The sequence below is a fragment of the Falco biarmicus genome, chromosome 5 (genome assembly GCF_023638135.1).
Source record: "Falco biarmicus isolate bFalBia1 chromosome 5, bFalBia1.pri, whole genome shotgun sequence".
In the NCBI taxonomy this organism is placed as follows: Eukaryota; Metazoa; Chordata; class Aves; order Falconiformes; family Falconidae; genus Falco; species Falco biarmicus.
Window position 1 is genome coordinate 1,764,455 of NC_079292.1, and position 144,179 is coordinate 1,908,633.

The 144,179-nt window shown below is 39.7% G+C and overlaps 1 protein-coding gene across 5 annotated transcripts; it reads left to right on the top strand.

The window, feature by feature from the left end:
• Positions 1–7,594: 7,594 nt before the first annotated feature.
• CPNE8 (copine 8) lies at positions 7,595–118,008 on the top strand. Of its 5 annotated transcripts, XM_056340089.1 has the most exons (20): positions 7,595–8,353; positions 20,964–21,004; positions 26,187–26,233; positions 35,890–35,993; positions 40,346–40,385; positions 43,488–43,564; positions 54,974–55,037; positions 59,612–59,715; positions 61,539–61,643; positions 68,365–68,406; positions 74,317–74,392; positions 81,045–81,098; positions 84,139–84,200; positions 93,836–93,882; positions 94,641–94,822; positions 96,763–96,890; positions 100,404–100,506; positions 103,906–103,963; positions 107,174–107,247; positions 113,020–118,008. In XM_056340089.1, the coding sequence occupies exons 1-20, from the start codon at positions 8,214–8,216 to the stop codon at positions 113,206–113,208; spliced, it is 1,737 nt and encodes a 578-aa protein (XP_056196064.1). In that variant the 5' UTR covers positions 7,595–8,213; the 3' UTR covers positions 113,209–118,008. The 5 variants fall into 5 exon arrangements, with proteins under 5 accessions (XP_056196064.1, XP_056196068.1, XP_056196066.1 ...); XM_056340090.1 differs by lacking the exons at positions 7,595–8,353; positions 20,964–21,004 and adding an exon at positions 34,273–34,345 and having other exon boundaries at positions 26,192–26,233; XM_056340091.1 differs by lacking the exons at positions 84,139–84,200; positions 93,836–93,882; positions 94,641–94,822; ... (3 more) ...; positions 107,174–107,247; positions 113,020–118,008 and adding an exon at positions 81,242–84,131 and having other exon boundaries at positions 8,059–8,353.
• The last annotated feature ends 26,171 nt before the right edge of the window (positions 118,009–144,179 follow it).

The following is a 144,179-nucleotide window of genomic DNA, read 5'->3' on the forward strand; positions in this document are numbered from 1 at the left end:
CTTTCATATTCTCTTAAGTAAGAGAATCTAATTTACCTCCCATTTGAGAAATACTGTGCAATTTTAAGTGGTGTTTTAAAACTGAAAAAAAGTAATGGATCAGGTCTCATTTGAATAATTTGTGGATGTGAATGAGTACATTGAGACAGCAGAATGTGACGTGAGAAGACGGAAATACCGTACTTGTACTTTTCACACAGGCAATGAAATAGTACAAGATATCCTCCAAACTCAGAAAATGTTAAATGTGGGCTACACCTTAGTTAAGTCAGGCAGACTGCTGCTACCCAAAAACACAGTTATGAATTCAAGCATATGGTTAAATGCGTTCCTGCATTAGTGCGACAGTTGCTCTGGAAGATAGTCAAACTCATTACATTACTTGGACTCCAAGTTTTCAGACTCATTAAAACCTTAATTGCTTGAATGTTGCCATGAAATGAGGAAAATCTGATGGACAGCATTCCCAAAAGATAATCCACATGCTAACAACTGTTTAAGGTATTTTAATGTCATGGAAAATAATATAAAATCAAAATTCATGAATGATGGAAGAAATGAGGATTGAAAAAGAAGACGTATTTCTTAAAATCCACTTTCCATCTGAGGTCCTTTTCTGTTCCCATGAAAGAAGGAGAAACAACACTCCAAAGTTTTAATTTCTTCTCTAGATATTTTAGTGAGTTGCTGAGTATCATTACTATGTCACACTGCCTTTTTGATTGTTCATTAGAAATGCAAAATCAACCTATAGCATAAATTCATGTTTGGTAACTAGGACTGTAAGTGTCATTATAAAATGTAATCAAAATAAATACTGTAAAGTTGGAAAATTTAGTTCATAGATATAAATGAGTCACAAGTGATTAAAATCAGCTTCTCAAGAGTTAGTGTATTCACTTTGGAGCTTGCTTCTGGTAAATGGGCAGGAAGAGAAGACTTTGCCCCACAGTAACTGTAATACTTCAAAACATCTTGTGTGCAAGGACCTCACTTTTGCTGCAGAGATCTCCCAGCTGTGTCTGCAATAGCCAGGCTTCCACCTCACACCGAGGAGCAGAGCAACCCAGACCACTGCACAGCTCCTTCCCTGCCCAGAAACCTGGTGTCTGCATGCTGGGCGAGAACTAAGGGCTCTGTAGAACCCAACCATACCAAATAGCTCAGAAAAATACATTTACTTTAAACTAATAAACTTCCTTTGAGCATCTGCACAAAAAGACCTTACTGCTGGAGGCCTTTCTTGGAGGTTAAAGCTGAGGTGATTTAACGGATTAAAGTTTACTTCGCCAAACTGAGCATCTGACCTTAAAGCTCCTGTGGAGGAATACTGATTGATAATTATGGGAGTGGAGGTTCTTAATAGTATTCCTAGTATTTCAGTTACTGTTTCTTGAGTCCTTGTAGACTGAGACATAAAATCAATTGCAGAAGCCAAATCGGCATCATAGATGGTACCGGTAGGGTCTGTTATCTACTCAGAAAGTCTTTCAGCTGGACAACAGAGAATCCTCTGTTTTAGATCCTCTCATGATTTCACAGATTGTTCCAGACACAATTCCTTCTCTTCCCAGAATCCAGACAATAGGACCCCATTGTGTGGGAGGGGCTTGCACTTTCTGGTTCCATGTCTAACAGTGGGTTATCAAATACAACAAAGTGTTAAGGCGCTGTGAAGTTTTTCCTCTATAGAAGAAGAGCCATGTTCTCTTTATACCCAAAGGGCATTTGCTGGTTTCTTCCACAAAACAAGTGTAATGTTGGGAGAAAAAAATGAATCAAGAAGTTAATAAAGTAATTAACATAAAAATCAAACACAGCTGTCAAAACAAATTTGGGCCAGAGTTTCACTGTAAGCCTGAATGAATGAAAAATACGGGGGGGGGGGGGGGGGGAGGGCACACAACACCTGGCAACATGCTGCGATTTCATTTATCTTTGAAGGAATACAAAACCACCCACCACTTTCTTTCAAAATGATGAAGAAATAGACATATTGTCTATTGTCAATGTGGTGACAGGTTTTTTAAAATTCCACTTTTGTGGCTTACACTGAGATATTCCTGAAAGAAACTGTTAAAAAACAATTGACAGAAAGGTTTGGGTTTGCTTCTTGCTGGCTATTTGGTACATATAGTGTTACACTGACTTCACTGCAATCTTTGTGGGGACCTGAAATGATATGTGAACCTGATGTATCATCCAGATTATATATTTGAGTTCAAGTGTGTGACTATTGACAGGCAGTGGGTCCAACACTAACCCAGACTAGTCCAGGTTATCAGCCTCACTGTATATACATTTGTCTAAGTATTTATGGGTAGGTAATAGATCAGCAGTTGGTGCTCCCTGATGAAATCTGTGGTGGAGTTTACTCTCAAAGATTAAATTTGTGCCTATTTTGGCAGAGATACTGATTTCCATGCCCAAAACAGTGTGAGATGATGTCTCTTCTATGTTATTAGGAAATAAATGAAGTCATGCACATGAGTAATGAAAGGCACAACCTGACTGATGGAGAAGGACCGCTGAAATGTAGCAGTCTGGGTATTCTTGGGTTCAGAATTGCTGTCATGACTTTTTTCCCGAAAGAACTGAGTTTGACTTCAGCTGCAATGAATAAAATAACTGGAGAACATACCTATTAGCTGTAGAGGCTGAGCGTGCTAGTTTCTTCTCCATTAGCCAATTCACAAAGCAAATTTTACATACGAAGACTTTGCATCCAAAGATGCATTGCTAACAGTGGCAGTGATTTTATGAACATTCTGGAAGCAGGCTAAGGGAAAAGATGTGGGTAAAGACCGGGCAGAGAAAGAAACTGTCAAGTATATTATTCCTAAAGATTTGTAACACTCACATATTTTCTGTAAATCAGCTGATTTTTCTTAGAAATATGAAATGCCTAGAGGTGAGTGGGCATGGCAGGGAAGGGCAGAAAAAATAATTCTAATCATCAAGAGTAGTCCAAGAACATGGGAAGTGACTGAAGAGGAAGAAGTATATATTTCATCTTCTGAAATGAAAATACTTTTCTTAATTGTTCAGCTGATCTTGTGATGTACACATGGAGGTTTCATTTTGGGCCTGTCTGATCTTATGTTCATTGACAAGAACGCCGTTATTTAGATTTTTTGGGATGCAGATGATCTTTTTGTCACCATCCTTGATGCCATACCAAACACTCTTACTTTAGCAGCACCTGAAATTATCTGCTGCCATGAACTAGTCATGAGTTGTCTTTCTAGAAAAATGGCTTTAAATGCATCCTTACATTTTTCTGGCAACCCGTCCAGAAATGAAATCAGTCTGGCCCATGGCTCAGTTGAAGGTGCAAGAATAATATTTCAAAGAGACCTAATCAGTTTATTCCTTGTCCTTTAAAAAAGAAATCTTAACTGTAATCTGACTTCATTAACTGCTAGAAACTAGTACAAAAAAATACTCCCAAGTCACATTTTTAGAACTTGAGATCCATGCTACATGCTTCATTCTGAAATGAGAGCCAGAAAAAGTGCTCAATAGATCTAAAATTCCTCTGTTCATAGATGTCAGGACCCTACTATGCAGTATTAAGTGTAAGACACGGATTCCATGACACCTCCTGCATGACTCTGAGAGTGCTTCAGGGGTCTTTGCCAGTTTGATGAGCTCTTGAACAAACTGCAAACTCAGGAACTGATGCTACTTAACCTGGAATGGCTGTGCTGATGCTACAGAAGAATGCTTTCCTTAGGATGTGGAAGGAAGGAGCCTTATGCTTGTTCTGCTGCTGATCTGTCTCTTCTGGACTGGATGAAACTGGAAGAAAGTTTGAACTAACCCAGGACACAATCTAGTGCTAAAGGTGCTTTGATAGATAACGTAGCCATTTCTGGTCTAGATAAGTATAATACAGTGAGATGATAGTATTTGTTGGATAGCTATCCTTTGTGTCTTTGGAGAGGGGAAGTGGTATTTATACTTTGTGATTTTGTTCTTCATGGAATCGGTAGAGAGGTATACAAACACATTACTAACTTTGTCGTGGTAGAGAAATGGTGAAATCATTGGCTGTCTCTGCACTGATGACTCACTAACTTCCTTATGCTTATATCATGGTGACAAGGTGCTCTTTTCTCCTAAAAGAAAAAGCTATCCTGAAAGGATAGCTTTCAAAGGCTTTGAAACATAGACCTAGATACTTTTTACCGAAGAATGTATTCTCATTGACACCTGTGACACTGCAGACATAAGCCCTTGAAAAACGAGTATCTAAAGTGAAAACATTGAAGGAGTGGCCATTTTTTCTTGGTGTCTAACCTCTGAGGCAGACACCTCCTTCAGACTTCACTACCACAGAAACAGAGCTTTATAAGTATTTTTGTGTTTTGAAAGTGGATTACAAAATCACAGAGTTGCAGGAGATAATTCATACTATAAGAACAAAGGCACTAAACATACGCATTAGTACGTTGTACCAGGGATGGTTTTTAAGCCTGTGGTCTGGATTAAGCCACAGTGCTTGCTGATGGTTCCACTTGCCCTAGCAATTGCTAAATGCATTGTCTTTGGTCAATGGATTAAAACAATCAGCAGTAGCAAAGAAAGTGGAAGCTTAGTAATCAAAGGCAGGGAAGAAAGATAAAATTCTCAAACTGCATTGTGTATTAGGATATTGGTATTGTTTCTGTGCTATGTTCAGCTATCGGAAATGACCAAGTTGTGGCCGAGTTCACTCCATTCTTTAGGCTCTTGAAAGAAATAGTTTGACAGCAGCCAGGATAAAAAGATGGTGTTTGTTGGACATTAATTAAGGGAATTACTGAACAAATAATTGAGGAAGAACCAGGGAATATCACCTGTTCATCACAACATCAGGCTTATTCAGCAGTATCTTGGTTGTCATGAAAATGGTATTGTGTTATATTCACAGTTGTTTTTTTCCAATAATGCTGAAGCTCACTTCTAAGCCTGCTCCTGTACTCATCCACATATTCTTTCACATCCACAGAAGAATAGGTGCCATTTCTATTTCCTTTACTTCCTACAAATTAGTTTGTGTTGGTTTTGTGGTCTTTTTTTTTTTTTTTTTTTTTTTTTTTAGGAGTACAAAGATTGAATCATAAGACTTCTTTTCTTGAGATATCTAATAATGATCTACAAGGCAGAAAGCTGAGGGGTGGAGGGGAGTAATCAATGTTTACAACCTGTGGCATTTGGGTTCAATTACACTGCTGAAACCTGGAAGCAGTGATGTTTTAAAGAAATCATTCAGTGTTAGATGTTATAGCTATTCTGGAATCTGTAGTTTGTTCATAGTTTATGCTGTAATTACTGCAAGCATATCCCTCATTCCTTAAATTAGGTTGCAAATAATGAAACAGGTTATGTAGGTACCTGATAATTAGCAATAGCTAACAATAATAAAGTAACAATCACAAAAGAAAGTGAGGAAAAAACGTCCTATTTTCCACTGCAAAATTTTCAAAGTCAATGATGTCATTCAAATGTCAGCATAGCATATACAACACACAGCCCTGATGTTTCTTTCACACTGTAATCTGATAGCTATTTTGTACACAAATTCCAGATACTGCCCTAATACTTAGGCATTGTTCCACTCCCCATGCCTCAGTGCCATTTAAGAATGAGCAAATACAGGTTGCCTCTCCGGAATTATAATAATGTATATTTACTCTCATTGCTGCATATCTTTCAACTATCCCTTGTTTTAATTTTTAGTTCCTCTTGCCCATAGAAGTCTCTTGGAGGACAAGGTAGCTGTGCCTTTGTAAACATGATGAGAGAAGATAGATTGTAGCAACACTGAAGACTTGAATTTCCTTAACTCCTCCATTATTTTCACAGGATGCTCTATTTGTGGAATCACCAACAACCAACTATTCCCATTTTGCCAAGCAGAATAAAACATTAAGATCAGATAACATAAAAATGATCAAACCAAACCCCCACCCAACCCAAAGCAGCGATCTAAAGTGGATTAACAGGGAAGAATATAAGATCATATCACACTGACATGATACACCTTTAAGTTACCCATGCCTATAGTTATTATAAGTTATATAATAGATAGCAATATACTTATCATATTAACTATTCATGCCTTTTACGTTATTCACGCCATGTCCTGTGAGATCCACTGATCATGTTTAGATTTTTAGATTATAAAAGAGGGAGGAACAGTATTATAATGGTGGAAAAGAGTTTTAATTTCTTCTTAAAAACTGTTCTTTAGTTTTTAGTCATCTAATACCCTATTTTTACTCAGCATTAGCCTCTCAAGATACCCATCCCTCCACAACTGCTGTATGGACAAAGGTAATTTTGAGCTAAATTCGCCTTTGTTTTCTTTTTTTAGTAATTTCAGCTGTAGGTTTACTGGTTTGGCTGCCTGCAGACACACCTAGAATACTTGTGAAGTTACATGGTTTCTTGGCTGTACTGAGAACTTCAAACAGGCTGGTTTAAGAGGAAATAATTTGGTGATACCTGACAGGAAATTGCTTTGTGTTCAACAACTGGACAAGAGAAGGAAGAGAAAGAAGAGACTTCAGGTAATAATTTCCTGAAAACAAAGAGGCAGAGGATTAGAAGTAGGGTGTGAAGTCAGAAGCTTCTGATAAAAATGTCAGTGTTATCTTCCTTGAGTTTCTGCCACTGAAGTGCTGTTTCAGACATGTGCTGCGCACAGGGAGTATAACACCTGCAAATAAGTCCCCATTACTGTCTTTGTGTTTCCTGCTCAACCTGTTGGCTAGGGGCTAACCAGGTATTCACATTCAAGTTCTCTGATCATTATTTTGATGTACTACCCAAGACGATGCATCAAATTTGAATTGCATCAACAAGATCTCAAAATGAAATTCAAAATGAATGTATTCCGTTAACATTTGTGGCTTTAGAGTTACATTTGTCTTTTAAAAATAAACACATTAAACTTATTTATTTTTGCAGGTAAGACCATTAACAGCCAGAGGAGTAGGGCACTTCTGTCCAGGGTTTGGGGTGATATCCTGTGATCTTTGGCCTGTCCTATGTATCGTGTGACTGCGCTCCTGCCATGTAGTTTGCTGCGCCTCACCTTCCGATGTGTGACCTGGGCATGGCAGCGCTCCCATCTGCGGTGGGAAAAGAATACTGGGGCTACCGAGATGCCATGACACAAATTAAATGCACGAGACGTACGATGATGGAACTGTTATGACTACTGTGAATTCTTATCAGCAGATTCAGGGCAGCCATGGTCTTCAAAAACAGGGCGATGGCCCGCACAAGCACGAGAGCGAAGCTCCCATTTGTCAACGCCTTACTTAATGCATGCAACGACCCAGGTAAGACACCGCATCTTTCCCCTCAAGTCTCTCTTAACAATAATTACTGTTCTCTTTACGAGGGTAATTAACGTTAACGTCTAATTTTCCGGGCCGGCTGTTGCCGCTGCCGGCCCCGCACGGGCGCTGGGGAGCTGCGAGCGCGCGCCCCCTGGCGGCACGGAGCCCGCCCGCCCCGCAGCGGAGCCGCCGCGCCGCGGCCCGTCCCTGCCCCGCCGCGCCCCGGACCGGCCCCGCCGCCCCGCGCTTCCCTCCGCGGGCCGGGAGAAGCAGCAGCCTGCCCCGCCGCGGGCCCGCGCGCAGGGCGCTGGAGTTCGGGACGTTGCCGGCCGGGGCGCGGCCCGCCCCCGCTGTACCCAGCCGCCGGCTCCCGTGGGGGCTGGGAGTTGCTGGGGGCCCGCTCCCTCAACCAGCGGCGCACGAGGGGCTTCCCCGGCCAGCCCGCGGGACGCGCGGGAGTTTCCCCGCAGAGGCCCGGGGGAAGAGACGGGGAAGGCGCGACAGTCGAAAACGCCCGGTGCCGCTCCCCCTGCCCGGCAGCGCCTGGGGCCCGTCCCCGCCCCGCGCCCTCCAGCGCCGCGCCGGCCCCGGCGCCGTTTCCCGCCCGGGGGGCTCCAGCTCCCTCACACCGGCCGCCCCGCGGGCTGGGGCAGTCACGCGCGGCTCCCGCGCGCGGTGACGTCACCGCCCCGCTCCCGCCTCGCCGCCTCAGCCGGCGGTGGCAGCCCGCGGGCGGCAGGGCGGGCCGGTGCTCCGCGCCTCGGGCGGCGGCCGGCGGCGTCGCGCTGTGGAGAGCCCGCCCGGCGCCGCCTCCTGCCTCCCCTCCCTCCCTTCCCTCCCTCCGCCGGCCGGCCCTCCCGCCCCGCGCTGAGCTGCCCCATGCTCGGGCTGGAGAAGCCGGCGGGGCAGCAGAAGCCGGGCGGGAGCGGTGGGTTTCCGAACATGGCGTCCGTGGGGGATTTTAACGTGCTCAGCTCCAGCATCCCGGCCACCAAGGTGGAGCTCTCCGTGTCCTGCAGGTACGGCGGCGGCTCGGGGCCGCCCTGCCCGCTCGCCCCGGCGCGTCCGAGGGGGCAGGCAGGCGAGCGGGCGGGTCCCGGCGGCGTGCCGGGGCAGGGGGCCCCTCGCCCCGGGCTTGCCGCGGGCGGGGGCGGAGAAGGGGCAGCGGCCGGGCGCGGGGTTGCCCTCCGCATGCCCGGCGCTGTGCGAGGCGCTGCCCCCCGCCCTCGGGCAGCGTGCCCGGCGCGGGGGAACTTGTAAAGCTTCAGCCTCGGGCCGAGCCTGGGGGCAGCCCGGGGCCGCAGCTCGCCCGCCGCGGAGTGCCGCCGCCGGACCCCGGGGCAGAGGCGCCGGCTCCCGCAGCGGCTGCGGGCAGCTGCCGGCTCTGCCGGAACGGGCAGCGGCCGCCGCCGCCGCCCCAGGCCCTTCCCCGGCCTCTCCTGGCAGCGGGGAGCGGCAGCCGCTCCGCCGTGGGCGCTGGGCGCGTTCTCCGGCAGCTGCTGAACTTCTGGAGCTGTCCCAAGTGCCGCGGTCGGGGCGGGGGGACTCCTGTCCGGAGGAAGCCTTTCGCAGGTTCTTTGACTCTCTCTTGCAACAACAGTGTTACGAAACCGGGCGTGTTACTTCGTCACGTTTCATCGTAACGCTGCTGCCGATAAATTAAAAAAAGCCAACCTGTAACACAAAACCTAGTGCGTGCAGTATTGTTCCTCGACGTTTGTTTGCCTGGGGTTTGTTTATCGTTGCTTCAAAAATCCTGCTTTCCCCCTTGCAGCACTGAGAATTTCCCATTAGTGGTGTAAAAGTGTTTTTATTTGTGGACTTTTGTATTCATATCCTCATTCACATTTTGCAGCTTCCTGAAGTATTCCCTAGTAGTTGCAGAGCAGGAGTTCCTTTCACCAGCAGAGTTGGCAGCTTCTGGTAGATAATTTGAACAGTTGGTGGTGTTCCCTGATGGGAAACGAGACAAAGTTTGTGCCACAGCCCCATTGCCTCACTTTCTCGTGTAGTTGCCCAGGAGTTGCTGCTGTTAAACACTACTATGAGGACAGAACAGCAGCACTTCAAAGTAAATTGTCAGAGTACTTTCTCTCTTTCCTTAGTAAATAACATAGGATTTGATTTTTTATCAAGGGTGCATTTCAAAAGAAGGCTGAAATTATGAGAAATAGAGTAAGATTGAATTTGGAGTACTGAAACAGTCACTAGGTTGACATATGAACATGCTGATGTACTTACTGCCTGTTACTGCCCATCTCTGCAAAGTTCACTGGTAACAACCATAGAAAACCCTGGTCCTGTGAAGGGTGTGCTGCTGTGTGTAAAAGAAATCCAGGACCTTTAGTGTGACTTCTAGGTTCTTCAAGTAACACATGTCAGAACATTTATGCTGGGTTTGACCCAGTTCACTTGTACTGGAACTTTCATTCTAGGTATTGTTTGTATATACCTGCAATATTTTCTTCAAACATTAGTTTTGTGGTGATATGAGGATCCATCAGATAGTTACGAAGAATCGTAGGTATATAAGATATTGGCATAGCAATCAATTCTGACCTTAGTTACCTTACTTGTAACTAATTTCTGTATGTAGTTCACAATGTTAATTGCTCTGTAAGTATCGTCAAAAGCCAGGTCTGTTTTGTTAAAACTGTTTTTTTCTTTTGTTTAAAAAAAAAGGCCTCCCATCCTGGTATGTCTCGATGTCAAGTGCAGAAGGATGGCATTTTCCATGCTGATTCCTTTCTTCTTTATGTGCCGGAATGACAGCTTTTGATTACAAAATCATGATTCAGAATTGAGTGTAAAATGAGTGGTTGGGGCAGAGGTTAATGATTAAAATGTTTGTGATTCATCTGTAAGCACATTCATTGGCTAAAGCTCTCAAAAAGTAGTGTTAAATGAAATTGTGAAATACAGCAAGTGAAAACTACAAAGTCCAGAGAATGCTGAAAAATTCTTTAATAATTAGCAGTTGTCTATTCCTTGACACTTGGAGAGAAATGCTTTTAAAATAGTTTGGGTCATGACGTGAGTTTTCCCTTGATACCTGAAGAAATGTAGAACCAATTTGGTCATTAGTTTACAACAACAATTATCGGCTAACAATTCTTTCTTCCTAGATTTTTACTTTTTACTTGTTTTTCATTGTAGGAAATATGGGAACTTCTTCCAGTTTGTACAGGTGGTGTAACTTGGTGGCCAGTGAAGCAGTGCAAGGTGTTTCTGCCACAAAATAGATTTGTGACTTGTAGACAACAGTCTTCACCTCGCTCTTCCTTTCCTGCTTTTATTTCCTCCTTCTCTCCCTCTCACACACTCTTTCTCTTGCTCCCTCTCTGGTGTCTTGTTCATTCTCTTTCTTGTGCTCTTGCGCTCTTTCCCTCTCTCACGTTTCTCTCCCACCTCCCCCTCTCCTGCTTTTGCTTCTCCCTCTCCTACTTTTGCCCCTCCCCCCCCTTCCCTTCCCCCCCCCTTCCCTTTCCCCCCCTCTCATTTTTGCTCTCTTGCTCTCCCTCTCTTGCTTTCTTCACACACAACCCCCCCCCAAAAAAAAAAAAAATCTTGTTCTCTCTTACTTTATCACTCATTCTTTCTCTTTTTTCAGGAAGGATACAGTTTCTGTTCACTTAGCTTTTAATTCTGCATGGTTTGTCAGCACTTCCAAAGTTAATTTGCCCTGCACACTCATACTGCTGATGTTACCAAATTAACCAGGTTCCAGTACTATGCAGATGGCATTAACTGCAGGGGCACATTAGGTAGCCTTTAGGAAATGTGCATCTCATAGGTTGAGGAATTGTCTATGAAAATTATAAAATCCAGAAATGTTTTGGATATCAGGTAATGCTCTTTCTGGGGTTTCTTTATGACTAAAAACTTTTCACGTGATTCCCATGGCTAATTGAATGCCAGCATTGGCTGTAGTTTTACAAATGCTGGAAAAGCAAGAAATGAATGTAGTTTTTTCTAGTTAATACTACTCAGTGCCTATCTAACAAAATGTTTACGATTCTTTTCTGACTCTAGTAAGATGTAGATTTCCAAATCTCTGAGTTTTTTTTATGAGGTATCTGTATTCTTTGGCTCAAGAGCCATATCTAATGTGGCAGAACAACTGAAATGTGTCATCCCAGAGTGTTTGTAATAGTCCACTATTGTCTGGATCAATTGTTCTAGTAGCCATCTCCTTCTGCACCCTGTAGCTCCCTTCATCACATGCCCTGAAGGGCATCCATGGTCTGATGAAAATTTTACTGTCACTTGCTATGTGATCCTTATTTGTTGTGGTGTGGCATAATTTTGCACAATTGTCATGTGGTGAAGGATCGGGACCTTGGCCCTGCAGGCAATATGGAAGAGGCAATATAGCCTGCTCTTTATATTTTGCTCCACCACTGTTTTCCAGCCCAAACTTTCCTCTTTCTCTCAAGGGGTATTTGCACTGCATACTGATTATAGACCTGTGCCTAGACTTGAATCTCCACTTACCAGCTGTGTGTAAACTTGTGGTCCCATGTGAGGGTGAGGTAAGCTTCAGGCCACGTGTCTGTCATCCTGTGTCTCCCTCTCTGGTGATGTTCTTCACTGATTCCAATCTAGTTAAATCTTGGAAAAACTTCATGTTCTGTTCTCATCTTCCCTATTATCAGTGCAGTTACTATGTGTTGATTGAACTAGGTATTTAATGCTGAGAACACAAGTAGATAATGGTTATCACATATCCTGCAGTTTGTGCTATGTGCGAACATAGGAAGTTCAATGTAGTTCAATGGGAGCTCAAGTTTTTCACTTTTTTTTCTCATCTGTATAATGGTGGTTTCTGTTCCTCATGGTTACTGTATGCACCGACCTAGTGTTTTTCCTGTAGGCTCCTGATTGAACCACAGCCTTTATGAAACCTTATCTTACAGGAAAGGCCAAGAGTTTCATTATGCCTCATGTTAATGTTTATTTACTTATTGAATGAGAAGTTATCAATCAGAATTGTCTTCTTGAGAGTAATTTTTTAATATCTGTGGGAAAGTGAAGCTGTAGTTTGATCACTTTATGACTTCTAGTAGTGTATCAAAGATGATGTGGTTATCTAAAAGATGGTAAAAGTGTTGTAAAATACTGACACAGTACAGAGTCACTTTGCTAATTCATGAAGTTTGTTATGATAGTATTGTTCTGCTAGGCTTTATGCTCAATAAGGCAGTCTGTCCTCATCGTTCTGGGTTTATGCTGGGTAGGGTCTACATTGGGTGTATCCCCACAGCCAGCATAATGTGTGTAAAGGCAACATAAACTTCTTATCATGGTTAATTCAATAGAAATACAATTGTTTGCCTATGCCTGGTTTGGATCAGTTCTATGTCACTTCACAATTTATACAGAAATCTAATACTAATGAATGGGCTGAATGGAATTAAGCAACTCCTATTCTCAGTAATGAAGATAATTTGATTTCAAGTTTCTTGCACAGAGGAGCAAACATACTACTTCAGAATTTTTGCCTTCCTTTTTGTTTGGCAGGCTGAAAGTCTTAACCAGCTACTTTCTAGTGGTTGCAGTACCCAAAAATATGTTTAATTATATCTTTGATTGTCCTAGGCATTGATTTCTGGCAAGATCACTTCTGTCCAGCCAGTGTACTTACTTCCTGGGTTTTTTTAACTATTAGTAATGTGTTAGAAATCCCTGTTGCAGAAGGACGCAATGATAAAAGAGATATCCATAACAAATTACTTGAGCTTATAACTCTGTATAGTACAAAATATAGAAGATAAAATTAGTTGTGATAAGTCTGTTTTTAATTTTCCTGCTTTCTTAGTGTATGTGTATCCAGGTTGGATTGAAAGTCTGTGGAGTGGTTATGTGTGACCGATAACAGAAAGTTGATCTTACATATTTTTTCTTTGAAATGAAACTGACTAGACAATCAGTTGGCTTCAGCTGAGAAAAATGAGTATATTGGGAGAAAAAATATGAGTGGGTGACAGCGTCCATCAAAATAGCCATGGAGAGGCATTGCTGATAGCCTACACAGTTTGGTTTTCCATGTATCTGTATTGTTTGAACTTTAATCATGCAGCCATGTGACTTCTACAATTTAAGGCAAATCTATTGCTCTGTAAATTCAGTGTTGTGAATGCTAGGAACAGGTCCCAGGTTTCATACTAACTGTGCAAGTCTCAGGACTTGGCAGGTTTTCTCTAAACTTATCTTTACCTACACGGAGCTTTGTTTGGGTGTGCTTAGCCGCAAACCCAGCATTTTTTCCTAATGACCAGGTGGCTACTGCTTAATTAGTTTCACTTTGTCTTGTCTTTGTGTAATTGTGTGGTATAATCATATTTCTTTCTACAGATCATTGTCGCAAGTAGTTACTCTGTGTATGATGATGTATTTGTGACCCTCAGAAAATGGTGCAGTGCAGAGGGGCATCAGCCTGGTGTGATAGCAGAGACCTTGCAAGTGGGGACACAGGATGCAGGGAGGAGGAGCAGGAGGGGAGGCTGAACAGAGGAGGCTCGGGATGCCACTGGGGACCCCAGTGCTGTAAAGAGTCACCAGTGGTCAGTAGAGAAGGGCAGGCTGGGAGCTGGGCAAAACTGTTTTTTTGAATAACAAAGAGCTGAAAGAGCAATTCTCAAGCAGATGTAAAACACGCCATATAGAGCAAATTTGGATGTAAAATGGAGCTGCAGACCAATGAAGCAAGTGCAAGGTGTAACAGCATGTTGGAGAAAGAGCCCAGGTGGGGGTCCTCAGAGTGGGGAGGAGGAAGCCATCAGTATCATACTCCTGCTGAGACGCCCTGCTCCACCTCTGCCACCACAGTAAACTTCATGCTTCTCCCCAGACAGGACGTGGGACACTAATGGACAGCTCCCTGTAACACCCCCCCACAGCTGAAGCCAACAATCTTGGGCCTCAGAAGGGTGGTATGAAGGAAAGCCTGACAGCAGGAGAAGGTCTAGGTACTAGGAAGTGTGTGACAACTTTAAATGTATTATTATGAAGGTTTTCTGTAATAGTGTTATTTTCCTAATTTTCTTGCTTTCTCTGCCCATCTAAGCAGTGCCTCACCCACTAACAGACCCCTGCGATGGCTGAGAAAGGTTGAGGTGTATTGCATCGATGGTATACGTTTGCTTTCTAAATGACTTCTTTAATGTGTACCTTTTAAAGAGTTGTTTCGGGAAAACTGTGCGAAACCAATCTGTATGTTTTGTATATTGTTATACATTAATGAAACACTGCATTAAATACACATTCCTAAAGAATTCAGATCTAAAATAGGATAGCATATCCATGGATTTGAATGGGCTGGGTGAAAGTAGCTGGAAGGGACTGGTGAGCTCACACTAGATTGAATAGGTCTTTTGACCACCAGCAATCCTTAGTGCCATCCCCCAGGATATATCACTAGTAGCTCAGAGCCAGAGGCTGTTTACTTGCCCAGCCGTGGAAACATAAATGTAGCTGGTTTGTTCTGTTGGTTTCAAATCATAATTCGGTTGGTACTGAAGCAGAGTTCAACCAGTCTGTGATATTCCTAAATGGACTTTTTTAATTTAAACTGGAACAGCCCAAGATCATGTTAAGGTCTGCTTCACCTTCATGAGTATCTTTTCATAATTCAGTACTTCCTGTCTGTTTCCACAGAATTCTTGCAAAACTATTGCTATGTTTAGGTAAATAAACTTGGCAATTTCTTTGGTTTTTTTTAACCCCCAGGCGTAGTGAGCAGTTTTAATAGAGGTTTCATCCTAAAACTCTTTGTGTACATCAGGGGTCCTCAAACTACGGCCCATGGGCCAGATACGGCCCCCCAGGGTCCTCAGTCCGGCCCTTTGTATTTACAGACCCCCCCCGCCGGGGGTTGGGGGGGGAAACCAAGCAGCCGCAGATGACTGCCTGCCACTTCATCCATGCGCCGGCCCCCTGGTTAAAAAGTTTGAGGACCCCTGGTGTACATCTAGCCAGAGAAGATTTTCTGTGGGTTGTCATAAAACTCATGGAAGCACTGCTGATCTAACTCTTCTCATTGCTTCTCCCTTTCTTTTTCCCTTAAGAGAACAGCTTCTGAGCTAATATATGTTTAAATTGACAATGAAAGTTACTAGGAGGCTGAAAATTCTTTCTTTGTCTTCTTGTGAACAAGAAGAGTCAATTACTTCTGCAAAGGTTATAAGGAGGTATTGTGGATGTTTTCTTAACCTTGTGTATCAGAGATATGTTTGCTTTCTTCCCAGCTCTTCCAGTGTCCCGAAGAGTGGAGACAACCTGAACAGAAAGGGAGAGGTCATCGTAATTGCCTCTTAGACAGGAGACCCACCGTTTCCTCGCCTGTGAGCCTTTCCAAGAGAACCAGTTATTTTGACAAGAAGATAAAATTCTGGGATATTGTCTAATCTGCTTTTAGGTCCAGGGCATTTCAAATCTAGAGATCTGGAGGCTAATAGCTTGCTTTTCATTGCATTCTAACAGAATACAAAGAGAGAGAGAGTAAACACCTATGGAAAGGTGACTACTTAAGCTAACACTACAAATGAAAAGTTGTTTGTGAAATTACTCTGCAGGAAGTGAAGTGGACTCTTCACTCAAGTAGGCTCTTTGGATCGTGCGTCATCTTACCTAGGACTGACCGTTGCAAGTCCAGTAATGTCAGTTAAGGCTGAGGGACAGTGACTGCTAGGATGTAATATAGTTATGTTACCATTAGTAGTAGAATGGATGCTATTCTGCACAGTAAAAAGTGAGGAGATGCTTTTTTTTTTTTTTTTTTTTAACCTTCCTTGAAAAAAGCATTAAGTGAGGGAGACAGAAATGCATTTGTTTAATCAACTGTTAAATGAACTCAGGACAATTCCTTTTCCCGTGGAGCGATACAAGTGTGCTGTAAGAAAAGTAGTGTATGCTTATATGAAAATGTAATCTATTGAAAATGTATACTTTCTAAAAATTAAAAATTATTTTGCATGGGTAGCAAAGTTTTGTGTTGAATGCTTAATTTCACAACCCAGGAATCTTTGCATGCATTTAAATGTAATCTAAAGATGAAGAAAAACATAAAACCTTAACAGCCAGAGAGATTCTGACAAATTAATCTGAAGTAAACCACATTTTTATCATTAAGGATTTCTGAGCTGTTGAAAGCAATGTATAAATAGATTTTTCCAGTCATAGGAACACAGTTGGTTTTGGTTCTGAAGGTGTTTTTGTTTGTTTTTTTGAAACTAGAGAAATAGATTTTAAACTATTCAGTTCTATAGTTACTGTAGTCTGTCCTTCAGTGCCAGAATTCTGTCATTTGCAAGGGGGAATTGAATTTACTTCTTAGCATTTGGGTTTAACAAAGGGTTAAATTTAAAACAAAAAAATTACAAAGCAGGAAGTTCAGATACTGATCGTTAAAGTAAAGCCAAATTTGAAGCAAAGTCTATGTGAACAAGGCAAGTAAATGTTAGTTTTTAACATAGGTCAGTCTTTGTCAACATACATATAATGCATAGAGTATATGAGATCATACAAAGCAACATAGACTGTAACAATTTCTGCTTAGCTACCACTGCTAACTAGGTCAGAGAAACCTGAAGTATCTGATTTGTACATACGAGATGTTTTTACATTAAATGAAGTACAAAAGACTTGACATTAGGAAACATTTCTTTACCAAGAGGGTGGTCAAACACTGGGACAGCCTTCCTAGAGAGGTAGTTGGTGCCCCAAGCCTGTCCCAGTGTTGAAGAGGCAATGCCCATGCTTTAACATTTTGTCAACCCTGTAATGGTCAGGCAGTTGGACTAGAAGTCCACTGTAGGTTCTGTCCAACTGAACTATTCTATTCTATTCTAAAACATTTTTTTCAAGCAAAGCACTGAGCAGAAACTGTTATTTTGACAGATCTTTATGAAGTTGATGAAACTGTGTGGACAAAATGATTCTGCAAGGCATAGCTAAATATCTTTTACCTTTTCTTGTTTACTGATTACTTTCTATCCCCTGGGGAATTTGCTCTCATTTTACAGAAAAATAAATCTTTATCCCAACATTTTTAATCTGTCTTGTGCTTTCCAGTTTAGACTAAGTAGGCGTTATTGTCATGGTTCCTATTTGTTTTTTTGTTTTTTTCCCTGAGTCATCTTATGCTATTGCAACCATTTTGGAAGGTCCACTCTGGAATGGGCAGGTGCAGAATGAATTCCTTCAGGATTTGTGCTGGTAGAATAATGCTTTCTGCACAGATGTTCCTAGACTTCTTTGCAGTAGGTATTTGATGTGTGTGTTTCTACTGGTAAAAGCATGTGTCTCCTTTTTTTTTTTTTTTCTTCTTCCTCATAATTGATATCAATTCCTTCTCTTTTTGCATTCTTTATCTGAAAGGCTTAATGAGCATAGAAAAAGTATAGTCACCATATTTAGTCAAAATTGATATTGATTAGGAGGAAGAAACAGAAGTTTCAGGTATTTCTGGTTTCTGAGTTTGTGAGCTTTCCTAGAACTGATTCCTGAGACAAAAATAGGGTACTACTGAAAAGAATGCTTTTCTCAGGAAAAAGGGAAAGAAGTACACCTGGTATCACTCAGCCTGTGCAGGAAGTGCCATTGGCTATTACAGGGATAAAGACTACATGAAGTTCCAGGAATGCATCCAGTTTCTCCTTTTGCTTTTAACATTTCTGTTGGTTGTAGACTGTCCTGTACTTATGTGCCATGCAGTCTGCATATATTTAAAGGACCAGTTTGTTTGTGTTCCTCCTGAAATGAAGATGCACATATGAAATTGGGCAGCCTTTTGAGCTGTTAGGTGATTTAGTGGACCGATCTAACTTTTTTTTTTTTTTTCCTGTTGGCACTAGTCTTTAAGTTCCTTCCAAAACTGGCTGCATTGGTTGAACAGCTTGTTAAGTTCTTATGTTACTATTTTGGTTGGTTATTAATGATTTGGAATATCAGGCATGTCTGCAAACTTTGCTGAAAACGTTGTTTATTTATGGTAAAATGCATGAAGAGTCAAACTGAGGATATTACAAGCTGTATTAGTTCAAAACTGTGAATGAATACTTACTGACCTGAATTACACTGTTAAACTTTGGTATCTCAATCCTTACAATCCTTTGGGGGATACTTTCTATGTAGAAATGTTCCCAAGCAGCTGATAGCTGGTGACCAGGAACATTTTCAGGAAGTATTACAGATTCTTACTTTGTTCTTACACTGTTCCCATGGTGGCTCCTTTGTGCCACTGCTGGAGTAAGAGTATCGGGACAGACTGAGCTTTATAATACCCAGTATAGCCAGTCTTTATGTTCTTATGTATATGGGAAAATAGAGGAAGAAAACTTAAAGGAACAAAATAAGAGTAGGAAATATTTAAAAAGCTCCAAGCACCTTAGCTTAGTATATGAGTCATTAAAATAGTTTAATCTTAATCTGCAGTCAAAAACATTAACATACCAATTATAAGGTCATTGTACAGTATTTATGCAGAGGAATTAAAATTGCTTGGGATTCTGATGGTGAGCATGGGAGGCCTATCCCAAAACTTAATGTACTATTTCTTTCCTATAACCCTAAATCTAGGGTTATATAGCAGTTCATTTTGGGATAACAAAACCAATTCTAGTTCCTGTGAATTAATGGCACATCTAGGTATGTATAATTAAAGAAGTATAGGAGGGAATTTTAATCTTGGATTGCAGATATTGCAGAATTTACAGTACTGTCTTTTAAAGCAGTTTGTAGTCATTGTCAAATACAGACTTGTAATCACTGATTTTCCTGGGTTTATTAATATTTCAATTTGTATTTCCATGTTTTTGGTTAAGATGGAATACAGTCTCTCTGAGTATAATTAAATGCATATATAAACATCCCACTTCTGAATGGATTAGAGAGGTTCTGAAGAAGTAGCATGTACAGACTTCAGTTCAGGTTCATTCACAAATACTAATTTTCATCCTACTGCCTACTTTGGCTAAAGTAAATAAAACATGCACCCCAAGTTCTTTTAAAACTATCTTTTGTTCATATTGATTGTTCTGAAACATGGAGTTGGCAGTACCTAAATTGGGAATGCAGTATCTTTTCCTTGTTGAAGTCTGAGTAGACCACTTAGAGCGCCTGTATTGAACTACATGTTAATGCACTTTTCAGCACTGTTCAGTAGCACAAAAATGTGATTTCGATCTGCGTGAGACTAAGGAGTTTGAATATACTGTACTAATTATTAAAAATAATAAGCTGTAAGGGATGTAAACTGATTATGTAATCCTTCCTCTTGCTTCAGGTAGCATCAAAGGACTTACTAGGAGTTGTAGCTACCTAACAAGTTCTTAAAGACCCTCAGTGGAGATTTTATATCATATCTGTCCACGTTTACAATGAAAGATAGTAAACCAAAATAATAAAGTTCAACTTCTGCACCTGCAGTGCAGAAGGTTCAATTTAGGGTTAAACCTGTTTCTACTTGCTGTCTACAGGAAGATCAGCTTCAGCTTGCAGCAGTGTTTGCCTCATAGATATATTCCATAGATTTCTGATTACTTCTGCTTCTGCTGCACTCTGGTGGCTACATGTCTGTCTTAGATTGCAAGAAATTGGAGTACCCAAAACATTATTGCTTGACTTGAGTGTTTACCAGTATTATGAAGACCAGAGAATTACTCTAAAGTATCATTTTTCTTTATGTATTCCAGTATGCCGTATTCCCAAAGGCTCAAGATTCCTGACTTCGGTTCAATTTGTGATCTACTGTGATGCCTAGAACCATTTTTGACATAACTGTTGTATATCCAGCTATGCTGCATTTTTGCTGTTGATTAAGTTTAATACCGAAGTTTAATACTTAAACTACCTGTCTAAGTTTAATAGCTTTTTCTTCTCCCTGTTCAATGGCATCCTGTTTTCAGACCATTTTTCTAGTTCGTCAAGATAATATAATTTCTTTTATTATTTTATTTTAAATTTTTATTATTAAATGATAAAATGTTGGTAACTATTCTGACAATGGTTTTCTGCTCAATCCTGGTTATCTAGGCTTATTGTTAATTTGAGTTTCCTTATCTGTGTATGATTCTCAGTTGGCTGAAGTGTGGCTACAATATTGCATAACGAGATTAATTCTTACTATTATTCCTAGGTGTTTTGTAGATATATAGAAAACTCATAATTTTGGTGTATATCCTGTGTATGCTCTAGTTCTCTTTACTCATCTGTGACAGATGCTTACAGATATGTCCTGATGGTTCTGAGATCTCATAGCTATTCCTTTAAGTAAAGTCTGAAAGTTTTGGGTTCAACTAGCAAGTTAATCTCTGGTAGACATTTGTGTTTTAAAGATATTTCTACTCCTGATTTCTATTATATATTTAATGTGCTTGTCCTGTGTTCCTTTTCACTTCATAGTATTGGTGTATATGAGCCACAGTTTGCTCAAATCCAGAATGTATAATAAAATTAAATGTAAGATGACTCAAGGGTTAGTGCTGACTGAATAAATCTTACATATTAGGAGGGCAGAAAACTAAGCTGACTGATCAAAATTGTTGAAAATATATATGCTTTGGTATCTGATTTGTATCTTTCACCATTTTTTTATAAATAAGATTATTTTTCTCTTTTTTTTTTTAACAGAAATCTTTTGGACAGAGATACATTTTCTAAATCTGATCCAAGTGAGTATATAGCACTTTATTGTTTTTCTCATCATATATTGTAAATATGTAAACACTGGATTAAAAATTAGGTGGGTGATTTTCTTCAGTGTGAGGTTTACATTGTTTTTGTGACAATTATTTAAAATAACTAAGTTACACTTAAGTTACTCTAATAGTTTTTGTTATATGGACTGGAATTTTAAAGACTGTATTCAATATTGCTTCTCTGAGCTACATAGACTCTTATTTAGCAATCAGCTTACATTTCCCTGAAAACTCATAAACGTGGAAATGTATTTCTTTTTTTTTTTTTTGTAGTATCTGTTGTTCTAGATCTCTTTCAAAGTTAGTAAGCAAACTTCTAAATAAACTAGAAACACTTGTAACTAGAAACACTTGTTGCTGCTAGTGTCTACTAATCTCAGAGTCAAATGCTGAAAAATTAAGTAAATTTGTCTCTGGGAAACATGATCTTTACTCATCAAAAATAGTATAACTGGATCCCCAAAACCTCTCATGCCTATGGATTTCTGTATGATGGGACTTCTGATTTAAAATTTATGACTATTTTCCTGTATCAGACACTTTATAAAACTTCTATCGAGGAACTGAGACCACGAAAATTTTCCTTTTTTTCTGATAGTGTTTAATCAAATTACTTCTGTAGTGTTAATTGACTAGTCCTTAGATTATGGTATCTTGGGTCATGTTGTCTCCTCTACAACTCTCCATATCTTTGTCTATGAATTCACTTTTTTTTTTTTTAGCCTGGGCTTTTCTTCCTTAGAATACCATGTATTGTGCTTACTGACACTGGAAAAAAACTGAGACACATATACTTCTACCAAGTGTCTGGACATGTAACCGTGCCCTGATGGGATATACTTGAATGCTGAGTCATGTGACAGTATGAAACATTTGAGTACTTTTGTGAGAGTATGTTTGTCTGTTCTTAACCAGAAGTTTCTTAAGAGAGATTCCACAATAGACTTTTGATGGGAAAAGCTTTTACTTCCTAGGGAAAAAAGTTTTGCCTGAAGTTAGAAGTACCTTTGATATTCTTAACCTAACCATTTTTTTTTAAGGAGACATAGGAAATACCATGCCTCTGGTGTAGGTAGATCATGCAGAAGCAAAATTCAGAATTTTGCATGTTACTAAGTTTATTAGCCATTTAAAAACCAAACTCACTCGTCTAGGTTACGCAATTTTGAAGGGTGGTTCTGATAGACTGAATTCAGGGATCTCTTTATTAAATCCAGGCACCTTTCGACAAAAGTGGTGAGGTGTCTAGTTTTTAAGCTCAGGTATTATTAGGGACAAGTGCTTCAAGTTTTTATCAGATAGGGAATTGTATTGGGCATAAATTGCAGGGTTTGGGTAGCTGGGGACTGCAGGGTGATCTTTGTGGGAGGAGGCCACGAACCACCCTGTGGCTGTCACAGCTGGTTCAAGTTAGCTCTGAAAGCCATGTGAGTAATGACTGCCTGCCAGAACTTCTGCCAGACAGGGGAGCACGCAGTGCCCCTGCCCAGACATGTTTTAGAAAAACGTGGCAGCAGCTAGGAGCTAGAGACACAGCTGCCAAAGATACTGCCAGAGCCACACGTTGGAAAAATATGCTGTTGGAGATGCATTCTTGGAAGGAGACACTCCATGCAAAAGGCAGTACCTCTGATGGGTCTGTGGCTTGTGGGCAGCCCAAGCCAGGGCAGCTGTGCAAACCCAAGTGATCACGGCTGGTGGTAACCCATGCTGGGGAAGGGACACAAGTAAACAGAGTGGCAGGAAAACCTAAAGAAATTTTAATAGCTATCTTTAAAATATTTCTGAGAAGTAAACTGGTGGTATTTTTTATGGATTCAAAGTATATGGATTTTTTTTTTCCCAAGTATCGTAATCTTGCCTATCAATTCAAAACAAACTGCTTTCTAGTCTCTGAGTGGTAAAAAAAACACACTCAAATTGGTAGTGTGCTTTAGAGAGCTGGTCTCAAGTTGGCAGTACCCAGTTATGCTGCCAATCAGGCCTGTCTGTCACAGGTTAGCAGTACAAAACCATGGAATGCAGTAATGCTGTCCTTGGTAAAAAAGAGAAGGGGGAAACTGTTGGCGCTGGAAGTGCTCATACTGTATTTGCACTCAAGAAATTACCTGGCAAAGTATGGGTATTTGATTATGGGTGCTCTCCAAACAGTGTACCTTCAGTATTCTGCAGGGGGGGTTTATTAGACAATTTAGTTTGTTTGCTCATAGTGTCCTTCAGCTGAGCACAGTTACAGGCCCTACTGTAAAAGTGAATGGGGTAAAGATGTAGTATAAAAAGTGCTGTTCTTTTCTGTAGTTGGAAGTACAGCAGGGTAACGTTCCTCAGTGGCTCTTTGCTTGGACAAAGGCCATTCTTAGGCTGGCCTGTACACAGTAACTATCCTGTTAGCTAAAATGGTGGTATCAAACCCAGCATCATACCACTTTCACGAGATCCACTTTGAGACCTACTGAATTTGCAGCCATTAGCTCTCATACAAGATAGAACCATGTAGGGTCACTCTGTATCTTGAGGTCTCATTGGATTTGACTAGTGCAGTTCTAATATACTTTTCAAACTAATGCAGTTATCTAGGGATCATACCGATAGTGAAAATCTGATTTTATCCTCTTTGTCTTTTTCTCAGAGGGACACGCATGAATATAGTTGACTCCCATGTCAACATAAACAGCCTTCTCCTGAAATTAAAAAGGAACTTGTGATTTCTCTGGTTCTCTGAGGAGGTTTACTTAGCCTTTGTTGATACTGTAATTGCTTCTCAGCATTTATCCAATTCTGACCACTTTTCTGCCATCTAGAATATTGATGCCAAGAGGAAGCTGGCACTTTGCCTCCCTAGAGGCAAGTTACAGAAATAATGTAGAGATATTAGATATAGATGGAACAGACTTGGATAGCCCTTGTTCATGAAGTATTTTAAACAATACTGAAGTCTCTTACTGACAGTGCTTTCTCCTCAGTGGAGTCAAAGCAATCATATATCTTGATTACTGTACCATTTGGACCATTCTGTTCTTCCAGTTTGGAGACTGTTTTTTCTAGGAATATTTTTGAGAAAACCTATTTTTATTTTTATTATCTTGGAGAAAATAAGCTAAAGCAATGCTTCCCTGATGAGACAGGGATAAGACCTGCAAAGGACATACAGGTTAATGAATTTGGCATGTTTTCTTCATGTAATCACAGCACAGGCAGAATCATTTTCTTCCCATGCATTGGCTTTTCCTCTAAATGAATTTCAGTTCTATTCTCAATTGGGGTAATAGGTATGAGAAATTGCTGATTGAAAATTTGGATGTAAACTCTTGGCAAAATGAATACAATCCACAATTATATCTGCTCTTTAAATTAGTGAGACATTTGCATTCTTGGAAACCACTACTGAAAATCGGAAAATATTCATTGTTGCAGAACTGGTAACATCAGTTTAAAAAAGTTTCCAATGGGTAAAGTGAAAGGAAAGTTTGCCTGATTATATATAAGCAATAGGGGTATTTCCAGAGAATTTTTTTTTCTTGTTTTTTATCTGTGAAAACTTCCTTTGACAACATTTCCTTCTCCCAGGGTTACCTTGGCACAGATCTTACTAGATGTAAAGGTTATTCAGAAGTTCAGTAACCTTCAACACTTTTGTAGGTGATTTCATGGCTTCCATTTCACTGTATTTTCTCATGTTTTCTGATTTAACTTCATTCTTTGTGTAATATAGTTCAGCAGTCTACTCCAGAACGAGTTGTGAAAATAGGCTTGTTGGTTTGGATTCATCCTACTCTAAGTAGGAACCAAAGCTAGGAGCATAATTGCTCAAGGATTCATTTAGATTAAATGGAGACAGGCAAACATCTCCAGAAAAAGATTTTTAGGGGTTTTTTTCTGTTTTTCTTCTACAAGACATCTTATTTGGAAAAAAAATGTGGAATTGTGTTAAATTTTAACTTCTATGTGAGCTAAAATATTGAACTTGCATTTTTCTGTTCTTCCTTATTTGCTACTGCCTAATGGGGTTTTTTTGGGTGGGGTTTTTTGTTGCTTTGTGGTCTGATATTTGTGTGTGTGTGTGTAGCAAATACCTTTTAAGTAACAAGAAAATGTAGTTTCAAGCTTGACTTCATTTCTACTTTGGTCTGATGATTCTGACTTCATTGAGAACAAAACCAGGCTTCTACCTTTATTGTTCAAGGCTGCAACCCAAAACAGTATTATTTTTAACCTTCTGCTGAAAAATAAGGACTGACACCGGAGAAGAATTTGTGAGAAAAAAGTGTTCAAATATCTTTATTTCCATTGTTCAGAAAAGGGTTGTAGTGGAGTTTCAGGTAAAAATTGCTTTATGGTCATTAGCTGCAACTAGTTCAAGACTGTAGAAAATAGTTTATAGTGCTCCTTCAGTGCAAGTGATTTGTACTTATACAAGTGTTTAAAAGACCTGACTATAGTCACTGGACCTTTGTCATCAGTCCTGTGATGGAGGCTACCAATTACTGCGTAGTGGGTTCTGTACTGGAAAAATGGATCTGTAAGGAGAGTGATGCCTGTGGGATTATGTTACTTGGTCTTTCAAAAACAGCTTAGGTCAACAAACTTCTTTGATTCAATTTTTTATTAGATTTTGTGTATTTTTTAAAAAAGGGATGCATATGTAAGATATTTATCTATAAATAATCTGAAACAGAATTAAAGAAGAAAACCTGAAAGTTTTTTTTTTTTTTCCTTTTTCCCCTTTTATTTCCCCTCTCTATTTTTCCAGTAGGGTCCTCCTTTGTTTTCACTTTAATTCTCTCATCTCTTGAAGGAAGCATAATTTAGGGTGATTACGCATTAGATTAACTAGGATAGCCAGACCATCCACGTTTAATGAAGACCTGCTTTTATCCAATTTTACTGCTAAGGATTGCCAAGTGATTTGCTGGAGGTCAAGTTGTTAAGTGTTGCCTTCCATTTTAGAACCACCTTATTTATTAGCTCATTGCTGTAACAACTAGACCATATTGTTGCCAGTCTGCTTAGGCATACCGAAAACTGAGGGAAAACATATTACTATTTGATTGTCCTCATTACTAATTTCAACAGCACAACAGACTACAAAATTGGTTCACTTAATTTAAGAATATGTTAAATTCTGAAAATGACCTAACTTTTTTTTTCCCTGCAGTCTGTGTTTTGTACACACAAGCCATTGGAAACAAGGAATGGAGAGAGGTAAGATACTTATTCATAGATGTATAAAGGTTTTGAGTATGCTTAAGGCTAGTCATTTTCTGTAGCGAAGAGGGTGTGTCATAGCCTTTTAAATGCCATCCTGAACAATGGGAACCCTATGTAGCAGTGAACACTTAAAACCTAGTCACATTAATTTCAATTTCCTTGTCTGTATTGCACATTTCCACCAAAAGTAAAAACAAAAGTAGAGAGAATACATGACTTTCCTGTTTTACAGTCTCCCTGAGATAAATGAAATCAAACTTAGCTATCAATCTGGAGAAGGTTTGTGGCTATAAAGAGAAGAAGACAAACAGCACAAGATCTATGGAAGGATTTGGCTATGGTGATGGTCAGTGTCATCAAAACTAGTCTGTAGTTGTGGTGGAGATCTACTTTTCCTATGTAGTTTGGGAGAAGTTAGGTGCTGCTGAGTAGAGTATACACCAGGCAAGAAGGAAGCGAGTGTATTATACATAGGTTGGATTATGTCTTCTTAACCCATCAGTGTGAACAGTAGAGTGGTATGTCTTAAGAAACTAAATCAAGTACCTCTACACTGAGTATCTACAACAGATCAACATTTGTAGCTGGGAACTCTCTCCCTGTACTTGGTTATCTAATTTTTCTCCTTTATTCTTTGAAAGAGTTGACAGTGTTGGGGGAAGGGTGGTCATCTTTCTACCGATAAATGCACTATTTAGCTGCCTTACAGAGAGGATTGATGGAACTGTTTTTCAGTGTAGGTGCTCTGCTCTGTGGCCATTCATTCTAAGAACAGAACCATTAGAGGAATGAACTATCTTATAATTTTTCCCTGTAAAAGAGAGGAGGTCTGATGTTCTTGTTTTCAGAATGGATATTTTATGTGACTACTACTGTGTAAAAATTTCAGTGGAGGGGCCAGGAGCACAGGAACCAGACCTCTTCCCTTATATTTGGTGTCCTTGCCAGCTGGCTGGAGAAATGTGTTTTCTGCTTTCCTGAAACATGGTGGATGTGGGTTTTATACTTGTCGAGATGAGAGAATTTGTCTCCTGCTTGGAGAAAAGCTCATATAACTGGATGATGCGTGAAACATTGTACCTATTTCATTTGTAGTTTTCAGTTAAATTGCTGTGCTCTGTTCTGAGCTTTGTACTAGATGTCCTCTCAGTATACCTAGTGGATCACATCCCTCTGATGATTTGTGTGAAGAAATGTCAGTTTGGGGACCCTACATGGGAGTTCACCGATCTTAAATTGGCAGAAGCAATATATACATATGCAGAGTTCTAAACATCTGGGTAGCTAACTGAAAGCAGAGGAGTCTTCAGGCATTCAGTTGACTTAGGTGGCTTGGTGTGGTTTGGTAGTCAGGCCTAGATCATCACTAAAGCATTTGGGTCCTTTTCTGATCTAAGGTTAAGAGGATTTTGTCAGAAATTCTGGCTTTTATTGTTGTTTAAGGTTCATAAGTAATTTTGTGGAATTTTCATACTTCTCTGGTCTAACTGTTGAAATAAATATTAGCCATTTTTAATATCATACTTGTCCTGATGGTAAAATTGTAATATCATCACCTTACTTAGAAAATGTTCTGTGTGCATGTTTTGAGGTGATTTAGGAGATTGTTGATGGAAAGATTGCATCTGCTCTCAATTTTAACAGAGCCAAGTTTGTAATGGTTGAAGTGCATCACCACCGTATAGCTTTGTATTGTCTTCTGCCATTTTATCTCCTTGACCAAAGCAAAACCACCTGAATAGGGCAGTGTGCAACATTATTTCTTGTATTGTATCTTTGTTTTGGTTAGAGTATCTTGGTTAGGTGATGCACTTTGGCATGTGCTTATAGGATCATATGCCAGTTTGGGAACTGCAGGGGTTAAAACAGACTTTTGACATAGCAGTTTCTAGAAAATCTTACAGCTTTTTTTCTTTTAAGACATAATTATCTTGACTGTCAGGATAAGGTCCAGGTATAGGTATTTACAACTCAGTTGACTCTTTAAACTATTTATAGTTAATGGAAAAATACAACTTCCTGAGGGCAGTTCATCAGACCTAATTTAGGTGTCTGCATTAGATCAGATGAATCATTCTTTAGAAATGCCTCCAAGTGATGATCAAAAGCCTACACTTGACTGTCAGACGTAAAGTTCAGTGAGTGGAATCCCATTCCTAGTAGCTGTTATGACAATCAAAATTCAGAGGCTGGCATGATAGAGGGGCTGAGTCAGGATTGCATTTTATGTGTTGTGGTGTGTTATATTTATACCAGTGGTAAACAATAAGGTGGTAGGTAGAAGGTTAGTTGATATATACATTAGATGGGTAATCTCATATCTTTATTTTTGTGCTTTTTCTGCCTGCAGTGGTGAATGCACTAATAGTGGGTTTTTCAATAAAATTCTGTGTCCATTTTGTTGCATTTCAACACTTACTTAATATTTTACTAGCTTGTAGAGATGGAATTCACCTGGAACTGTTTGGAGAAGACAAAAATGAGACAAATAATAAACCCCTGATGATATATGTAGACAGCAAAGAATGTTGTTCAGTCATGGCAATACTTTCTTTTTGTTCCATATCCTTATAAGCATAGTTCTCTTCCTTCATTTGCCTAATTACTTTCTTTTGAACACTGCAGAAAATGCTTGGGGATCGTAAACACAGTAAATAATTTCATAATCTCCGTAATTTCCCTAGAACTATTGTAGTAGTGTGCTTTCCCCCCCCCCCCCTAAATTAAGCTATTCAGATGTATTCAATACAATAGTTAACCATTCATTCGATGAAGGGTACATGTTTTCTGGGCATTGACTCCCGTTTGCCTGTGGTGCAGATTCCCATGTTTTTACTCAGTTATTCTTGTCCACCAAATCATCAGCAAAGAATTAAAATATTTTATTCTCAATTCAGAAGGGTGGGTTTTTTCAAAACATTTTCCCTGCTTTCATTTACAGTGTGATCATCAGGTATTTCAGTTAATATAATAGGCAACAAATGCATCATCAGAATCTGAACTTTGGTTTTAAAATATTTACTTCTCCTTACTTTGTGAGGACACATTTGAAATATGGGTAACTATAATTTGGTTTTATCTACAGAAACCTTAAATAATATGTTTTAAGAATCTTAATTTCTTCATCTCAAAGAGGGTGCTAATTCTGAAAACGAGAGGGAACACTTCAAAGGTGGATCTTAAATAAATAATAGACGTTATGAAATACTCAACCAACTGCAGTTTTACTGACATTAGTCACCATCAGTAAGTGTTGAGGAACTGCTTATGGAGTGAAGCTCTGAGCCACTGGTCTATCTACTGTAAGGATGCATTGGATGCAAATAAATTTGTGTACCCGCCTGGGAGTCTGTTCTCTTACTGGTCCTCATCATGCTGATTTCCAGTTTCAGGAGCTGCCAAATGTTATTTTATATCCTCAGTAATTCCATTGTGTCTAAAATTGTTCATGGCTTCCTGTTCTTCAGGCCTTCCTGTTCATGAATTCTGTTCACTCTTTTTATTGGTTTTTTTTGTAAATCTGGAGTAAATATGCTGGAGACAAGAAAAAGTATCTTTTTTGACTGAGTCATCAAACAGAGAGAAAACAGGCAAAGTTGCAGTGGAATTCCAAGACAGCAAAGGTGACCAGTTTGTAGGGAAATTAAAAAATGCTGTCATGATCTTTGCCTAGTCCCTATACTGTGGTTCATCCACAGTAAAACTTCTCCTTTTATGTGCTCTCATTGCTTATTCAGCCATCCTAACTCTGTGTTGTCGGCTGTTACTTTTTTTCCTCATGTAGATATAGTGTTTCAGTCATCCATATGGAACTTCATCTGCTGTATTATTGTCTGATCACTCAGTATGAATAATGTTCTGCCAAGTCCTCATAGTTGCCTTTTATATATTTATACTGTTTAATTCTGTAAAAATCTATTTGTTTTGTAACTTTTTTCAGTCCTTGCTTCCTATCATTTAGGTATGTATGGTACTGCATGGGGTGCATCCATGGATATCCAAGTCCATAGGAAATCTTTTAAAGGAAGTCACGTTTCCTTTCAAAGGAAACAGTTAATGGAGAAAAGCCAAAGCACAGAAAAATGAGGAAACCTTTCTGAGTTTTATATACTTATGATTGTATAACCATCAGTTTAAAAAGGGTTATATAGAAATCACCATTACGTGTACATTCGGTATATAGATTTCATCTGAGTGTTTGCGTGCACATTAGAGAAACGTTGTGTTTTTTTCTGATAATAGCATTATTCTTTCTTTGGGACAAGCACACTGCAGAACGTTTTATGACTATGCTTTTTCTAGAGTGGGGTTGGCAGCTGTGAATTTTTTGTTTGTTTCCTTGTAGTTTCTGTAATTCTGCTTATATAAGACTATTATTCATCATTGTAACAGGCTCATTCTATTCATACTGCATTTCTTTCTCCACAATTCAAGTTTCTTATTTGTTCTGTTCACAGGTAGTGAAGCTAGATTATAATCCTCTTCTCAGAGTTTGTCTTTTGTTGTGTTTATATACCATTTTGTACAGTGAGCTTCTAACGGAGAGTGTTACCTGGAGCTTCCTAAACAATTTTCCAAAGCCATTAAGATCAGAGCCAAGAACCTAGTAACAGTTTAAGCCATTTTTTAGTTCTTTAGTTTCCTAGAATTGTGACAGAATACTAGGTTCTTTTCAAGATGTTTAAATGACAAAAGACTAGAGATAAAAATACTGAATTATTAGAAGATTAAATTACATATGCTACACTGAAAAAATAAAGCTCAAATTATTTTCCTAATGAAAGACTGAATTAAGGATAATTGTAATCAGCTATAAATATCAGTGCTAAGAACATAAATTTCGTAATAGAAAACATGTCTGTCTCAACAGAGATATAGAAGAATCCAAAAGACAGAAAAGGAAGTGAAATAAAAATCAGGCAGAAAACAATAACTTATTTTTCAGAATGGGGGGAATTACTTTTTGGAACAACTTCATTGTAATTGTGATAAAACACTGCAAATTTAAAAAAGAAAAACACAAAAAGAGAGCTCACTAGATGTTATTCTCAAGTTCACTCGTGGCCATAAAGTTGAAGCAAGAATTAATTTAGAGAATTAATATAGAAAGTGTTTAGCAGAGGGTTGGGTTAGACCCTCATCGTTAAATAGTTGCTTTGTGTTGTTGATACTGGACTTACCGAACTTGCTAGTCTTTTATAACTCTGAATTTAAAATTCAGGTTACAATTTTCTGTTAACCTTATAGCCCCTTTTAGCTGGATCACTAGATTGCGATGCTATACAATTTCAAATAGCTAAATACATTTTTAAAATCCCCTTCTACCAGGAGAGCTTGCATTATGAGGCAACAAAGACTGTCCGTCTCAGGAAATCCAGAAACGGGATTCTGTTCTTTATTTTCTTTCTTGAACATTTATTTTCTTTTACAGGGTTAAATTGATTCTGTTACATGCTGAATGACATTTCTCAAGGTATTTGCTTGTTGGCCATGTTAAGATTTCAGCTTTACACAACTGTTAGTGGGGGAAACCAGGCCATGTGGAGAACTAATTAATTAGCAGTTATGTTATTAGCCATAAGTGACTGGATTATAGAAATAACCTGTTCTGCTTAAAAAAGGCAATAGGTAATTGGGAAAACAGATTTAAAGAGACGATGCTTTGTTCAGCTGAAAAGTGTAGACTGGTGATTTTTAGAGGCTAGCATTTTAATGTCATCTATAAGATAAATTTTAATAGTAATTTTTCAGTTAAGTAATTAGTTTTTAATTTAATGTGAAGGAATAATTTGTTTAGCCCTTGGGGGGAAAAAGTAAACAGACCATAAAACTGAAGCCTCAATTAAAAAAAAGTAATTTGAAATAATTTAAAGTTAGCAGTGCCACTGAATTCAGTCTCTTGAGTTTTGTAACAATTTCGGTATAACTGATAGGAGATTAAGGTAGCAGTGTAATTGCTGTTCTGTTGGACTTTCTCTGGTCTCAGTGTGATTTCATCATAATCATTTTGCGTATTTATTGCGTATCATAGGGAAACACTCTTCCAGAATGAGTGATTAAGGAATGGGTCGCCCAGAGAGCTGTGCGGTCTCTGTGCTTGGACGTACTCAAAACCTGAATGGACAAACCTTATCTAGCTGATACTGCTTTGAGCAGGAAGGTGGAACTGGACAAACTCATGAAGTCCCTTCCAACCTCAAGTATTCTATGATTCTTATCTGTTTTTCTTAGCCATTAATCTTCTTTTCCTCTGAGTGGCTTTTCCAAAGTCAAGTGTATCCTCCTGTTGTGCAAACTGCCTTTACTATTTCAAGAAGGATCATACTGTCAGAAAATGATCTGTTTATGAAGGTGTCAAGACAGAGGTATTAGTGCCCCTAAATGGACTCTTTTGACAAGCTGTCCTCTGAGCTCGCTTATTTTGGGTTTGTGCCTCTCAATTTAGATGATGACTTTAGCAGCAGGAAGTCAACTTTCTTAGGCTGCAGCTCCCTGTGTTCTTTGTTTCTCTGTGTCTTCTGTGTATATAGAGGTAGAAGTCATATATGACTGAAGATCCTTTTACTCTCCTTTAAGCTCATCCTAAACTGAGGATTTAAAGAACTTTGGTAACCTTTCTTTTCCTGCCTGGTGGTTAAGGAGTCTCCCAGGACAATATGCTGCTTGAATCTGCACAGGCTGGGAGATATCTTTGTGGATATCTTTGTATTCTGATTTTATTGGATGTAGCATGAGAGACTACCAGGACTTAATACATGTTCTTTGCTTACTTGCTGTGCCAGTTACAATGCAATCATCCTTAGATCTTCTTTTTGAAGGCACAGAGTTCTTTGCTTCTGGAGTTAGGCCAGTGCTCATCAGCTTTCAGCACTAAGGGTAAATCTGTTCTTTATGCAGCTGACTCCAGTCTTTGAGAGAATTCGGACAGTTTGCTGTAAGAGCGCAAATGGAAGAAATAGGACACTTGAGGGGGGAAGAATAAATACACAGATGAGAGACATATTCCTGTTCAGAACTGCAAAATGGATGGTCCTTATGACCCCTTTGTTTTCATTTCTCATCCCTGGTCTGATGAACTGCTTTTTACTGGCTTGTGTCGGAGAGTGGCTTCTCATTTTCAGGGCATAACTTCAAACAGTGTTAAATTCTTAGTTACTGCTGCATATTTCATTTTATCAGCCATTCCAGCTTTCATTTTTTCCTGGCTTCAATATTGTTGAATGTTGTAAAGCATGCAGCTGACAGGGGAAGGTTTTATTTATAAATGTTGAGATTTATTTGACCTGGAAACTGGTTGCAGACTTTGAATGTATGTAAAATTTGAATGCTACTATTTAGAGGGGAGGGAAAGGCCCTTTAGCCCAGGCTAGTATTGCGGTCATACATATTTCCATAGAAATGCCAACTTTCTACCGCTGCTGTCATTTTCCATTGTTTAATACTTGGCCATAGTAGTCACTGGTGTTTGTTGAAGAGGGTGTTTTTTACAACACTCTGCCTGTCAAATTTATCCCAACGTTTCAGAGAATGCCTTCAATAACTTCTGAAGGCGCTAACTTTTTTCATCCAAAACAAACAGTAAGCATCAAACTATTTGTTCATGTTCTGGTCTGTTTCCAGGATCATGTGCATCCTCTGCTAGTCCTATCTTAAGAGGCTCAGAGACTATTTCATTTTGAATATCCCGTATCTTCATCACTCTGGAGATTTCTCCGGCCCATGTCTGTATAATGCTTATTCTTTTCTTAGCTATTGCTTTGACTTAGGAAAGCTGAAAAAATACAGTGATTGCTAATGAGAAAACTTGCTTTCTGAACAGTTGGTGCCTTAGGACGTATTCAGAAGCCTTCTTGTAGGGGATATCAAGGTTCCAGTGAGACCAGGAGAATCATTCCACCTAGGTTTTAAGAAATGATGTAAAGTCTTGGCAAAGGAGTATGCTAATGACACTATATATTAAATATTCTTTGCCTTTTTATTTGGAGATGGCATTGTTCAATGGGAAGATAGTTTTGCTTCTCTGTCTTTTATAGGAAGTGCTGGAATATGGACATCTCTGAATAAGACTGTCCCAACTGAACATCTCACAGCATAGCGAAAGTGAAGGTACCTAACAGGATTCAAGCACACTCTGTAAAGATGCAAGTCACCACTGTGTCACTTCTGAGGATTGTTCCTTTTCCTGAGACTTTATAGAGCTGTGTCTTGAAGATGTGTTAACTTCCGTTGAACATTTTATTGTACCTGAGACCTTTGGGAGGGTAGGTGCGTTTGCCAAGCACTCATCCTCTTAGATACAGGCCCACTTCTCCAGATGACCTCTGTGAATGAATGGTGCTTAGAGTCAGTCCCCTGCAGTTTGAATGTATGTCTGCACAGTCATTCAAAGGAGAAAAAAAAAAAGTTACTGATGCTAATGGAGTTTCTTTGAAGCACACAAATAATGTGGCTGGAGTTCTTTACCATTTTACTTTAGAAAGAATCAAGCAATGAAAGGAAATTGCTTAGTTTTGAGAGGAAGAGACAGTGGAGTATGCTCTGTTCTTTCATACCACACGTTTGTTAGGTATGCAGGGGCTGGGATAGGGAGGTTCCTGTTGGAGGCTGAGGGGTTCTGTGCAGGTTGTAGTGGTTAGATTCACATCTGTGATGTGAAAACAGTTTCAGGAAATACATCTCAAAAGCCTTCAATTACAAGAAGGTTTTTTCTTTCTTTATCCATGTTCATTGCTTTAGTTAAGTCCTGTCAATGCAGAGGTTGGCAGTCTTCGAGTCATTCGAAAGTCTGTACTCACAGATTGCAGTTTTGAGGACTCCTTAATAACAGTCTTTCACCGGACTGTCAAAAAGCTTTTCAGTAAGCTATATTCAGATATGTGTTGATATGCTCAATGTGTAGGACAAAATTAAATGATAATTCAATAATAACTCCTTTTTTGTTTTGTTTTCCGAGTGTCTTGAAAGGACAGCTAAAACAAAAAACAGCTAAAACAAAACCAAAATTGTCACATTATTATTTTATGATCATTTATATCTGTGATGTATATGAACAGAAGTCAACCAAAGTGGTATTTTGTTGTGTGTTTTTTTTTAAATTAAAATATTTTCAGCTTGATGAGAGCTGAGGCTCTTCCTGTAAACACCACGAAAGAACAGGCATTTTGCAGAAAACTCAGAGAGAGGAGAGATGAAGGGAGAGCTGAACTAAGGTGAAATAGGAGCTGGATAATGCAAAAATGATACACTTCTAATGATTGCATTCCCTAATATTTAAACCTATCTGAAATAAGCAATATATGTAAGCTTTTGCTTGATGTTGTAATTTTTTTTGAGGAACTGGTGGATTTTTACGTTACTGAATTTCCTCCCCAAATTCGGATTCTGATCTGGGTGCTGGTGTTTATAAAGTTTAGGTTATACGATACAGGCTGTGCACCACTCTTTATACTGAAGTATGAGGTCTTCTGCCAGTCTGTCTTCATCCACAGATAACTGATCTATTCATGTGAACAGTCATTTTCTTTCATGACATCTGTTTAAAAGATTTTTTTTACAGGCTGTCTTGTATCTCATATATTGCTGGTATTGACAGTCTACTTAATTAAACTTCATTATAGCATGTGGCTTAAACTTACAATTCTCTTTTACAGTTTGGAAGAACAGAAGTAATTGATAATACTTTAAATCCAGATTTTGTAAGAAAATTTATAATGGACTACTTCTTCGAAGAAAGAGAGAATCTGCGGTTTGATTTGTAAGTTAACAATCTTTGACTCTAATATTGCAGCCTCTGTAAACACATTAGGTTTCATCCAGCGTAAAATTAACTTGAGAAGAGGTAGTATCTATTGACATGGATTACGTTAATAAACATGATTAATTTAGCATTGCTACCTCAGAAATAAATATGTAACATATGAATGACTGAGTTTTAAAGAAATTGGCAGGTATTAATATACAGTCAAAGTATAATCTTCTTCACAACCATTACTTTTAGAAGATAGAAAGCTAAGGGTGTCAAAATGTTAAATATGGTGGCAGTATAGCTGATAAAACAGGTATGGGCATAGTGTCCAGAAAAAAATATTGTAGAAGTAGTACAGAGCCAAAACTTTCTTTACTAAAATAAATGCCAGTATTCATCTAAGTATACTAAATTTTAAGATTTTAGAATGAAAGCGGCTGTTCTAGAATTAGAGGGGTTTTGACTTTATTTCAGATGTACACATTTCATTCCACTGGTGAAATTGGTTTGGTTTTCACTTTGTTCTTTGGAAAATAGAATTGAGAGTCCAGTCACTACATCACCTTGCATGTCATTTGTTACATTTCACCTCAATCTTGTTATTTCAGTCTTTGTGATAATCAAGCTTGTCTTGTTTCATTGGTTATCATCCTCCCTTTTTTTTTTTTTCCCCCAGCAATTCTTCCTAATCTTGCCCTATGAGAGAGCACTTGAATAACCCTCACAGATAATTAAGGGAAAGCCATTCACTCAGTTTTGCAGTATAGTATGCATAGTGGCCACAGTTTTTCTTTAAGTGTCCTTTAAGTTGAACAATCCTTTTCCTTTTTTTTTGTTTCCTTTGCAAGATGTACTTTAGCTTAAGTTTTGTCAGTTCTTATTTTGTGTTCCTAAGATTTCTGCCTTCATGTGTATTTCTTTTAGTTTATTTGTTCTGAGAAATATTTAGGGGAATCATCTGTTAAGTTACTTACCAAATAAATATATCAAGAAAGACAATGTAGTCTGCCTTCCTATACTTTCTAATCCTGAAGACTGAGCTCTCCTGATATGTGTTATGGAGTTGTGACAAGTCATACTCAGGTGTTTACAGTAGTGGTAAGTTGTAAATTTATTGCTTCCCAATTTGAAGTTATGCTGCAAGTTTGCCTTGATATAGAAATTGCATTTATTGCATTTCTGTCTTGTAGACAGCAAAACAGATGAAGAAAGACTTCATAATTTGCCTAAAATCTCCTAGCAAGTTCATGGTAAATCCATTTTTAAATCTTCTAGGCTTTAGTGTCAATGTACCATTTACTTATCGAAGTAGTTGCTTTAAAGCAACTCTGACAGTCACTTGCTTTTTCTTTTTTTTTTTTTTTTTTTTTTCCCCTCCCCACCACCACCAGCCCACCCCCCACCCCCGCGTTTCTGGAATGGAAATCAATCTGTACATTAAGCAGGGCATAAAATAAATAGTGCAGTAGTCACATTAGTGGAGATTCTTACTGTAGCAGTAGAGGAAAAAGTATGATGGCTGTTAGATGTCTATTAGCAATGTTAATAAAATCAGGTGCTGATTTTGTTTTAAGTTGCCAGCAGGGTGTACTGAAGTGCTCTTGAATGGCAACATTTCCTGTATTGTGAAAACAAAAGAAAAAAACCCATGTCTTTTTATAGCATGCTATAATGCTTCCTAAGTTAACAAGTGTTGGAGGGATGAGTGAGGAAAAAAGTTCCGTTGTGTTCTATACACAGGTAACAGCTAGCTGTTTCCATCTAGACTAAAACTGTTTCGAGGAATGAGAGGAAATAACTCAATGCCAAGGTAGATTACAGAGTGCTTCTAGATGCCTAGGTACAAATTCTTTCATCTTCACCATGGAAGCCTGGTGCAGACTTCATTTTTTATTTTAGAAGTTGGGTTTAATGTCATTAGATCTGCTGAGTATAACTGTTGCCTGCTATTTAAAATAATTTTACAGAAGAGCTAGTCCCTTTGCAAAATAAAGGATTCTTCTCCAAGTGCAGGTAAAGCATTGCTGAAATAAAGACACAGTTGGGGCTGTGTAGGAATCTTGATTTGATGGCCTCTGGCTCCTCATAGGATGCGTGTATGTTGTGGGGAGGAGGCAGTGCAATAGAAGAGATGAGCAAAAGAAATGAACCAGAAAGAGAAAGCTAGGCTCACTTCTAGGCAAAGAAAGGAAAATCTGTAAAAAGCTTCTGGATAAGTGCTATTTGAATAGGACTTGGAACTGGAAGGGAAAATAGTTTCCTGTTTGATTCTTCATGTAGTCAGAGAAATGGACTCCTCTTTGTTTATTTTCAAAAAGTTGTAAATATCAAACATACTCCGTACTTATCAGAAAGACCTGACTGCTTTCTGCTGCAGTTCTGGATTACCTGGACACAAGTGTATTCTGAACTCAAAGCTGAATAACTGTTTTTAATGTTTGCCTGCAAATGACCATATAGCCATAATCTGTGAATTTATTTTAGAGTCTTATAACAGTGATAGATGAGAAATGAAATATTGTAGAACACAGAGTTAAAAATGTGACTCTTGTATAGCTACTCATGCATTAAAACGCTAAAGGAAAGAATAATCTTTAGAAAACTTTCTGGTTTAAATTCTTCAACAAAATTGTGTACTGCTATTGGCCAAAGTGTTATTTTTCAAAGAAACAAACTCCTGATATGATTCATACTTTTTGCAACAAAAAGAAAGTGGTGAGTATAGCTCTGATTTTTGGTGTTCTGATAAATGAGCATGAGCCCACTCCTAAATTGTAGTACAGCCCTCAATGTCTCAGGCCCCTTTCTGTTCATATTTGATTTTGCCAGTGAAGTTGTTTTCCTTGTGTAGCTAGTCCTCAGATCAAATTACCAGTTGTGTTTTTCTGTTCAGTTTCACCAGACAGTATGCAGCAATTTTTTTTTTTAAATAAACACTCAACCCTTATGTTAGTGATTTTTATAGTCATTCCTTTGTTTACAAATATGTTTCTAAAACTTTGACTGTTCTGCACCATATCCAGCTACGTTATGGTATTCCTGTCCTCCTGACTTGTGATATGGTCCAGAATGACAGAATGGTCAGGGCTGGAAGGGACCTCTGGAGATCATCTAGTCCAACCCCTGCTAAAGCCGGTTCACCCAGAGCAGGCTGCACAGTCACATCTGGGTGGGTTTTGAATGTCTCCAGAGGAGACTCCACAGCCTCTCTGGGTTCCAGTTCCAGTGCTCGGTCACCCTCAAAGTAAAAAATTTTTACCTTATATTCAGGTGGAACTTCCTCTGTTGCATTTTGTGCCCATTGCCCCCTTGTCCTGTCACTGGGCACCACTGAAGAGCCTGGCCCCGTCCTCTTGGCACCTGCCCTTAAGATAGTTGTATGCCTTGATAAGATCCACTCTCAACCTTCTCCAGGCTAAACAGTCCCAGCTCTCTCAGCCTTCCCTCAGAAGGGAGATGCTCCAGTTCCCTCATCCTCTTTGCAGCCCCACGCTGGCCCCTCTCCAGTAGTTCCCTGTCTCTCTGGAACTGGGGAGCCCAGCACTGGACACAGTGATACGTGATGCATCCCGTCAATCAGTTGTGGCAGCACAGCCACAGGGATAGCATAGCATGCAGTGGGAATGGAAACACACAGGGGAGGCTGAGGTGTGGGCACAGAGGATACTTTTTCAAATTAGTTACTGGTATGGAATCTGAGTGTAGGATTTGTTAAAAATATTACTGTGGATTATTTGATAAAGATGGAAGACTCTGAAAGTATAAAGATTAGAAATCCCCTGAGAAGTTCTTATATTAAGTTCTTTAATCTCTCTTGAATTCACAGAGTAATTTTTTTTTTTTTTTTAAATCTGACTGAAATATAGCAGAAGGGAAACAACAGCGTTTTCTAACAGGAGGAAGAACAAGATTATGATAAGCTGAAAAAAACAAGTCAAACTCTTGCTAAAAGCAATTTAACTTATTGTCAATTATTTCTACTTAATTAGTCAAATGACTGAAAAATTACCTAAGAAATTAATTTAGAAGTTAGTATGCTAAGATTAATTTTTAATTTTTGTTCTGGTTTTTGGCAGGTTTCATGGTTCAAACAGGAATATCAGAATAATTTCTCTTAGTAGCCTGCACTTTGTTGAAAAATATTTCATTTTAAATAGCTAGTGAACCATAACCCTGTAATCTGTGGTGATTCAATTTGCCTTCCTTACTGGTGAGACTTCCATTCATATATCTGATTGTGTAAATTTCACACACTGAAATAGGTGAAAAAAATTGTCTGGTTTTTGTTTCTTTACTTATCCTTAGATCTGTCATTTGGCAACTCTGATATAACATTCCTTTTTTTTTTTTTTTTTTCCAAGCTACGATGTTGACTCAAAGAGTCCTAACCTGTCAAAACATGTAAGTTTTCCTTGCTATTATACTTTCTTGTGCTGAAATATTTACACTTTTCTAAATATGTGTATTTTCTTTTGACTGTAAGTAATATCAGATACATAGAGACAAGTACAATGATTGTGCTGTGGTTAGTAATATACATAATGCTCATGAATATAATTTTAATGGGACATTCCTCCTGTAAAGGGCATATTTGAGCACACGTGTATACCTTTTCAGGTATGTGATATGCTGCCTTTTGTTGATACTTCTGGGTCCTAAAAATCTTAAAATATTTTGATTGTGTCCCAATTAATATTAGTAGAAACCTTTTATGCTTATGTCATCTTGAAGTGGAAGGGATTAAATAGTAACTGTAAAATTTAAATGTGTGAGAGTAGAATTCAGAGGGTTTTGAGTGAATTTTTAAAAATAAATACAGGGAGGCTTTGGTAAGAGAATTTTTAAGAATCTGGAGCAAAGGAAAAGAGAATAATGGAAGGAATGTTGTATGTGTGTGCTTCACTGTGAAGAGATAAGACTTTTAGCTGTTGATCTCCAGTTAAATCATCCCTGTAAAGATTTAAAGGCCTTGGCAAACTGTTCTCTATCTCTGTCATCATGGAAAGGTGTTCTGAATAACTGCAATGCTAGCTAGGAGGACGCAGAAAATAGAATCTTCCCTGAACTGTCTTTAACAAGAATAAAGCCTCATCCTGGGCTTCTGCCCAAGATTGTTTGCACTTCTGTAGTTACCACTTTGTCTGATATTATTGGTTTTTTTCCCCAAAACATACTACTTTGTATGAAAACCTGTTTTGTTTTTTTTTTTAAAAAAGGTAAGACACAAGATAAGTTAGTCATTATGGAAGTGCAAACAAAGATTATGCAAATATATAGCCTAGATTTCATTGATTACTGGAGCAAGAACGGAAGGTTTGAGTATCTTGCCGAGCCCATGGAAAAAAAAAAGGACAGAACGATGAGGAAACAAACCAATGTTCTTCTGAAGACTATTCAGGTAGATCTTGAATTACCTATGTGCCTGCTGCATTCTAATTGGTACAGGCTAAGCATACTCGGATGTGTTAGGCCCTGTTTTTTAAACAGTGCTAATTTCCGGAAATCTTCAGTTGTGGAGGGGAACTTTATTCTATAGACATTAACATTAATATCAGAAATACCCGTTTCCCTCCCTTGTCTTTAAGAGGAAATCTGTACAAGTCGGTGTAGACTTGGTATCTGTACTGAAGACATCCAAACTATGCCATATATTATGCATATGAAGAAGATGATGGCTCTGAGAACCCTGTGAAAGATGGTACCTAGAAATGTGTTTCTTAACTACAGCTATGCATTTGCATCTTTTCCTAAATGCTCAGGGTTGGTCTGGACTGTTCCTTTTGCTGCCAGGTTCCTGTGTCTCTTCCTGGTAGCTCTTAGGAATTTGGACAGTGAGTAAGTTGGACATGAGCAGAGCTTTGCTCGTATCCATGCTCTGGGAGCTTAGTGTTTCTGAAAAATGTCAAGCTAGTAGTATTTGCATAGCTAGATTCCTCATATGTTCAGTCATCTCATTTGGAATAAGATCTTCCCTGTTCCTAAAAATAGCTGTTGACCCATTCCTTTGGAAATACTGGGCAGCATCATTTAGTAGAAGAGTTTGTGGGATGGAAAAAGAGTCCTGAAGAATCTCAATTTCAGTGACTCAGTTTTGGCAAAAAATGGGAAGCAAGTGAAGCAAGTTCCGTAACAGATGTATGAAGTAACCAGACTAGACAATGCTGCCATTGTAGCTGGCTGTAATGATGTTCATAAAACTGGCTGCCTGAAATTAGACTTTTATGTTCATGGTAACTTCCTGATTTAAGAAAAAAAAAAAACCCAGAGTAATGAACAGTTGTCATTAATAACAGATTGTGGAACTAATAGGCATTAATCATAGATACTCCACCCCAAAGAAAAAAAAAACACAACCAAAACCCAAAAAAACCAGGAAAACTTGTGGAATACATGGTTTCGGTGCAGAAAATGGTATTATTTTAGAATATGTAGTGTCTGATGTTTTTGGAAATGAATGAGGAGCTGAGTGTTTTCAGATGAATTTTAGCCATTTAAAAAGACTTAGTCTTCATGGAAATAGTGTTGCAGTGTCAGATCAGTTAAAGAACATATTTCAAAAATTTATTTTTTGAAGGGTTATTTTCCTCTCGAGTGAGCTTCGTTCTCAGATCCAATTCACTATATGGACCCATAACTGACACAGCTCAGAGGTGAGAATGAGTGGCCTGGGCTGAGAGAAGAGTCAGAACTACTTGTACAGATATTCATTACTGCACACAGTATCATAAAGTTATGGTTTGCTGTGTTTAAGGAATTAAAGTGTCTCGATTCTCATTACTGTCTGTGAACAAACTACTGTTCTACAAATCTAACAAGCTACTGTTATGACTACTGCCAGTGATGCTGGAAGAACAGAGCTAGCAATGTCTTGTCACCTGCAAGATAGAGTTGGACTGCAGCATAACATTTTTTTCAATACACATACAACAGATTGATATTCCATTCATATCTTTATAATACTTGTATTACAGGGAGATGTGAAAATTACCTGATTTTTAGTTATACAGTTAAATTATAAAACAGGAAGATAAAGTCTGTTGTTAAAGTAATGTTTGTGTATAATTGTGAATCCAGGATGCTCATACAGATCCTGTGCAGTCTTGAATTTCTGCCAACAAAATTAACTTTCATGAAATTCATAAAATCCGTGTAGAATCTCTTAATAAAAGAGAAATTTATTAAAATGCTCTAACTAAAGAAGGTAAAGAAACAGTCATGTTTCTAATGCTTTTAAATTTTTACCATTTCAGTTTAATTTTTGTTGCTAAAAAAGATAACATAAAAATAGTGGAGTGCATTAGAATTACTTCTATAAATGCAACCCAGTGTTATTTGAAATATGTATTAGTGCCTGCTTTATGCTTCGTTATTGCATAATTATTATTAAGATGCAAAGTTCAGCAGAACGTGTTCTTACTATAGTGAATAGTCCAGATAAATGGGAAACCACATTTGTTTCAATGTGAAACATGAATTCTCAGGTTTTATGTTAATGCTTTTCAGGATTTTTTGGGACAAATGTTTTGTACGCTGGGAGAAATAGTTGGATCACAGGGGAGCAGACTGGAAAAATCAATTGTGTAAGTACGTCATTCTTGAACAGTGGGTAAATATATACTGCTTCATGAGGTGAGAGTTGTGGGTTTTTGCTGTGAGGTATCTTGATATACGACATTGACAGACATGGTCTCTAAGAGAGAACAGATTGTTAGGTACAACAGAAGCCTTTCTTTATAGACGATGGTAATTTAAGTTTCGATTTGGACAGTTAGGAAAGGAATTGACTCATCCAAAATTTTTGTCAGCCTCATTACATCCTGCATTAGAAGTAGTTTGAGTATACTAATTTTTAAAATATTTTTCCTTCTAGTTTGCCGATTAATACATCATAAATCTTTATTGCCTTTTGTTCAAGCATCAAGGAAGAAAATCCTCACTGTTTCAAATCCAAACATTCCTACTTATGTTTCTATTGTTGCCAAGAATACAATACCCAAACAATAAGGCAATCTGGAGTATTAAATATTTTCTATTTATCCTACTAAATGTATCAAAAACTTCCTTATGATCAGTGGATTTTTCTCCCACCAAGAGGATTTTGATGTTTGTGTACTGTTGTTCATAGGGGCGTACAGATTTTTAAAATATGAATTTTGATCAATTTTCATTTTCTATTCCTAAATAATGTTTGAATAATTGAAAATAGTTTACAATTTTTGTTTAAATGTATGCTAAAAAATCACATATGACATTAAAAGCAAATATTTAAAAGTATAGGTGGACATTTCACGTGATGGTAATATCTTTTGATTTGGAATTTTTGTGAGTTTTTTGTTTTGCTTTTAATAGTAATTGCACTGCAGAGAATGATCATGAATTTGATTACTCTGTCTGATGGAGTGTTTCTTGTCCTATTTTACTGGGTTCATTATGAGTTATGTGTACCAGGGTTGCTTCATTTATTTTTCTTCATCACTGATTTCTTTTTAAGGGCAGATGAAGTTCTCAGGCTTAGGAAGCTTTATATTACTGTGGGCCAAACTGTGGTTGAAAACACCATGTGGGGCGCATATTCTGACTTGTATTCAAATAATAAGAACCTGGATCTGGACAAACTACAATAATTTGCAAAACTCAGAATATATGTAGATATTATTTCAGCATAATTGCAAATACAAGAAAACTCCCTGATCAAGTTATATTAATGATGTGTTATTGATCTGGTGTAAAATTCTTAAGAAATATGTTTCTAGCTGTAAATTTTCTTTTCTATGTATATATTTGATGTAATTAAGCATTTCTGTTACACAGGTGACCCTTTTATATCTATCTTTAGTGGTTTATATGGTTTATACACTACTTTCCTTTTCATGTACATATCTTGTATCCTGTACCTGTCAACTATAAACTTAAATATTAGTTTAAGTAGTAGCTTTGAAATCCTGTGAAAAATCTCAGAAGTCAGTATTTCGCTATCAGTGTCCAACATACACCAATGGTAGTCTTTTCCCCTAGATTTTATTAGAGCCTTTTTTCTTGCTTATGTAAAGAAATTAATGTCACTGATAAAATATTTTTTAAAAAAATAATTTCTTTAGTTTGTATCAAATAGTGTGGTGATGTCGTGTGGAGGTAGCCCTAAACTGAAAACAGTGGCCAGCTTCAAGGAGACTCAAGTATGACAGCTATCACTTTATCTTTCAAGAACTTTGAAGCATTGAGCTGTCATGTTAAAACCTTCTCAATACTTGAACCCAATTCAGTTTTTACATTTTTACAATTCCAGCGCAAGCGTAAACTTGGAAAAGCATCTGAAGGTTTCCTATTTCCATGCCAAAAATAATTTCATGTTGTCTCGAGGTCTCGTTCTGGATGAAATAACAGTTCAGGACAGACCATTTAAATTGATAACTGAAAGACACTTTAAAGCAGGGGTCCTCAAACTTTTTAACCAGGGGGCCGGCGCGGATGAAGCGGCAGGCAGTAGTCTGTGGCTGCTTGGTTTCCCCCCCCAGCCCCCGGCGGGGGGGGTCTGTAAATACAGGGGGCCGGACTGAGGACCCTGGGGGGCCGTATCTGGCCCACGGGCCGTAGTTTGAGGACCCCTGATTTAAATTAAAACTATGTGATCTAATGGTCCTTATGAAATCATAATAGCTTTATTTTGAAGTAAAAGAAATATTTCCATTACAAAAACTATGGTAAACTTTAATTATATTTTAAGTTTAGAAAACATTTTAATGGGATTTAATCTTCTTGAATTTCTGAGACTTACACATACCTGAAACAAATCCTTTGAATCATAAACCTCAGGGGTTGGCTAGCACTGCTTTGCGGGGAGGCATTCCTGTAATTATGCCCTTCTAGTCCATTAGCCTTGACAAAATTCTGTCTGTAAATGTCTTCCAATCATTTGGGTTTTGTACGACGGAAAATTTAAGATATTCAGCAGGACTTGTTTATCATACAGCTCATGCTGACAAACTGAATAACACGAAAAAACTTGAAAAGTCTGCAAAGCATTTTCACTTAGCATTTCGTCAAAATAGGCCTTTGGTTTAGCTTCCCTAATTTACAGCCAACTGCAGATGTTTCAAATTGATTTGTAACAAGTGTAAGCTGTTAGTTCTCTTGCTGAATTTCATGAATGCTTGTGGTGGTTTGACTCTGGCTGGATGCCAGGTGCCCACCAAGCCGCTCTATTGTTTTTTTCCTTAGCTGGACAGGGGAGAGAAAAAGTATAATAAAAAACCTCATGGGTTGAGATAAGGATAGGGAGAGATCTTTCACCAATTACTGTCACAGGTAGAACAGACTCGACTTCAGGAAAAAAATCATTTAAGTGATTACAAGTCAGAGTAGGGAAATAAACCCAAAACTTAAAAATGCCTTCCCCCCACCTCTCCCTTCTTCTCAAGCTTAACTTTACTCCCAATTTGCTCTGCCTTCTCCCACCCCAGCAGTGCAGGGGAGCAGGGAATGGGAGCTGCAGTCAGTTCATCCCACATTGTTTCTGCTGCTGCTTCCCCCTCAGGGGGAGACTCCTCACACTCTTCCCCTGCTCCAGTGGGGGTGCTTCCCACGGGAAACAGTCCTCCGTGAACTTCTCCAATGTGAGTCCTTCCCATGGGCTGCAGCTCTTCACACACTGCTCCAGCGTGGGCCCTTTCCATGGGGTGCAGTCTTTCAGGAACAGCGTTCCATCCTGCGTCCCCCATGGGGTCACAAGTTCTGCCAGCACCTCTGCCCCAGCCTGGCTTCTCTGTATGGGTCCACGGGTCCTGCCAGGAGCCTGCTCCAGCATGGGCTTCCCATGGGGCCACAGCCTCTTTTGGAGATATGATATCCCAGAGGCACTACCACCATTGCTGATGGGCTCAGCCTTGGCCAGCAATGGGACGCTCTTAGAGCCGGCTGGCATTGGCTCTGTTGGACATGGGGGAAGCTTCTAACAGCTTGTCACAGAAGCTGCCCCTGTAGTTCCCCTGCTACCAAAACCTTGCCATGCAAACCCAATACAGTGCTGTGATCGTTACTGCGGCAGCATTCTTTAACAATATGATTTATATTCCGTTTAATATACAGAATTGAGGTTAGTAATAAATGCATTTTTTCTGCATTTTTTTTCAAATATGTTTACTTATTGCATTTTGAGGGGTTCCAAACACAGTTCAGTTGCCTGATCGCCGTCACTCTGTCTTTATGACAAGTCCTTAGTAATCTTCCCTGCATGCCCCACAACCTCTCCTGCCCTTCTCACCTTCCTTCCCCAAGGACTATACCAGTACTTATTACACTCTTTATTTTTAAAGCAAGAGCTTAATTGTCCTGTAAACAATTCTATTAATACCACTGCATCTTCCTTATTATTTCCCTTTTCTGCGTTGGTAGGGCTGTGCATACTGAGAACTATACCATTTTAAGGGTAAATAAATTCTTCAACTCTGCAAGTGAGGCAGGTTTCAGTATCTGCAGTATAACTCAGGAGAAATCTCACAAACATACTATTCAAACTTAAAAACATACCTATGCAGACAGTAACAATATATGCTAGTAGTAATCCTTCGCTGTATCGCTTCCTTAAGTTACTTGAAAAACTGTCCAGAAAAAAGGTACTTTAAAGCCGTCACTTTCACTTGTCATCAAGGTTTGCAGATGAATCTTAACTTTTAAGATGTCCTTCAATTTCACTAGCTAATCACAAGCTGTCTGCAATGAAATATTGTCTAAAACTTAACACTAAAAAAAGGGTTAACAAAAACCCCAAAACAACCAACAAGAGAAAAAAAACCAACCAAAAACCAAACAAAAACCCTCTAAAATTGACTGCATCAGTATCACAAATGTTAAATTACTGTTTAATAGATTATGGCTACTGTAGAACAGTAGGAAACTGCGAATTGTAATCTAGCTCCTGCAAAAAAACCCTGCATAAACAAACAATGCCAAATCAGATGGTCATATTTCTAATACAATCATACTAAATGGTTAACTTCAGCAAATATTGTGGTTATTAGACAAAGGTGTCTCGTGATTCTCTTCTTAATTCCATTCTGGATATTAAATTTCTGGAAACCTGTCAGGAAATAGCCTTCAGGTCAAGTATAGTAAGTGGCATAATAAAAGAGGTGTGTTTGGTTATGTGATTAAAAAGCATGCCTGCAAAGGAAAAGAGAGGCACAATGGCAGGTGGGGGAGCCCAAACAGTACCTTGCCCTGGCCACTTCCAGACCCATCCCAGGAAAGCCATCAGCCCACTGAAGTCCCATCTTCACACCCACAAAGGAGCACGGAGGTACAAGGCAGGTGGGGGAACTCCAGTAACCCAATTAGAGAAACAGCTCCTGCCAGCTCCTACCAGGGTTGTCCTAGGAGAGCTTCAGCACCATGGGGTGGGGACACACACTCTCCACTTGTTCTGGACATGTTTTTAGTTCTTGATGGTGAGCAGGTTGGTCACATAGTCTCACTACTTGAGCACGATAACACTACCGTGTCAATCGGGACAACAGGTGCCTTGTTTTGCTTACTTCTACTAAAATAAAAGTTCCCTTCCTTTTCACTGTCTAGGCCTAACTTATGCTAACTGCCACAGCGAACTGTGTTGTTGCAACTCCATTGACTGTTTTGACTAGTTGTCAGTTGACTTTATGGCAAGCCTGTGGTGATTTGGTTGAAGAAGATGCAGACTTTCAATACCTATTTATTAAGACAAATCTTACTGATTTCTTGAAGGTCTTTATAGTTCTTTCTGTCTTCAGAATGGTAAATTATTCAGCACGCTATGCTTTCTTTTTCTGAAAAAATTCCTGAAATTTATTTTAAATTTATAGATTAAAAATCATCCATTCAGCAGTTTTTTATCACTTGATACAGGTTAACTAAAGTCTGAAGTAAGTAACAGATGAATTTTAAAGTTTGAAATTAGCTATGAGAAAGGAAAATATATCAGTGAAGACTCTATAGCAGAAAGGTCTTTAAATTTTTTCACAATTGTGTGGGCCTGCAATACATTTTCTTTTGGGTGAACAAGCGTTGCTCAGGTCTGGCTTCTGATACTCTGTTACATGGCAGCTACTAAATGGACCCAAATCAGTTATCCCCCTGAAAGATTTTTAAATATACCTTCCTTTTTGTGTATGTGGTATGGGTAGATATTTGTTAATGCTAATGAGAAGGTGTTCATGACTTTTTATCCGCTCTTCCCAGTGTTCAGGTTTTATTTTGTCATTGGTTCTTTTGACAGTGCTGTGGCTAGATGACTGCTCCTGGTTGATTGTTCACTCTGGACTCTCTGAAGTCTGGATACCTTGGTGTCTAGGAGATATTTGTTGTTTTATTTTTTTTCATTAAACCATTGCATTGCATTTCAGTATTGTTTGCTTATAGGTGTGTGTTTAATGTCTTTCAGTATTCAAGTAACAATAATTAAATTGACAATATTGTATGTCTTCCATTCCTAAGGACATTTACTGCTTTAAATTTGCCATTCTCTTTAGAATTTCAAGTTCTCGTTCACATAACTTGAATGTTCTTTATGATCTGTCACATAAGATCAGAGAGCTTTTTCTCTTCACAGTATTTCTGAAGTTCATTAACATTTTGCCTTTTCTGTTCTCTGCTGATGGATGTACAAAGAAGAGAATGCCCAGTGCTGTTTTAGTCCCAATCAGCTACCCTACTGAAGTAGCACTTTTTGTACTTCAGCAGCTTGAGAAGCATGAATTCCATTTTCTGATTGGCATTCAAGTATGCTCTGACATTCTTTCAAAATAAAAATGAGAAAGACTTTAAGCTTAAACCTCAGATCTATCTGCTTTGGATATTTACAAAAGCCTCATGAGATTCAGGACTCCATGGCTGCCGTGAGCTGGCCAACTCCCAGTCAGATTGTGTATCACCAGGGAAAGTTCCCTTGGAAAGTCTAGCATGAAAGGATACTCTTGTCCTTCATCAAAATAAAGGTAAAACATCTCAAGCCTAGAGTGACACCATTGCAGTGGTCTGTCAGGCAGGCGGAAACATGCCTTGCTACTAGCCTTCCTGGTGAATGCAAAAGTGGATATACATGCACATTTTTCTTCTTTGCCTTCATGACAGGCATGACTCTTAGTTTCATTGGTTTTATAAGCACCAGCAGATTACGCCGCTGAGGCATGAACCTAATAGTATTTGGTCCTGGCGTATATGAGGATGTCTCCTGAGCCTCCCTCTGCTTCTGCCACCATTAAGGTCTTTGAATTTGATGCAGTCTGTCACAGAAGACTCTTGCTTCTGGTATGGTAGTGCAGTAGCTTGGTATCCCTGTGACTATGAGCAGTTTTGTTCAAGAACACACTTCAGTGTTGCACTTTATTTTACAGACTGGCCAGGTACAGAGGTGAACATTTGCTCTGAATAATTTCTCTTGGAAAATAAATCTATTCATACAAAGGAGGTGAAATGGAGAATCTGACATTTTAACAGTAATGTTTACTCTCTTTACCTATTGGGTTACTAGATTCATTAAATGCCTTCTCAAAACAAGCTCCGTGTGTAAGATTTATTCAGATGGGCCTTGTGTGCCCCAGCATGAAAGGATGAGGTGCAGATGTATCTGCTTCCAAAAATGATACAGCTTTATTTTTCTCTGAAGAGAGCATCACCTTCCCAGACATTATTCAGAATTAGATATTTGCCTGTTCTGTCTCACTAAACAGAAAATGCTAGCCACGTTTATAACTCTGAGCAGTGCTTCTTTCAGGACCTACTAAAAGTGCATTCCTGTAGGGATTCCCTTTAATGAGGAGGCAGAGCCACCGCAAAGCTTAATGAGCATTCTGTGCTAGTTATTCACATCTGAGTGCCATTGCCTGCTAATGAGGCTGTACTAGAGCCAGCTGGCCTATTTTGGGAAGTTCTTTCTCCTGTCACCTTGCTGTGAACATAATTGATAGAAAAACATCTGAACACTGGAATTGGGACTTCCTATATATTTGTCCTATCCTCTTATTTGTGGTTGTGACTGGCAGAGGGCTAGGTTCTGTAAATTCAGAGCTAAGACTGTAAATTTTTGAATGGTCTGAAAGATGTTCCATCCTCTGCCTCATTGCAGTTTCAGCTTGCAAAATTGGAGGTTTAAACTCTCAGGTTTGAATTCCCAAATAAATTTTCATCTTTTTCTGACTTTTTACCAAGTCAGGAAAGGTCCTCCTTTCAGTCCTTGTTAAAGCCCAAGTGGTCTTCAGAGTGTCCTTTCAAACTTCTCTAGGTGCTGTAGATGTGGTGTCTCAGTCATGGAATCGTTTGTTCTAAAGAGACAATAATTATTCCTCAAGACTGTATCTTGCCTAGATACATGCAGGTATTGTTGAGGACCTTTCATTTGATGATGGCTTTCTGTTCAGTTCCTCTAACAGTCAAATTATTTGCTCCCTCAAATACTGTCCAAAAAGAGGTGACCACTGTAGAACACCTACAGGTTCTGGGCTCTCAAACTAGTAGAACCAATTGAAATGTACATCTTCCTCGTATTTTATCTTCTTTTATTCAGTTTGCACCCTATTCACACTTAGACTGGTAGATTTTCTATATCTGAGTATTAGATAACTAGCACTGAGTGTTGGGAGTTGACAATGGTTATGCAGTACAGATTGCCTCATTATTACTCCGCAAACCCTGATCTATAACTCTTTCCAGAGAAACTTACCCTGAGAAATTGGTTCAAATAAACGTAAACTCTATATTGTCACTTCAGTGCTATAGAACCAGTTCAAGGGCAGCTCAATACTAGCTATTCCTTAAAGCTAAAGAGGATGGGCAGTGGCACTGCGTTCTGGATTTAAACAAGTGGAACTTTTACATGCTCATCTTCAAGGTAATAATAGTATTTCAATTGGAAGGTCTGGTCCATAATGCTGAATGTCTGAGTGATGTATTTTCATACAATAAGATCAGCTTGAAATTAATTTATTATTTTCTCACAAGGCATTGTTGCTGGTTAAAGGTCTTTCCATTAGAATGATCTGTGACTGCTGAAGTTTTTGTCAGGGTGCTGACTTCACATTTAAGAATTTCTTTCTTAATGTATTGTTTGTGAGGTAGTTTGTAAGAGAACAAACACTTTAGTGTCTGCAAACGGTCCAGTACTTTTTTCCTGCATGTAGTCTCAAGGCAAGAATACAAAGTTTGTATTTAATAGCATCACAAACTGCAGAGGTCATTTGGTAGAGTTTTTAGTTCCTGAATAATGAAAACTTTCTGTTCTGTAGAGAAGTTCTGTGCTACTCTTATTAAGTATTTCACTTATTTGCCAGCCATGATGGTAATATTATCCTTCTTTTATAAGGCACATGACCTTGAGAACCTTGGTAATACATCAAGCCAAACCTTACCCCAAGTTGCTCTCAGACGTGAAAGGTACACGCTGTATAGTCATGTCTGCTCAACAATCAAGAATTCCTTTTTTTTTTTTTTTTTTTTTCTTACATACCGCCCAAATATCTTCAGGGGATTGCCTCTCCAGTTTCCCCCATCCTTCAGAGTGATTATCCCAGACACATGTATCTCTTGGGGCTGGGCATCTCTTGGCCTTCACGTTCATAAGATGAAGTAAAGCATGTCTTCCCAAAAATGTCTTCATGTGCAAATCTCAGCCTGAGACAGGCAGGCATTATCTGCCGTGTGTTATAACTGCAGGCAGAGTGCACAAGGTTCTCTATCAAATGGCAACTGCTCAGTGACCAGTTTGTCAGAAATGGGGCTTGCTTAGCAGCATTTTACTTCAGGCCTCCAGCTCTTCAGGAGGTGATCAGAGTTGTATTTTTCACAATCTAGCATCTGACACAATAATCTTTTGGAAGTGGGATAAATGTATTTGACTTTCATACCAAATGCTTGATGCTTTTACTTCGAAGTACTGTCCCTGCCCAGACTATGTCTCAAATATGTCCCTAATGGCACAGATAACTGGCCTCAAATACTTCAGTAGGAAGAATTTTGGTTCAGGTAATGGTAATTCTGATACCAGTGCTTTCCATTTGTGTTGGCATAACCTACAGAATTGTAGTGCTGGGAACTTCTGGTTTTTTACTTACACTTCTGACATTTCTATTTCTTCCTTCCCTGTCAAAGACGGGGTCACGGTCATTTGTTCCTTGAAACATTTTACCATGTAAGGTCAATATCACCCTGATCACTAAGTCATTTCTGCTACTGCTGTTACTTACCAAATTTCAGAAGTTTTTGAAGCTTTAAGTAGTACTGTTCAAAAGAAAAAACACAGCTTTTTCATCTTTTGGAAATCTGAGAATTCAATTTCAATATCTCATTGCTACAGAGACTAAGTTGGGTAATTTTCAGTCTTGAGCTGTTGAAGCATGGCAGATTTAAACCCATATGATCTGAAGATGCTGATAAAACTGTGAATCATGCTGTGTAACATTTGGAATGACCAGATTATTTTTTTTCTGTTATTTGAAGAAAATTCTTCTGTTTTGTCTTATTGTAGTTTATAAAGCATACCAAATTAAATGGAAGAGTGCCTTGAGTTTTGTATGTATTGAAATTGTTGTTTAAAATTTCACAACAAAGACTTGAATAGTTTCCCTATCCACTATTTTCCTCGTGAAATTCAAACTTCCCATGTAGCGCTGAGGACGTCCAGGAGAGCAGTCATGTAGCACTCTGATTACCAGCAAATGACTGCAGCAGTATAGGAGCAGGATTCCTGATGTATGCCGGATAGACTTTAACATCAACTTCTAAACAAGAGTTTCAGTGAGCTTGCATAAATTTGCAGTGGTATTTGCTCCTCTATTCATAATTTCTAAACTTTTAACTTCTTCTAAGAACTGTTTTCCCACCAGTTCTTTATTTTACCAGTCTTGCTAAACTTCTCTAAAGTTGTAGAGCATTGTACAAAAATTTCAAAAGGATTAAGGAACTTATTAAGTAAAATAAGAACAACAGCAAATATTAACATTAATGCTTTGTCATAACAGAAGAACATGAGTGCCCTCTAGTTCTCTTAGAAAAACCTAAAAAATATGATCAATTTGAAAATACAATTTTACCTTAATGTCTTCTTGGAAAGTAATTTTATTAAAATAATTATTTTCAAGAAAGAAGTAAAGAAATAAAGAACTAGAAATAAAATGAGCATAAGCAATAGCATTAGTTTTGAAAAAAATCTAGAAGTAATTGCCAAGGTGTATGCTAATGGACACATTACTAGATATTAGGATATTGCAGAACTTCTCATTAATAGTATAGCATCATGCAAAAAGTTGCATCCTAATATTTGTACTTCCCTCTGCTGTCACCGTCATCCGTGTCCCCCCCGCCCCCCAAAGGCTACTAGCATTGAATACTATCCGGTTATAGTATCATATTATAGTATCAGATTATGTGTGTCTTTTATGTTCCTATATTATTCTTTATGCTAAGGATCTGTTTTGTGCTTTCTGGTGTTGCAGCAGCATGTTTTGATTGCTGTCTGCGTGAATTATAATTATTATAATTTACTTTGCAACTACTGTATCAGACATGATGGTGAGATTATGATGTGTCTTCATAAACATTTCAGAATAAATATTGTAAAATAGGGCTGGCATATAGTATTAAATATATTTTAGGAATTTGGTTTAAGGAAAATTTGCAAAAGGATGCTTTTCACAAATCAGTAAGTTGTAGAGTCATCTCTAAAACATCAATAGGAAGGAGAAGGAAAATAAAATTTTGATACTGTTATTTCATCCTATTTAAAGTTTTTCAACCATTTCCTTTAAAATTGAAACTTGTTTCTTGCTTGTTAGAAGAAATACGTGTCTTGTTTACCAATTCACTTAGGATAAACCAACTTTTTTACACAGAACAAGTGACAGAAAGGGGAAGCTGTATAGCATGCCATCAGTTTTGTGACTTGAAAGCTTACCTTCTGCTTATCTGTGTCACCTGTAACTTTCATGAGTGATATTAAGGAATGGAGGTGATGTTGTATTTTCTTGCAGTGGAATTCCTGGGAAGAAATGTGGAACAGTCATAGTCACAGCAGAGGAACTAGGTTGTTGCCGAGTAAGTGTGTGTTTATTGTTTATTATAAAATAAAATGAAAATTATTTTGTGATTTACACTGCACCAGATTGTCAGAGGTATAATGTATAAATTTGCATTTTGTGATATATGTAAGAAGTTATGATACGTCTTTCCTATCAGTTACTCTTAGTTTTAGACAGGAGAAAAAGGAAGAAGCCAAAAAAAATACAAAGCCATAAAGGTTTTGATTCTTAGATGGATTTTAAATTTATTTTTTGTTTTCTCAAGTATTTAATTACATTTTAATCTCTTGGTGTCCAATTTTTAACAATGATCCATTTGTTTCAGCCATGGAATTATATTTCCATTATGGAATATTGACATTACATGAACATCAAAGTATTTTGGATTTTTACCCTTATCATTAAAAGATTTTATGCTAATAGCAAGGAATTTATTTTAAAAATGTGAAACTAATATTTACTGGAAAAAATAGTAAGGTATTTCAAGGAATCACCATAAATGATGAGTTTAAACTGTAAAGAAAGTAAAGATTTCCATGGCCTGTTAGTGGCAGATGCCTACTTATTTAGTTGAAAACAGAAGAATATTGGGGGGTGGGAGGGCAGTGGGCGATTTGGCTGGTTAAGGGGAGAGACCTGGTGTGGTCATGACCTTCCCCAGTAGTTTCACTGCTCCTCCCTCTCCTGGGGTTCGTGGAGAAGCGGACTCGACAGAGGAAGAGGCTTAATGATCAGAAGACACCTGACAGTCAGGCCAGCTCAGTTGCTTCCCAGCATGGAATGAACTAGCAGCTATCTGTAAATCATAGGGAAACAGACTGGAAGAAAGAATAGCAAGTATGATAGGTATGGGGTGGGAAAGACTGGCTGGAATTTGAGAGGGGGGCAGTTTGTCAAAGCATGGTATGTATTGGATGGGGCTGTAGGGTGTATCTCTTGAAGAGTTTGCAATGGCAAGGTAGCAAATCTGAAATGAGGAAAGCAATAGTATCAGACGTGATGGGAATGTACAGGGGATCTGGAGAGTACAAGATTAGATATATAAAGCTACAACAATACCTTGAGGCTTGAAAAGATTTGTTTCTGGGGCTTAGTTTTTGTAATTTGATGGTGTTGAGGAAGTAATGCTTTGCCTTATGTATAACTTCTAACTTTTATACCATGTCATTAAGTGGTTAATTTTTTTCTACATAGACAATAGTCATGTTTCGCTTTTTACTAATATAACCAATAGCTAATCTGTTTAGGCCTTATTTCCTTAAGTTTATTACATATTTGAAGTAAAAAGAAGTCCTTAATTTTGTACCTTATTTCCAACTTAGTCAATTTTGTATTATTTCTCTGCTAAAGTGGTATATTTGAATAGCACACAGGTTCCAATCTTATTTACGTTTTCCCGGCAACCTGCCAATCCTGCACAGCTAACGTTAATATGGTGCGCCAACCCAGTCTCATTGAACTGCCATTTAGCAGTAGGAAATTCCCATGTTACTGGTATAAATGAATAAGTATGATCATAGAATATGCCTGTCTTTCCCCTCTGTTTTACATTGGCTTAAACTTTTGTACGTAGTACATGATCAGAATGTTCACACCTTTATCAGATGACAAAATGGATGCATCATTTATTGCTTTCCTGCACAAATCGTACTTCTACATTTCTTAAGAAGTTAAGCTCCTACCATTCTTAAGAGGTGTTTGCCATCACCCCAAGCATTTGTTAGTTACCTTAAAAAAGACTAAAGACAATATTTTCCTGATACTCTGGGTTTGTCTTCCAAGACCAGTATTTTTATCTAAGTTGTAACAAACATATTTAGAAGTGACAAATATGTTATTAAATCTGTAATCAGAAAACTTGGGGGGGGGGGATTTTTTTCTTTCCCTTTTAATGAAGACAAATACTAGGTGCCTTCCAGGGCCTTCATGTTCTTCCAGATTCACCCCACTCAAATTTTACATATATGACGACTAGTTCAAAATCACTGAGGAGAGCTTAGAAATTATTTGGGACTCAATCTCTCTCTCCTGCATTCTCTGTCATGTTCCTTCATGTGCATACTCTCCCACACAGCCTCTTGCACTACCTCATCAGCTGTCACATACTTCCTCTGTGATATTTTCCTACCTAAGTTTATGTAGTATTTGGGTTAATTGTTATCTGACATTCTGAGATTTTTTGCTAAACTTTTATAGCTCATGTTCAAAATGACAAAGATTTTTAGTATTGCTGAATTGCTGAGGTTGGAAGAGACCTTGGGAGATCGTCTAGGTCAACCCTTCTGCTCTTCTTAGATGATGCCATCATGTTTTGAGTATGTGCAAGCAGAAAGTCTCTGTTACAGTGTTTTGCCACATTCGCAGTAATTTTTTTTCTTTTATTTAAATGGAATTTCCTGGATTTCAATTTGTGGCTATTACCACTTGTTCTTCCACTATATACCCCTAAGCAGAGCCTGTGTACTGCCTCTCATCAGATATTTATACACATTTATAAGATGCCCCTGAGTCTTCTCTTCTCCAGGCTAAATAATTCCATCGCTCAGCCTCTCCTCGTATGAGAGATGGTCCAATCCCTTAATCATTTCACTGACCCTTTTTCTGGAATCATTCTAGCATGTCCACGTCTTTCTTGTACTGGGGAGCCCAGAACTGAATACAGCACTCCAGGAGTGGCCTCACCAGTCCTGAATCACTTTCTCCAACTTTTTTTCAGCACGCTTTGTAATGCAGCCCAGGAGGCTATTGGTCTTCTTTGCTGCCAAGGGAACATTGGACAACTTGGTGTCCACCAAGACCTCCAGTCCTCTTTTGCAAAGCTGCTTTCCACTTTTTTGGCCTGCAGTCTGTACTGGTGCATGGGGTTATTCCCCTCCAAGTGCAGTATTTGGCATTTCCCTCAGCTGAACTCCATGAGGTACATGTTGGTTAGGTTTTCCAGCCTGTACAGGTGCCTTTAAATGGCAGCACAACCATCATCTGGTGTATAAGTGGCTCCTTCTAGTTTTGTATTGTTTGCAAACTTTCTGAGGATCTATTCTGTCCTATCATACAGGTCATTAATGAAGCTGTTTGATATTATTGGCCCCATTTTTGACACCTGGGATGCACCACTAGTGACTGGCCTCCAGCTGGACTTTGTGCCACTGATCTTGACCCTTTGAAGCCAGCGGTTCAGCCAGTTTTCAGTCTACCTCACTGTCCAGTTATCAAATCTGTAATTCTGTCAGTTTGTGAACAAGGATATTCTAGGAGACAGTGTCTAAGGCCATGCTAAGGTAAAGAATAAACAACATCCACTAGTCTCCCCTCATCTACTGAGCCATGCATTTCATACGGGAAAGCTTCAGGTTGATCAGGCATGAATTTCCCCTTTGTAAATCCACAACGATGGCTCTCAGCCACATTCTTGCCTGTCATGTGTTTGGAAATATTTTCCAGGATTATTTGCTCTATCATCTTCTCAGACATTGAGAAAAGACTGGCCTGGATCCTCTTCCTTGCCCTTTCTCAAAGACAGGAGTGACACTTGCTCTCTCCCAGTCCTCAGGAACCTCCCCTGAACATCATGACTTTCCAAAGATAATCGAAAGTGGCCTCACAGTGACGTTGGCCAACTACATCAGGACTCACAGGTGCATTCTATCAGGTCCTATGGACTTCTGTATGTCCAGTCTGTTTAAATGTTTCCTTACCTGGTCCTCCTATACCAAGGGCAAGTCATCCTTGTTCCAGACTTCCTCAGGTGTGGGTCTCAGGTGCCCAAGATTCTTGAAGGCAAATCTTACCTGTGAAGACCAAAAGACAGAAGGCTATGAGAAACACAGACTTTTCCATGTCCTCTGTCACATGGTCCCCTTCCCCACTCAGTGGTGAGCCCATGTTTTTCCTAGTCTCCCTCTTGCTGCTGTTACATCTGTAGACCTGTATAAACAGTCTTCCCAGCAGACCCCACCCCAGCTAGCTGGTGAGTCTGCAGGTTTATCTTTGCATTTATAATCCTTCTCACATTCTTACCTCTTCACAAAGAGGTGATCATGTGTGACTAGCAGTTTGCCTGACAACAGCAAAGAAACTTTTCTCCTTATTTGTCATCAGAACGGGTGTTATTTGGTATCTTCCAGGCTCATTTTCTTAAAGCTTCTAGACTCTTAATAGCAAGCTGCTAAGCCATTTGCTTTACAGACAGCAGGAGCAGACAACTGCAGGTTTAAGTCAGTGAAGGAACAAGTCTTGGTTGTGTTTCACTGGAGTTTTTAAAATTAGTTCTAATATGCGTTCCTTGCCTGTGCATCTACTTCCCTCAAAATGCAATTTTAGATATCAGAAAATACTAGAAAAATCCTGAGGCATTTAGCATAGAAATCTATCCTTCCTTTGCAGACCCCTACAAAGGAATTCTTGGTTGCAGCAGTTCAAACTGCACTATAAGGGCATTGCAGGAATGCAAATATGTAGAGGGCATCTAGAAGGCAGATACCCTCATTTATTTTGTTTTCTTTTTGTATGGCTGTTAGTCAATGATTTTAATTCTTTTTTAGTGTAGTAAACTGCATGCTGTATGTAATTTTTCTGTATTACCCATTTCAGGATTCAGTTTTAATGCAATTTTGTGCGAACAAACTAGACAAGAAGGACTTCTTTGGGAAATCAGATCCTTTCCTTGTATTTCATCGAAGCAATGAAGATGGCAGGTAAGGTGCCTGTTAAGTATTTCTGCTGCTAAACAGTAGGCAACTTAGTTATTTGCAGATGGTAAAATAGATTTCATTTTTTTTAATATTTGTCAGATTAAGCTGTGTTTCTTTTATGTTTGTTGGATTTAAGTATATCATGTTATGCAGTATAGGGATAAAACTATTGTAACAGATAGATCAAATATGGCAACTAAAGGTTTTAAGAGTGGAATGTATGATAAATATAGAGCACGATGAAAGTTAATTATAATAATAGTTAAATAGTGTTACCTTTGCTAAGATACAGTATGCCTTTAAATTAAATGGAACTCTCAGAGAAAATAGCTGCAGAATATGCTAATTCTCAGAAATTGTTTTAGATAAAAACATTTCATACTGCAAATTTGGAAATACCTTTCATATTTTTGACAAAGTTGTAGAAAATAGATTAAAAAAATACCTTAAATAGATGATTTTTTTAAAATATATTTTTTTACAAGTGGCTGTTTGCTGCATTCATACTTTAATTTGTTAAAATAGGTTTATCACTCTTAGTCTGCTCCTAAGACTTGACATACTAACTTCTGGTCAACATACTACTTCTGTGGCAGTCTACTGGTACATTAAGTTTTCTTGGAAACCGATAAGCCTCACATATAACACGGTATCAAACCAAAGGCTAGACTTGTAGGATACTACTTGTTTCAGTAGCTCAGCTGGCACAGTTAACATAAACCTGTATATAGGTATATGTGTGTCTGTTTCCTGCTCTTTTCCTCTTGGAGGAAGACTGTAGGAACAGTTTCCTGAATATAAGCTGAGTATCGTAAATTGCAAGCCCGGAGGAGTTACAGCTCCTTTGCGAGTGGCATTATGGTCATAAGTGGAATTTCTCTGGGCATTACTGGGAGTGGTGCTATATGCTGTTTCTCTTTGCCTTGTCATGCTTCTCTGCTTCCTTCCCGGAGGTGAGTGTTGAGCCACTGATTCTTTATTGCTCTCCTGAATACTCTCCTCCAACAGGAGGTTCAGGCAGTACCTCTGCACCCATGGGCAAAAGGATGCTCCCTTTTCTGTCTTTTAGCTTCAGGCATGTCTTCTGAATCATAGCCAGGATTAAAACATAGGCGTTTGGAACATAAGGAAGGTATTCCCTCAAAGGACAACTTTAGTTATGTCTGTATGTAGAATTTCAGTAGTGATTTCACCAGTGACCTTGCCTCCTATTTTCTTTTGGACAATTCAGTCCCCAAGATGAGGATTCAAAAGAATTATTTTAATCTTGCATCATTTAGAGAAGCAAAATGCATTAAAACAATTTATTGTATTTCACCTGACAGAAGGTGATCATGTTATCTCACAGAGGCTTATATGTTTTACCTGAGGCAGCCCCAGTTAAAATCTCATAAACATAAAATGGGGAACAAGAATCAGAAAGCCATGGCTTCCTTGGCTCAGTTTCTTAACCACTAAGCAGAAGTCAAATCCTTACCAGACCATTTTCTTTCTGGTGACTGATTCCTGGCTGTACAAGGCCTGTTTAAACAAGTGGGATGGAGACTGCTCTTGCCTAACTCACTAAATGGTTGTAATTCTTGTTGAAGTTTTGGGTAAAAATGTTTTAGGCTTACAGTTGTTTAGCACCCTAGTCTGTAATCTCTCTCAAACAGGTCTGTCCTCTTCAGTTGTCCCTTCTCTTTGATTTCACTGCATTTCTTTTTTTCTTATCTGAAATTTGACTTGGACATTGTATGAGTGAATACATATTACAGCTCATTTGATTCCATGTTTGATGACACAAAAGAAGTAAATAAATACAAATTATATCTTTTTTATTACAGTTTTACAATCTGCCACAAAACAGAAGTCATAAAAAATACATTAAATCCGGTGTGGCAGGCATTCAAGATTTCTGTCAGAGCACTGTGTAATGGAGACTATGACCGGTAAGCTATAGGTTATGCTTTCTTAGCTTAACCTTTTTTTCTCCTTACCTCATGTATTCTTTCATATGTAAGTTTTTCTATGCAATTCAGTTCCTGATGTTATTAAGGTTATTTAATCAGCATTTTGAAAGGATAGTATGTATTCAAAACTATTCATCACATTAGAGAATTTAGGAAAATAAAGTCAATATGGTAAATCTGTAGAAAAAGTTAGTGGTGATTTCTGGAAAAAAAGTTCTTTGGTCTCTCTGGTGTGATTAAGAAACGGTTACAAAGAAAAGACCAATTTGAATAATGGCCACTGTTACTAGTGTGCACAAGTATTTTTTAATAATGTTTCAATGGAGGACAATAACGATGTGTCTTCCTTGCATGACATTGTAATGTCAGAGGATGCTGATTAAGTAGATGAGAAGCACAGAAGTTAATCATCATCTCTTCAGATTTGAAGCTTTCAGTGATCCCAGGCAGAAGGATCCATCTTAGAAAAACATGGTAATAATACCATGTTTTTAACCAATATTTTACCAATAATAACAAACAAATTAGTTGAGGAACAATGGATATTTTTAGATTCCTTAAAAATGGATGTTAACATCTAATAATATCAACAGGAAAAATGTTTAACTTCCTGTTGATGACTTCTTGTTGTCACCATTCATGTTTTTGAAATGCATTTAGCTCTTGCTGTTATTATTAAGTACCCAGTTAAATGTCTGATAGTTTCTCTCTTCTTCCTGGAATCTGGAGTACTGGAGTTATTTTAGTAAGACTCTGAAGAAGTACAGATTTATCAATTAGTCATAATACTTTTAGCAGTGTATAGTGTAATACTTAGTTTAAAAACGTGAAGGAAATATATGAAGACTAGACTAAAAATATGCATAATAGGTAAGCTGAATGTAGTAGATAGATGGATAGATGTGCTAAGGTTCGATTCAGCTTCACAGAGACTGTGGAAACTAGAGAGATGCAAAATGTACTGGTCTGGGTATTTCGAAGGCAAAAGGTCAGAAGTCTGGTTTGAATGCCTTTAACCCCTAAACATCTGTTTTATTTTATCACGTTGAGATCGGTATGATCATATCTTGTTATATTATATAACAGATATGAAAATATATAAGATACTTTATCTTACTGATTAAAATAAGAAGTAGTTTAGTATTGCATTTGTCTAACCATGAACTAATGTTCCCATCAGGAGAAGCTAAATCCTTTGCTGAAATATATTGCTGCTTGTAGGGAAATTAACTAAGAGTTTGCTCAAATTGATCATTTTCCCACGAGTGTGTCTTTGAAACAATCTTCAGTTTGGAATTTAAGTAGTTACTTTTCTACCTCAATTTTTGTTTTCAGCTTCCATGTACATGATTACCATCCATTCACGTACATTTTATGTTACCGTAGTACATGATTTTGCCATGTCATAACTATTGCATTTCTTTATCAGGCTGATGATAGACAAAATTCATTTTATGTGTACACTAAAATTATTTTAATTGGTTACCATGAAAGCCTAGTCTTCTGGGGAGGCATTTCTTGAACTTTTAATTTACTAGCTAATGCCAGGGGATAAACAAACCAACTCTTGAATCAACTGACTGAAACTCAGTAGTCAATATGAAGAAGCAGGAGAGTAAGAAGTGCTTATATTCACTAAGCTAAGCAGAATGCTTTCACATTAGTAGACTTAAAAATCTGTCTTTATAAGTCGCTTATTAAAAGGTCAAAAGCTAATTGACTTGTGATTTCTTTTTTTTGTCTGGGGAAAGTTGTATTTTTTTATGATTTTCAGGGGAACGGCCATTTTTCTATCTTTCCTACCAGATCTTAGCTGCTTTATTTGATCTGTGAAACTCTTACAGTACTTGATGTTGTGTTCCATCAAACTAAAGGAAAAAGGGTTCTCCTACGTTGCTGACACTCTCCTTGTGAAGTACTTGACGTCAGCCATGTTGGTTATTCTTCCAATTAGGCACAATAGAAATACAGCAAATTCATAAGTTCATTCTAATAAAATAGAATTTTTAACTTGTATATGGGTTCATGTCCATAATGCATAAGCCTAACGGTGCTCATGAAGCTAGTCTCTGGACGCTGCACTGTTTATCATATTAAAGAAAAAATGTTTTCATAATAATTTCAAAAGATATTATGGTAGAGGCATTTTGAAATAATTGTGGCATTCCAAAAGAGAATTAAAAAGTGTAATAGCATGCCTCGAATTATTGTGTAACTACTGTTTTCTCATGTTGATTCTACTTTGAATGCTTTTAAGATAATGTACTCAGTGAATGCCTTAGGAATTTAAAGGCTCTATGGAACTACATAATCCTGCCTACATGTTTCAGATTAAGAAATACTTGTTAGCTGCCATATTTATTCAAATTAGTGTCTGCTTATAGTCCAGAAAAAGCATCCAGAGACTGGGGAAGTTTGTTTGAAAACTTTTCTTTCTAAAGGTGAGGATTAGATTCCTAAAGTCAGCATGGTAATACACAGAAACACAAACCCCAGAAGCCTCTTTCAGATAATGACAGTCTCACAGATCAAATTTTGGTGCTCTGGGTTTTGTGATAGATAGGAATAATATTATTAGTAGGAATATATCACAGTAAACATTCATTCTGGTTTCAGGGAGATTAAATCTTCAGTTAGTGTATGCTTGAGTGAGCTCTGTCACTTTTCCATTGTGAAAAGGCCAGGATTTCCTTAATTTTTCTCAAACTATATAATCATACAGTATGCTTTCAGCCGTCACAGGGATGGGATTTCAGTACTACAGTAGTACTTGGTATCTCTAGTATTTTTGTTCTTTCATTCTTTTAATATGAGCTCTCAAATAGCACTTACACACAGTTATTTTATGCATAAAAGTTTTAAGACTGAGATACCCTAAACCCCAACATTCTCTAACCTTGATTTCTTTGTAAATTAGATCTTTTAAAAACTAAAATAGAGAACCCATCCTCTAAACTGTCCTTTTAAGATAAAATAGCAGTTTAGAGAGAGCAAAATATCAGTGTGTGAAGATTTGAAAGGCCTTTTAATAGGTTGCATGTCATGCAAAATAGGTAAAACTCAAGGTCTGTGATCAATCTTTTTAATTTGAAATAAATTTCAGAAGAGAGGAGCTGTATTCAGGGAAGAATTGTTCTTGTTGAAGTTGTATGTCTGAAGATCATTCTCAGTAATTTATCTTGATAATCTTAAGGATTTATCTTATAATTCATGTTTTCTCGCTGAGATGATTTGGTTATTTGAACACAGAATCATAAGACAATTAAAAACTTAAGTCCCACTAAACCTTATGTAAATCTAAGCTTACTAGCATGTCCTGTCTATCTTAACAATAACAGGTTTTGAAACTTGGAAATAAAATAATGGGTCTCTAGGGAAAAAGCTCTGTGATACTGCTTTTTTTACTAAATTGCATGTGGTCTCCTTTCAAGGGTCAAATACTTGGTGGGATAAAGTATGTTTGGACTCAAGAAAACTTCATTCCACAGAACAGCTTTCACTTTAAACAGTTTTCATTCTAAGGTAACTTAACCACAAACTGAAATTCCACAAGAGGGATGAAATGTTACAAATGGTGTGGTCAGAGCCATTAAATCCGAGTCAGAAAGAGAAACTTCCAGGCAAAGCAACTCCTTCTGTGCCTATATTGGAATATCACATTAAAAATGTGAAAAACATCTAGGCGTGAATTTGTTCTGTGGAAGCAAATTATAAAGCAATTGCTTGGATTCCTATCCCCTCTATTAGTAACACAGACCTGATGACTTAATTTCATGTGAAACTGTTCTGAAGAATAACAGTAAGCAAGTAGTTTCTTAAAATATAAGAAGTCTGGAGGTGTTATTTTTTCTGTTCCATTTTCGTGCATTTTAGGCTGGATAGGATTCATTATTACTGATTGTTTAATTTACATATATGTACACTCTGTAGTAAAAGGAGATAAATAAAACAGTATGCTATCTCTGTCGTGATATGTTTCCTGTTTCATTAATGATGTTGATGACAGTACGCTCTATAGTATTTACATCTTAAGAAATCCACTACTCAAGTAAGTATGTAAAATAAGATTGATCTTGTACATGGGAGACTTTTATTTTCTACATTCGTCTGTTTCCCAGTCATCGCTGAAGCAAGAATAGTTAGAGCCGTCCTCAGAGGTTCCCTTTACTCATAAGAAAACAGTTCATCTCCATATTCATCTTCCATTTGTAGCTTTTATATGTGTAATAGAGTCATAGAACAGTTTGGGTTGGAAAGGACTTTTAAAGATCATCTAGTCCAACGCCCCAGCTGTGGACAGGGACACCTTCCACCAGACCAGGCTGCTCAAAGCCCCATCCAGCCTGGCCTTGACACTTCCAGGAGCTTCCACAGCTTCTCTGGGCAACCTGTGCCAGTGTCTCGCTATCCTCGTTGTAAAAACTTTCCCTGATGTCCAGTCTGAAACTACCCTCCTTCAGTTTAAAACCGTTTCCCCTTGTCCTGTCACCACAGGCTGTGCTAAAAAGTCTCCATCTCGTAAGCCCCCTTTATTGAAATGACACAGTAGGGTCTCCCCGGAGCCTTCTCTTCTCCAGGTTGAACTACCCCAGCCCTCTGAGCCTTTCTTCATAAGAGAGGTACAGTCTTGTAAACGTGAAGTACTGCATAGGAGGTACATGACCTTGTTTTTTGGATCATACGTTTAGTTAAAACTGTTCCCGTATCATGTCTTAGTTTCCAGATTCACACATGCGCTGGTTTTGGCTGGGGTAGAGTTAATTTCCTTCATAGTAGCCAGTATGGGGCTGTGCTTTGCATTTGTGCTGGAAGCAGTGTTGATAACGCAGGGATGTTTTAGTTATTGCTGACGCCTTTTTCTGCCCCTCACCCCGCGCCAGCAGGGAGTAGGCTGGGGATGCACAAAGAGTTGGAAGGGGACCCAGCCAGGACAGCTGGCCCCAGCTGACCTAAGGGGTAGCCCAGACCATATGACATCGTGCTCAGCAATAAAACTGGGGGGAAGGCTGGCCAGGGGGCCACTGCTTGAGGACTGGCTGAGCATCGGTTGGTGGCGAGCAATTGTTTTCATTTGCATCACTTGTGTTTCTTGGGTTTTATTTCTCTCTGTTAATTTCTTTTCAGTATGATTTAGCATTATTATTATTTTATTTTATTTGAATTATTAAACCGTTTCTATCTCAACCCATGAGTTTTCTCACTTTTACCCTTCCCGTTCTCTTCCCCCCAATCCTGCTGGGTGGGGAGTGAGCGAGTAGCTGTGTGGTGCTTAGTTGCTGGCTGGGGTTAAACCGCAACACAGTAGCCAGTTGCAGATTCATCAGAAGGGCTCAAGAAACTGTATGAATCCATTATATACATAACATTTTTCATGAGGTGCTTCCCTGAAAATTTGCTAGTTACCGTTTTATACTGTGAAAAAATATTATAGATCCATGTATTATTTTGTCTGTATAATAATCTACTAGTTTGGCTTTCAATTCTGATTAAAAGGAAATTATAGTTAGTTTTCCTATTGAAAAACTGTTTGCACTAAGTACTTGTGTCTTGGCAGACTTCAACATTTTGTTACCCAGCTTGCCCAACAGCTCACTAAGAGGTGGGTGAGTATTCCCACAGTGTCCAGGGCAATCTGTCAGTTTGGGAAGCCTGGTACCCAAAGCCTGCCTCTGTCATGTTCCCTCCCACACCCCACAATCTGCTTGTCTCATTTCATTCTAGGAAGTCAGAATCATGGTTATGTTGTATAATCTGATGGTTATTTAGGGTAGCCTGATGAAAGAACTAAGCAACTCTCTCGATGACTTTGTAAGAATTAAATAAATAAATAAATAAAAATGCTGTGATTTCTGTCCTCTTTGGTCAGTTAACCAAGCAGCTGCAGCCTCTGTTGAGAGCTGGGGGGAGTTTAAGAGTGGAAGGGTGCAGTCTTTAAGGAACTATAAATTCTTTCATCTGCAGCCACAGCCATGGCCTTCACAAAATCTTGGGTGATCCCACACAGGTTTCATTTTTCATCACTGCACAGTGTTTAGAAGGGGCTAATACTGTCTACCGTATTGAAGTTTGATTGTGTTCTGGAGTAGCTATTTTCATTTAAGAACCAAAAATATGGAGTAGAATTCCTTTCTGCTTTAAATGTGCTTTACTTCGTAGTGTGAACGTTGCTTTTACTCTCTACTGTGCTGCTTAATAATTTTGTTTTACAAAGGCCCTCTCAAACTCTGCATGCTTCTTCTCAAATATGGATGTATTACTTTTTTCTGTAAGATGTTATTACCCCGCAGCAGATACCCTTTTCCAGATAATGGAATATACCAAAGAAAGCTTCACAATAATTTCCAGTTCATTAATGTTCTTAAAAACCTTGATAATACTTTCAAGGTTTAAAGATTCTTTATAAAAAACACAGAAAATTCAGAGCATCAGCAGGTTAAAATATAGTGGTTAAACTTCCAATGTGTTTAATTGTTTCCTTAGCTTCCACTCTATTTTACTATTAATTCATGAAAATATGTAGGGTAACCTGAGTGACTTGCTATTTTCTGCCCCATGAGAAATGACTGGAAAATTCTGCCTTCTGGATTTGGCACAACTGATGCACCCATATGCTATTAAAATGCAAGAATTAAATGCGGACCTGGTACATTTTAATATATATTTTAATAGGCTTGTATTGCTTTGTTGTTTATTTTTTTAGGACAATTAAAGTCGAGGTGTATGATTGGGATAGAGATGGAAGGTAAGACATTAAATCTATTGTTAAACCTGAGGGTTATCCATGCATATTTATATATGTGTTTTGAAATGTGTAGATATACAGGGCCAGAACAGGTCTGGAGAATGGTATTTATCAGTATTCAGAGGCACAGATACTGAAAAAGAAGTATTGCTATCATTCTGTTTTATTTTGCAGTTGTGGTAAATGCTGATGTATTAGCCTATTTCAAACATGATGTGTGCATGTTGATACATGGAAGAAGCAAGATAGTCTGCTTTGTGATCTGCAAAATCAGTCTTGTGAACTTCATGTCATCAGTTATTGTACGTGTATGAAGAGAGGCAAAATCCATTTTATAATTTACTTTGCTTAAAACACTGCTTGATAAACCATTGCTTTTCAAATATGATAAAATGCATGACCCTGTAATTGCTACTTCATGGTTGCCTAGATATTGCAATGTAGAAACTACCTATTATCATAATTTCACATTGGGTTTGAATGTTCATTTCCGTGCCTGTCTTCATCAAAACGTTGTTGTAAACTCTAGAGTTGGAAGACCTGGGTTTTAAATAGCTTGTTGCTAGAAAGAGAATGGTGGAATGTACATGGAATTTCTGTTGCTAAATTCAAGAGGAGCAATCTTACTATTCAAGCTTTCTGTCTGTAATGAGTGTACCTCTTTTCTGAAGAAATTAGCCTTTCAATTTGCCTTTATTTTGACAAAGAAAATAGAATTATTTTTTATCAGACTGGATTGATACTCCTTTTAAAATTATTTGAGCTTGTATCTTAATACTTTGGTTAGAAACTGTACTCATGAATCATGGTACTCGAACTTGTATGTAATATGTTGATCTCTATTTTTAAGTTGGTCTGTCTTAATTATTTCCTTTTGCTCTCAAATTATATTTTTATCTATATGGATATGCACATACATTTGTATTTTTAAAACAATATTATTACACAGTAATGTCTTTAATATTGCTAATGCAATTTGCTTCTAGTACTATAGCTAATGATATTGTGCTTCTGTGGCCCAACAGATCTTGGAATCATAATGGGCAAATTTATCCTGTTCTGCCATTCATTTCCTTGCTGACAAGGTCCAAAACCAGTTTCAGCTTTCTCAGCTTATACTTTTGTCTTTTTGGTTCCATCATGAAGCCTGGTGATTTATAAGCATTCTTATCATGCGCTTACCTTCTGTAAATACCTGCTAGTGTAAATTCATCCTTCTTGATTAGATATTCCCTGGAGAGACAAAATAACATTACCTGGTAATTAAAAATACAAGGATTGAAATTAACAAAGCCATGTTAACAAAAAAATCACTGCATCACTATAATGATGAATTTCTATTAATGTCCTCTGTTCCTCACTTAGATTTGCTAGATCCTTAAAATCTGTGATATAGCTACACTTTTGTGTATAAACAACGTTTTTTTAAAGTAATCTAATAATGACAAAATATATTGCCAAGTTAAAGAAAATAGAATTGTATTTTTTTAATGTATCAAACCCCATGTGCCATCCTATTTCATCCAAAATCTGAAACTGAGGTATGATTAACAAGAAGAGAAAGAAATCTAACAAAGAATATTATGTAGCTGCAATTCTGAGTGAAATCTTCAATATACTGTGGAATTCAGGCAATCATTAGCCCCTAGATTCTCCCAAACAGTTTGAAAGATTATCTGCTTTTGCGCACAGCCCACTCTGAATAGCTATAAAACTAATATCTAAAAATCAAAAAGGGAAGGATAATATTTATACGTATTCCTTTTTATTCTAATTCTGTGATAATTTTTTTTGCCTTTTGCTTTCTACCTTTTCTGAATTTAGAAACAGCAGAACATGGACATATTGTATGTTAAATTCCTCATAAAGATGAGACAGCACTCATCTCATGTAACTTCAGACAACGTAAAAATCAGACAACTAGATTGAACTAATCATTTAAGCTACTTCAGTAGCTTACCGGGGAAAATGGTCTGATTGAATCCATCCTAACTGGAATAAATTGCCAGCTGGTGGTGCCTATGACTTAGTAGTGATGGTAGCAAGAACCTAAGTGCCTAATTTAACTTTGAAATTGTCAAATGTCTCTGAAGTGGATCCCTTTAAAGAATTAGTCTATCAATTTTTTGCACAATGTTCCTGTTTATATTAATTTCCATCTGCGATGGACTCTTTGTTTATAAGCAATTGTTATAGTTAGTAGCTGATCACCTCACTATGCTGAGTCTGTTAGCTCCAGAGATGTGCACACTGGGCAGAAACAACCTTTGAAAGATCATCAGAGAGCCTACTAGATAGCAAAGCAAGTTATACAGAGTATTGCAGGTTATTCTGCAATCAGTAAGGCAACGTTACTGTGCATATATACTTGATTTCTGAATCTTGACTCAATTTGACTCTGACTTCTTGAGTCTTGACTTAGAGGGTTTTTTTCCTTTTCCCCCATTCTGTGTTATCTATGCTTTGAAAAAACAGCTCCAGGGTACTTTCGATTGAGCTCTTACTGTCATATTAATGAATTACATTGTTAAGAGTAACTGTATATTCTTAGCTCTCATTTATTTTCCAACATGACAACTAAATTTTTCAACAATTTCTTGACTAAAAGCAATACAGGACTGTTTTAATATTAACACTACAAGTTATTAAACATTTCTTTGTCTCAAACCAGTTTTTGCACAAAAAATGTCAAAATACAAACCACTTGTTCTAATTGATACCTTCTATTGCTTCGAAAAGCTGTGCCAAACCCCCAAATATTTGATGGTATAAGAAGTTACAAAAGTAGTTTTTGTTACTTTGGACAAGCTGACTTGTGTGAAACAGAGTGACTGGGTTTTTTGTGTGGAGTGTCCTTATCAAGGAAGTACTTGCAGACAGGTCTTACAGAAGGAAAAATAAGGGGATGTGCAGCCTTACCTCAGCACATCAGCAGTACTCTGATGTTTTCATTTCTCCCTGAAGACTTTTTCACTAATTTCAGAGAAATTGTTACTTAGCATACATGATGCAAAAGCTATTTCACAGTCTTGATTTTTATGATCTGTTATGCAGAAGTGGGTTTCTTCTTGAATTTTAAAACTATAAATATTACCATGCTAACCTGGGGCCACCAAAACATTCATCTGAGAATCTAAACACTGATTGTAAGTCTCACATTCTAGGCTCTTTCACTTTATTTCTTGTCCTCCATCTTCATCCTCCTTCTCCAGCTAGATAGTTGGATTTTAAATTAGTGCACTTTTCCCCTTACTCATCGACATATTTCTAGTGATGATTATCCTTTCCTCCATTGTTTTTTTCCCTTTAGATCATTGAAAAAATCAAAGTTAATACAATTCTGAAAGTGATGTTAACACTTCAAAGCATAGTGTCAAAAGTGGAAGATTTAGGAGGATGGGGTTCGAGTGATTATTTTATGTGCTAAAAGTCTCTGATTCAGTGTTCTGGTATCCCAGTCATGGACAAAAGTCTTCAAGTCTAATAATATTTGGTGTTAGGAAGGCAAAGACAATAACTTACTTGGATTCTCAGTCTGGAGACTAATAAGATCCATTTGATGAAGTGTGATCATGAATACTGGGAGGGATCAGTGCCTTGTTTTTCTTAATGAGTTATACTTCTGGCAGAGGCAAATGTTGTCTGAATGGCACTCATCTTTCAGAGCCAACCTAGTGGAGGGATGTACCTCCATCTGAATACTGAGTGTTAAGTGTATAAGAACATTCAGGTTGATGGTCTTTTACATGCAGAGAACTCTGAGACTGGTTATATATGCTGGTACATTTTTAACGTGATTAGTCAGAGATTCGAATTATCTTTCTACCTCAGTTCTTGTCAGCCTTTGTATATTGCCACAAGGAAAGGAGGCCTTCCTTTGTCTTTTAGAATTAAAGAAATGATTACTTTTAAGCAGTACAGATATTTTTTCCCCCCAGAGACAGCCCTATCTGAAATTGCTTATGTTTCCTGTTTGCTACAGCATTTTTATAGGTAGCCACTGAGCTATTATTTGAATTTCTGCCTTTGAAATATACAAGCAGACTTGAAAATCTGAAGTAAGAATTGCGATGAAAGGGAAAGGTTCCTTTTTAACCAAGGTGCATTTTTCTCCAGTGCCATGGTTACCCAAGATTAAATACACCTTATATGCTACAGCCTATATAGAACTCAAGTTCCATAGCCTGTATGGATGGCTTCCTCTGTTCCCCTTATTAAAATACTCATTGCATTCTGGAGAGCTTTTAATCAAAAGAGATGATACCTCCAAAATACGTTTCTTCTTATGAAAATTCTTTGTCTGTCTCAGAAGCAATTTCTGCATCTCCTAACTGTAAGGGGACTGTTCCATGAGTGGTGGTCCCTTCTGAATCTGAGTAATCAGGAGTATCATCACCATATAGTATTTCCCAAGCTTCCTTAGGATGCTTTACTTATTTCATATGCGTTAGCATGATGACTGGAGCTTTTAATTGTTTGGTTTACATATTTTGTGAATTCATGCTGGTTTCAGAAACTGAGGTTTATATTTGGAGTTTGATTTTTTTCATTTCATTTCAGTATGAATAAACCAAAAAAGAAATACCATGTTGCTGTGGATTGTTTCCACTTTTCATCTTCTTGCAACATTCAAATATATTTAAATTTGCTTTTAATGTTTATAGCTTAGTTAGAAGTGTGCTGTATTTCTTAAAAACCAGATTTACAAGTAACAAAGTGATGAAACTTCGGCTTTCTATTCTAGTTTACCACTGGAGGGAAGGTAAAACTGTTTCATAGCTCACAGATGTGGAGTCAGAGTGTAGAGGAGATACAATGCTTTGTAGAGGGAACAACTGTGAGAACGGAGGGAGATGAGGCAGTGGGGAATGGGAAGTGGAGCAGCAGTGAGGAAAGTTTGTCTGGGAAAAGTGGAGAATGTGAGCAGGTCTTGTGACGGCTGGGAGTTGTGTAGTCAGCCGTTAGGCATTCAGCCCTGTGGTTGCTTCCATTCCAGGTACTTGTCTGAGATAGGAACCTGCAGTTCAGTCACTTCTGGCAGCCCTGTGGTTTCTGTGCCCTAGCTCCTTGACTCCAGCCACCTATCTCAAAGATGCTTCATCCACTACGCTCCCTATGGCCACCCTGCTCACAGTGGGTCCTTGGCAGCATGCCTTCCCCTGCTTAAGAGTTGACAAAACAATTCTGAAAACACGGGTGACAGCACAAGAATGTCGAAAGTATTTTTGGAGCAGAAATAGAAATTAGGAAGGGGACACTTGATAACCACTGCTTTAGTGTTTGGTTAAGATCTGCTTTCCAATGGTGTCTAATACCTTAAGCTGTGTAGCCCCAGTGATTGCTTTTCTCCTCCCAGATGGGAAGACATAGCAGCTGAAATAAGCTTTGGGTCTGCCCATAAAAGTACCACTCAATGTCACGTTGTACAAATTGGTAGGACTCGTCTTTTCTGGTTTAAGTTACTCCTTTCACACTTTTAATACCTCCCTTTCTCTCACATAGTCTCGCACACAGTTCAGAGTCTGTGATGCTAGTGGTCATGCAGGGAGAAAACCATGATAGTCTTTGATGGCCCACTCTGGTTTTTCGGATTCTGTAAGCTTACACTGGGGTCAGATCACTGATTTATAGTCTAGTCCTCAGTGGTTACTAAGTGGTACAGCTAAGTTAAGCAGAAGCCATCAGAAAAATTTAAGTTGATACTCTTAATCTCTAAGTTTTTATTGCTAATAGAGTGAACACACAGCAGAGGGGGAAATAAAGATTTTAAAGCAAATTATATCTTTTGCCATTGCTTCTTTTTTGGGTATCAGTTCATATTGGCTGTGTTTCTCCTTTTCATAAATATATGTAATACATGTTTAAATTACTAACTGCTGTGCATTTGATTTGAAACCTTTTTTTATACAGCCATGATTTCATCGGAGAATTCACAACAAGTTACAGAGAGTTGTCAAGAGGGCAATCTCAGTTCAACGTATATGAGGTAAGTATTGCGAGTTTTTGCTCACTTTCAGGAAATAAAAGGAGAACACTTCTAATGTTTTCTTGGCAAACTGGTCAAATCTGCACAGTGCTTGTGAAAATAAAACTTTGAAATTATTTCACATTTCTCCTTTTAGAAAGAAGAACAGAGAATCTAAAAGTGTTGCTTCATAAAAAGATATAAAGTGGGTATGTGTGCATGTGCATGCACACTGGGCTGTGATAGGGCAAGAAGAGCACTTCAAGCAGCTGGGTTGGTATGACATATCTTGGAGTAAATAGTGGGTTACCCCCGTTTGTGTAGGAACAATTTGTCATTTATTTCTCCTTTTGCCAGCTGTTACATGCATTGTATACTATTTTCTCCTATCCAAAGAATTATCTGGTGATGCCTATATTCAGATGCAGAGTCACATGCCTTTGATTTAAGTGCAGGCTTCAGCATCTTTAGAGTTTTGATGCAGGGTTTACAAGTGACAAAGAATTTATCTTACTTATTGGTAGGGTTTTTCATGTGGTCAGTTACTACCTTTGCTTAAAAATTTGCATCTCATTTCTGGTTTAGGATTCATACATCTGTCAGCTACTGGGATTGACAGGCAGCTGTCAATTCAATTACAGAGTTTTATATTGTTAGATGACATCTAACTGTGGTAAGACCTTATTGAGGATCCACATTCCCTCGTAGTCTTTTTTTTTTTCTCTTCTCTGTTTTCCTCAGGGTCTTGTGGACAAAATTGTGCAGACTTGTTTGTTTGAGCTCTAATAAGTCCCTAGTTTAAGACTTCTTTCTTAATCTGAGATTATTGGGATTTTCAAAACAGGAAACTTTTCTTTTCCAGGAAAAAAACTTTACTGAATCTTCAAAATATGCTGCAATTTATTCTCAGAAGCAATAAATGAGTTTGTGCAAACAAAAATTGAGATGTAATTTTGGGCATTTTTTTTTTCTTTTTTTGGAAAGGTCCCTTTAAAAATTGTCCCAGATTTGGGCACAAAAATTGACTGCATAAAAAAAAAAGAGTCTGAGCATTAAGAGTCCTTCATTAAAACTTCATTTTTAAGTTAATATCCCAGAAGAATCTCAGTCTGGAATAATAAATGTATCGTGAAATTTCAAAATGTGTTCAATACGGAGAGGGAATATGAGGAAAAGATTTAAAACGTATTTTGTCACTGAGAAGAAGTGTCAACTTAGAGACTTTTCCTAGGGAAATACATTACGTTCTGGAGTGTTAAACTTCAATTTATGTTTTCATAGATCCAAGAAATGTCTTATTCGGTTTTGAGTCCCCATTATTTTTATGCATAACTTAGATCATTTCAGCTTTATCTTCAGTAGGTAACAGTCTGTAGTACCGTGACCTCACATACTGCAAATGTGCTCCCCAGCTAGAAGCAGTACAGGTGAGTTAGGGTCATGGAGCATCTGAGCTAGTAAGTTCTGCCTGGATTGTCTTAAGTCTCATGTTCTGGTGCTGATACAACATGGTTATCCTCCTTTCAGGACCAGAGTCTACCTGCATTATGCTGTGTGCGCACACTGGCTCGTCTAGGTCTGTGTCAAGTGTCTGCACTGTATTGCATTGTGTACTTGGAGTTGTCTTCCAGAATTCCTGTAAAAGGAATTGGTTTCTTTCCCATAGTAAAGCAATGTGGAGTGTTTCAAGTTCCACCTCTTTTGGTTTTGGGGTTTTTGTCGTGTGTGAGTGTGAGCGTGCATGCTTGTGAGTGATAGGCAACTAAGTGTAGTTGCCTGATTGCCCTGTGTTCTTTTTACCATTCCTTTTTCACCCAGCAGTAGCCTAGTGCTTAGGTACACAACAGTACCTAGGCATCTATCTGATTCACCATTCTGATGATAAGCATTCTTGATGCATTGGCTCAAAATCCCACAGCTGTCTTGTGATGCAGATGTGGTGGTGGTGTTTGGGAAGAGGTGGTCGTCTTTAGAGCAGTGTAACCATAAAGAGATACTTACTCCCTGCAAGGGCTCAAAAGCAGCAATTTTCACATGGAAATAATGCATGTGTTCCGGACACCTGTGTGAAAATGTATGCTAAAGCATTTTGATATACGTATGCATATGTCCAGCCATTTGTGTTAAAGCTTTTTAGCACCTTCCATCTCACACATGCTCATAGGCAAAGTGTATGGATTCCACCAGATATTTTCAGTTTCTCTAAGGTGAAGTACTGAGTCTGTAGGTTTTGCTCTGTAGGTCTTTCATAGCCTCACTTACTGAGACTTGCAAAGAGCCTTTGCTTTATTTGGACTTCACTATTTTGCTGTCTTTCTCGGTCAGTTCTTCTGTCATTTTTGCTGCCTTCCGTTTCTGGTTATGAGCATTCATACAACACGAGAAAACTACTGTTTACGCAAGGTACGGTCTGTGCTGTATTTGTTGTCCTAAGTTGTTCATATACTGGGAATAGAGGAACCTTAGAAGAGTCTGAGTATGAAGTTCATATTCAGTACTTCAGATCACAGAGTCATGAACCCAAAGAACTGTGTGTTACAGGTAGACATTTTTGGTGTGCATTTTTTTTTTTAATGATTTCCAGGCAGTATATCTGTCTGATAACTCTTTGACAGATCCTTTATGAAAATAAACTGATTATAAAATATGAGATCTTTTGTCCCTTTCAGAGTTTATAAATAGTATTAAAGATAGGAATGGTCCAGTTTTGATTTTAGTTGTGTTTTCTTTTCTTTCACTTTGAATAGGCTATAGGCTCCTCTCTAATGCACTTACAAGGTGTTTGTATCAGTTGAGCAATGAACATAACTCAGGAGAATACAGCGTCTGCCAAAGTGCCTAAGGGAAATATAGGAAAGGTGACAGTGCATTCTGCTAGAAATTGCCTCCATTTTGCCTTGCTTCTTGGAGCCTTGCTCTTTTGGGTTAGACCTTGACTCTTATCCTCATGCGATAGATTGCTGTCATCACACGACAGTACAAATGCCCATTCCTGGGTCTGATTACCAGCAAGATTATTCTAGTTAAAAGCAGCCCTCTCTTGGAAAATGCCATCATATACAGAGCCCTCCCACACTCTAGAAGTTCTGGTAGCGTAAAGTGGCTTCTCTTAACTGCATCAGCAGTTTCAACCCTTGTCTTATATAATGCAGACCAAGTACAGGAACTGAAAAAAAAAATAAAGAACTTAGCATTTCTTTTCCCTTGTTGCTTTGAAAGTCCCTGAAAGTATTTCTTCTTTCCGGTATTCTAGAGGTCCTTCCCAGCTTCTACCTGGGGCATTGTGTGTGATATTTTTCTTGGTATTTCTTAGCAACTCTATCTGTGATCAACATTGTTGCCAAAAGCCAAGATTTTGATCTTATCCCTCCCTCCCCACCTTCCCCAGGGGAAAGTAATATCTAAGTCTCCCCATCATCAAAAATGGTCATTTGTACTATCTGAAAAAACAGGAATTGTTTTTTCCACCAAATCTCCCTTTAACATAGTCTTGTTAGTATGAACATCTCTTCTTCCAAATTAGCAACTAATTTGCCTTCAAGTTATATTGCAGGTAATCCAGGCATTTCTGCTATGTGATGCCACCTGGTGAGGTGTGGATTCATATGGGCTGTAGTTCCTTTTGGGATGGTTCCATGACTAGCTGTCTGGAGGCTGCAGTTCTGTTCCCTTTGTCCATTCTGGTAGGGGAGCCTATTCCTGAATGTAGACTCACAAAAGTGTTGGGATTGGTGGAACTCCTGACCAGCTTGTCTGCAAGATCTTCATTGATGCAATCTTAATCCCATGGGCTGGAACTTCTTTCAGTTCTGCTTCTCCCAAGGGTGATTCAGGTGTAAGACAAATCCAGCTAATTAGTCTTGGTTATCTTGGTAGACAGTTTAATTTCAAGACCTCTTATCTCCCTCAGAATACATACTTAAGGCCTTCTTCCAGGTTTTAGGTATGCTTTTTGAAGGATTTAGGTTAGCTTCCACATTTGCACCATGAGTTCCAGCATCATGCAGTTTCCGTGCCTGGTGTCTCTCAGAACTGAAATGTGTTTTTTCTTCCTCATGCAAGGATATTCTTGCTAATAATGAGAAGACAAGCCTATGTGGCTATAGCCTTGGTTTTTTTCTTTTGTATTGGGTGCAGATCTTTGTCATTCGTTAAGCTATCCTTTAAGTCATCTTGGACTACTGCCATTAAACTTCCAGTATCTTATAAAATTTCATATTCCTAATATAGGTGATCACAAATATGATGATTTAAGCAAGCATGAATGCAAGGTACGGAAAAAGGCTGCTCCAATTATATGATGCACTTTTATTTTGAAGATGAACAAAAATGCTACTGTGCAAAGCAGGACAAAGATAACTGAAAGCCCTAATTTTTTTTCTTATTTCGATACAAGATCAACCCCAGAGTTACTGTGATTTACAGCGGTTTCCTATGGATAATGTCACAGCAGAGATTACTGTGTGCAGTGAAAATGTCCTCTCCTGTCGTATCACTGACATGACTCCTACCCTACCAGGAATATTCTGTCATAACATCTTAAGTAATTTTGCAGTTTCTTAAATATAGTATCAATACCTTACTCCCAGCAATAGCATACATTTCCTGAGCATCTCATGTTTGCCTCCCCACATTACAATCCTCTGTACTTTGGTAGTGCTTCTACATAATCAGTCTATGCAATATCAGCATAAAAGAGACTGGACAAATTCTTTTGTAATTGTTTTGTATTTAAAAAGTGACCCAAGGCAGATAGAGAAATTTGTATTTGTGTGGGTGTTCCATATTTTCAGATTGCTAAAACAAGCTCTTTTCAATTGACCTCTTTTAGTAGGTAAGAGTTCATGCATCTTCCTAGATTACTGCAGGGGTGTGAGACTTTCAGAGGCTAAAAAGTAGTGTTTTATTTATAAAGTGATCTGAAATTTGAGACAAAACCACATGAATGTTACAATAATCATAGTACCTGGAATTACAGGAGAGAGATAAGCCATCATTAATTCATCTTTGAGCCCAAGTAGATGCCTTGTTTTCCCATGATATTTCACTCCAAGCTGTAGTGCATTTCCTAGCAATTCCTAAGAAGCCAATTGTCAAGTTAGCTGAAACAGAAAGTGCAGATGCATCTCCATTTTGGCATTTAATGACTGCTGGCAAAAAATATGCTGCTAACTCAGGCCTGACCATTAGATTCTGGAGCGCTGTGAATGAAGGGCCACAGGGCAGGCAGGCAGTCTGTTACCGTCACCTTCCTCTTCTGGGCAATTGTCAGCAGGAGCCACTTTCTGGCTAAGATTCTGGTTCAACAAGAATTACTGCATTGTTTGTAAACCACCGTTACACAGATTTAATCCATTTCTCACCAGTCAAGACACTGTTAATAGGAGGGACAGGGGTTATTGGGGTCTTTTTTGAAGTGTTGAAAGGTTTATGTGTGTGTAAGGCAGTACAAGCTTTGAGGAACACTTACCAGATGGCTGTGTGGCATACTGGGGGGAAAGAGTCACTCTCATGTAGCCTGTTTGGAAAGACCTCAAATGGTAGTTCTGTCTTTATGCCTTACATTGCACAGAATTTCTGTGACCTTTAAATGTAAATTCATTTTGGTTGAATGGAGAGAATTTTTGGAAGACATGTATTACTATGTTTCCAATTTTCAGGCAAAATTGTTTAAATATTTTATAGCAGTTTAGTGACTAAGATTTCAGCTGGGAATGTTTTCGTTCCTTGTCATTCACAGAACATCTGTTAGTACTTTACAGTAAAACTTGGCAGTAAGCCGCAAGGATTTAAGTTTCCTAGTTACGTAGGAGATAGTTGATCGACCAAATAAACAAAATAATGTTTTGCTTCCAATTCCATGTGCAATTTTGAAAAGAGCAGGAGTATGTTTTAATGTGTATGCAATGAAACTGACTGAGACTTGCCTTTGAATGGGTAGGTATTCAGAAGGGAATCAATTTTTATTGATGACGACAGTGAGAAATTGTATAGGTTCCAGACATTCGAGAAAACTGTTAAAGGCTTTGTGGTCCAGTTCTATGAAGATTCTTGTGTATGGGGAGTGCGTTGAGCCCCCACAACTCCTGTACATCAGTCAGGTGGTGACATGTGCCATTTTCATGAAATTACTGACCAGTTTCTATTCTGGCACAGTGTGATCTGTCCCCCCATTTGCTCTTCCTGTCAGCCTGTCATTGCACCAAACACAGAAACTAGGAGTAGAACAGCTCTCATTTTTCTCAGATAATACTGAGGAGAAGATGGAAACATTGACTGGAATGTGAAGAGGTGTATTGTGAGATGAATAAGCGGTGACACAGTACACTGAAACACTGGAATCAGGAATGCAGAAAAATGCAGAATCTTGTAAAAATCAAAGACGTGTTTCACTGAGCACTCAGATTTAATGAACACTTTCCCTTCTGTTGCCCCAGTCCCCTATTTGTCAAATGTGACTAACAACACTGTCTTACCTAGCAGGTGCCATGAAGATAAATTCATCTGTCTTCAAGGATGTATATAACCCGGCACTGAGGGGCCTAAGTAAACAGTATGCTGAATAAATTTCGAGTTCATTGACAATAGACTACTTTCTGCAAAGTATCTTAACACTTATCTTTATGTTGAATCATAAATCATGCAGCTTTAATATTTGTGTCTGTGTTTCTAGGTAATAAATCCAAAGAAAAAAGGAAAAAAGAAAAAGTATGTTAATTCTGGAACAGTAAGTAAATATATTTTATGTTACTGGATGCTTTTCTATTGAAATGGAGTATAGTTGACTTGTAATTTAACAGGATTAGAATAGAACCTTCTGTGAAGGCCACAACAATAAAATATTTACTGTTATACCGCATTTATTTTCAGATTTTTTTAATTTGAAGAGTTTGATAGAAGCTGTGTCCAAGTGTGCTGATAAGTTGCCAATGATTTCCAAAATGAGTTATACCAACATTTCAGTAAAATTCTTGAAATTATTGGACTACACACTGTTATTTTTAATGTGAAACAGATCTGCACTTTTAAAAGTAAATTTTCTTCTTAAATTTAATTGCTGAGCTAGCGTCAGTAAAAGCCAGTATGCTTATCATGGCTAAACCAAAAAGAGTCAACATTTTTAATTACCAACAGGGTTTTTTTTAATTTTTGTTGAAAGACCTGTTAGTATTGTTTGGGATGAGAGTTTAATGTCCTTTTGTTCATATTCCATGTTCGGTTTTACAAACCTTTTGCTAGCAATGGGAATAATTCCCTTCAGCACTTTCTCAGCTCCGTGTTCTGGCATCCGTGATGTTCAAGACATCTTTTACAAAGAAATTAAGATAAACGTTGAAGAACTGTGTATTGGAAAACATAATCAGATATTTTGTTCGAAAACACATCCAGCATGTGGGGTTTTTTCCACGTGAACGGTTCCACTGCAGTCAGTAGGAGTACTTTCACTCTGAACTGTTGTCTTGAAGGAATGTTTTGTCATTCTCACATTGTTGTATAAGTCTGTTCACCAGTAGGAAAATAAACACTTATTTTATACCTCTGCTTTAAATTGTAAAATATAAGCAGAAGCTGCTTGTCCATGAAAATTTACCATATAAGACTGATTCATTAGATAATTTATTTTTTGCTAACATATTCCTTTTACTACAATTCAGCGTGTTACAATAAAGTTCTATTATGCTATATTAGTAAGTAATAAACTTATCAGAAGTGATTATTTTAAATCAATACTAAAAGTAACTGTACTCAAAATTGTAGATATGAAAACTGGCTTAGGGTACAGAAGATTAAAAAATGGATTTACATATTCAATTTCCCTATTGATTTTGGTTTAAAATATTTCAAGACCTTCACATATACCTGTCTGCATTTGAAAGAATGTGTTTTACTCTTGTTTGGACAGACAAAATCAACTATGTCTTTTTATCTGTTGCTTCAATTTACATGCAAATTTCCAATAAACAGTTGTTAGCAACTTTCCTTCTTTGCCAGTGTTCTTTACTGTTGGTTTTGTAATGTAATTTCTTTTATTTATCAAATCCTCTTTGTCCGCGTTTACCCTTACTTCTGTTAGTCCTTCAGGCTTTCCTTATGCTTCACCAAATGGTCACTTTCCGATGTGTTTGCCTGCAGTTTTGGTTTTTTTTCTTCCTGTCATTCACCCAGGATACTCCTTATCCCACAGATTTCTAGATTTTCAAGCCAGGTACCAAGAACATCATTCTCACTAAGAGGAAGTTGGCTTCTGGAGAACTTTAAGTAAAGTGGGTATAGATCATTGACTGCTAGCTCACTGCTGCTTTTAAGAACTATGTACATGCAGTAGCCTTCTTAATTCATTATTACGGAAAGGGTCATTTTTAATTCAGACAGGCAAACTACATACTAAGCAGAAATGTTTCAGAATACATGGTTAGTTTTGAACAAAGCAAAGTAGTGAAACTTAAAATACACTGTATAAAACTTGGAACATGGATAGTCAATGCCTGTATGAAAGTAAACATTTGGCTGCTTTGGAAGGATGTTGTGTGTTTCTGTTTTTTACCTTTTTAAATCAGGTTCAGTGAAAACATTTGCTTAAACTAATTAGGAACGAGATGACCAGCCGTAATAACAGATTAACCATTAAAAGGACTGTGTGCAGTGGGAAAATGCACATATTTCAGTCTTATATGCAAGACTACTGGTAGTCTGGTAGAACTTTGTTACGGTCTTCTGTTCTCAACTAGAAGGGTAATTTGATGGGTTTAGACTTCGTAAGTCACTAAGATTCACAGAGAACTTGTGACAAAGGAAGTAGGATAGAGGACAGAATTACTACCTATAGTCTCATTCTGAGTCCAAGTTTACAACATAGGAATATTTTCAGGTTTTATATTTTGCTGCAGTTAAAGGCAAATCAAATTTTGTGACAAACTTCCATCCTCTTTTTATTCCTTGTATTATGATCAGTGAATTTGCTTTAAACAGTTACTTGAACAGTTTTCACCGACTACCTGGTGCACTTATGTTGTAAGAAAGTTTTGTGTCACTTTGTAAATAAAACAAAAATAGTTTGGATTTAATTCTTTGCTTCATAAATGTTATGTAATATGTGATGATCTTAAATGCAGGATCTTTTCCATTTGAGTTTATACCTCTATGACTCATGTTCTCGGGATGCCAGTCACACCCTCAGACCACTGTCTGTGTTTTTGACTTTATCATTTCTGAATGAGCAAAGCTGGGACTGAAGAAAATTTTTTTCTTTGCATCTTTATTCATTCCACTTTAAAATTTTAAATATATTTCATATATATATATATATGTATCATTTACTAGTTTTTTGCATTCTTGGCTTGCATCAATACTCAATACCACTTTTAATGTGAGGTGAGAAATGATATAAATAATTGTAATTGAGTTCTTTTAATGGTGTTGAAGTACTCATAGGATAGATGCATTATAATCTAGCCTGTAATATTCATGTGTAGATGTAGTGCACAGTGATCGGAAGACATACATCTGGTAGACTGCCCTGGAATACAGTCTTCCATCCTTTAGCTTAAAAAAAAGGCAATTGTAGTAGACTTCTAAATTTATCTCTTCCCTTTCAAGAACGGCCTATTGAAATAGTTTCTTTTTTTTTTTTTTTTTTTTTTTTTTTCCTCTAATACTGTAGGAAATCACATCTTAATGATACAACTCCAAAAACATTTTGCTTATGTCTCTACTGGTTCAACTGGGAAATGACAATTCATGTCTGACTCTCTTTTATTTGCTTTCAGGTAACGTTGCTTTCCTTCCTAATTGAAACAGAAGTTTCATTCCTTGACTATATTAAAGGCGGGTATGTGATTGGCAACAAACCTTTCCTGTTTTCACAGTCTCATTGTAATTCACTAATAATTTGTGTATGTACTTTGCATATGATGATTCTAAGTAGTATCTGTAAAGAGCTGTATTGTTTCCTCATTTTAGAGGCTGTACTTTCCTGCATAAAACCTGCAGATAGTTATTGACATAAGTTAGGTTATGGAACTTCACTTATAATGTTGGAATTGGTGTTGGTTCTAAAAAAACTGAGATTGAATAATGACCTCTGACCAGCCAGTGAAAATTGGATTAGCCGAAAGGGAATTATTGATATACTATTAAATTAGTAAATGCTGTTTTATTTTTTCTGATTATACTAACTTTTGATTTATTTAGAGCCTTTCCTTTGCAAGGGCATTTTTGCAATACTAATTATGTAAAATGTGTAACGTGTTCTCTTTCTTATTTATCGCCATTTTCCCAAAAGGGAAGTAGAGACAGAAGCATCAAATGGCTTACCCTAGAACATGCCTGGAAATGGGATCGAATCTCAGAAATTCCTGGTTCTTAACCTCCCTGCTAGAACACAATTCTTCTCCAAGATAAATGGAAATAATTTGTTATACATTCCTAGGCACTTAATATGGATTTTTGAGGTATACAGTCTGAATATACATTCCACGCTTATTTTAGAACATTGATTACATGTGAAGAAAGAAATTACTTTTTTTTATGCCAGTCTTCAACCAGGCTTCAGCTGAAATAAAAAAGAAGACTGTGTTGTGTTTTGACAGTAGCAATATAGGGCTTTGCCTTTGTTTCCAACGGTGGTAATCCTGCAGATGAGAATATGCTCAAGGTTTATTCCTAACACATTTATCACTGAAGTTCACTGAGTTAAAGTGATGCCCCCAATCGTAATTGTTAGCTACAGGAGAACTGTCAGTAAGCTATCCCGACTGCTATTGCATTCGGGGTTTTGAAAAAACACAACCTGAGGTTGCACTCCATACTGAAAGGATAACTTGCAAAGGGAATGGATCGTCATTAAGATGTACTCCAAACTGTTGAGCCTAACCGCCGGGCTGCTGCACAGTATAATTTTTTTCTCTCTCAAGGACTAATAGCCTCTTTGATGTTTCAGTTCTCCCAAACAGTTAAATTCTAAAGGTAGAAAATCCAAACTCACTGCTGTTCAATCTCCATCCAAAAAAAAGGGATATTTTCATTTGAGGGTGAATTCAGTCTGTTGTATATCTCAAAACACTGTGTCTTTTGGCTCATTAAGATTAAACCCAACAAGAATATTTTATGCATAGTACTTAAAAATGGGAATGCTTAATTAAGGTTTTTAACATGGAGGTAGAAATAATTCTGTTTAAAATTCTTATTCAATATCTTTGGAGGAATTTGTGATTTGACTTGTCCGTTTGCTTGCTCTTTGGTGGCCAAGCAGATTTTCTCATTTGGATAGGACACAGAACCTCTGTATCATTTCAGATTTGATTGTTTCATATTATTACAATGTTGTATGGTTATAGGTGACCTTTAGAGGGAGCGGTATAGGCCCACCATCAAGGCATGTAATTAGTGGGACAGATTCGTGGAGGGGATGGGCTGTGTCAGGGAGCAGCTCTCCCTCCCCAGGACGGCTGGGGACCTGGGAGTGGAGCTGGGAAGCACAGCTGGCAGGGCAGGATCTCGCCACCCAGGGCCCAGTTGTACAGTACGTGGGCAAGGCAAGCGGAGCAGACCCAGAGGTTTGTGGCCAGGTTCAATTACGAGTCCAGATCGTAGGGAAGTTTGTAGTGATGAGGCAGACCGAGGTCAGGCTGGGCAGGCAAACCACAGATCCAGGTCAGGATCAGGTCCAGCAGTTTCCAGGCAGGCCTGTGGTGGACAAGGCAGAGTGGTCAAGCCAGGAATTCAGTCCTTGGTTCAGGATCTGGATTAATGGTATCCACGGCCAGGCATGGGCTTGGCTGAGCTGGAGACCTATACTCCTCTGGCGTATGACGTATGGCCCCTTCTCAGGCAGGGGCTGAAGGCTGAGCTGAAATGGGGCTCCCAAGCCAATGGGGGGCATGTGGTGGAGGGCCAAGCTGAGTTTGTTTAGGGACATTAAAGGGCTTTTTAGTACACTCAGGACTGTGACACTTTGTTCCAGGATGCTTCTGGACTGCAAACTATTAAGCTCTTCTAGAATTAATATCCTTACCTGTCCAGTTCAGTTGACTGGAAGCATTGCTACTGGAATACTTCTTGTCTCCGTTTGCACTCTTTAGATCCTACAGTTTCTCCTGAAAGACAATTTCATTCAGTTGTTGACTGCATTAGAATCTGTTACATATTAGCAAAGTAGAACTTCTTCATATAGATCAGGCCTGTTGTCGAGGTACTACTACTGCATCTTCAACACCTGAAGACTATATCAACTCTTTATATGATAATGAATTCTATCAGCACATTTGCTTGACAAGCTGTTCCTGAGGCACCTAGATTGCCATGGTTAGGAAACCAGTTATTTCTGTGTTTCTAAGTCCATTTCCAATTATCACTATGGCTTGTGCCTGCTTTGAGTCACTGTATCAGGTAGACAGCTGCTTGAGGTAACAGAAGAGTACTCGAAGCACTAAGGTTCTGGATGTGACTTCCGTATGAACAGTCATGGTCGATCTGTTGTGGAACCCTTCTGATTTGTGCAAGTGTTCTGTTTCTAGCAAAGAATCCTAGAGTTTGAGCGAAACAAGTTACTTTTATTAGGGCTGTTGTTACCTTTCTCAGGAACATTCCTGTTGTCAACTTTAACAAAGAAAATGGCCATCCATCCATGTTTACCAAAAGTTTGTAGTGAATGAAGTGTATGTATACACAAATGCATGAAGAAACAGTTTTACCTGTAGTGTAGCTGTTTGTTCTTTGACGTGTGTTGTTCATATATGCCATAACCATCTTATTCCCCATTCCTTCAAAATTCATGTCCGCAAGAAATGTGTATAAGAAACCAAGGCATTAAGTTTTATATCTAAATTTGGAAAGAAAAGAACACAATGGGTGCATATGTAATCTTTTCAGGGTCGTTTTTCACCTTTCTTGCTGAGATGTTACAAGTTAATGAACCTAATTATCTACATTCTATAGACAAACAACAGAAATTTTGAATATATAGAATACTTTGGTGTTCTTAGTGATATTTTGTTTACATCTCTGTAACTGCAATTCAAGGAAGACTTGTGATATTAATAATTACCACTTAAGCTTTTTTCCTCCCTTGTATATAAAAAGAGTATAGTTCAGTAGAACACTCTGTGCTTGAACGCATGTAATACTTAAAGTTTAATTATTTTATATAGAATCTTGTTTAGTGATTCATACAGTTATTTCTATGTATATGCCAGTAAAAACTGTAGAAGTACTTGTATACAGGTTACCTTTCTGCAGCTGTGCCGTTTTGCACACATGACCAGGAAGGTGAGACTCAGAGCCATTTTCTTGGCTTCTCTCTTTCTTAGTTCATCTCGTTTAATACTACTGCATATCAATTGCAATCCAGCTGACAGATTTTGAAGGAAAGGAAAAAGAAGGTTTTGTCATTAACCATTCTGTTTTGCCATCAAGTATGTCCTCCAAAATTGTTTGTTTAGTTCCCTGTTTTTCTTCAGTTTAGGAAGGCAAGGAGAAGAAAACACTGATTCTGCAATAGGCACAATATTGGCTCCTCCATAAAGGGATGCTTATGAAATACTTCACGTTCAGAACTTCCTTTGTAATTGATTTGAGGTGGCTAGAACTAATCCTGATTTAATGGAAGTCTTGACAGCTTTAACTGCGACAAATCAGGATTGCAGTATTGATTTCATTTATGTTTTGAGTCTGCATCTCTTTAATTGGGATATTCCATTATAAGGATCATCAATATGATTCTTGTTTTTCTGAAGAGCTTTGAAGAATGAAATAGAAATTTATCTGTAAATTCTAATTTCATTTTACTACATACCACTGGATTTTATAGCAGTATGGCAGGAAAGAGGTGGATGTCTCTTTTGCATCCGAATATTAAATCAACTAGTGCCATCTTAGTAGCTGGCTTTTCCTTACATCTTGATACTTAATCACATATTTTGCCACACTGACCTTCCCACATTTAAAATGGGTACATTATGCTAAAAATTGATGTGTATTTCAAAATCAGATTTTTCCTGCCACTTATCAATTAATAATATATTCCTATCAAAACACCTCCAAATACATGAACAAAGCTCAGGAATGTAAGGGATATGGCCTTGAAGAGGAATGCAGTTGAATTTATCCTGGAAATACAGGAATTACAGGAATGACTGTCAAGCAGTTAGTTTATAGTCTGCTCTGGTTTTGTCTGAAAGAGAGACAAGGAACCAAAAAGCTGCACTGGAGTTTCTACCCTGTTTGACTGATTAGCGTAGGGAGTGAGCTAGCAGGTTACTCTAGGCACTTGTAAATAAATGAAATTCAGGAGCTGAATCCTTTTGGACCTCAAAAATATTAAGCCATCTCTTCTGTCCCAGGTTAGTGGAACATAAGAGGAAATATTTTCCTCCCACCATATAAAAAGCCTTACCTTCATGCAGGTTTTTGGAAATGCACGTTGTTTGGATTCTAAGGGCTTTGGACATACATTTTTAACTGCACTGCGTTGAATCATTGATGGTCAAAATGGAAATCTAGAACTCCTTTCATGACAGCTATTTTCATCCAACCAGTACACCATAACATGTAATGGCATGTCTGTTTGATGTTTGGAGGAGACCTGGTGTGAGGTACAGTTATGAAGCAACAGCTGTCATAACTATATATTTTGGAGGCTTTACCATATATTTCTTGTATCCTTGGAGAGTAGTAAGGAGTAATTAGACTATATAAAAGGAAGACCTAGTTGAGCCTTTATCAGAAAAATCTTCTTTATCTTGATACATCATTTGGCCAAGCAAGCATATGCAAAGGGGAAATTATGAAGGAACTGTCACTGGGGACTTAAAATGCCGTGGAAGGGATACAGCTTCTTGGTAGTCTTAGTTACTCCATTAGCTCCATTGCAGAGTTCTGCACAGTAATTGGTCCTCAAATGTTGAATAATAGCTCCCCCCTGCTAACAGAGCAGCTGGTTGTCACTCTGAAGTCACAGGAGGAAACTCATGTTTCCTTCCAATGTACTGTTTAAAAAAACCCTGTTCATTACAAATGTTTTCAAGCCTAGTTAAAACCTATGTCCAGGCTTAATTTATTCCCTTATGTATACCAGTGCTGATAGAGCTCTTATTATAAAAGACAATAGATTTCGCCTTGCTCTCCCAAAGAAACAAACAAAATGAATGCTCTGTGGTTGTGAGGTGAAGATTACTGTTCCTTTTAAGACACTTTCTTCATTTCTCATGGTAGTATAGGATAAAATCACCTGTCCAGGTGTCAGATAGATCATGTCTTTCTATACCAACTAAATTCTGGCAGCGTAGTTGTGAGCTATCCAGCTCTAAATCCATAAGGCACATTGTTGTGCTTGGGTATTCTGCCTGAGTTCTCCCTTGGGAAAAGACGTTCAGCAGCTCAGCCTGCCTAGCCAGGTGTCAATGCTTTAGTGGCTTTTGTGCAAAGCCTCGTGACTTTGCAACAACACTGATGTAGCGGGTGTCATGAGCTCTTTGGAAAACTATATAGCTGGAAAAGCAGGGACACAGCCTTAGCCAAAGAATTTCCTTATCAGTTTTGTTATCTTGATGTGTTTTAAAATCAGGCACCTAAAATTGTCTCGAAGCCTTCTATTTTACATGCTTTTTTAGATTTTGAGCATCCTTATTCTGAATTAATAATTTTTATAATATATATTTTATTTTATATTTATAAACTTATATATAATACATAAATATATATAAATATATATAAAATATTAAATTCATTATTAAGTTACTGTTATTATCAACAGATAAACCTTCATAGCAATAACCTTTTTTTAAATGACTATCGATTACTGTATTTTGTGTACGGTAATGGATAGTCATTAAAAAAAAGGTTGTTGCTATGAAGGTTAATCTGTTGATAATAGCAGTAACTTAATAACGTGTACTTGATACAGCCTAAGAATTAGTCTGTTAAAAAGAAATAAACATGTCATAGAGATAAAAACAGGAAAGTAGACTTTCAGATATATTCATCACATTTAATTTGTTTCTAGACTAACATGAGTTACCATGAAAACACTTTTTAAAATGTCATCCAGATTAATTTCCCAGTCATCTCATTTGGTTTCTAAAACAGTTGTATCTAATGTTTTCACGACACACAGCTTTTAAATTAGCCTTCCTGGATCAATTTTTTAGTTACTGCTTATTAATTTTTTCATTAATAAAAGTTTAAAAAAGTAGAGAAATTAATAGCTTTTCTTAATAATCTTTCACACAAAATACAGGTTTACAATATTACAGCTGCTTTTGAAAATACTTTCTCCAGTGGTACTAATTTGAGGTTTAATTGTTTGTTTGAAAGACGCAGCTTTGTGTTCAAAAAAGGTTTATGTACATTTTAAAAATTTTGACTACAATGATTGACCTTAATTTTGTACCTTTTTGCAATTTATTATTCCTTTCCTCAGAGGACACTGGTGTCTTCTTTAACATAGGCTTCTATGTCTCTTTTCCATGAGATCATATTAGGAGAGATGTTTTTAATATAGGGTCATAGAATCATTTAGGTTGGAAAAGACCTTTAAGATCATTGAGTCCAGCCACTAACCCAGGACTGCCAAGTCCACCACTAAACCCTGTCCCTAGGTGTCACGTCTGCATACCTGTTACATACCTCCAGAGACAGTGACTCAACCACGTCCCCGGGCAGCCTGTTCCAGTGCTTGACCACCCTTTCAGGGAAGCAATTTTTCCTAATATACAATCTGGAGCTCGCCTGGTGCAACTTAAGGCAGTTTTGTCTCATCCTATCACTTGTTACCTGGGAGAAGAGACTGACACCCACCTCGCTACAGCCTCCTGTCAGGGAGTTGGAGAGAGTGATAAGGTCTCACCGGAGCATCATTTTCTCCATACCTATGTTGTATGATTTATACGAAACAAAATGGTCATTGAAAATGTAGGGCAATAGAGTGCAGGTTTACCCTAACAGAGTTTGTTCTAGCTCTCCTTGTTCTCTGTAAGACATGAGTGACTTTCCCATAATACAAAGCAACCGTTGCATTAAAAGTGGGATCCAGTTTCCTGAATTATATAGGCATTTAATGCCATTTTAGACTCCCAGAAATTTCATGGTGTGCTAAGTACCCTGGAGGCTCTAAAATAGCCTTAGGAACCTATATTCAGGAAACTGAAATGTAATCTATGTACAGTCATCTATAAATCATTGAAATCAAGTAATTGGTTTAAGTTCTTGCATGTTTTTCTGTAGCAGTATCATTGCGATGCACATACAGGTGGAAACAGATTTTGGAGATGTAGACATCTGCTTTGTTTTATAGTTGTTAAATTGGCAGATACTGTCATGTGCATACTGTTCTGCTTGGACAATAGTCATAGTCCAGCTTGTAGGGGATTGTAAATGGGGGAGGGAGGGTTTTTTTTTTAGTTTACCAGGTGGGTTTCTGTTATCTAGAGCAGTATGCATTTAATACAGATACACCGCTTTGAGGAATACTCCAGAAACTGATGCTGTCAGTCATTACCTGTAGTAACATGAAAATTGACTTTGTTCTTTTTGCCATTAGATGTGGGTTTAATATTTTTCTCTTACTTTTGTTAGCCATTTTTCGTTTTAGTCTTCTTTTAACAGTGCTTTCTCTTGCTTCTGTCCTGAATTCAGAATCCATGAAACTCTTATTTCTTCTTACCAATTGGATCAGAATAGCTGATAGAGGAAATGAGTTTACAAATAAGTTTTGCTGTTCTTATGCAGAAGAAAAGCCTTTTGAGGGTTTTTTTTCCTCAGTTGCACATTCTTCAGCAAGCTGAAGGATTTCTGTATTTGATGTGTCTGACATGTAATGCTTGGAGGAGTCGTCTTTACTCTCCAAAAATTGCACCACACCAAAGCCCTTAAAATCTAAGTACAAGGAGATTATAGCCCAAAAGCAGTTTTGCTTAGCAGTGCCAGTAAGAACTCTATGCATAACGCTAGAAATGGTATTGTATTAGACTTTGGTTGTTGTTTTTCCTAATCTTTCTTACCTGAGGAAGAAAACTAGTTGACATGCACTTCTTAGGATCTTTATTCTTACAACTACCTGACAGTGCAGAAGGTCATTGTGATTAAGAAGCTACAGGGCCTGACATTTGGGTACAGATCAAACAAAATCTGACTTGTCATGCCATTAAAATTTTTTTTGTGAAACTGCATAAAGCAGAATGCAGAATTATTGGCAGAAAACTTCTGTCGTAAAGCTTCTCTCTCTGAACTTTCCAGAGATTGCAGCAGCTTTCACTGGTTTGGTTTTTTTGTTGAAGTCCACATTGAGGCAACAGCGTTTTTAATTGTATTCCTGGTTGACCATGTTCCAAGGACTCTTCCTGATACTGTGGGCATTGGTGGGCTTTTACTGCTTTTTGGAGACAGTCCATCTGTAACCTAGCTTAGCGTGTGTTAGCCTTGATCAGTATGATAAAATGATTCCATGTGAATTGTTTTCATACCCAGCTTTTTATGAAGTCAATAGCATTTTCTCTGGGCATGTCAAGTTATTTGAGCAGTAAAAACACTACTGCAAGGCCAGATGTCAGATTGTTGATGTTTAATCTAAATGTGCATGAGTTAAATCTGTTGAGTAACTTTCAAAGAGATTTGATCATTGTTAATTTGGTCCTTAAATTCATAGATGCAAACAGAGAGGCAGAAATTTGAAGGAAGATGTAAATAACTCATTCTGAGTAAAAAGTCAATTTTCAAACTCATACAACCTTTTCCTGATAGAATCTTACTAGCTAAGAGATTATCTCCAGAAAGACAGTTTTTTGTCCTGAAGGAAGTTGCAGAACAGAACTGCATTTAATTGGATTGTCACTCTGTAAAAGTCTAATGGGTTTTTGTGACACTAAGTCTATGCTAACAGCTAATCCATTCACAATAATGGTTTTCTTTAGCTACTGCTCCAAATACAGATATTTATATTCCTGCTTCCAGATTTTACTTTTGTCTTCCAAGAATTTCCTTGATATGCTCGCTCAAAGTATCGACTGTGTTCACATGAAAGAAATCCATTGCCAAAAGCTGATATTTTGTCCAAATATTTTATCCAATGGAAGACACAGTTTTATTGTTAACAAAAGGAGCGGATTAATAGAAGCCTACTTCACTAGTCAAAGTCTTCCATGACTAGGGCTAAAATACGTCCGATGAAAAATCAGGTTTGCTGTTCAGAATGAATTAATAATGTTTATTGATGTTAACCTTATTAATTATTTAGGATTTTTCAGAAACAGTAAAAAAAAAGGAAAGGTGAAGTAACTTTGCAATGTGGTGTTAAAATAGCTCTGTTGTGTAGCTCTTGGCTGGCACTTCATAAAAGAGTATTTTCAGTGTTCATTTCCTGTATTAGCAATTCAGGGTCCTACAGTTTGTCCACAAACAATGTTATCATCTCTGGTTTATTTTTCCACATAACAGTAAAACTTATAAGATTTGTATTTGTTTTTTCTACAGAACCCAAATCAATTTCACAGTAGCTATTGATTTCACAGCCTCAAATGGTAAGAATAACAATAAACATCTTGTGAATTTATGTGCTATGTTCAGTTTTAAGTGTACATATGTGTATGTGTATGTATCTATATCAGTATTCTGCTTAACTTCATTGTATTATTGAGTATCTGTATTGCCTGGCACCACCTGGAATTAGGATTCCATTTTGCTGGGCAGCAGACTAGAGGCCAGTTCCTGTCAAGAAAACCAGAGCAAACAGAACAGATAAAAATGTGAAAAGCTACATATAGAAGTGAATAGGTAGGAGCAGTTTGCAGATACTTGTGTATTTTCTGATTATTTTGTTTGTTTGTTTCTGTATTATTGCTGGGAGAAAACTGGCTGACTTAGAAGACCCCACTGAGAGGGGCAAAAGAAAGAAGTTTCAGGTGGAATGAGGCTAAAGTGGGGTATGGCAGAGATAAGTTTTGATTCTCCTCCAAAGCTGCTTTGAGAATGCCAAGTGATTTTCTAAATTTAATCTTAAAAGTGCGTATCATATTATAAAATGACACAAATTTACAAGTCTAATCACAATTTCTTGCTGCCCTTTCAATGCTGAAAAAGTTTACAGCTACTACTGTTAACCTATTAAAAATGTATTCAGAATATGCATTTTTACCTGATACAACCATAGTTATATACATAGGAAACAAGTTCATTTTCTTATCATGATCTTTTGATTTCTGCTTTATGAGATTTTTAGCATTTTTAAGAGAAAAGATTTTGAACTGATACAGTTTTAATCTGGTCCTTGCTTCAACAGGTAACCCTTCACAGCCTACTTCACTGCACTATATGAATCCTTATCAGCTAAATGCTTATGGCATGGCACTGAAAGCAGTAGGTGAAATAATTCAGGACTATGATAGTGATAAAATGTTCCCAGCTCTAGGTTTTGGAGCTAGACTGCCTCCAGATGGAAGAGTATCACATGAATTTGCACTAGTAAGTAAATACATGTTTATATATTGTTTGAATTTTTTTACTACAACAAAATTTTGGCAATTAAAGTTGTAGTCTTAAGCAATTTCTGGACAAATGAAGAACAGAGAATGTGCTAATTCTTCTGTCTAAAAGGCTGTTTCAAAATTTTTCGTCATAGTGAAGTTACTGAAAGAAATCCAGAGTCAAGAAGTCCCTGTAGACCAAAAATAGCAATAAAGCAAAGTAATCATTTTTAACCTCAGATGCAGCCGCACAAGAAACAGATGCTTGAAAGACTTCAGATTGAAACTAATCTATCTTAAGAAGCAAGTGAATCATGATTCAAGATAACCTTTCATTGTTATTGTTCTCTCTAATTTTCTGGGATCTCTTTATCTTTTACAGGCTGCTAGTTTAGAGATAATATAGATGACGAAGTGGGCTATAAGCCAAGGTGACAAGAAAAAATCTGAGACTGGTCCATATGCCAGTTAAATTACAAACCTAAAATCTAAAAGCATTTGCCAGAAGGGTTATTATGTTGTAACTGATGCTTGTGATTAGTGTGGATGTTTATCTATTTGCTTATTTTGAGGTTTTTGTTCTGCTCTGACTAGGATAAACTTGTCAGAATTACAGCAAGTGTAGGTATGTCAGGAGAGTTTTAAATAGGTAACAGCAAAGACATTGCAGAAGACTGGTGATTGTAGATGTGTATTTATTCTGTCAGCCTGTGCTAGAAAACAGTGCCACATGTCTTATCTCAAGGAAAGGTTTTCCACATGGATAGTAATTTAAAACAGGTGTGATTGCACATATTCATTTAAATCACAGACTTTTTTTGGACTTGGATGTAGCAAGTTCAAATATATTGATACATATAATCTTAAGACTGTTAAAACAGCAGGCTTATTCCTGGCTATTTTCAGTTTTAAAAGTTGTTTCTAAAATTGATTCAGTTAATTCATGAGGCATTGTGGTGCTTTTAAAGAGGAAAAACCAGTCTTTTTTCCCATGCTTTATATATAAACATGTATAGGTGTCTGCCATTTAATACTAAGCAATGTTTTTAGCACTCTCTTTTTAACATTCTAGATCAATTTCATGAAAAATCCCCTTTCATTTTCTACATTCTCGGGGAGGTATACTCTACCTCAGAATGAGATACTGGCACATCAAACCAATGAGTTGTTGGCACATGAAGGAGAGTAAGGTGATTTGGAAGGTTTTGAAGCCTTACGTGGATCATTTGTCTGGCCTGACATTGATCTGGGATTTAGTTTATGTTTGTATTGTCACCTGTAAATGGGTATCTTCATTGTAGAGTCATTATGGAGATAGGCAGATAAATGCCTATCCAAAGAATTTACAGTCCCAGCCTTTCAGTGGGTTCCCAAAGAGTATGTTCCTTTCTTCATCTCTTAATACCAGTTTGAAAATCAGTTTTCCAGTAGAGAAACATTGTACCAAAACAATGAAGAGTTTGCAATTTAACTTACACTCACATGGTGTATGAACATCAGGATCTGGCTACCATTTCTTTTTTTCACATTTTTAAAATAAGAAATTATTGAGCTGGAAGTGTGCTCCTAAACATGATTCCAGTTTTACACCTGCCCTGTAATTCATACCTTAAATCTACAGAGGGAATTGTCTGTTACTGATGCATGTAAGAAAGACTGTTTCATTCCCTTTAGGACAGCATTCATGTCTAGTAACCAGTTCCAGTGGTTCAGACTGCATATAACGTGAGGCTGCTAGAACCTCCTTCTTGAGGCAGTTAACACTCACAGCTAGCTGTGGGACTTACATTGGGCATTTGTAGTAAACTCTCTGAATAGATCCTAGAATGCTTAGGTCCTTGCCATTTAAAAATGTACACTGGGTAGCGTTTACTAACCTACACATTGATTTTGCTTCATAATTACTTTTAGTGATTAATCATTTCTTGTTTTCATTAGAATGGAAACCCTCAAAATCCATACTGCCATGGAATTGATGGTGTAATGGAGGCCTATTACAGGAGTCTAAAATCTGTACAGCTTTATGGGCCAACAAACTTTGCCCCTGTAATCAATCATGTAGCCAGGTAAGCGTCACTACAGGTACTCTGCAGAAACTTATTGTCAGTACAGCTATCACATATAAAAAGCTAACAGTTACATGATGCTAAACGTTGGAAAAGGTATTTATAGTTGTTTTGTTTATTCAGTCTAACATGATTAACTTGTACCTTTGAGTAGTTTGAAGACCATGTGCTAGTGTTATGCAGAAAAGAAATAGAAGTGATCCAGGTGATGCACCTTTTGTTAAAATTGCAGGAGAAATCATAATGAAAGCAAATTTTTGTGAGATCACTCTCCATATTCCTTTTTTGTCCTTTGGACAAAAGCATATGTAGTTCCTTTAATCTCAAAATGTCAACAGAATTTTCCAGGGCTGTCTGTGGCAACAATTTCCAGCAGGTAGTGGTACTGTTAAGGTGATAGTACAGCAACCACCGCTGGGCAGCCACAGTGCTGTGTTATGCAACATCTCATCTAACTTCTTAAAGGAAAACCCTTCCTGTCTTTGTAGAAGTTTCTTAAGAAAGATAATACTGCCTTATGTGGGCAGACAAGACCTTGACTTATGGTATACCTCCATGTGTTGGTATAACAAAAATGATATGGCTTAGATAATTTAGCTGAGCAATTACCTGAACAGGTTTTATTTTATTTATAGATACAGAGAAAGAACTAATGTTTATAAAATAAAGCAGTAGGGATGTGTAAATCACTGTATGTTAATCTTTTATTTATAAGCTTGCAAAATAGTTAATTGTTGTAGCAAGAAGTATTTATTTGCTATCTGTTCTTGTTGATGTTAGTTCTACAGCCCAATGAAAAATAATTTCCATATTCTATGGTGCAAAGAATTTCTGTGCACCCCAGTGTGACTAGATAGCTGATTTCAGTTATTTATCATTAGGATTAGTTGTTCCATCTTCTAATCATACCATTCAAATTATGTGCATGTATTTTCCATTGCTTGTCTTTAGCAACTAGCTCTCTCCTTTTAATCTTTCCTTTGACAGGATCTCTCTAGTAGCAGTGTTCAGACTGAGGAAATATGCCAATCCTTAGGACAGCTGAATTTCATACATGTGGCATTCCGCGTCTGCATTAACCATGTTAACTGGAAATCTAACCCATTAACTTTTCTGGCTCTTCTTTTATGGAACTGATCATATCAGCTGAGCTGGCTGGTTCAGAATTTGGCAATTAACATCAAGCCTTCTGTTCATTGCAAAAATTGAAATTCTTGATCCAACACCATCAAAACATTGACATAAATTTGAGTTCCTTTTCTTACCGTTGTTTCTCAGGAATATTTGTCAGCTTTTTCAGAATTACAGAAGCCTGTCACCAGCATTTGTAGTTCTTCCACTGAACTTTTGTCTAAATATCAAACTGTTGCAAACTTTGGAAACCCCTTCTGGTAACAAATCACATTACACTATAGTGGAAAAGCTAAGTATCTTCATGAGGATTTCTACTGCGTGATCATCCTTAATACAACCCATGTACCAATCGAGTTCTCAGTAATGCCATTTCCCTTCAAGGTTCAGCTTCTTGGCTGTTCTATTGACTCTCATAGACATGGTACTAGAAGTTGTGATCTAGCCTACCTGCCATCAAAGAAATTTCTTCTTCCCACATCCCTCCTACTTAAAATATGCCTCTGATGAAATCTCTGGAAACAATGTCGGATATTACTATCCTGTTGTGATCTCAGAACTCTTCAGAAGCTCTTTAAGCAGATAATGAGTTTATTGTCCTTCCCCCAGCTAAAGAGTTATCTAAGCTACACTAGATTCAGTCTAGTGTCTTCTGTCATCTCCCTTCCATATATAAGTTCTTTCTTGCAAAAGACTTCAGAATGTTTTACTCTGTGGAAAATATGAAATAACCAAATTTCTGTTCCATTTCTTCAGTGTAGGTATGTTGACAGTATTAAGTGCTCAGAAAGGATAATGGATTTTTATTTTACTCGCCCATCATCCCTTGTCACTGCAGTCATCATTGAAAAGATTATAAGTGGTGTGGAAAAATGAGATATGTCTCCTCATCGTAGTGAAAATGTATTCCACAGTAGGTCTTGCTAATCTAGACATTTAACTACCAGTCCCTACTGCCAGCGTGCAAATAGGTTAAGTTCAGCAGGTTCGTTGTCTGTGTGGCTTTTCTACACATCTGTATCTTGGGGAGGGAGAGGGAGGACTGTGATGGCTTTCTGTGAGTTGTAGATTCCATTTCACACACACTCCTCCAAACTCCTGTAAATGTTGTGGTTACAGCATCTTATTTATTGGCAGTATTTGCTTGCAAAAGCACTGTGTAAACTCAGAGTTTGAATTTTCTAAGCACGTGCAATCATCATGAGCATCATTAGAACATATCCTGTTAAGTGAGCCAGGCCTTTCATATTCAATAACCACTAAGGTGGTGAGTTCTTTGACAGTCATATTCTGTACTTGAGCATCTATTCCACAGTATTCATATGGAGAGTAATATTTTTATTTTTTTTACTGCACTCCATACTATTCGTTGCTACTTTTACTCCAAGGTTCTACTATTTGACTCCTTTACAGCACCAAGCCTTCATGAAAATAGGAGCTATACTGTCTGCTGTCAAGTGAATCAGCAAGTTGAGCAGCCTGCTCCACACACACACACAAAAATCTTCTTTGACTACATAGGACACTTTGACCCTTAGAAGTTGAAGACAAATGAACCTGAAGTCTTAGTTTCTGGTATGCAGGCTGCAAAGTTCAGTGAGGCTGCTATGGACTCACCATCTTTCAGGACTTCCCAGATCTTCCAAAGCTGCTCATTTTCAAAGAGCACTTGCTTCTCAGGTCCTTTGGCTGAGGTGGGATTGAAATGGCACTGGATATATTTTGTCTTGTATTTCTGTACAGCACAGCGAGAAGCTTGAGTCTTGAAAGAGCATCTATGGGTGGTGTGAACGGATGAATATCTAAGCCAGGGTTGCAGAGTGCATGTACATCTGTTTTACAAATATGCACACAAATGTGAACTATAAATCTGCAAGCATGCTCAACAGTAAGCAAGCTGGTTTTGTAAGACACAGAAAATTTTTAAAATTGCTGAAAAATTATGCAATATGCTGATTCCTGATAATTTTTATCTGTGCTGTAAAACCAACCATTCATATTAATGCTCTTCATACTAAACTATGTTCCCCAGAGGTAATAACTGTTAAATAACTTAGACTTTCTAACAACTCATGATTCTATAAAGGACATTCTGTCCATGTTCCTCTTGGTAGTGATATAGTTCCCATTTTTCACTGTTCAACACATGCAGATTATCAATATCAATATTGTATTGGTTACATTTTTCTAATATTCTCAATTGAAAGTAGAATGTCCATCTTAATTATGAATGTCCTTACTTTTGAAATCCACTGCATCATGTTTCTTTATTTTTATTAGTCCTTAGTAGTCAAATTTTTAAAATACAGCTTCTTTTCATAATAGTTCCTTTGTATAAAGGGGGTTTTTACTATTATAATGTTGTTTTTTTTCTTCCCTTAGATATGCTGCTTCAGTAAAAGATGGCTCCCAGTATTTTGTTCTTCTCATTATTACAGATGGAGTTATTTCCGATATGGCTCAGACAAAAGAATCCATAGTGAATGTAAGTTTTGCTGAAAGTGTTGAAATTTAAAAGACATAGGTTTCTAGGAGTTCCTGCTTCAGGCAATAAACTGTATCAGTTAACATTTCAGGCACTAAATTGTTCCATAAAGTAAACATCTATTCCAAACAGCAACTGTTTATCATGCATAAATACAAAAAAAAGCAAAAGTTGAATCTCTGCTTAATTAGATAGTGTTCTGTGAGAAATTAGACTCTTCTCTCTAACACTGTATGTTCATATGATTTTCCTCATCTGCTTCTTGCCTCCTCCTTCCTCATGCACATCCCACCATGCAGTTTTTCACAGTGAACTGTTCTTTATCTTTTTAGTAATTGTAGACAGCCTTGATCCCCTGCTTTTTAAAAATTGCCCCAAACTTTCTGGCAAATGGCAAGCATACCAGTAATTTGATTTCCTTCTTAGTCCCCTAGAATTCTGAAAATTCTTAATCTGTTCTCAGTTTCTGCATTATTTTCAATATTTTTCTTTTCAAAACTGCTGTGCATATAAGTAATATTCTGTATTATGAACAGGTTCCATTTTGCTTTTGCCCCTGGGAAATGTCAGATGTACACACAGGAACAACTTCTAGACAGGGTTTGAAAAGATTTACACCGATAGTTTTGAACATACCGTAGTGGATCTTGTTAATAGTGAAGTGGTGAGTGAAAGGCCTACAATAAAATAATTAAACATCGTTTCAAAATGAGTAGCATAGAATTAGTTGGCATATTTTTGAAGGCCCACTTGCGCTACCTCCTGTAGAGATTCAGTACCATTCCAGTTTGTGGGGCGCACATGAAAATATTACTGAAATGTTCTTTACTGGAAAGCAAGGTGCCCTCAAGTTCTAGCCCGCAACACCTAGACAGAGTCTGTGTATAAATAAGGACTCTGACAGCCATCTGGTAAGCTTTTACACCCAGAGTTATAACTGTTTGAAGGTACCAGTTTACTTCCTTTCCTCTTCCAGCTTCCAATATTAAAATAGGATAAAAAGACTCTCGCTTTTAAAGGAGATAGGCAAGCTTCTAGCTTGGAAGTTCGTCCTGTAATCTAGCCTAGAAGGGTGGAGTATAGCTTCTCTTAGATGACAAAAAGGCACCGTCAAGCAACTCTTGATTTAACTCACCCCTCAATTTGAAATCCATAATTAAAAGACCAGCAAGTCCAATTGGCTGATATCTTGTAAGATTAAGTAATTTGCTACTAGGTCATACAGAAAAACTTTGTTTCCAGTAACAGTTCGTTTCCAGGAATATAGCTGTTAGTCTGCAACTGTCTGGAAATACAGCAGATGTGTTGTTAGCTTGGAATGAGTAGAAATGTGGGCATATTTGCTGTTTTTTTCTTTTTATGAAGATATATTCATTTTTCTGTATGCTTCTTGAAGTGTGAGTGTAGAATACCATGACAGAACTAATTAAATGCTATTCAATAATAGTTTTTTTCAGTCTTAATAATATCCAAAAAAAAGGCAGTGATGTTCAATGCAGCTTGGTATGTATGAAACTCAGGAAAAGCATATTTCATTTTAACACTAATTGTGCTTTTAGGCATCTTTCTCATTACAGCATGTGTGTAGGATACATTCTGTTTTACCAAACTGTTTAAAGGTTATACTGTCATTCAGGAAATGGCAACACTTAAGTTTATGTGCAGAAGTTTAACTCTTTGTCTTTATGCTGTCCTTGCCACTTACTGTTCTGTATACATTGTGTCACATAATATTGTGTCTCTGTGAGTAGGAATCTCTTTAAAGGATGTTTTCTTTACAATCAAGCAATAAGATTCTAGGAAACACCTAGAAAACAGAAGGTGTTCTGTTCTAAGAAATGCCTTCATGTCTCAAAAATATTTTATACTCACTATTATTGACTTACGCAGGGCACTGTAATTCAGTTACAGTTACACTGGATTTATGGCTGTTACAGAATCACAGATAGGTTTAGGCAGAAAGGGACCTCTGGACATCATCTTGTCCAAAACCCCTGCTCGAGAAGGGCCACCTAGAGCTCTTTGCCCAGGACCATGGCCAGACAGGCTTTTACTGTTATCTTCAGTAGTATATTACTATTTGACTTAACATGGGATTATTAATTTTTGTTTTACTCTGCTACAAAATTTTAGCTGGAAGATTGGCTATGTAGTAGCACTTTGTGATGAATTTTCAGTCAATGTATAGTATATAATGTATAGTGGTGTAGAACATGAAATAGTGATTTAAAGAATGGCATATTTTCATTGTTTTAAATAGCATGTTTACAGTAATTAACTGTAAACCTTATGCTTAAAGAAAATTGCTTTTATATGTAGTATTATGACAGATGAAAAATGGGAAATGGTGATGATATATCTAAAATGAGAATATATTTTAAATAAGGGAGAAAACTACTTTATATTCCAAAAGAAAAGGATAACACTGTGTTCTAAAACCACTTAACTTCAGACTTCAGTGTAGCAGAGTTTAATTTAGCAGAAACTGTACATCTATGATTTTTGGCTAGTGCATAGTCCTGTTTAAAATGAGCATAGGCATTTCAGAGTTCATCAGAATATCTCAATAAGGAGCAATTGTCAACCCTGACATTTGGTAAAGGTTTTTCTTTTTCCAGTTGTTACCCTCCTCAACAGAGGCAGTTTCAGATTATTTCTGTAAACTAGCAGATATCTGGTGTTCCTATCAGGGCATGGGAACCCAATATTTATGATACTGTCCTCATAATTTTAAAGGTTTTACAGAGAGTTTATTCAGGAAAAGCCAATTATCATCTTTGCCTTGTTTCATTGAATTAAAAAGATAAAGTAAAAACCAAAAATCTTGCCATAAGCCAGTTCGATATCTTATTTTGTCGCATGGATGACTGAACTGAAAAAAATTTCGTTCATGGAAGAAATGTAAGATACATACTGCTCAAATAGATAATTTATTCTCTTGAGATAAATTGGCATTAGGTCTATGTGAAACATATTGTCACATAGTTCCAAACAGCTATGTAATATCAAGAAACAGCAAAGTACATTTAAATGTATGTCAAACTGTCATTTGATATATATTTGCAATTATTGTCAGTTTACAGAAGTTTCTAAGATAAATTTGTCATCTTAGTTGTCATATTAGTATTAGATCTTATTTGTTGTGTTTAATTACAATCCTATATGGTTCAAACACTTTATAAGAAAAAAAAAATAATCATCTGCCTTTCTATCTTCGTTCAAGATGTTTTGTACCACTTAGGCAGACAGTTTACACCACGCAACATTTTAGGTGGAAAAAAAAGTTGCTTATTAAAACATAACTTCTGCATGGTTTTTATTCAGATTGCCCTCAGATCTGACGTACTATTGGCAGAGATTATATAATGCGTTAAACCTCTTTTTCTTCTACTTTTGAAGGCTTCAAAGCTTCCAATGTCAATAATTATAGTGGGTGTAGGACCAGCAGAGTTTGATGGTAAGTGTTCTAGTGTTTTTCCTGGATTTTTTTATGTTTGTTTACATTTTAGTAATATGTTGCTTTTCAAACAAATATTGTTCTTTAAAAGAGCATAATATGGAACAAGCAGTAAGGCACTGTTGACATTTCCAGCTGGATTGATTGATAACTCAGTATGATTACAAGCTACCATGTGGAGCTGCGTAGCCCCTTAGGCTCTCTGTTCAAGTCACAGAACCATATGGGGGCTCAGCATTTACAGAGCTCCAGAAGACAAGTGGAAAAAAAAATCCACAGGAAAGCAAGTATACTCAAGTAATATTGAATTTCTTCAGCACAGGTATTTAGTTGCCTTGTGAAATGTCAGTTGAATGGAAGTATTCATCATCTCTTCTTACTGCAGTACTAAAATACTGAGAAAAATAAATATATTTGAGGAGGTGATCTGGGTTAAACTGGGTTTCGCTAGGTAGCAGGAGTGAGCCTTACTGTGTAGCAGCATTGAGAGAATATTACAGCAGGAGAGAAATTACCAGAATTATCTACATATTCTTTCAGAGCACCATTCTCTATTGCAATAACTAAGCTGCTTCCATTATTTGGACCAATTTATTACATGCTTTTGTGTATATCACTGCACTATGAAATGTAGACGTTCCCTGTATATCTATTTCTCAAAGTCCTACATCTTTTCTTTTTAATTCTAGTACTTCTGATTAGACAGTATGCCTTCTTTTGTACATGAGATATACTTAGTTCTACCACAGATGTATAATGTAAGTAGTCACTAAAGACTGTACATGTTAATTCTTGTCCAAATATTCTAAGAGTATGAAAACAAGAGGAAAAAATAACACAAGAAGAAAAACATTTACTGGGGATTGACTTTCTTATGCCTTTTGGCAAGTGGTATATTAGCGATAAGTATCTTATTCCTTGAAGAGATTGTCCAAGTGGATGCTTACACTTCAGATGACTGTATGCCACAATCAATGAGAAAAGAGTTTGTCTTCATAAATGTATATAACGGAAATTTACAAACTTCATTTTTACCCCCGAGAATTCCAACTTCAGTTGTGTGTTACTTACTTTTCTTTCACCCCTCCTTTGCCTTTTCCCTTTCTCTCTGTTTCTCCAGTCCTTGGGTTTGTCCAGGCTCCCCTTAACTCAGTCAGGACATGTAGATTCTGTCTTTGTACTTCTGGAGGTTGTCTTTGCAGAATTCTTGGGGTGTTATCCCTGTGGTTTTTCTTAAGGTAGGATTCTCTTTGTACTGCAGGATACAGTTTCCATTTTTGGACCTACATTCCTTGAGTGTACTACCTCAGTGAAGTTCGCCTATTAAAGAATCATAGAATAATACAATTGTTTAGGTTGGGAAAGACCTTTAACGTCATCAGGTCCAACCATTAACCCAGGACTGCCAAGTCTACCACTAAACCCTGTCCCTAAGCACCACCTCCACGTATTTTTTAAACGCTTCCAGGGATTCCACCACTTCCCCAGACAGCCTGTTCCAATGCTTGACCACCCTTTCAGTGGAGAAATTTTTCCTAATATCTAAACCTCTCCTGGGCAACTTGAAGCCATTTCCTCTTGTCCTGTGGCTTGTTATCTGGGAGAAGAGACCGACTCCCACCTGCCTACAGCCCCTGTCAGGGAGTTGTAGAGAGCGATGAGGTCCCCCAGGAACCTCCTTTTCTCCAGAATAATCAACCCCGATTCCCTCAGCTGCCTCTCATAAGATTTGTGCTCTGGACCCTTCACCAGCTTCGTTGTGCTGGTGTATGCCAAATCTGTAGGCAGAGAAATTACTTTTCCATCTGCAGAAATTCCTTCTGGAAAAAACAACAGACTCCATGTCTGATATGGATGCTGAAGTGTGTGTGTAGGAGGGTTCCAGGCACACTGTCTTACAATTCAAATGTCAGTCAAGCTCCAGCTCTGCTGTAGAGAGACTAAGCTACTCCTCTCCAGATACCACTGCCCCCTAGATCTCCCAGCCCCTGGGGGCTACCAGAAAGGTTCTTAAAAGTCTGGAGCTCAGCTAGACGGCACATACATTTGGCAGAGCATTGCTTAAGGATGTGAAGATGACTATAACAGGTCGGATCAGGGGTCTGTTTTGCCCAGTATTCTGTATCTGACATGGCCATGGGTGGTTATCTAGAGAACGTTAAGAACAGAATAAGTAAATATGATACTTCCCTGAATACTGTTTTTAGATTTGAATTTCCTGAATGGGATGTGCTTTATATGTCTGTTTTGGAAATTTTCAGTGGCTCTCTCCTTCAAATACTTGTTCAGTCTCCTCATTTCAACACAAGTGCATTTTTTGCATTATCAGCATTATCTGGCAACGTGCTCTACAGACCTACTAATTTTTTCTTTGCATAAACATGCTCTTTTGTTTGGCTTGAGCTTGGCTCCTGATAGCATCATTTCTGCTTTCTAGTTCTTACATTGGAAGAGCTAAGTTTTGAAATGCTCTTAACTCTTGGGTTTCAGTGAACTCAGCCCAGTTTGCAAACCCCTGAGAAGCTCAGAGATGCAGGGCTTTGATCTTCATAGTGTATGCTGAAAGGATTGTAGGATAGCAATTCCAACAGCTAAGCTGTAATCTGTGATCCCAAATTCACCCATTTTAACACAGACCAGAGAGCAGGTATGCCTCTCTACCAAGAATGGGTTCTGGGTATCTGGATAATTTTAGAGTTTTCCTGGATCCTGCTCAGAAAGATACAAGAAAAGTTACCCAATAAATGTAATACTTTTCTTTAAGAACTCCTCATTCCTATGCATTAACAGTCATTACTTTTCCAGTACGAATGTGAGTTACTGCCTCTTTGTGCTGTATTCTGTGTGATATCTTCTGTAAGAATAATTGCTAAAGATAAATTCTTCTCCACCTGTGAAAGTATAAATATAGCCTTACCAAAACAGATATACTTTGCTGGTTTGAGTGCTGGAAGGATAAGAACCTTATCATGGTCTGTTTTGTTCTGAAGATGGCAGTAAAGGCAAAAAGTATGTTTTGTCAGCATGAAAAAGTATAAAATAACTACAAAGCATGATGGTTTTTATGGCTCAAATGATCTTAAAAACTTACCTAAATAACAATTGGTTTTGTTGTCCTAAAGTGTACACTGACTAAAGTTTTTCTCAGTAAGATTGATTTTGTTGTGTAGCTGACCTCATAGATGAATTAATTTTGTTTCTTTTTTTAAGCTATGGAAGAACTGGATGGTGATGTAGTGAGGATTTCTTCAAGAGGAAAGTTTGCAGAAAGAGACATTGTGCAGGTGGGAGAGAAAATTTACTCTTAACAGATTTTTACTGATCCTGTTGGTTTTGAATTCTTGTTTCGATCTGTATTCCTGCCTTTCAATTTACCTTAACCCTGAGCACTGAGATAACTTATCTTGGGGTGTTCATAACAAGCTCAGAAAAAACTCTCTGTGATACCTATAAGCCTTTATATAACACATAGTAGTGGATCTGCATTAGGAAATGACCCCTAACTGGCAGCACACTGATAAAAGTCTTACACAGAGTTATACAGGCACGGGAGAAGAGTCAGTTGCCTCTGCACTGCAATCTCACTATGATTCCATAAAGAAAAAATGCAGCTTTTGTGGAACTCAGCAATACCTAGACTTCTAACAAGTGCATTTGAGATGCCTAGGGTATCTTTCCTTGCCTTTAACTGCCAGTCCAGAAAACTGTGAGTGTCTCCCAGTTCCTGTGTTGCATCTGCCACATACAGCCATGCACTTGTCTCATGCTTTAAGGAACTTCAGATGATAGCTGGAACAGATTGCCCAGAGATGTTGTTGATGCCCCATCCCTGGAAACATTCAATGTCAGGTTGGATGGGGCTCTGAGAAACCTGATCTAGTTGAAGACGGCCCTGCTCATTGCAGGAGGGGTTGGACTGGGTGATCTCTAAGGTCCCTTCCAACCCAAACCATTCTATGATTCTATGATCTGACCCAATCTGTAAGAGTGCTACTCTTATCTGCATTCCATGGACACCTCCATTTCTTTGTCAAAGTCCTCTGGTTCGGTTCCTGCTCTCTACAGTTGTTCAGTCAGCCCAGTAGTTGTCATTCAAACCTGTGCAACCACTGTCAGGGTGGTACAGCGGTTCTGTATGCATGTACACAGCCACCATAATCCCCCTTTCCCTGAGAGCTGCAGATTTCTAGAACCCCACAGATTGTCCAAACTATGTACTGCTCCAGGCACCCCGTCTTGTTTCCTGATTACCCATCCCCCGGACAGAATTATTTCATAATTATTTTCTTGTTCAAATAAAATTAACTAGCTATGCATTTTTCATTTTCATGGAATGCTACAGCAGAACCAAACAGAAAGACGTTTGGTGGCTCAGCACGCTAATCCCTGCTTGCTAAAGTATTAAAGAAGTTGACATTTGAAAAGCAGAAAACTACTGAAAAATTGGATCAATCTGATGACTGTAGAAAGAATATCTGTCTAAAACAAAATTTTTATGGAAGGCATGTTTTTCTGGAAATGTCTGAATACATCTATGAAACAGAATATTTCAATCGGAAGGGACCTACAACAAAGAACTAGTCCAACTGCCTGACCACTTCAGGGATGACCAAAAGTTAAAGCGTGCTATTAAAGGCATCCAAATGCCTCTCAAAGACTGACAGGCATCCTTAGGTTCAAACGTTACCTTAGTTCTGCCATTTCTTCTTCTGCCTTTATTCCTCCTATTTGTCAAAATTCATAGTGTTCACTTATTTTTCCTCCTGCTTGTTTTCACTGATTTCTCTCCAAGCCAGATTGGGTTTTTATATAATTGTTGGTTCATAGGATGTATATATTTATTGAATAACTGAGCTATATGAATAGCTTATATTGCAGATGAAAATGTTTTAATAATGCAGGCCAGATTGCAGCTGATGAACTGTGGAATGTGTATATTTCTTTTCAACTATATATGCAGGAAATGAAACTTCAAAATGTTTAATGTTACAAATACTGGTATGTGAACATTTAAGGATTTGGTAACTGCTGGTGGATACAATACCTCAATCCAAGGAAGTGTTCAAAACATATATGTGACACCTGATTTTATAGTTATTTTTGTTTAGAAGACAAACTATACAAATCTACAGAAATATATGGAAATTAAAACCATCAGATCTCTTTTTCCAGTCTTAAAGTTTCTCAGTGCAATAAATAATACATTAAAATTCCCTCTCTATTTTTTTTCCTAAATGGGGATCAGAAATGAGCATAAGATGACAGTAGTTAAAAGACTCCCATAATCTGTATGGATATACATCGAAGAAAGTAATAGATTCCTTAATTACTTTTTCTAATAGTTGAAAATGAGACTTTTTTAATTTCTGCAACATACAGAGAAAAAACTGATGGGAGGGTGACATACAAAACTCTTAGAGTAAGGCATGCTGGCTGCTTTAGTCAGTGTTGTCAAAAAGGTAACTATAAAAGTAGAGATGAGAAGAGGGACAGCTGAACAGGAGGCAAGAAATGATGTTTCTTATTTTGTCAAAGCCTTTATAATGTTCCTTGTAGTCTATATTGGGCTAGAGAAGGACTGTCTGTAATCTGTTATGCTATATATGTCAGTGCTTTCGACAGAGCAACATGTGGAGATCTGCCTCCAGAGCTGGAAATGTTTCTAGACCCCAAACCAGTATTTCTGCGAAGAAAGCCCTATGCCATGTCAGAATTTTAAAGCTAATTCAGATATCTCTGGCATGCTTTGCACTTATGTTTAAATGCATTTAAATATACGCAATGTAATTATACATAATTTCTCTGAGCAACAGCAGCTCCAAAAGCTGCTGGTTTTACATTCAAAGAGCATAAACGGATAGAGTTCTTCAAATGTTATAAACAAGATTTGTGAAAATGTTTTGCATCAGGAATATTCCAATTTCTCCTGAGAAATAAAAAATGTGATGAATACCCCTTTTGTATTTCTTTAGAATTCACTGCATATCAGAAATGTAATAAAACATTTATTTACTATTAACATATTTCAATCAGAGCTTTGCCCTAAGACATATTGAACTACCTGAAGGCAGTATTACGCACTTTTTCTGTCTAAATACTAACAAACACGTTATAGACTAGCTAAATAAATAAAAAGGGATAATGTCAAAGCCTTTAGGTTTGCTATGACCTTTATTTTATATCTGGCAGGATAAAACAGTTTTGCTTTTATAAAACTAGCTACTCAAATACAAAAAGTTTATCTTTTTTGTGTATTAGGTTAGTTACTGAAATTAACTGTTTTATTAAAGTTCTTAAATTTTAACAGTCAGTATTGTGAATTTTTTAAATTAAATTAGGAAAGAAAAAATTTGCCTGCTAACAGTGACTCACTGTATCTATTATATTTACTACTGACTGCAATCTATGTAAAGACGTGACTTTCATTATTCCCTGCTCACCAGTAAACATACATATTTTAGGGACTCTTTATTACATGTGTACCAACTCCTCCTCAGTGTATTTAATTTCTTCTCCTTTGTTATCCTTTTTCTATTTAAGAAGTTCTAGGAGAAATACTCAAAGTAATGTACCTTTTGTTTCTCTTGAAAAATTTTTATATCACCTTTTAAATTAAACTCTCAAACTATGGAAAAAACCACTTACATTCCATCAGTTTCCCTGTGGTTTCTCCTTCATCTTTCATTCTTCTGCCACCTCTACTCCTTCTACATGTTAGCTCTAGGCTTTGCTGCCATTGCCAGCTGCCCTTGTATTTCTGTATGTATGCTTATCTGTCCATAGCTCCTCCAGCTCCTCCGACATCTATATTCAGCGAGCAGAGGGGAGCGAGAAGTAATTTAGGCCATCTATATTGTATAATTGCATTTCAACAATTTTTGCTGCAGAACAGTGGTCTGAGGTTTCACGTCTGCAGACCACGATGATGGCCTTATAGGTGATCGCTTGGGATGGGACACATTTCGTTCTTTAACTCAGACTGCATGTGCTTTTTACATAAGACTGACATTGCATTATAAAATAAATAAGCACAGGAGGGGGAAACGAACACCAGGCTTATCCCTTCCCAGCCGAATATGTAAATCAGCAGGCTACCGAGATGCTTGTTTTGTTTTGTTATTCTAACTTCATGCTTCTGGGGACAGTCAGATCTGTTCTTCCAGAAAAATTGATGGAGTTTTAAGAAGGAACAAACACTTGAAACAGGGCAGTGCTGGGCTGGCTTCTGAAAACTGCTAGAGCTTTTTTAGTGAAATGGAGAAGTCAGTACTAGTAAATGTCACAGTATGTGCTTGTCTTTTTTATTGAAGAGTTACTGAATAAATGCAGAAATTGTTAAGACAGCTAATTATGGAACAGCTTGCTAATTATGGAACCTTGCTTCCTGGCTTAATACCCTAAAATCAGGTTCCTTTTTGCCTGCTGTTCTCCTGCCCTTATGCCTGATACATTCTTGGACACAGCACAATGAAGTGGTAAAGGATGCTCCTGTCCGGAATAAAGGCTGGTCCCATTAAATAGTCTTGCTGACTAGTCTTGTAGTCTTGCTAACTATGACAGCCTGCACTAGCTGTCTGCTTCAGCAGCCAGGGTGGACTAAAGGATCTCTAGAGGTCACTTCTAGCTTCAACAATTCCATGATCAAGTGATCTTCTGTGATCTTTTAAAAAACTGCCAATCTACAGCTCCCCGGGGAAATGCCCGAATCAGTAGCTGTTGGTCACAGGTTTCAGTTTAATTCCACATAGTTCAAATACCCAGGCTTGAAGTCTTTTTTTTTCCTGGCACTTTAAGATCCTTTTCAGGAGGGTTATGCAGCGTCATCTCTTACTTGAATTCTAAACACCTTTTAATAGGAGACTGATGCCTAAATAAGTTTCTTAAGTCCTGGATGAGAAGTGTTTTCCAAAGTTGTTGTAAAAACAATTAAATTACATTCAAGTTCTTTATTGCTGAAATGTTGTCTTTGGGTTTGGTTGGTTTTTTGTTCTGGTTTGGGTGTTTTCCCCAAGATTTTTTTTTATTACTATTTTATTTGCCTAATATATTTAATAGTTTTCTTTATTTCTGTCTTTTTTGGAAAACTCTCAGGATCTCAGAAATACAGTGTAGGCTAAACTCTCACTGTTTTTCAGTGTTCCCCTAAATCTTGAAAACATTGATGCTTTTTAGAAAAATGGAATTTAATCTGTAGCCTTGGATGCTGTGCATCCAAGAAAGCAAAAATTTTTCTGGTTGGTATAATGGGCAAAAGAGTCTTCAGATTTTAGCGTTCAACCAGCAGATGAGAGATCTGTTGGTCTGACTTATCAATCAGTTCTAGTTTTATCCTGCAATACAACAGTTAAGAATTAAATTTTCCCTGTTTTGCGAGAGGGTGAAAAGGTACCGTTAGGCTTTGAATTCCAGCATAGCACAGCCTAGCACATCAGTTTCAGTATTGCAGATCTGGGTATCAGGTAACAAGTTATTTTTTTAATCCAATCCTTTTTGCTTAGATTCTTTATGCGTTTGTTAGTATCATATAAAAAGTGGTTCATAGGTTCAAGTGGTTTGTAGTTCTGCTAGGTATAATGCAATATGGTCAAGAATATAAAATCATCCTTTCTGTTTTGTTCACTTCAGATGGCAAAAATTCTGTTCACAAACTGCTGGAGCAGAGGCAGTCTGGTAGGAGAGCCCCACAAGCAGGAAAAGTAAGCTAAGGATAGCTTTCTGAGACAGAATTGCCAGCTTTATGAAAATGATTGAGAGTGAGAGATAAACCATATATACACCAATGAAACACATCATTAGCAATCTGAGCTAGCCATGCCTTACGTAAAGAACTTCACCTGAGTGAAAGTATGACACTGTTTCTATTAGAAAGCAGGTGTTTAAAAATTGAGATACAATGTGTATATATAAAATAGAAAATATCTATATGTATATATAAAATGTGTAAGGTAGCATATTCATGTACTCTAACTCTCTAGATAAAACTTTCTTATTTTTGTGTTGTAAAATGTATTCTGTGTCTGCATAATTACCTGTGTGAATGTCTTCTTGTTTTGTAGTTTGTGCCGTTCCGCGATTACATTGACAGAAGTGGAAACCACGTGTTAAGCATGGCAAGACTTGCTAAAGATGTTTTAGCTGAGATCCCAGAGCAGTTTCTGTCCTACATGAGAGTCAGGGGAATAAAGCCATCACCTGCACCACCACCCTATACACCCCCTATTCATGTGTTGCAGACTCAGATATGACTGCTCCAAAGTGCTCAGCGTTTATCAAAAGTCAAAGTGCTCAGCGTTTATCAAAAGTCAAGAGTCTCTGGATGCAGCAGTAGCTTCTGGTAACTTTTCAGAGCTAGAAAAATTCTCTTCACATACCAAAATTCTCCTATGGTTGCGTAAGCAACTGGAAAGCTTTATGCTAGGAGCAAAATGTTGATGATCTCTCCAAGTCTTTTTTTTTTTTTTTTTTTTTTTGGGGGGGTGGGGGTGGGGAATGACAAAAAAATCTAGGTTTTGATGTATTTATTGGAGGGGAAAGCACAAGTCAGGATTTCAACTCAAAAAAGATTGTCCTCTCTGAATACTGTGTGTACATAAATGTATAGGAATGCTATTACTCTGTATCAATGTTTACATGTTACTATTTTTAAATTTCAGTACTTTTATAACTATTCTTAAGAATAACAGTTTGGAATATTGACTCACATGTCTTCTAGCTTGCAATAGTTTGTCACAAGATAACAAGAGAAGCAATATCTCTTTGAATGTTTGTCCAAACAAACAGAAATGAAAGCTAAGAAAAGGACAAATACGTATGTGTTTTCCAATACCTGAATTGCTTCAGTCAGTGCTCAGTAATCCATCTCACGGTTTGAGAATAAATTCCTAAAATGTGAATAACACAACTGCATATAACTTTTAACTAACCCCAGACTTTGAGGGGGGAGGTATGTGTATTTTTTTCAGGGATGCTCCAGTTCCTAGGTTTATCTAAGTTTACAGTTTTTTAAACTAGTTACTGAAGCAGATTAGGAGACTTACTTGCTATAAATAATTAAAGAAAATTACCTCAAATCAGAACTATCAGAGTATTATAGTTGAGTCACTGAGCTCATTAAATCTTATCATGCATCCCTTAAAGCACTGGAAATTTTGCATCAGAAAAGTCTTTTGGAGTGCTTACAGCAGATGTTTTATAATGGACTGTTTTAAACTTAATATAAAATCTTAACTTTTTTTGTCTAGATTGCCCATTCAAAGGGATGCTGACTCTTAATATTTGGGTTTAATATTGTCACATTTCCATTCAGGGTGCATGAATGATAACATTAATTAACTGGTTTAAAAATTGCACAACCATGTTGCTTTGTGCACTATTTTGTGTACAGAACTACCCCAAAATTTTATTATATGCCTGTTCATATATAATTATAAAATGGTTTTGCATGTATACTTTTTACAAAATACACGGTTTTGTGAGTTTGTGTCAGATACATTTTATTTAGAACTAATGGCCTTAAATTTCACAGAACTCCTGAAATGATTGTGAATTGCCTTCGAATACTGTTAAAACTGAACATTTTAATTTTTTTGTGTCACAGTTGTAACTGTCTGGTAATGTAACTTTTTTTCTTTGCATATCACCTGTTTACTACTTCTGTTTCTTACTACTGTATGTTGTAATGTACAGTATGAAACTAAGGTGCGTTTTTTAAGCATGAGAAGTTTTTTGCCAGAAAGCATATCTTCAATATTAATGGCATATAACTATGTAAATGCAGAATCTTCCACTTTTAAATATATTTAACTTCCTTTAACTATCTTATGTGGGAAATTACTTTTTCCAGATAATTATTCTGTTGGTTAAAAAAATAATAATATTTTTGTTTTGTAAAAATAAATCTTGTTTTATTTTTATTTCAAAACAGTTTTTACATAAATATGGGCTTTAATTTTCTCACCAGGATATGTATTTCTTAGTGGATTGATGTTGCATGAATGAAATTTGATACCTGGCAACTACAGATTTTGATGAAAAGTGCATCATAAAGAGTAAGTTTAAATCTACTGAACGGTGGTGGTGTTCTCCTTCCATCTTCTGCATTTATTTTTCATACCTACAGTGTTGACACTTCAGAAATAACTGAAATAATATTATATTTCTGTTGTTTAATTTGGTTAGCCAAATCTTTATGCTGACATTTGTATTGGTTCCCAGTGGCCCCATGTATTTAACAGGTGAGAAGGTCAAAGCTCTAAGGTCAAAATCACAAACTTATTTTATTCAGTGTAAAGTAATAGCTCTCATTTAACCGGCACCTTTTAGTAATGGAAAGATCAGTATCAAAATTAATTTAACAACTCATTTAACAAGTGAAGGAGCTTTTAAAGATAACTATTACTTGATCAAAATTATTTTTTCGCACCAGCCTAAGTACCATCCTGTGCTGCTGTTTTTTCTTCTGTTTGGTATTAGATTCTCAATCTAACATATGTAATGGAAAGAAATAGATGTTATCAGTGGACTAAGTACTCTAGTGGGAAAAGGAGACTTTTTCCAGACTTGTGACATTCCCTATATGTTTGACATCTCGATTCTGTAACGTGTATGAGAATCATTATGTAGACTCACACGGTAGCTTCAGTCATTCCAGTAGTAGAGGTGAGAGTTAATGGTCAACACTTGAATTTCCTCCAAATATCATATGCAGCCATTTTTACTTCTGGCTTTATTCTGAAGAATAATGGAACATAAAACTCATATTCCTTCCTAAGAAATGCTAGCTGCTACCAAAACTTGATAATTTTCTGTGACTGAAGAGTAGCACAGAGTATTTCTGTTTAAGGAAGGTAAGACGTGACATGTTAGGTGCCAGATGAATTGCCCTGAAAGGAAGACTGTTGGCCATGATGAAAGCTCTCTTCCTTTGGCATCCATCTTGGAACAGATGTTGTCTTTGTAATACACGCAGAAAATGCTACAACAGGGTGCAGACTGTACAAATGTTCCTACAAATGAGGAAGGACATTGTCTCATGGAGTATATAATTTGAGAGTGACTATTTTAGGTTTGATTCTGACTAGTGAGGAATTGTTTGCTAATCTGGAAAAAGAAACTGGTTGATCTTAGTTAGAAAAAAGATTTTTGTAATTTTAGGCAAAAATGGCAACCTATACAATAGAATTTAGATGGACTTCAAATCAGCTCACTTCTATACACATACCTGTGGTCCCCCAGGGAGGTATCTGAATGAGAGGAACAGAGTTCAGGAGATCAGGTGTTCTCTGAAAAGATGCATTTTGAAAAGCTGGAAATTCTCCCCAAAGTAGGAACACATTAAATTCACTCCAGAATATTTGTAAAATGGCTGAAAAAATCAGAATGATAAATTATTATCATCTTTGAGAACTAATAAAAGGACACAAAATGACAAATTATGCCAATGCAGTGGGAAACCAGGGAGCATGGTAAGAGGCTGTTATGACTGTATCAGAAGTTCTTTAAATAGAAAAATCAACAAGAATAGAAAGGGAGGATATGTTGCTATGGATAAATGTAAAAGCACAGATACGTGTGAAAAGGGAGAGAAAATCACTAAATTATAACTGCTAAAGCCTAGTAAAACCCGTAATAGAAAGGGAAGGAAAGCTGACTCCGTTATTTAACAAATAAACTAAGAGTAAATCTCAGGAAAACTGAAATGCTCAATGTCTTTTTTTCCTTCAGGCTTCATAGAAGGGGGATAATCATTGAATTAAATAGTTAATTAAAAGAAAATAATCTACAGCTAGGTTTACATCAACCAATAAAGATTTGCTAATGATACACACTTTTGAAACAATTTCCTTGAAAAGCAAAACAATGAGCTTTGGGATAAAAAAGAAACAGCCACTTTAACGTGACATTTTAAAAGCAAAATAGGAGATAATGGCCTCATTTGAAGTGTTATGAAATACTACAAAACTGGTTAGATCATTCAGGAAAATGCTAATATTCTTTCATCGTCAATGCTGGAAAAATACAGCAATTGCTGTTCCATTGGGACCTGTCTTGCTTTTGGTGTAATTCAGTCATTTTCATCGATGACATAATATATTACAGATGTTTATTAAATTAGTGAATTATATCAACTGGAGATAGTTTAATCACTTTCAAAGATGGGATTAAAACTTGCAATTATTTTTATGAATTAGAAAAAATACTTGAAAGAGGAGCAAAATCAATCGGAGCAAATAGGTAAAAGTACTTAGCAACAAAAACCTACCGCACAGTTGCAGTAGTTTCTGGCTCTGCAGCAATTCTGTAAAACAGTGTGTGAGGTTACAGGGGACTACAAAGTAGTCGTTGAGGGGAAGGTGTCTGAGTAGAAGTTCTGAATGTAGGCCACCTGAGATCATCCTTTCATGGTTCTTCATAAGGTCTCGGCTAATGTGCCAGGTCCAGTTCTGAGACTTCAGATAACATGTGGGTCAACTGGAAAAAGTCACCGAGGACTGTTAGGCCACCACTGTTGGAACAAATCGGGCAAATGATCAGGGAAGGTTTCCATGGGGTTGGCCTCCCTCTTGTTGTCTCAACTCTTCTTGACCACAGTGAACTACCACAGCAAGGGCGACTGCATGAGATCAGGACAAGCCCTGCTGATGTGCATGCCTGTGGGGGAGCAGGCTGATGCCATCGTGGCAGAAATGGTTTTGAGGAAGGCCTCACCATGTCCGTTCACGTTGTTAGGTTGTTGTTTCATACTGCTCACATTTTTAAGATGAAATGCGTTCTTACTTTCTTTCAAAGTGCTCAATGGGAATAGTACAAATTTTCTTCAACATTCCATGATGGGCTGCTGCTTCTTTGCCACTGAATTGATACAGTATGATTTCAGGTTTCATTTCAAGCTGACATTGCACATTTATGTTCATTGCCATTAGAATGAGTGACTGCAGATGGCTGGCATTTCCAACCTGGCCACCAAAACAAACGGTGTAGAGTACTACGTTTCTGTGCCTACAGCCAAACGTTTGACAGTAATAAATTTCATCATTGAGATCCTTCTCTGGTGGCTTTATTTTGCAAACAACCAAAGGCGTTGGAGTGACTGAGCTTCTCATGGACATTCCATGCTACAGCAGGCATACGAGTGCTGTGAGACAGCTGCCCCGCGAGCACGCAGCGTGGCTCCTAGCGCTCTGTGTGCCATGGGTGGTGGGACAGCTTTTCCAAGCCACAGCGGGCTGGGGCTGTGCACTGAGCAGTTCCATCACTTCTGCATTGGTCTGTTCCCCAGGGAGCAGGAGTTCTGCCCAGCCCCGAGATGAACGTCATAATAACTGGGTGGCCTGTGCATCCCCGTGCCACACACAGGCTGTTATGTAGTTGGGTTTGCTTCAAGCTGATCATGAAATCAAAGCAATTGACTGCATGTGCAAAGTGATTAGCTCTGAACGTGGTGGCTTCAAGTGAGGGGGCCATCACGCTGCAATCACCAGCCGAAGGGAATTCAGGGAGAAGCGAATTGGCTAGTTTCCATGAGCACCAGAGTACTGCAAACTGGGGCACTTCTCTGCGAAGAAGGGAGTGAATAATCCCCTCACAGTCATCAAATACTTCTACTGGCACTGGCAGAAAGCCCCCAAAACTATGGGAGCGAGCATTGATTCATTGCTTTCTGTGAGCAGGAGGGAACGGAAAATATAAATAGGTTGTCAAACATGGAGGAAAGGAGGGGAGCCCAGCAGGAGTCTCTCATGGCCGTTTCTGGGAAATGTCATCATTAATGCAATTAACAAAGGGATTAGAAGCTAAATTTTTAAAACCAACCAGGGTATTGGCTCACCAGGGTTGCAGGCTGGGAGGCCTGATTAGAATTCACAAATGGTTTTGATTAATTGGAGGGAAGGTCAGGAATCAGTGAGATAAACTACTGGGGAAAAAAAATGGAATATTCTGCATTCAGGAGGGAAACAAATAAGCACAAATGAAATGAAAATGAAAAATACCTGGATAAACAGCAGCTCTGGATTTAATAATCTGCAGATTACAGCTGGGCTCCAAACAGGATATGAATCAAATTGTGACAGTGCTGCATAAAAGGCACAGATCACCACGGCGGATGTTAACAGCGGCCATGCTCGTGTGGGGAGGGAGGTAATCGTTGTTCCAGGCCGAGCCATGCTGAGGCCTTTGCCTGGCACTGTGTCTGGACTGTGGGGCCACACTTTCAGGGTGATGCAGATGATTTTGAAAGACTCCAGGAGAGAAAAAAAGCAGTTGGGTTTTAACCTGTGAGGAAAAAAATTAAAGCACTTGGGTATGTTTCATACGCAAAAGACTAGAGGGAGTGTGCTGTGTGTCTGTGCAAAGGGGTGCTATAATGAGCTATTCTCAAAGGTCAGCAATGACGGGTGATGTTATCGCCTTTGGCAGCAAGGAAGGCTTATAGGGGCTGATAGACACACCTCCCTAACTGGAGGCCCCTTCTAGTGCATCTTGGGGAAATTACATCATATTCATCTTAGAAATTGTTCAGAACAGGCTGGACAGCCGTTAGGGATGGCCTAGCTGTGTGGCCTCCCTCTGAGCAGGAAATAATACATTAAATAGTGAAATATCCTCCCGAAGCCCGTTTGTCAGTCCTGCCAACATAGGCAGCCTAACTAAGGTAGAAGCAAGGATAACATACTGGGAGAGGAGGATGGTAGAGGAAGACTGGAGTGGGTGGGCGGGTAGGAAGACACTGGGAGGGCTGAGGAGGCCTCTGGTGAGATTTAGTCTGAAATACATGAATGCTTCCAGTCACCCATTTTCAAAGTGATGGACTCAGCGGGCTGGTGAAGAGAGAGGCTTTTAGGAGATTTCCATTCAGCGGACAGGTGAGGTGGCCAGCCCCTGTGTGTGACCAAAGGCTACAAGGCGGGAAAAGTCTCATGGTGGTCACACCAGGATGGTGAATGTCAGGTGAGGAACAAGAAATGCCAAGTGAGTTGGTATAAGAGGACAGCAAGGTCGGAGTCCCTGTCTGCACATCTGATGTTACTAAGCATAACTACGATGTTGCCTGCAATACCTGGGAATTTAATTCCCCAATGTTCCATTTTTCTCACTCACCTGCAGCACAGGACATCTCCCCTCCACCAGATTCCTTACGGAGGCTCACGGAGCAAGGGTGGTGGAGAAGGCAAGCAGGAAGGCCAGCTTGCTGCTATTGTCAGTGCTTCCAGCTGGATGCAAAAGCATGTGTTTAGGGAAGACCAGAGAGTTCAAGGAGTCTGAAAAATGAGCTCGAGGCAATGTAGCCAGAAAGATCTCTGTGTCCAGCGTGGCCTACAACATGGTGCTGGGTACTCCAAGAAGCCAGGTCACGGCATTGCAAACTGGGCACGAAGAAAACCTGCGTACTTTAGATCAATGTCACTGGCCCTCCATTCCCATTGATAATTAAGTACAGTCAAATCTAAAATCATGACACCTTGCCTTGATGTACTGAGTCAGCTGTCGTTACCTGTCTTTTAATAAATGAACCTCACACGTGTTACCATCCATGACTGATGCATAACAGCTTGGGGGCTAGAACTCACATTTTAAGCATATGGGCTTAAACAAAACAAATCAACAGAAATACTGCCTACTATTCCTTTACAGGGAGGGACACAGGCTATGCTGTTGGATCCTTGGGATTCATAGTACTGGGCTGAAAGACTCAGTTTCTTCAGTAACAAGAACTGGTATTTTCCTCATATCTCTAATTCACTCACTCATAATAGAAAACTAAGTCTCTTGATAAAAGAATTGAGGCATTTAAGGGATGTTAGAATAGAACTATAATTGGATTAACATTATCAGATGCCCTTAAATCTGTGCTTCGCATGCTCATCATGTAAAAATTCAGAGATTAATGACTCCTTGGTGTGGAGGTAAAATGATTTTACAATGCAAGCTGTCGATTAATAATGCTCTCCCCCACTGACCTTCTGTTGAGCTAATGGTTTGCTCTTCTAGTTGGAGTTGCAGACACTCCTTTGTAGCAACCATGACAAGTGTTTGATAAAAGAAACCCCACTGGTTTTACACCTGAGTCATCCTCATTTTCTCCTATCTAGACCTCCTCAAAACTTGTCAGCTTTCTCTAACTCAGACCTATGCAAATGCCACTTTGGTAGCCCTTCAAAAAGCTTAGAATATAATTCCTTTTTACCATTTTACTCCATGATTCAATCAGTAGAACTCACAGTACATAGAAATCACATCTGCTAATGAAATTAGCTATTTAACCCTTGCCAAATTCCCTCCAGCATAAGGAGAGGTGTTACAGAAGATAAAGCCTTATAAAAAAAGCCCCAAACCCACAAGTCAATTGCAGACATGCTGCAATTGCTTCTGAAGTAGCTTTTCTCATCTTGCTAAGCCTCTTGGAGGAATACAAACAGGAAGAAGGTGATGCCATTGAGAGTGTGGAAAACCATCGAATCGGAACATTTCATTACTTAAGAGATGCTGTCAGCTGCACTGCAACATTTCCCACTGCCCTGGAAGAATTAGCAAGAAAAGAAATACATGTTTTAGCACACAGCCACAGTATTAGCAAGGCTTTTTTCTGGCACTGGTAGGTATTTCACAGTACAGAGATTTTCAATGCTTGTTAATGCATGCACTGTGTCATTATCAATGGATCTGTCTATTACCTGTCATTGCAAGGAAGTACCAGACTTCCAAAAACTCTTTTTAACAATGGCAAAACCAGCTGAAATGTTGCTTTATTTAAAACCTGCTAGATTGAAATAGGAAAAAGAGGATATCGAAAGTATTGCTGTACTTTGTGGGCAGGTTCTTCCTTCCACTCCCTCCCTTTCCTCCCTTCTTTTTCATCCGCAAGCCCATTCCACAAAGGCAAGCTCCTTCCCCCCAGCTCTGCGTGGTTATCTGCCCTCATCTCATGCCAGGCGGGGGGACCCCTGCAGATACCCCCTCTGGTGTCCCAGACACCACTGGGAGTGATGGAAAGAAACATGAAAGGAACGTTGAACTCTTGGTGCTGCAGAAGTGCTGTATGGGGTCAAGGGCACAGGGCAGGTGCCACTCTCCGCCTGCCCGGCGGCTCCCAGCAGCGATGGCAGCCCAGGCAGGAACAGTCAACGAGGTGCTAAACGAGCTCAGAGACCCAGCCAGCGCAACACTGCGCCTGGCAGAGCTGCCAAGTTGTGTCCCATAAGGTGGATGGCAATTCAAGAAAGCATTTCCCTCCCAGCACACGTGCCCTGGGCATCCCCTGCCAGCGGGGCTCTGCGGCCGGTGCTGGGGGTAGTGCGCACAGCCCTGGCTCTGCTTCGGGAAGGGCAGGACAGTGCTCAGGTCTCAGGATACTCACATGAGCATCACAGCAGATAAGGTAAAAGCCAACCATCTGAGACCATTTTCTCATGGAATAGTGCCCTGTAAGGCCATCCTGGGGCAGCAGGGACATCAGTGAATGAAGGAAGCGGAAAATATCCACCGTCAGCGAGCAGACCCTGGTGCTAAATACGGCACTTAGGCTTGCTTTTGTATTGTGGGTGGAAGCTAAATGAGAGTGACTAGCTGTGATTACCAGAGAATGAGGTAGGCATCTATGTTTGTAAAGGGAGAAAATGGAGAGAGGGAAAAGGTAGTGGAAAGTTTATTCCTCCAGGAGTGCAGGCAGACAAGGGCTGGAAGCCCAGCGCTTCCCAGTGGCTGGGGCTGGGTGGCCCTGCTGCTGCCCTGTCCCGAGTTGGGTGGTGCAGGCAGTGATGGGTGCTGGGGGGCCATAACCTCGCCCGCCTCTCCAAGAGGGGCAGCCCCGATTTTAAGTCCAGTTTTACAATGAAGACTCATAGCAGCAAGCCTAATTAGCGTAAGACTGCAATTGTAATATATATATTTCAAAATAAATTAGTAACTGCCGTGGACACAGGAAAGGACCCCAACAGAAGGTGTTAATTTGCCATCCTCTACCACGGTGGCATGCAAAACCCCCGCCGACTTCATTGCACTGAGGACGTCAGAGCTGGGGCCCTGTGGCACCGCTTGCCCCTGCTCCGTGGACAGCAATGGGGACCACGGACCATGAGCCCAGCTCTCCTCTGCGACAGCGCTGGGCTGTGAGTAGCACAGGAGGGATTGAGGGATGGAAAAAGATCACTGCCAGGAGCCCGGCAGGCACCTTAAATGTGTCTGGCAGCTGAGACACAGTGGAGAGCTGACGGGGTGATGTGAGAGAGGGTTATGAATGGCAATTGAAAAAGCTGCTGAAAGAAAACACAGTAAAAAAACGATTTGTGATTTTTGTATCGTCAGGGAGCAGATTCTGTCTTTGAAATACCTCTGGCAGAGCTGAGACCCCAGCCAAGAGCCCCAGGGCCCCGCCGCAGAGCTATCGGGGCCTCTGCCTGCCATCCTCCCCTCAGGACATCTTCCAGCGTGGGGGGTCTTCCTTGATGGACATGCTTCTTCCTTCATGCATGCACGCTGATAGATTAAGCAGCTTGGCCCTTGCTGTGCTTCGCAGCTGGCTGAGATTCCCAGATAACTCTGCAAAATGATAAACTGGATTTTTAGGAGGTGGCTGAGACTGGCAGGGCAGGGTGCTGTGAGAGGCACAGGCTTCAATGGCAAGGAGGCAGGGCCGCTTCTCAGCCCCGCACAGCTCCTGAGGGGCGAGGAGTGCTACTGAATTAACACCAAGGACATTCAGAGTCCCCAGAGACAGCAGGTGGTTGCGGGTGTGAGTTTAGGATACTCTTTACTTTTCCATCTCCATAAAAAGAAGTTACTGCTGGAGAAACCAAGGACAGTCAAATGGTACTGCACCCGCTTTTTTGATGAAGCTGTAGAAGCGTGAGGGTTAGGGGAAGGTGATACCAGTTGAATGCCAGTCCCTGCCAGAGCAGCTGGCAGCAGTGCTGGTGCCTGAGCTGATTTGCTCCCTGCGGGGCTGGAGGCAATGAGGCCCAGACCCCAGGCGCATCCCCGGAGCTCTGCACTGGGGAGCGGGGCGGTGACCCCCAAACCTCCCCGCGCTGGTGGCCCCCAAGAGCCTGCACGGGGCCTTTGGCCACTCTTCCCGAGCCCCACTCGCCCCTGCAAACCCCCGGGAAGCCGCCAGCGAGAGGTGGCAGTGGGTTGCTGGTTTCTCCTGGCTTTCGCCTGCTGCTTTTTCCTGCAGGTTCAGGAGGAAAAGGCAAAACAGCAGAGTTGCCCTGCACGAATGGTGCTGGCAGCTGCTCACAGAGGGGAAAGGCCAGGCCCTTTTCTGGCCTTTTAATCAGTAGGAAGGACTTTCTGCGGTAGGCCAGGGTGCAGCTTGGCTGAGCTCTGCACTATATGGGATATACGCATTAGCTGCAGCTCCTTCCCAGCTGACAAACACCAGCCCTGCTCTGATGTCAAGGGAGCCAGATGAGTGTTCACAGGACAGCACAGTGCAGGAGGGATTTTCTTTGGTTCACAGAGGTAGCTGAGGGTAAGTCTACGTATAAAATATGTAAGTGCACCAAGCTCTGCATTCGTGGTTTGCAGGTAAAATTCCCCAGGTATGCAGGTAAAATTGGAGGCAGCGCTCTGCGACACAAGCCAGGACTTCCCAAGGGCAGATGTACGCTTCAGCACTGTGGGATGCTCAGGCTGCTCTGGGCACACACTGGGGTGACCAAGGGCCTGCAGAGAGGCCCAGCCAAGTCCGTAGGAGCTGAAAGACGTGCTGTTGCCTCCAGCAGCCACTAGCTTTTGCTGTGTGCTGGGCTGCTGTGTGCCACGAGAGGTGCCGCCGGGCGGCCGGGGCACTGAGGTGTGGGCTGCAGGGCAGTTCTGTCTCCAGTCGGCACGCTTGGCCAGCGAGGACAGCAAGGCACATTTTATTGCAAGATAGGATGGCAAAGCTATATTCCCAACAGAGCAGGACAGGGCCTGCCTGACTGCCGTGTTGCAGCTCATCAGGCCTGACAAACCAGCAAGCCATTCCGGTTGCCATTCCCTTCTTGCTCTTATTCTATTACAGAGCATCTAAATTGCGATTACTGTACAGAAAACTGAATGATGCTGTCCTCCAGGCGTGTCATTACAGCTTCTATTAGAAACAAGCCAATGACAGGTGGAGGAAGCTCCAGACATCTCAATCGCTTTCTAAAACTTGCATGAATTTCATCAGGAGCCAGAGTGCAGGAGCTGGGGGGATGCACTGCTCTACCTTCCTGCCAGATCGTGCCTGTGCCCACTGTCCTCGGGCAAGTTTCACAGGAGTGGAGGAGGAGGGAAAAGTCCTTGCATGCTCTGAAAACTCTCCCACCTGCTTGTTTAAAGTTTCTGTGCTGTGTTTAACCTCAAATCAGAGCTTCAGTGCAGACTCAGAGCAGTGGCAACTTCCTCTGCTGCCTGCTTCTGTGGTGGTTTTCATCCCTCCACCCTCATGGCTCATCCAGCACCTTCGCCTGTGCCCAGGGCTGGAGCGTGGGGACATCACTGTGACAGCCACTCCTCAGTGCATCACAGTCACCTACCTCAGCCCCACATGCAGATGCCTGAAGGAGCAAGCCCTGGTGGGGGTTCGGTGTGCTCCAGGCAAGGGGAGCAGGGCTGGCGGGGACCCCCTCCTGGACTCCCATCTGGCTGGTACATCCTTCTGCTGCCTCTGCCCTGTCCCAACGGGTTGGTTCAATTCCTCCTCTCCTGGGTTTGGGGATTTTTTTATAGAGATTGAGTCATTATGTACAAAGACTCTCTGTTGTATGGACGGTCATAGAAGTAATAGCCCTCTTTACCCAGAGCAGCCAGCTGTACCTAAAGCTAGACTCAGCAGGAGCGTGAGTGACACATGGCTGTTCAACGCCACAAAGGGAGGCACTATTTTTGGGAAAACGTTTGTTTCCTCCATCATTTCCATCTGGCAGAGGCAGGAAAGCTGATGTCCAAAGACCTGTGGACTGGGTGGGGGAACGGGGCAGGTCTTGCTCTGGCAGCGGTTGCAGACAGCCCAGGATGTAAGGGAGCATGAGCAGTCATCTCCCAGATTTCGGTTTTGAAGCTCCTCTTGAGAGGGGTCTCTGACCTCCCAGCCCCCCTGGCCTCAGCTCTGCCTCCTGGGAGCAAGAAGTCCGCACCAAAGCAGCCGAAAGGAGCTCTCGCCAAATGGGATGAGATATGGAGATTGAATGAATCAGGCACGAAACTATTTCTGATTTACACCTGTGTAGCTGCTGACAAACCTTCCGTTAAACCCAAGTAAAACCTAAATAAAATGAAGGCAGAACCAGAGACCTGATGGTCTTTGGAAAGGCACTTTTCTCTCAAGGAGATCACCATTGTCCCAGTTGTTGGTGGGAGGTGACTGGAGAAGAAGGGATAACCCCCCATCCTGCCACGTCAAAGGGCAGGAGGCAAATTTCACAAGGATCAATCCTATCAAATGGGTAAAATTCAACAAGGTAAGTCTTACCTGCTGCCAGAAATCACCAGTGCTGACATTTTCCCTCACAGGAAAACTGAGGGGAAAAAACCCCGAACACCCCAAAACAAAGGGATTAGCCAAATAAGTGCTTCCCTTAGGAGGCTTCATATAGTAACGATAACCATGAGAAACTGTCTTGTTCTGAGCCACCTTCAGTGGGATCATGCCTGGAAGCCTCTGCTCAGTACAGGCCGTCCTAGGACGTGGCGCTCTGCAGAGCTGGGGGTTGGTGGCTCTGAGGGCAGGAGCACCCACAGTGGCCCCAGGTAGGCAGGGACAGGGCCGACTTGCATTCCTGCCTTTAAAAAGTGTTGGAGCAGAAGGCCCCAACATCAGCACACCACTGCTGTGCAGCTGACAGCCCCAGCACCGCTTGGCAGCATTCCTGGGAGAAGACCATACCCTAGCTTAAAAAAAAAAAAAAAAAGACTATAACATTTTCTCTTCTCTCCACTGTTCATTTTCAAACTGCTATAGGATCACTGCGTTAATATTTGTTGTTTTCTTATGAAAATAGGTGGGCTCGGCCAACTTTGTAACAAAGGCCTATGCCAAAAGGCAGTGAGTTCAAGATGTTACACACACACCTGAGGGAAACTTTCCTTCTGATTTGTACACTCATGGGGCTGCTCCGTGCCTTGTCTCCTCCGGGTATGTGGTGAGACCTTTGGGATCCTGACATTCAGCCAAAGCTGCCTCTGCCCTGATGCCATGTAAGCCCACAGGAGCATGCTCTCTGAGGGGAGTAACGAGACAAATATACGTGGGTGACTCGGGCTCCCCATGAGCCTCAGCTCATCCCTGAGTACCACTCGGCACAGCACCCCTGAGTGACACCTGGCACAGCATCGCTGGGTGACACCTTGCGCAGGTGTCGCATTTAAGTGCCTGGTACTGAGCATTTTACAGTGGATCCTCTGAGCAGAAAGGTCCTACCAATGTGCTTTGCCCCTGTGGTGTACCCCGCTGCGTGGTGTCCAGCGCAAGCAAGGCTCTGCACCGGCTGTGTCCTCCTGGAAGACTGAAGCTGAGGGCTCCTAGACATGCCTTTTACAGGGAAGAAGAGAAACAGGTTTGCATCTCTCTGGGTGGGGTTTATGGTGTTCTGGACCTGTACCGCACTGTGTCGTGGGAAACACTGGCAAGCTCTGGGGCTGCCAGAGCAGGGTCTGGGGCCAGTGATGGCACCAGGGCAGGCTGAACCCCTCTCTTGAGAGGACTCTTGGCCAATGAGATTTTTCTCAGTTCTCCACCCAAGCCTGGGAACATGAGTGTGACAGCCATGCCAGGCTGAAGGGAGACCGATGCCCAGGCTGGTCTGTGCAGCAGTTTGGAGGGGACCAGCAGGCTGTTCGGGCTGTTCACAGACTCGGGGGTAGCCCTGGGCTTGAACAGTCTGGGAAGGGTGAATCACAGTACTTCAGGTCTGTCTCAAAGCTGAACTGATGGGATGTGTCAAACTGCCATTGAAGGCTGCATCTGCACCAGCATCTTCAGGAAGGCTCAGCAGAGCCTGCTGTGCATCGTCCCCTGAAAAATTAGGGCCAACAGTGTGCATTGTAGACTGGCTTTTCCACATGGAAGACCAACTGCCCCCTTCACCTGGAAGGGGGTGCAGGTATGGAGTCACATTGCCACTTCCAGTGACACCAACAGCTGGAGGCCACCAGTGTTGTATTTATATTGCCTCTGCCACCCAAAGGCCTTCTGAATCCATACCAGCATGGTACAAAGCCTCCCCTTTATTTCAGTCTTTCAGTTTTGTTCCTCCTTCCCTCCCTGCCTGTGCTCCCTGGGAGCTATATAGCACATGGAAACCCTCACACACCCCCTCAGCATGATAAGGGTAAGTGTTCCCATCAGCAAAGTTTGTTGGCCCAGCCTCAACCCCCAGAGAAGTGAGACAAGGAACCCTATGCCACCTGCAGGTGCTCCCCGCCTTAACCAACTCCCACCTGTCCCCCCTTGGCTAGGAAGGGAACCAGAAGATGCTACGAGCTGAGGAACCTGTACCGGTATGGCTGGCAACCAGGATTTGCACTGGTCCTCCTCCTGCAGAGGACCTCAGCATTTGCATGACCTCACCGCCTTGCATTTGCAACGAGTGGCTGGATGCTCAAGTGCCTCGTGGTGAAGCAGAATGGTGGCTTTTCCCACAAGGCATGAATAGTGATCCCTGTGATCGTGGAGCAAGGAAGGGCCCCTGGGGATGGGGCAGGAAGAGTGAAGGTGGCCTATGCCAAGCGACAGCACCTCAAAGCTGTGCACCCCACGTGAGGCGCTCCGAGGCATTTCAGAAGCAGCAGCAGCGCTGTTCAACTGCCTGTGACAGGAGACTCTGCCTGGAGCCTCGACTGCTGTCCAGTTGTCACTGGAGGGTCCGGGAGTGATTGCACAGAGAGCCCCGGCCTGCAAAGAGCCTCTCCAAGGAAGTCTCCGGGTTTAAATTCAATAGAAGCACTTGGCACTTGAAGTAATGCTGTAATAGGGCTCTGTGAAGCTGATGAAAATTCCTTCTCGTGTTGACCATGATGCAAGTAGATGTTGTCTGGAGGGTTTCAGCTGTTGTCATGGGCTCTAGTGGAAGAAGCAGGACAGAGCAGAGGTGCTTGCACTTATGTGCACACGAGCATCTGTCTTGGGCTTAGAGGAGGGCAAGGGGGTTTTCAAACACAGTCGTGCCTCCAAAGGGACACAAGTACTCCCATCACTTCTTTCCCAGATCAGAATGCAGGGTTGCAACCAGAGGGTGTTGGGTAAGACCGGCTGCCAGAGCGGTGGTGAGCTGGCAGCTGGCTGGGTGCATGGTCAGGGGGTGGTGGCAGTGGGTGCTGCGGCAGGGACGTGGGAGGTGACAGAGGAACAAGCACGGCACGAGGACAGTGGTGCAGCCCGGCCACCGCAGTGGCTGGTGGGCACTGCAACACTGGTGACACCAGATCCCACAGAGGCTAATGCTGGTGATGCCATTGCCCAGTGACCCCAGCCTGCAGGAGAGCAAGCTGCTAAGGGGGGGTCCCTTAGGGGACAGGGGAACCTGTGAAGGTATGAGTGCCTAAGTCTTTGTAGTGCCAGGGAAAGCAATTGAGCACAGCCCCCGTTCCCAAAAGGGATAGCAATGCCACAGAAAGCTGTGAGGGGGGTATTAAAGGGAGAAAACTGATGACTTGTCGCTGATCTAAAACCAGTGGTGGGCAAGCTGCTGTAAAAATGGGTCCTCCTGGTGCTTGCTGTCTGGCCAGGGATGTGTTCCTGCTGCAAGGGCAGGAGACACCCAGCTGAGAAGCAGATGGCTTGGGAAGAGCAGAAAACTGTTCAGGCAGATTTTAAATTTCAATTAACCATGTATTTTATATTTTGGGTTTTTTTCTCTCTTTCAGCATGTTCACGCTTTGCTGAAATCAACACTAGACTCAAAGAAAAGAAGCCTCCATGTATTAATTACATATATCAGTCTATATATTTATCTATAAAAACAAATGAGGATAAGCTGTTCTAATGAGTGCATTTTCAGTTGTCCAAGGTTGGCAGAGGGTTCAGTAAGTCAGCAGCTGGCATTTATCACACTGATCATGTCAGTGCTGCTTATCTTTTATAACCAGATCTGAAAGGAAGATTGTGTACAAGACATTTCCCCTGGCAGCATTGCTTGCTCCTGCCCAGGAGGTAAAAGGCTGCGCTCGTCTTATGCAACAAGTCCAGGCATTTTCTTAATTAAGAATAAATAAAAAAAAAGAGAAAAGAGCCTTCTTTCATCTCATTAAGTAGATAATAAAAATACAGACTGCCCTTAAGCGCAATCACTGATTAAACACTTGGATGCCAAACAAATAGACGGAAGAAAATTTTAACATATAAACAAAAGAGTCATCTACTAAGTAGCCAAAAAACTTTCACTAATTGGGAAGACTCTATACAAGGCAAAAGGGAGACCGAAGGGGAAAGTGCATCGTTTCTGTAAACAGCAGCTTCCCTGAGGGTGAGGGGGGCAGGGGTAGGTGGTTTGGGCTGAGGACAGGTCCCCAGTGCCACGGGGAGGAAGCATCCCCATGCACCCAGGAGCAAGCCTGGAGGACCTTCCCACTGCTGAGGCAGCTGGCGTGGGTAGGGGTCTGGGGGTACCCCTGGGCCAGCAGCCCAGCTGTTTGAGCAGCAGGACTGGGGAAGGGGGAGCTCAGCACCTTCGCAGCCCTGTGGTGGGACTGCTGGCAGCGACATCCTTCTGCTCATCGTTCACAGGGGCGATTTGCCAAAGGCCAAGTCTGGTTTTGCAATATTTGGAGGAGTTTAGGTGGCAGTATTAAAACTCTTCTGGATTTCAGTCAGAAAAGAGACCTCCACCGCTAATTTGTCCCTTAGTGTAGTGCTTGTTTGGGGCAAGTGCGGCGGGATTTCCAGCATGCCGGAGAGGAGCACTAAGCCTTCTGAACCGAAGATCTCTGTAGTATTTATCTGCTCGCAGCACACTGCATTGCCATTCACCCAGAAGTGTCAAATAGGCTGGGATGCACCAGCAAGCCCTTTGCCCTTTCCTTGATAGCACTGTTTCATTGCCGAGCTCTGGTTCCCATTCCTGCCCCCCTTTCAGGTCCTGCTGTTCCACTTTTAAGCACAAGCGGTAGCAGATGTTACTGGCACCAGCAGTCGCCATCCTGATACAGCTGTCAGCAACTGCAGCACCAAGAGGCTCGGGACTGAGAGGCTGGATCCCAGTCTGCACCAGCAATGCCATGAATCATGTGGGCAGTGATGAATTTGAAGGCAGCCATGGCAGCCTCCTGACCAGAAGGGCACAGAACAAAACCTGCAACCAGGGGTACATGACAAGGCTGAGTGTAAGGGCTCTTTCTAAGAACAGGCTTTGTTCGTTGTCTGGGTGCCAGGCTGCAGAGTGATTATGCCTTAAAATGCAGCGAGGAAGCAACTAGCACTAAATTTGGCTCTCTGAGCTCACCTGCAAATCAATCCTGGGCACACCTGTCTGCAATGAGGGGCTGCCCAAAGCCTCCCACAGCTTAAATCCTGATCTGGGAAGCAGAGGCCTCCTCAGATGAGCATGGAGGGAGTAAACAGCTCCGTAGGGTGTGAACTGGCTGCGAAGGTGCTTTGCTGCACGTAGGCACCTTCCAGGGCAGAACTTGGGTGGGTAAGTGATTGTATATGACCAGCAATTATGTAGGTAATAAAGGATCTTACTTGGGGTCTGTGCCTTCATATGCCACAGCTTAGCTCTCACCTAGCTGAATTCAGGATGGCATCCCATGTTTCCAAGTGCTGGGAAAACATTAGCTTTCTGTTCAATTACTAATTGTAGGTTTTGTTCATTCTTTTAATGACTGAGCTTAAATAGGAAATTTGGAGAGTGTGGGATAACTGAGCAGGTACAAACCCAAGCCAGTGACTTTGCTTAGCTTATTCCAAAGCGTATTTGCAAGGACATTAGCCAGGACAGATCAGTTCAGAAAACTTTACCTTTCACCTGGACAACAGCTAATGTACACCAAAGAAAATATTGTCTTGCTCTCCTCTGCATATTGCATCTCTTAATTAGTGTAATCTATTTAATCTGCTCTGATTGATTTTACACTCGTGGAGGCTACAAAGCATCTGCTCTTAAACTTGAACTTGTGATCATCTCCTCTGGGTATTAGCGAGGTCCCTGTGCCACAAGGGCCTCTCTTCAGAGGAGATGGGAGCAGCAAGGGGAGCACCATACCTCACTGCCTGCCTCCTGCTGACCTCACCGTTCAGGAGAAAGGGCAGTGGGGTGATCCTTGCTGCAAGCAGGTCAGTGCTAAGGCAGAGAAGGGCTCAGGCAAGGGGCATGACTGTGAATATGTTACTGATAACGGCCACGTCCCTTACATGTCTGTGGCTGCTCTTTGTGTCTCAAAGTTTTCACTTTATCCTCAGTGAAACACTGGAGGAAGCACTGCTGCAGTTTCCACTTGGTTCTACACCTTTGTGGCACATCCCTCCCTGGTGCAGGAAGGCAGAGCCCTTTCCATTTGGAGGTACAAGGACAAAGACTGGCTCAGGTAACTCTGCAAGAGGTTTCTGTATGAAAGAAGTCTCTTGTCTGCACAACTTCCATTGCTACTAAAATAGTTGTTAGAAGGCAACAAATGTCCTTCGAGTGTCCTCTACCTTCCCTGTTCATGTTGCCTTCACTTCTTGTACTTGTCTCTCTTCTGCTTTGTCTTGCTGTCATGTCCTATTTCAGCTCACAGCTCTGCCATCCCTGATTCCTCTGTCCTTTAGCTGTTCATTCTTAGAAAAAGCAGAGTAAGTATGTCAGGAGAGTATTTGCTTCAGCGCGATGATGCAGTCCTGCTGAGAGTGGTCCCTAGACTGACATTCAAGAAATAACTGTGATGTTTCATAGCTTTGGTGTCTCTCTTCTCCCAGCAGTCATCAATGCTTGCGGAGACGGGTAACTATATGGGTACCGTGACTGCTCACACGGGTTTCTCACCTGCATGGGCTGCGTGACAGCCAAAGCAGCTGAGGTCCCATCTCTGCCACAGCATTTCAGGTGCCTTGCCCTCCTGCTGTAGGAGGTAAATTTAGGGTGGAGCAATGGGGGCTGATATGATATGACCATAATCCCTGCACATGCCATAGCAGCAGCATCCCCCTTTTCCAGACTGGGGAATGGATCTGCTCCCAAACTCCCTTCTGGGCTGATGAGAAAATCTGTTTGCTTGACAGTGACTAAGGAAGTGGGGAGGAGCACTGAACAGGGTAATATGTGGAGCTTGCTCTACGTGTATCAGCCAAATTTAAGAAACCCTGGTTGGGTATGCTCATGGGAGCTCCCTCCTCTAGCCAGCTCTTCAAGGGGGAGCTGAGCCCACCATATGCAGCCCTGGCACAACTGTGTTATGCTCAGAGCCGGGGCTGGGGATGTCTTTGAGACAGCAATGTCATGGCCTTCTGAAGCAAGCTCCAGTGATGAACACCTCTTTGCCTGCAGGTGGGAAAGCCAAGTGACTTCAGTGTGTCCCTATATTTGCATCACATCTGGAAATCATGGACATCTGGTGACCCTCAGGTTCTTGCAGGCCCTGTCACAGGGCATACACCAAGCACTGGGTGACTTGAGCACTGCAGTGGGACCAGCTTGCTGGCTTCAAAGGCCACATTCAAATCTCGTGCCTGTCCTCCCTACTACACTGGAACTGTGCATTTCTTCCAGTGAATGCCATAGTTAGAAATCCAGGATCATTATGTATGGCAAAATTCATATATGGTATGTATGCTGTGTAGTTTTAATTGTGATGAAAAACATGTCAAGATAGCAAGCATAAGGTGCACAGATGTTGAAAAGTGCAAGTCCTTGTACACTCAGGCAATGGAGATGAGAGGTAGCAGATGTGCTGGGGCTAGTCACACCTTACCGCCTTGTTCATCAGGTTTCACTGGGCATCCTGAAGCCCTAGAGCGAGCTACGTTATTTCGAACTGTTTTGAGGCTGAATTTCAGATACACTACTCCCCTTTTCTTTTAAAACCTGAATACTTGCCAACAAGCAGCCAAGTGTTTTGACATGGTTACACAGGTGATAGTTGCATTAGTTATTTAGAAAGTGGACTTTGAAAAAAAACTAAGAGGGGGAACTGTTCTAGCAGCAACGCTTCAAATATTTCAGCTGTCTTACTTCAGCGTTGTTGTTTCTTTTTAAAATAATCTATAAAAATGGCCTATTGTTCTTTCACCTTTCTGTTCCTTCTTGCCAGATTTACTCAGATTACAGGTCAATACAAGTTTTTTTTCTTTGGTTCTGTGGAGTAGCTTTGCTGTCAGAGAAGAACAGGCCTTCCTCTCTGTTATAAGTATTGTAATAGACAACAGACAGATGGTAATAAACCATGTTGAATTTCCAGTGACTTACTGGAGGTGCAAGAGCTCACAGCTCTGTCTGGAGAGCCAGAAATTGGCCAGGAGTGGAAAGGTTTCAGGTGAGACTGCACTTTGTTGCTCTGGTTTTGGCCATCACCAAGTATTTTGGTTGACAGAGCTGGTTCTTGGCTCATTTTCTGAGCCTTGTGGGCCAGGCCAGGTTTAATCTCTGTTCTGTTTTCCCGTCTGTGCCTTGCACAGAGCAGGTCCTTCAGCTTGAGGAGGAGTCCTTTGGTGGAGTTCATGAGATGTTCATCAGCCGGACCTGCTATAGGTTCATGTCTTCTCCTCCAAAGCACTTTCCCTGCCAGAAACACTGCCAAGCAAACAGAGCACGGAAAAGAGTTTGGGAGCAGATTCTTTCCCAGTCTGGAAAATGGCAATGCTGCTGCTCTGGCACGTGCAGGGGATGTGGTAGAGCACGTGCCAGACACCACTGTTCCATCCTGAATCTGCCTCCTGCAGATGTGGGGTCTGTCAGCAGTTTGTCCCTGCTTCCACGGGTACAGTACTGGCAGCCTGTGCCAGAGCAGAACAAGCAGGACCAGGAGCTGACTGAGCAAATCTAAAGCTCACCTGCATGTCCTGAGCTGTGTTGGTTTATGGCTGAACTAGGGTGCTTGCAGTCAGGAGGGTAAAAATCTGCACAAACTGGGGAGTGGACAAGGGGATACTGGAAATGTGGGCTCAATCCAGTCCCTGCGTAAGCAGCGTGGGTCTTGGTGGCACACGTGTGACTTAGTGAAATTGCCACTCAGATCACATTGCACTCAAATCTGTGCAGAAAATGGGCTGGAAAGAGCCTCTGGAGGCCACCAGGGTGATGACTCTGTGCCTTTGCTGCAGCCATTCCCAGCAGAGGTTTGTCTAACCCATCAGGAGTAACTGAATATTAGTTAAAAGTCCAGATCTGCTCCGTGTGATTTCCTTCAGACTGCAGGCAGAGAAGGACACCAGGCTCGGGCTGTGTCCTCCTTGGCTAGTGTCACAGCAGGCTCTTTTCCCTGTGTTCCTCCTCACTTCTCTGACATGAGTACATCAAATACCAGGTGAGCTCTTCAGGGATGCCGGCAAACACGTATCCTCTGAGCAGGCAGGGCACAAACTGGCTGTAGTTCAGGGCTCTTATCTGCATCTCTGACCAAGGTGTTGGGTGACTCCTGGGCCAGCATTGCTGCAGCTTGGCAGCACACAGGACAAGCAGGGTCACATGTCTTTTAGCATCTGGACGTATGGCTGGACCTTCAACAGCAGCTACCTGATTCATGTGTGTCTACAGGCATCGTATATTCCTTAAAGCCCTTTCTGTTACTGAAATACAAGGTACCATCTTAGCTTACCCAGGCCATGAAGTAGTGATTTACTTGGGATCCTCAGAGGTTAAAATGCAAACAGAGCAGTAGGGTAGATGCAAAGAAGAGCACAGACTCAAAATCACCTCTACAAGTCTGGGAGGGAGCCGGTAACCATCTGGTCTTCCCTTTAGCATGGCCCACATCATAGTACTTCCCTGTGCTAATTGCTAGTTTCAACTACAAGAAATAATTTTTAAAGTATGCAAATGTGAAGGGTGTGTGTGTGTGTGTGTGCCAGTAAAGGAGATTTCCTGCATAGATTTAAAGACCAGAAAAGAAATTCAAGCATTTCGCCCCTGTGGAAGGGGGGATAACTGATCTTCAGTAGACACAGAATATTCAAACATGCCAACCCAGCCATTTTACTGATTAATTACTCCGCTGAAAGTCCTGATTTTCCTGCTAGCTTAAAGTTATCCAGGGTCAGCTTCTGGTCACTAAAGCCCCATTTCTATGTCATTGCACAAACTGATAGTACACATCTTCTAGATTATTGTACCTTAGGCCTCCCACTGGACCTCCAAAACTTTAATGCCAAAATATAATTTGTTCTCATTAGCAATATCTTGGGACTGCTGTGTGAAGGGACCAAGAAGGTTGGGCCTATTAGGCTTTAACTAAGACGAACAAGGGGATGCAGCAGTAACCACAAAGCAATAAGTGCTGAAGGGAAGATAAATTGGGTGCTTCTCTGAGCCTTCTCCCCAAAGAAAAGGATGGTACAGTGACAGCACACAATGCAACCACTGTCCAAATTAAAACTGATAACGGAAAACGGGCCTTACAGGCTAGATAATACATCTTTGCGGCTCACTGTTCCCAAAGGGCTATCAAGACTTTGCCTGCAGCCTGGGAGCCCTGCTGTCCCCAGCCGGGTGATGTCTGCTTAACCCCCTCACCACGGCACGTGGCCCCACTGCAGGAGGAGGTAATGGTGTTGTGGGCCCCACCAGCTGCCATTGGCACCAAGCACAGGGGTCTTTTGGTGTGAGGACTCCATTAACTTTGGATTTTTTAAATTATTTTTTTTTTCCCCCGACTGCAACTTTTGGGTCTATATCCCACCAGGCTCTGAGCGTTGAGCTAAATGATCTATTCCAGTCCTACCTACTTTGTGCCATCAGTCAACTGTAAATACAATTTTCATGCTTGTGGTCAGCCATGGACAACATGGCTTTTCCTTCATCTCTCAAGCCTGTCTTTAAATTACTGATTGAATCCGGTCTTAACCCAAAGCCCTGTAAAGTTTCTTTCTGACTGTAATGGACCAAGGAGCACAGACCGCTTCCTCTCAGTGTTAACTGTTAAGCTGTCTTCTTAAAAGCTTGGATCATGTACCACACACTATTCTCTCTCTCAACTTTCAGTCCTATCATGTCAAAGCAGTCTGACCAACAACTCGGCATCCAGAAAGAAAAGAACTCAACTGCTAGAGAGCCACCAAAGTCTTTACCTAACATCCTTCTGGACAAAGACGAAAGCCAACAAACAGCAGAAGAAAATAAAAAAATAGGAAAGCGCTTGTATGAATAGGGTATTCTGCTATATTGGGTCACTGCCTCTTTAAAGAGAAGTTGTTGGCTGGGAAATTCAGAGCATGAACACTTTTAAAAGATCATTAATACCAGCCTGAGTGTTCATTACACTCGAACCTCCAGAGGAAAGGAGCTGCTGGGAGAGCTCTGAACACTGCGACTGGGAGCCTGCTTCAGCTGCTACTTGAGTGGCTTCAATTTTCAGGGCAGTCAACAGGTTTTCTGGACCCTGGCACCCCTCCAAAGATCAATTTATTTGATTGCAAAGCAATTTGCATGTCTGCGGCATGGTAGAAATCAATGGCTGCTAATAACAGGAGCAAGGGGGCACTTCTGGATTCTACAGCAGCAGACAGGCTGCAAATTAGCACAACTGTGCCAAAATTATCCATTTACAAGGCCTTTAAATATTGACAGGTTTTCATCTATTTCATTTCATCCAAGTCTATTTGTTGCACCGAGAGGGTATGGTTCATTTTTGATCAGTTTTGTTTGTTCTTTCCCAAGAAAGCTTATCTTGTAAGTCATACAATACTTCTGAAGACAGGAAAAAAATACACATAGTGGCAGGAGGTGTTGGAACAGAAGCCATCTAAGCTGAGGAATCAAAGAATTCATCTGCCTTAATGTTAGATGTCTGTGGTGCAGATATCTATAGATGAGCCCATCACCCGGAGCTCCCTTTCTAGTGAAGAGCGAGAAATGTGCTTTTACAGAGCAGCTTTGTTAGGATGAAGGGAGTTTTCACACAGGCTGTGCCTGTTTCTTTCTGGGGACTATAAAGGAAGAGCAACTCAGATGTGGGTATTTACACATGCAGACTGCCGTTGGCCTCTGACACTTCTGGGTCTTTCATCCCTGTTGAGACAGCTTGTGTCATTCTCTTTCATCCCCAATTTTGGTTTAGAAATAGTGACTCCTAAACCTGCCATCCCGATAATGCAGGATGTAGGAGGCTTAAACCTTCCCTGCAGGTGCATGAGAATGTGGGCTGTGCTGCAGGGTGAAGGGCCCGGGATGAAGTGAGATGCTGCCTTTGCCTGCAGTGCTGGACCTTTTAGTAGTGCAGCTCACTGGGCTCTGCCTGCAGGCAGTGATACAGGCTCACAGAATCACTGAATCCTTTAGGCTGGAAATGACCTTTAAGATCATCTAGTCCAACCATAAATCTAACACTGCTATTCTACCGCTAAACCATGTCCCTAAGCACCACATCTACCCGTCTTTCAAATACCTCCAGGGATGGTGACTCAACCACTTCCCTGGGCAGCCTGTTAAATGCTTGACAGCCCTTTCAGGGAAGAAGTGTCTCCTAACATCCAACCTAAACCTCTCCTGGTGCAACCTGAGGCCATTTCCTCTTGTTCTATCACTTGTTCCTTGGGAGAAGAGACCGACCCCCCCTGCCTACAGCCCCTGTCAGGGAGTTGCAGAGAGCAGTGAGGTCCCCCCTGAGCCTCCTTTTCTCCAGGCTAAACACCCCCAGCTCCCTCAGCTGCTCCTCACAGGACTTGTGCCCCGGACCCTTCACCAGCTCCGTTGCCCTTCTCTGGACACGCTCCAGCACCTTGATGTCTTTCCTGTAGTGAGGACCTAAAACTGAACACGGGATTCAAGCTGTGGCCTCACCAGTGCCCAGTACGGGGGGACGATCACCGCCCTGGTCCTGCTGGCCTCACAATTGCTGATACAAAGAGGACTGTTGGAAGCTGGAGGTAACATGCACTGAAAACAGTGTCAAAGCTTTTTAAATAGTTTAACTAAAAACTTCTGCCTCTCCAAGTTGTTCAAATGCCATTCTCTTGCAGAAAAATTACTTGCATGATCTGACTATACATGCACACACCTAAAACTACATAAATGCATAAATTGTGCAAATCGATTAGAAATCTCCAAAGGACAATGAAGAACTAAAAATAACAAAAACAACAGGAAGTCTTATACCCTTGTGTGTGACGTTAAAAAAAAGATTGCTTACTTGGTAATGGAGCAGAAGTGGTAGAGCTTCTTTCCCTTTCAGGCCATCATTAAAGATGCCCTAAATTGATTTAGTAGTTTTTAATCACTTGAAATTGAGTGAGATCACAAATTAAAGCAAGGAAATATGTTGCTGAAGACCTTAATAGGAGATAATTGTTTAATACAGGAGGCAGAAGTTTGCAGTATTCCTCCAATGTATTTCCTTTTGGTCCTCGCTGCCTGATAATCCATCTAGAATGTTTCCTCTTTTTCTTCAGAGATTTGTTTTCCTGATATGATACTTTAACTTACCCATTCTTACACGCAGTTTCCTAGTATCTGTACTTTCCTATTTTTCTATGCTTTGACGTTATTTTTCAACCCCCCAAAACCTCTGCTTTTTGATCAGCACATCTCTGTAGAAAATGCTGTATCTTTTTCTGCAGACGGGCCCCAGGGATTTGGCGTTGCTTGGGGGGATCTGCATTTCTGGGCAGGAGAATGTTACTGCTTTCTCTTCTATATCCACTAAGTGAAAACACTGATCTCCTGCCCTGATCATGTAAGCACTGGACTTAAGTCAATACAAAACACACAGCCCAAAAGCCCAAAATCTGCTGAACAGACTGTACAGTTTGACTCCAATACAGCTGTAAGAAAGGGGCCTATGAAAATGTTAATAGACTTAAAAGCACTGGGAGCCAATTTGACATACTTCCAGTAGAAAATAGCAGCGTTACCATGTAAGCATCAGGGAAGATAAAGTAAGATATTTTGCCATGGTTACAAATGCAAGGACAATAACTATGTCTGATCCTTTCCCAAGAAAACAGGAGAAAAATAACTGGCAAGGTGCCTGCTTGTAAAACCAATTTCAATATATAAAGGGGCTTGCAAAAAGGATTCTGGATATTACACTGCCAGGCAGAGAGAAGGAAAAACCACTTCTGGATGCAAGACGCCTTGAAAGAGTAACGAGAAATACAATAACAGTGCCTTTTGAGCTTTTCAGGACTGAGACGAACCCGATAAAACTGATAATGCCCCTCTCCAGCTCTGGCATCCAGCATGCCAGACAGCCTCTGTCCTTGCTGATAGCCAGAAAGGGCACTGAGGATGAAAGAAACGGATTAAGTAGATGAAGCAAGTGAGCGAATTTTTTACTCTGATTTCCAACCTGCATTTCATACCACTGGCAAACTCCCTTAACACCATGCAGGAGCAGCTTCACTGCTGATGTGACCCAGGAATTGTAACTTTGGTCACCTAATTCCCTCCTGCCTGGGAGCAAGAGGATTCACCTGGCGGCAGCGCAGGCACTGCTGGGAGCTCGTTTCTCCTTTCCTCTGAAGAGCTTAGACTTAATCCCTGTCAAGAGATGCTTACAAGAAGGTTATCTGTTGAGGTAGATCATTTCCTTTGCAGTTTCTTTTGGTTACATAGAGAGGAGATTGCTGTAACTGTGTTCTGTGAAGCTGACACGCTTACTAGTATAGAGCTCCTCGCAGGTAGCTGTCATACCTATAGATAAACCCTGCGACCGTGCTCTTTTGAGTCATCTGCTCTCAGTTTAAGTCAAAAATACAGACCGAGAGCGCCTCTTTCTCTGCATGTTCCCTGATTCCTCATGTGTGGTGGGCTGTAATTCTCCGCAGGGCATTCAGTTGTGTCTGCCCCAGCACGTTGGGGACAGTTTAATACTCTTACCTCCAAGGAAGGATCAGGACAGCCACTCCAGGCCTCTCGGCTCAGCTCTTTGTGACAAGGCCAGACCTCGCATTTATCGTCCCATCCAGGTGAATGTGGTAGAGACCACCCCAGGCTGGTGCTTCTGGCTACCTGCAGACTCAGGGGGAAAAGAGTACATCTTTCGGAGAACTCTAAATTTGCCTTGCAGACAAAAAGGTCGAGAAACACCATTTGCCTTACACAAAAGATATGGGAAAGGATTCCCCATGTCACTGATGGCATCTGGGTGCTGACACTCATTTTTAAGAGGGAAAAAAAAAAAAGAAGGCTTTTTCATTCCCAGATTCCCCAGTTGAGCACCATGGGACAGGCACAGCTAATAGGTACTTTAGGCACTCTTGTTGGATTAGTTGCAATGGTTAAAGTGATTAAAAATAGCAGCTGTGATGGTAACCTCTAGGTCTGAGCAGCTGAACAGCTGCATCCTTTCAACAGGTAGATGGTGCGGGAGCCTCCTCAGACACCTTCCGTCCCTCGACACTCGTGTCAGGTGTGACAGTGCTGCTGCAATAGCTCCAGCTGAATAGGCCAAACCAGAGCCACATCTGCCCTGACACATTCAGGCGTGCACTGAGGAGTTGCACAAGCACTGGCTCTCCCCGGCCTTGCTGCAGCTGGCAGGCAGCAGGGGTGCAGTCACCAGAGCTGAGGACAGGGTGGATGAGCATCAGTGAGAGCCATCCTGCCAGAGGGCTTGAAATTAGATAAACATGATGGTACTTCCCCACTTCCTGATGTAAAGGCAGAAAAAGATAGATAGGTTCCTAAGAAATCCTTCCTGTTACTAGCTTTCCTTTTAACTCAGCTGGCTGATTTCCACCAGGGGTACTGGGCAGCTCTTCCCCAACAGCACAGGGCAGTTTAGAGAATGAATCCTGAATCCTAATTCAGCAGCCAATTACCACAAATACTAATGTAGTCATACTTAAAAGGTGGGATGAAGTGGGATTTTTTTTTAAAGTATGTCTCCCACTGGAAATGTGCAGTTTGCACAGCAAATCTGGGGTGAGGTTCATCATCTGTCTCATGATACAAAGGCCGTTGCCACAATTTTTTGACTAAGTGCCAGGTACCATTGTGGGTCGGAACGTGAGCCTCAGTTGCTTGTGTGCTCTCATTTGCAGTCATAAATAATGCAGTGTTTGGAAGCAGTCCAGAGTACTGCTGCAATCAGATAGCCTCAATATTGGCTGTTCAGTGCCAGAGATACAGTGATTGTGTGAGTGTTTAGAGCAGCAGGGGTGAGAAATGCTGCGAGCTCAGCCTCTGCACAATTTCTCTGCAACGAAAAATGCACATTGTCTCTGATCACTCTACTTTCCTGTTATTATCCACTGATCTTAAATGTCTCACATATTTGACCCCATTTACATAGGCATCTATCCCAGGAATAATTCCCTAACAGTGAGTGCAGGACTGTGTTTTCTGAGATCAAGAGAAGCAAGACAGTAATTACAGAGATAATTGCTTTTAATGGATTTTGCACCTACGGAGTCCCATTAAAATGTTCTTTGCAGAAGAACAGAAAGGAACAATGTTTTAATATCAGCCAAAGAAAGGTTTACAAGAAACACTTTCTTCCTCCTTTATTATATCCAAGTTCCTTGACAGTGATCATTAATTAATTTTCACATTGCACAGTCTGATATTTTGTGGAGCAGGCTTTGCTAGCTGCACCCGAGTAATGAAACTTGGAAAACACTGACAGTGTTTATGGTAATTAAAATCAATGAAGAACACTATTCAGTACTCTCTAGCTAGGGTCAAAATTACTTGTGTGTCTCTTAAAAATCATCTGGAAAGAAAAGGCCAAAGTGTGAAGACCTCTTGGAACATGATGCATGTAAAACTTTTCCTCTGTCTTTTTATTGATGGTGTTTGACAGCCCTCTGAACTAATTCCGAGTCAAACGCTGTCGTGGGACATATAGGTGTCACTTACTTGCACATTGAACGGCTCATATTTTGCTTGTCTAAACTCCAAAGTGTCTCCAGAACAGAACTGCTCAGGTCACCTGCAACCATGATCCCACTCATCCCCATACCAGAGAGGGGAAGGAGCTCTTCCCATGCCTGCTGGAGCAAGGGGTGGGAGAGCTGGTGGCTGCCTGCTGCAGCCAAAACGGGGGCAGGGGGGTGCCCCCTGAGCACCCCTGGGTGCACATGCAGAGGGAATGCAAGCAGGGGATGAGCCGTGACCCCTTTGAAGTCACACTTGCATCAGTTGGTGAAGAGACCAAAGAGTTGCCACCCGCCCTTGCTGATATCTTGGTAATACCCACTCTGCAGGGCAGGAGACATGTCTGGAGCTGAATTGGAGCTACCACAGGCTCCTTAGCCAGGAAACACCTTGCTGGGGCCCAAGCCCTTTCCCATACTCACTCAGGGCAGGCAGCAGGGTGGGATGTGGTCTGATCCATTCCCACTGCCCTCCTCTCCCTGCAGTAGCCTCACTGCCCTGCAGCTTTCCCAGGCAGCACACTATGGCTGGCCCTTGCTTCACTTGGTCCTCTGAACACCGTACAGCCTGTCCTGCATGACTGCCACATACTCAGGATCATGCACCATCTATTCACGCAGTTGGCTGGACATCCCTGGACGTAAGACTTCCATTTTGTTGAATTGAATTAAAAATTTCAGGTCACTTTCACAATCTGCTCAGATAACACTAAGTCCAGCTTCATTCCTTCAGTAACTCCTCCACCTCCGTGGAATTTTGAAAGCCTGTTGCACAAACCCTTTATTCACCCAAGCTGCGGATGAAAATGCAGATGGGTCCCCTGTCCCAGCAAGACTCCTCTGAAACTGTGACTGATGCATACAATCCTTTGGGCAATTGACGTACTGACAGCTGCTGATCTCCACACCAGACTCGATAGAATCATAGAGTATTTTAGGATGGAAGGGACATTAATGATCATCTAGTTCCAACCCCCCTGCCATGGGAAGGAACACCTTCCACTAGATGAGGCTGGTCAAAGCCCCATCCAGCCTGGCCTGGAACACTGCCAGGGATGGGGCATCCACAGCTTCTCTGGGCAACCTGGGCCAGGGGCTCACCTCCCTCACAAGAAAGAATTTCTTCCTAATACCTAATCTAAATCTACCCTCTTTCAGTTTAAAGCTGTTGCCCATTGTCTTATCACTACATGCCCTTGTAAAAAGCCCCTCTCCAGCTTTCCTGTAGGCCCCCTTTAGGTACTGGGAGGCTGCTGTAAGGTCTCCCCGGAGCCTTCTCTTCTCCAGGCTGAACAACCCCAACTCTTAGCT

What these genes read in the sequence shown, in the direction of transcription:
- CPNE8 (XM_056340089.1), top strand. Translation starts at nt 8,214, where the DNA reads ATGCTCGGGCTGGAGAAGCCGGCGGGGCAGCAGAAGCCGGGCGGGAGC. An exon ending in GAGCTCTCCGTGTCCTGCAG is followed by an intron (nt 8,354 to 20,963) that starts GTACGGCGGCGG and finishes TTTTTTTAACAG; the next exon opens with AAATCTTTTGGACAGAGATA. An exon ending in TATCACATGAATTTGCACTA is followed by an intron (nt 94,823 to 96,762) that starts GTAAGTAAATAC and finishes TGTTTTCATTAG; the next exon opens with AATGGAAACCCTCAAAATCC.